Raw genomic sequence first — 126720 nt, forward strand, 5'->3', positions numbered from 1 at the left:
ATGTTTGTGTTATGAACATGGATGTTTTTCAGTGTCTGGGTGTTTATCTGTATATTATAAGTATTTATGTATATTATTCATTCTTATATTCATCTGTCAACATAGTACCCATAACACAAGCTACGCTTACTTTGGGGCTAGATGGCGATGTGTGTATTGTCGTACTATATTTATTTATATAAAAAAAAATATTTTTATTTGTTACACATTATGTAAAGTTATATTTATAAACACACAATCTTATTTAAAAGTACAACTAAGTAAGACTACTAGATTGTAATCTATCGGATGTGGGATTCATCTAAGCCAGTTGATATTTTGCTAAAGAAATAAGATATCATATTTAGAAAACAGGAATACGAAAAAAGAAAGATGGCACTACGAGTTTTTAACAATCAGAAGACGTCCGGAGTGCACCACGCTGGCCTAGTGCAGATTGGTCGACGCCACTGCGGATTGGTGGAGCCTAGTCCGGATTGGTGGACAACATGGCATAAATAACCGTCAATTAACTTTAATTTAACATAACAAGTTGTGGTCTCCCAAAGCTATTTTATTATTTTCTTTGTTCAGACATATCTAAACTTTTGTAATCTCTATCTTCCAGTTGGACCCTCTAGTTAACGAGTAACTTGGGACCGACGCATGCAGGTGTAAGGGTCTCGGATGTTTTCTGTGTTACTATACTTTAGAGAAAGTTTTTCATTCGTTCTTTATAAATGGTGAAACTATAGAATCTAACAAACATGGGTTTGTATAATCGATCGATGCTCATACAGTTACTAACTTGGGTCCATATTCTCTTGTAACATTTTATATTATACACCTATCGTACTGTTATACATTGTAAGTTGTTGAGACTTACAATGTTACCAGCCCACTCTAGGGCACGAGTCTCCACCCACAATGAGGAGGGGATAAGGCTGTAGTCCACCACGCTGTCCTAGTGCGGATTGTTGGACTCCACACACCTTTGAGAACATTATGGAGAACTCTCAGGCATGCAGGTTTCCTCACGATGTTTTCCTTTACCAATGAATCAAGTGATATTTGAATTTCTAAAAACGCACTCAACTAAGAAAAGTTGTTTGTGTTAAGGTGCATGCTGGGATTCGAATTCGTCCCCCGAAAGTGAAGTCGAAGTCCTACCCACTCGGCTATCATCGCTTCTAGTTGCAGATAATCTAATAAAAGTTTAAAACAACTTGCAATAACTTCTTTTATTTCCATCTAATTAGCTAGGTTTAACTTGTTCATCCTATGTAAATGGGCTCAGTTTGTTTCGCAGGCAATGAAGCCTTGCTAATGGAAATAAATAGTTGACACATTTAAGGGCCCTTCGAAAGTCCTGAGCACGGGACACTCACATCTCGTACATTTTGCGCGGCGCAAACGGCAGTGCGTCTAGTTTCAGAAACAAATGTATGAAGATGTACAAACAATGCCTTAGATGCCTCCGGCTGTGCTACCCATAAATTTATTGGCAACGCGCAAGAATTCCATTGGCAAGCACGTAAGCTTGTTTATAAGAATTTTAGTAACTTATAAATTGAAACTATCAAAAAACTATGGAGCTTAATATTACTTCTATTTATATTCTGATTCAGTTGAGCATAATCCCTTTAAGCATTAATTCATTGCGGTAGTGCACTCATCACTATCATAATTTTTGGCGTCTTTCTGTTAATATAAATAACGTGTGACAATAAACCTTCGTTGTAGTGGCGTGGAGTGTTTCAGCTTGAAATCCGTGCAATCTTACAGCATAGATCTTTTCTACAAGTGAAAAAGAATAGATCGACTTTAAGTCAATTGAATCAGCCCTTGCAACTTTTTTTAAATATCCGATCTGTAAACCTTTAAATTCTTAAATCATAATTCAATATGATCTTAAACAATCCATAATTATGACAAATTTTTCTAATTATTTTTAATTTTAAACTCAGTTAATGTTGTTGTTGTCACCGTGTATCTTTTTATAAAAGCTTAAAAAGTTTTAAATAAGTTAATTAAGTACTAAAATATAGTTTACCTTTCTTAACCCCCGATTCTCCTTAGCGTTATTACTGTATGTCTATACAAATTAAACTGAAAAAAACTGTCATCCATTTTAACTGCAAAGGTAGCCCCTTAATTAAAAGCTCTAAAGAACAGGGTATTATTGAGACCCCTATTTACATTAACTTATTGGGTAAAAGTAAAAAAATGCATCAACGAGTGAAATACAAATAAATTGCTTATTCTGTCGTACTCAATAATTACTATAGCCAACTAGCGATTCGCATTAGTGTCGTATTTTGTCCATAGATTTTTTTTTGTAAAGACTATGCAGCTGATTACTATTCTTTGTTAGTGATAAGACCTGAGACTGATGGTCACCAAATTATATAATCCATTTACTAACTTGGGTCAACGTTGCTTACCCAGCGCTATCGACTAATTTACAGTGCTGCTGTTAAGCTACACATTATGGATGCAGTCATTTGTTATAGCCAAGTCAAAGTATTTTAAATAAAGCAGAACAGGAATAGGTCCACGGGACGGGCATTTACGATTGGCAATGTTTTCGAAGGTTTCAAATAGTGATGAAAAGTCCAAGAGCGAATATATTACCTTTTTTTTATATATATATTTTATAATACTATCTGTAATTAATAGCATAGGTTTGCATATTTTAATAATCTCCACGTTTGGAATGTGATTTATCGAGGTAGTTGTAGCAGTACCCTGCGTACGGCAATTTACGCGGGCCAAGCCGCAGGGCACATTTAGTTGTAGATAAATTATGTAGTCAAAGACAGTAACTTCACTTTATGAAAATTAAGCTTAATTTGCTAAGCTCCGCGAAAAGCAGGAGAATCTCTATGGTGTAATTTATAATTTCTCCAATCCTTATACTCACACCAAACAGATCTTCGGCAATGTAGGCAATTATGTTACTTGACAATTATTAATAATTGTTAAGATACAATAAATATTATTGAATTGCTTTACAACTATTCATTTTATAGTCAACATATACTGAGGATGCTCCGGTTTCGGAGCGAAACGTCCTTAGCCCTACATTGCCGAAGATCAGTTTCGTGTGGAGTATAAGGATTGGAGAAAATATAAATTGCACTATACTGATTCTCCAGCTGTTCGCGGAGTATAGCAAATTAAGCTTAATTTTCATAATATATCATGGAATTCCGCAATGTTACGCCTGCTTCTGTGTAATAATAACTTGACTTTATTTTTACTAATTTATATACACTATAACTGCACTTACAAATTAGAAATACCTCATTCAACTATCTACGTACAGTTGATCTACTTATAAAACTATCAAAACGCCGATTAATTACAGCGTCTGAGCCGCAAAAAAGGAAAAAATAAACACAAAAGGGCACCGCTTTGGTTCCATTTCCCGTTTTTTCCGGTATTTGCATAAAGAATTGCCGCGGGCAAATGCGGGCAAATCTAAATAATAAATTGTCCATTGTTAGGTGGTCCGGGTTACCCGAATATATTTATGCTCACCTAATGAATTCCACCGGGATGAGCGATTATGTAGATTCCCCGCCATTATAAACGCATCTTGGGAGACAAGATTTTGATGTCTTTTGCGCCATTAGTGTAACATTTAATACTGGTTATGGATTAAATGTTATCTACTTAAAGTGGTATTAAAGCTTTTGAAAATAAAGTGATGATAACTTAGTGGGTAAAGTTTCAGCTTCCGTACCGTAATGGACCGAGAGGGAACCATGGTACGCATGCTTCCCTCTCGGTCCACTACTCTAACTTTTCAGAGTGACTTTTTTCATGTGAAACATCTATAGGCGGAATGTAAACCTGATTGTTGGCGTGGCGATACAGGCCGTGGCAACGCCTCGCCACGCTTTATAATGGAATATATGTACTAGACGTATCTATAGGTAATAGCGTGTTAGACATGGCGCCGCGATGCCATATTAAATAAACTGTCATAATTTTCTGGAGAAAATTCATCTAATTGTATTTTTTTATCATGTCATATATATTTTCTGTCTTAATCTGTACTTTTGTGCCTATTACTTGAACTAACCTGTTATCTATACCTATAAGTGATAACTGTACTCGGACTATAAACTATAATCTAAAATTATTAATGATAATACAGTGTATCTTTGGTATATGTAATGAAACAAATAAATACTAAATAATTTCGATGATTCACATCTGTCCTGTGACGGCTCACATCTTTTATTTTTAATTTAAACAATTAAATATGACATGCTTTAACAGTAAAGGAAAACATCGTGTGGAACCCTGCATTCTTGAGAGACGCCTCCAAGATGTTCTCAAGACCCTATTGGAGGCGTGGCCAGCGTGGTGTCATCATCATCAGCCATTGTGCGTCCACTGCTGAACATAGGCCTCTTTCAAGCAGCACCAACTTTTCTTATTTTCGGTTTTTCTCATCCAGTCGATGCCTGCTACTTTTCGGAGGTCGCTCCATCTAGTTGGGGGGGTGTCCGACACTCCGTTTACCGAGACGCGGTCTCCACTCGAGGACCTTTCGATTCCAACGTCCATCGGTCCTCCGACAAACGTGACCAGCCCACTGCCACTTTAGTATGCTAACACGAAAGGCTATGTCAGTTACTTTAGTTCTTTGGCGAATCACTTCGTTACGGATCTTATCCCTCAAAGAAATACCAAGCATAGCTCTTTCCATAGCACGCTGAGCGACTTGAAGTTGTACAGCGTGGTGTACTCCGGCTTAAACCCTTCTCATTTTGAGGGGAGACCTGTGCCCTGTAGGCTGTAGTGGGCTGTTGATGTATGATAATGAGAGCTTTATCTTTGAGAGCTCGTCCAGTACTGTCGCCATGCTTATTTCTGCTGTGTTCTAATCTTTAGGGCCGCTGTAATTACAGGCGCATGAGATTTAACTTAGGACGTGTTCATTGTATGTCTTTCAAAGTGCTCTGTTTATAGGGCAAGGTTTTTACTTATCCACAGGTGTATCAAATCGATACTAATCCCGTAGGAACTCTTTATTTTCCTCGGATAATGTATCCAATGTCCGTCCGAGCTGCAAGCTATCAATCTGCCAAATTTATTGGTGCAGCAGTTGAGCCGTACATAAGTAACAAACATACAAACAAAAAACAAACAGACAACCTTCTAATGCACTTGTTATATTTTTGTCAAACTTATTAACAAATAATTATACTAGAAGCAAGTAGGAGTAAAACTACAGAATATATTTACGAAATTTAAGAAACAGTTTCAATAATACCACTTCTTTATGTTTTTAATCTCTCATTAAGTAATGGTACATAAAGAAGTGGTATTACCGTTAAAAGTACTAAAGCGCCATCTAGTACAGCAACGTTGAATTAGTACTTGGCATTCACTGAAAAGACTGCGAAAACTTGAGTAGCTAAACATTATTGCTTGGCATTTAAATCTCATTCACGCCGCTAGGTGGGGCCAAATTCGTAATAAGGAAACAAATTTTAAAAGGAAGTGAGAACGCTCTTCGTAAAAAAAGCTTTTAGGCATTGTTTCTAAGATGTAGATTCCATAATATGCACGTTACTAAATTGCGACCTGCGTTTTTATCTGTATAGAATTTCTGATTACTCGTGAGATTTAGAATTTTTCCCGCAGTTGCCTATGCTCGTGTCCAGAAAGTCAGTTACAGAAAAGCTCAAAAATTTCCTAACATTATTTGTTTGTCTTATGTAGTATGGGTTAGGCCTTTTCACAGCAGTACGATTTTTAGCCTGATGATTTTATTTTACAAGATTTAATTTAGCTTTATTTGTCTACGTAATTCTTCAAGATAAATTTTACTTCTCACTTCCCAGTTCCCGGTTATTGATAGCCGGTTGGCGCAGTGGACGACCGGTTCGATGTCCAAGACACAGAAAGCAGGGTGGGTGCGATTCCCACAGCTGGAAAATCTATTGTGTTTAAATTTAATCTAATGTTTTTTAGTATCTGGGTGTTTATCTGTATATTATAAATATTTATTTGTAATATATTCATCAGCTAACTTAGTACCTACAACACAAGCTACGCTTATTTTGAGGGTTGATGGTGATGGTTGTTTTTTTCCGATTACTTAAAAACAAATTTACGTGCGGTTTTAAATAGGATTAAAATGTTCGGTGGCGTGCATAGAGGGTATGCACAGGGTATGCAGATGATATAAAATGAAGAGTTATAAAAAAATTAAGGGTAGGTACTGTAAGAGCTATAAACGCACGCTACTGAAAATGTTATATAATAAAATCTTATGTGCTAAAGAGCTGATTTGATTATGGAGCCAGAAGGTGATTATTTAATTACATGTCATTTGATTCCTCTTAACAAGGACTCAGCGAATGGTTGACTATTTAAAGTTTTCTTAAAATAAACTGGATAACATAACAATGTTTTAAGACTAAACAAGTATTTTTTTTGCACTATAAGTTAGCTCTGGACTGCAATCTCACCTGATGGTAAGTAATGATGCTGTCTAAGATGGTATCGGTTAGGATTCATCATCATCATATCAACCCATTATCGGGCCACTACAAGACACGGGTCTCCTCTCACAATGAGAACAGTTTAGGCCTTAGTCCACCACGATGACCCAGTGCGGATTGGTGGACTCACGCATTTGATAACATTATTGAGTACTAAATGTTTTCCTTTACCGTTGGAGAAAGTAATTTTTTAATTAATTATAACGCATATTATAATTTAGAAGAGTTAGAGGTGCGTGCTGGCTGCCCCCCTAAGAAGGCTGCCGAAGTCCTAACCTCTAGGCTATCGCCGCTTCACAGGGGTTATGTTAGGGTTATAGCAGTAATATAAAACGCATAATTCTAATCGGTTCCTACGAAACATCGTGCCGGAACGCTCAATCGCTTAGCAGCACGTCGTTGTCGGTATTGTGGTAACTAGCCCGCCGAATCCAGCCTGCAAACAAAATAATATGACGTAATCGGTAATCGTTCTTGAAGCAGAGTTCCTAAATAAAATTCCAAAAAAAACATCTGACCTAGATTATGTTATATTACAATCATTTATAACACAACAAATTATCACGACCTAGAAAAATATGTCCCGAAACATGTACCTCAGTCATAAGAAGAGAGATTTACATGTTTACGAGTGTAAAACAGGAAAACATCACTAGAGGCTGGCCTTAATAAATCACATGCAAGGCGCCGGTCAAAAGGGAATTTCTAAAGCAAAAATAGTAATTTTCATTCAACAATGATACTTGTCACGATAAATCTCTTCAAACAATCATATTCCACAGTATTAACTTCAGGCTCTATTTACGTTATTATAATATTTCATTATTCATATTCTATTTTATAGTGACCTGATAAAGAATTAATAAACATTGTGTTTATTAAAAAACATTAACCATTGTGAAAAAACTCATTTGGCAAACACCTTTTAGATAGTGGACATAACGTAGCATTAATACGAAACCACTTGCTACAAAGGGTTGAGACTTGATTACTAAACAATTCATTGTTAATCAACATCTCCTGAGGACCTAAGGTATCGGACCGAAACGTGAGTAGAGAAAACATTTCCCAAGACATGTTTGGTGTGAAGTATAGGTAGAACGAATTATAAATTACACCTTACAGATTCTTCTGCTTTTCACGGAGTTTAGAAAATTAAACTTAATGTTCACATTATATCATGGAGCTCCGCAAAGTAACGCCTGCTTCTATCGAAAAGTAGTCCAGTTAACCCCTTACAAATTTCAAAATGGTTTAAGCCAATCGCAACTTTTTACACAGACTGACTGAAAGCCACTTCGCACGCTTTTCTCTTCTCACTTTTCGTTAGTTAGGTCTCCATACAAAACGTGCAAAGTTTTATAACATGGATGTTGCAAAAAACGCGTAATCTTAGTCACCCATGATGTAAATTCCATTCATCTTAAACAGTTTATTGGCGTCTAAGCGTCGTATTTTCGCGAGCACTGAAATAATGCCCGCGTCACACATCAATGGGCGGAATGTGTAGTAAAACTCGGTTTCCATTGCTTTCCGACAAATATTCTAGTGAATTAAAGAATAATTTTAGATCATTAAAATACTGTTGGTAAAATAAAATTAAAAGACCAATTAATTTTTTTTTTGTTTATGCTCATTAATCAACCCTCACTCGTTTTTCTCGCAAGGCCAAGATCGAATGTAACCAGTGGAAACCGTAGCAGATTATTTTCTCGTTTAGCCCAGGTTTCAAGGATATGAACATTCCATGCAGGCCTTATTGCAGGCTGTTTCTTAAGAATTTTCACCATCAAATTCAGGCTCATTTTTTTCATTCACGTGTATAGATGACTCTAAATATAGCATGTAGTGTTCTAAAGCTAGCCTAAGCTGGTTAAGCAAACTAAGCTAAGCCCTATCTTCAATGAGTGAGGAGTCCAGTGTCCTTCATCATAATTACCTATTCAGCTAATCAGCTACATGCCTTCTCATAGAAAATAGGTGTTTTTTTTGTAAGCATAAACCATCTTGCTGCTACAAGGTGGGTTGGCGGGTCTTAACGAATTCCACATGTTAGTGACAATAGTTAGGACCCTCGGCTTAGCATGCTCTCCAAGATACCTACAATTCTTGGTCCGACCTTGAACCCCAGGGATTGTAGGTTCGGTTAAATATGCCAACCAAAACCACACCAAGAAAAGCACTATGCCCAGAATACGGTATTTTATCACTAATGATGATAATGATTATTTTACACGTGTATTAGAAATCGTATCCGACAAACAATGTAAACAAACCCACCGTAACTTTATGATAAACACGAAGCAAGCACCTGTTTTCGCAGTGGAGAGCGGCTATTTTCATTTTGTCGGATTTGTGTAGCTTTTGTGCGAACTTTCAGTCGCAGATTGTCGTAGGCGAGCCCCGCCGCACTACGCGTCATATAAGTGAGCCTACACACTGAATAGCGTATCGTAAAGTGGGAGTGTGCTTTTACTTATGAATGAATATTTTGTTTACGGAATACTAGTAGTAAATAGTAGTAGTAGTTTGTGTTTAGTTAGGGCAATACTTATACCTTTTTAGGATAAGTTGTTTACTCTGTTGAACTGGCATTGCTATTACCTTGCTTTAAAACTGACTGTAGTTGCGGAGTACTTAAATAACACTAAATTTGTTGTTGATATAATTGTAAGACAATATACAACATCGATTTTTTATTACATATTAAATAAATTTAAATGATTTAACTATATAACACAAGAAATAAAAACAATTTGGTATAGCGTAAGTAGTAGTTAGTTTTAAATCCAGGCGAACCAGTTTAACTAAATGTACCTTACCTTTTTTTTCTATTTTACTCGAGTAAACCCTCGACTTAAATCCTACCGGGTGTTAGTACGGACAATCGAAAGAAATCAGTTTCATGCAGTAAATTTCCAAATTATCCGGCTGGGCTTGAACCCGGGACCTACCAATGCTAAAACTGCAGCACTTACCACTGCGCCAGGAGGTCAACAGTACCCGTGCTTCGTAATACTGTACCTAACTTTTTAACGTAAAAAATGTAAGTGTACAGCCAACTTTACAGCATAATTTCAATCATGTGACGAAGGTGGGGGGAGGTCTATATGCGGATTTATGAGCATTACATGACGTAAACCAGTGTTTAACAATACCTAAACGTCTTGCTAATGATGAGCAAGATGATTGCGTATGTGATTTCGGTATTAAGCTTATAATTTAGGCCCTATTTCAATAAAACGACATCACGCGATGCGATATTGAGACCGATTGATGTATATACATATACATCACCAGAATCGCTCTCTAGCTTTAATTTTACAAAAGGGAACATTGCGTCGATTCTGTAGACTATGTAGTTTCGCCTGTGCTATCGATTTGTCACCTATAATTCTCCTGGCGCGATGATCCACCGATTTTAAAGCTTCAAGCTGGTACTTAGCAGAGCCATCCCACAGGTGACTACAGAACTTCATGTTTGTTCGGACTTGGGCGTGATACATTGCGAGGCGTTGTCCTGGCGTGAAGTATCGCCTAACCTTATTTTTTTATACTCTTTATTTGCCCACAAAGAATAATACAGAAGAAGAATAAAAAAAAACACAGACAGAAGAAGTATACAATAGGCGGCCTTATCGCTTCTCTTCCAGGCAACCTTAGGATAAGGAAAACAAAAGGACACCATACTGCAGGTTGTGCATATTAAAAAAAATACATACTAATAACTACATACTAATACTTGAACTAGATTACACAAATAAAATAATACATAATATAATAAATATTAAAAAAAAATAATAATAAACTAACATATGATAATTACATGAATAACAGTAAATACTCCTACAAGTCGTCTTCAATGTAAACTATAGTGGTTTTTGACAGCTTTCTTAAATATATAAAGTGACGTAGACTGCCTTATGTCGATTGGGAGCGCATTCCACAGCTCTATGGCTTGCACTGTAAACCTTATAAAGGATACCAAGTTATTTAGCAGCCACTTTGGCTTTCGACTCGACGCACTTGCCAAAATTGTTCTCTGAATTACACAATCTCCAAATAAAAATACAGCCTTTGAATAAAAATACAATCTTTGAATAAACAAAATAGATCTTCTATGTATATAATGATTATTACTTAACAATCTAGCTATCGCATCTTATCACACTTCCGCTCTGTACATTAGTTATCGCTTATTATTATTTAGGACTTTTTTCTGTTTACTGGGCCCATAAGGGTCGTTGCTTTATTTTTCCTTATCGTATAAAATTCCTTAAGAGTTGGACTATTAAATAAATAAATATACTAGGACAATACACACATCGCCATCTAGCCCCAAACTAAGCGTAGCTTGTGTTGTGGTTACTAAGATAGCTAATGAATATTTTTATGAATATAATACACTTAAATACTTATAATATACAGATAAACACCCAGACACTGAAAACATTTATGTTCATCGCACAAACACTTTTTTCCAGTTGTGGGAATCGAACCCACGGGCTTGGACGCAGAAAGCAGGGCCGCTGCCCAGTGCGCCAACCGGCTAGTCAAGTTTAGTAGTTTAGTATTTAGTTAGTATTAAATGAACAATGGTTTTTCAAAACCGACTAGTAGTTCCATAGCTAGCAGCAAACACTTCAGCTTTATTGTCAGTGCAAGTAATTCACACGTATTATCCGCCGAGCCTAACTCAGCTGAGTATAATGTCATATTTGAAACCTTTATCACAAATAGGTAGGTGCTATAGATATTTTTCCTGACAGGTAAGAGACCCTAAAATAGTTCACGCACTCAATTCTAATTCTAGATGCGCAAAGCTGCAATGTGAATCACATTGCGCGAATAGTCATCGACTGTTACCTGCTGAAAAGGAACCCGGGATTTTCAACAGTTCAGTTTTAACTGTTCAGTTCAAGTTATTTTATAAATGAACATGATCAAACATAATAAGGACATTATTTCGTATGTACTGCACGGCTACATCCCCCGATTATATTCCCTGTCAAATTTACGTGTCCACCTGCCAAGCTTACCCATGCCTCGTATAACTAGCATTTATTTATAAATATTTATTTTTTTATATTTTTTTAAATTTATAAAAAAATCAACTCTTCCGCTTGCGTGGCTTTTGAGTACCCTAGCAACCGGCGCGCAGGACTCCACAGTGAGGTAACTCCTCACAATACGCTCCGTTTCAACCCTTCCTTCAAACCACCTTCTGTACCTACATGACACTATGTATTTCATATAAATTGAGGATGTTATATGTTATCTATTTATATAGGTATTTATGTTAGATATTTTATTTTTATTTATATGTAATATATTATTATATATTTATATTATATATATATATATATTTTATTTATATATTTGTATAATTTAAATCTTATTTATTGCACCACCTACCTCTTTTCTATGTTTTTTCCTTTTACGCCATTGGTTGCCTGGAAGAAATCGCTATGTAGCGATAAGGCCACCTAATTGTACTCTCTTGATATGTATTTATATCTCTGTAACTACTTTTTTTCTTTGGTGTACAATAAAAGTGTATTCATTCATTGATTCAGTCATGACACTTAATCCTACAACCAAGTGAATGCTTCTTAAGATATTGCTCGAAACTTTTCACGAATAGACCATTGAATTAAACAACTATCGGGACAATAACTGTTGACTCAACACTCCACATGGCAGTGATCTAGTGAGCAAAGTCCAAGAATTTTGATACTTTTTCCTTTTCAGCTTTTACCAGATTATCGTCATCTGGAATAGTAATGTCAACAATGATTGCACGGCGTACTGATTATCCCTGGTTATTATTAGACATACGTTCGTCCAAAACAAAAGAGTGCAAACACACGAAGGAGGCTGTAACAGACATCAACCCACGATTAACAACAAAATTACTGCAACTAAATCGGTCTAAACTAAGGACAGTTGTAGGTATGATAACAGGCACTGCCCACTAAACAAACACCTCTCCATTTTAGGTATAACTGACAGCCCTCTCTGCAGAGCATGCATGGAGACGGAAGAAACACCGATACACGTAATGCTCCAATGCAATGGAGTAGCAGAACAACGCGCAGCACACCTTGGCTCCTCAGCAACACTCCATGAAGCACTCGGCGACCTGGGCGGCCTGCTAAGTTTCTGGAGCGAGCTCGGCTGGCTGGAGTGATCCAGCGGGGAGCCGCATCAGTGGCCATACGTACAACGGACGGTCCCAGACCAACCAAGTGCGGAAAAGGCCCAAGAACAGAAGAAGAAGAAGACGTATGTTTATCATCATCATATCGACCCATTACCGGCCCACTACAGGGCACGGGTCTCCTCCCACAATGACAAGGGGTTAAAGCTGTAGTCCACCACGCTGGCCCAGTGCGATTTTGTGGTCTCCACACACCTTTGAGAACATTATGTAGAACTCTGCGTCATGCAGGTTTAATCACGATATTTTCCTTCACCGTCGAAGCAAGTGATATATTTAATTACTTAAAACGCACATAACTTAGAAAAGTAAGAGGTGAAGTCAAGCCCCTACCGACTGTGCTATCACCGCTTTTAGACGCTATTATTATTTGGATATTATTTCCACTAGTGCACCAATGCACCATTAGTGAGTTGAATAAACTGAGGCAGGAGATAATTTTTTTTATTTTCTCTGGCGTGAAAAGAAAACATCTTATCTCCTTTCCTACCCAGCAAAGACCTATATATATATATTGCTAAAATTTTATGGTAAATCATTGACAAAGCACACTGGATCTTAGTTACTGTATCCATAAAATTTACCTATGTATACACATAGACATACATACATTATCCAGATATGTATCATTTGCCTGATGAACTTTTCCAATTCCACTTACCGTTTTTTATCACCGACGCGTATTATATCAAACGCATTTTCAAAACGCCACTCTGATTCGATACAAGATACGACGCGTCCCGTGAATAGTCAGTTTTTGTTCGATCTATGGAGGGTAGAGGTAAGGAGAGTCATCTTCTATGGGAGAAAAGTTGAAAAAGTGTCCAGTTGTTGCGCTAAATAACAGTTCAAAAATCCTCCACAATGGCGCTGGTGGATGCACAGAGTATGGTATGAATGTAGCAATCGTAGATGAATTGAAGTATGCCGAGTTAAAAAATTTAATGTCATTATCGACTAAAGTAGTTAATTATTGAGAATTTCAACAACTTACGTTGTACAAAATATTGTGGTAAATATAACCTTACAGATTTATTATAACCAAACGTGCGTTTAGAGTGATTTTATTTCGTAAACAGTAAATAGTACGGTATTTATATTTGGCGCTTCTTTTAAGAGTTACCCTGATGCAAATGTGGCGCCATCCTAATTTAACACATTTTGACGACACTTTTTCATATACACAGATGACTCTCCTTACCTCTACCCTCCATAGTCCGATCATTAAAGGAGAGCAAACACAGAACTGGTCAATTTCATATGACATGTTACTACATGTAAAAGAAAGACGTCCGTAATGTTATATGATTTTAATATGATGTTACAAGTACTGTCATACGGATACAGTGATCGGATAGGTCAAATTATACAGAATGTCTGCAAGTATGAATAGAGATGTAACATAGACTATGTCTCTTTTATTGATCCAACTGACACTCCATACTGATGTACACCTTCTCCAAAATATATAAATGAAAAAATTTAAAACCCCTGACTTTGAATATAGTATATATTATTCTACTAGTCAATACCCATGTTGTGGGAGTGCATAAATATGTAATTCACCATCTCGGAACGATTTTTTTTTTAAACAATAAAACGAATTGAAAATCGGCTCACCCGTTATTGTAATACAATGCCATAGACACACACACACAATTTTTTTTATTCTAATTAATAAAAAAAAAATTAAGACGTTAATTGGCAAAGTAATGCCAGGACAATAAAATGACGTGATGATTTCATATCCGAAACGATCCAGAGTGCGATGCGTGAACTTCAGATTGCCGTCTATTCCTGCCACGTGAATCACAGTGCAGCGATGCGCTCTTGATACTAACGGGAAAAAACGCATGATACATTCGGCAAAAACTTGCCTTACAAAAAAGTAAAAGTAAGGCAAGTATCTACTTCTCCGTTATCCCGCGTTATCTACTTCTCTCTTTTATTCCTCGCTTTTACGGTATTTATTTTTTTATTTTTTTATATTTTTTTTTATTTTTACTCCACGTCCACTATGGGGGACTCATAAGACGGCCAAGAGTAACTCAGCGAACAATGAAGAGAAATATGCTAGGAGTATCTCTACTTAGTCAAATAAGTCAACCATGTCGGATGACTGCAAAAAGTAGCGCTTTTTTGCTCAGTTTCAGATTAACTTTTTTGATATTTGTTTAAGTTAGATATAATTTTAGATTACGTCTTTGAATACCTAATTTTTTTTTCGCTATAAGCAATCTAGGTGACTGCGTTGCGGGTGGATCTTAAACTTGGAGTGTGCGAGGAGACTGAATGGGTGGTGAGTGCAAAACGTGTATAAATTCTTCACATTTACTTTACGGTGTATAAGCTCTCATAAAATCTTCAGAACACACAACACTAAAACAACACTAAAACTGTTGCAAAAAAATAAAAAATAGTGTAATCTAAAAACACGCAATACTTTAGTGAATTTTATTTCAATTATAAATAAATACTTATATTACATAAATCTCACTACCCTGGGGAGCTATCTCCGTTCCCTGTCTCCGTAAATCAAGGGAAATGATACACAGACAAGTGAGATTTTTGATGTCAAATCATGAAATGTATAAACTTCGAATAAAATTTTTAATCACCAGTTGCTGGACAACTGCAAGCAATGCGTTTGTTAATATTGGAACATAATTACCTTAGATAATAATAAATACTGTTTATACAGACATTCCAGATGAGTTAGAAGTTTTTATTTGGAGCTATTTTTGTCCAGGATTTTTTTTATTTTAGCGTGTTGTATTTCAGTGACCGAGTAAAATAAGAGTTGAACTTTATTAATACTCCAAACCGAAAACTATTCGTTGGTAAATAAAGGAGCTGTAAAGTGAGCCCCGTAAAGTTCCCCGATTTGTAGAACTACTCAACTATCATAGTTGAGTCGCAATAGCAACTTTTGTGTTCTAAAATTTTATTAGATCGCCAGTAGAAACGCAAGATGGTTACATTATTAGTATCGCACTATTAATTCTTATTCAAATAAATAGTTTTATCAGTAAGGCTAATTATGTAGCAGTAAAACACATCGATTTTTTTTTCAATCAGACATTTAATGTAGAAGTAATCGCGAGTTTAAAAAATGACTACACCTAAAAAATACATTTATTTTTAGTGATACACTTGATTGACAGTGTTCTTTTTAAAAACTACATACGATTAATTTTTTTTTAAGTACACAACTTGTAATACCTGTGCTTTAAAAACCAAAATCAAGCGCGCACGCCGTCGTTGACAACAGCTAGTCTGATTTAAATAAAAGAGACCAATTTTGTTCATTTGCATAAATTCCACGGTCAGGTGTTCCTTTCTCGACTATTTGGATAAGATTGTATATTTATGCTAAGAAAAGTAGTATTAACTAGTAGAGAGAGAAGACCTGTGCCCACTGAAGTGAGACGTTATTAGGCTAACAATGGCTGAAGTGCAAGTTGCATCTAGTACAGAGCATTTTATTTTAAGAAACAAACTTCGCGGTATTTATATTCACTGCTACTTCTTTGGACTCAGTAATTTATTTATCCAAATAAATATATACGATTAAATAATTCAGGATTACAAACCGAACATACTGAACGCTTTTATAAATCCATTTATTTTTATTTTATTATCAACAATTAAATCCCATCATGCGCTCATACTTCAAGCAACACGCCCAAGAGAGGACTTTCTAATGACAAGCTTTAATTACGGAGGCACAAGATGAAATTGCTAGTGCGATCGCGCCTACTGGACATTATTTTCGGCATTAATTGATGCTGGGACAAATATAATGAAACTATTTTAATCCTACACCATTAGTGTGATCGCCCGCTTATTACAGCAGTCAAACTTCTACTACAGTTAGTAACTAAGTGAATTAGTATTGTGTCACACTGGACAAGCCGCAGAATCATACAATTAAAAATTGGAGAGTTCATACAATTAAAAATTGGATATATGAAAGAAAAGCATTAGATCGATAAGACACGATAAGCAATGTTGGTTGAAAAAACGAGTACTATTACGTGTACCGTCATTGCAAATTTACACAATACGGTTCATAGTTACTAACCGCTGACTTGAACAGAGCAATACAACTTTTATGAAGAAATCGCCCTCACTGTCAGCGTTCAACCGCCCACTGATAAAGCGGCAAGTGATCCTATTCCGATAGAGCTCTATAAACTTATATTATGTTAATTTATATGTTTGTTTAAACAAAAGAAAAAAGTCCTTCTGTTAGGCGCAGCAGATATGTGAGATGATCATTCAACACCAAAACGACACGTTTCATAGAAGATTTGTAATATCAATAATTTTAGTTATTCAAGTACATTGTATGGACCCGTTGGTCCAGTACTTTGGAAGAGATACATGTTGTAATTACAACATCTCCTTTCTCGGAAGAGATGCGTTCCTTTTTGCGCTAAATGCTTTTGGAATTTATTTCTGTTTTGATGTTCGTCGGTCGAACCAAGGGTGTTCGGGGCATGCAACGGTCAGTAATATTCTGCTCTCAAGAAACAAAGTGAACATAATTTGCTCAGATTAATACTTGTTTACATTTTATTATACTCTTGTGAGTCGATGAGGTTGTATTAGTATTTATTTACGACGCACTTATACCTAAGATTTATGTTTGTTATAAGCGGATAAACCATAGCGGCGATAACCTTCGAAGACTTCGGCTTTATTTACCGACTATTAGTCCCAGAGATTCAACATTATTTTCAATTTAATCAGCCCACTAAAATAAACGGGTCTCCTCGGAAGAACGCGAAGGGTTTAAAGGACGACTTAGTCCACGACGTTGGCCAAGCGCGGATCTGTTGACTTCACATGCCTTTGAGAACGTTATGGAGAACTCTCAGTCATGCCGGTTTCTTCATGATGTTTTCCTTCACCGCTAAATGAAATGATATTTTATTTCTGTAAACACTATGTGCGTTTAAAGTTATTAAATATCATTAACTAATCTCGAAAAGTTACCTTGAGTGCCAGATCGACCTTGGCCCCGCCTTGATTCAGCTTTATTTTATCTAAACTTTGTAATAAATAAGGCTCAAAAGTGGAATACCTTCCGTATACCTACAGATAGATGTTCATGTAACTACCGACGTAATGTAAAACAGAGTAAAGAAGTATATAAATAAAAGAAAAAACCAGAACTGTACAAAATATATTCTGTATCTAGAGATACACTGTTTCGTTTCTAAAGATATTGCATTTTGTTTAATTTATATTTTAACCCTTTTTTCATCAATAAAGGAAATAAAAATATATATAAACTGGTAAAGAAGCAACCTCACAATCACAAACTAATAAAACCTGCGAACCAAAAGGAAATGTAAAGTGAGCCCCGTAAAATTCCCCGATTTGTAGAAAAAAAATTTATCGCTGAATAAAATTGATTTATTTTCATTCCACTAAAAGTTACCTGTTGGTTACCAGTCTAAGGCAAAGTCATACTGATGTTGATTTTAAAGTTTTAAGTATAAAAAAGTGCGGTATATTAAAAAGACTAACACAAATATTTTTATTTATTTCTCTCTTTATAAAACTCGCGGCCTTGAAATAAAAATAAATTTGGCTAACTTAGTACGAATTAGTATTTACGTCGCACTTTCAATAGAAAACAATATTTTTTTGTTCTATGAACGAGCGAACAGCTAAGACGGTCGGAATTTGGCATCGACGCAAGGACAAATTGGACATGGCCGACAATTGGTGTAATGGAATCATTTATTTCACGGACGGTTGATGTGACGAATTATGTCATTTTATGTTTGAAACTTCGTAGTCGGGCTATACATAATCCGAGAGAATGTACCAGGCAGAGGTAGTTTCGTCCGGGAGGTATACAACGGGTTCCCAGCACGTCAAAACGACAAGAGGGAAATTTCGTGGTGATTTTTAGTTTGGTTATACGCCCTTTGGAGGGGGGAGTCCCAAAAGTGGAAAAGTTTTATTGCTACCTCCGTCCTGCCCAAAGGTCGGAGGTAGCAATAAAGCTTTTCCACCACGCCGAAAAAAGAGGGAGTTTGTATTATGAAGATAAACATCATCATCAAATCATTGCCGGCTCACTACACCGTCAAGTGTGAGATTTGGTTAGTACTTAAATCGTGTCGTAATCCGTGGAAGTAGTTCCCTTCCGATATATTTTAAGAGTCGTCTGAAGGACTACTACCTCTCTTTGAGGGATGGAATTTGAAGTAGATTCTTTATATTCTTTCTTTTAAATTGTGTGTTAAAATTACTTATATATATTATGTTTGGTATATATTTATATATATTATGTATCAACACTCTTGGCACTATCCCGTTCTCTTGCTGTAAGTCCTATCTACAAAGGTTTCCTCTAAGAGATTGCTTGCAGCAATAACGCCGCCTTTGCATGTCTACATTGTGTACTGTATACTCCTTACTGTTTCTTTTCCTGTATGTAATACGTGCAATAAAGTGTTTCTTCTTCTTCTTCTTCATATTACTATAAAAAAAACGTGCTTGTACTTAATATGTACACGCGTTAGAAGTTATACTTCTTTGGCCTAACAAAATAATGATCTTTTCAAAAATTAAACTTTCGCCTTATTCTACGTCTGTAGAAAAAACGACACTAACAATAGAAAAAAGGTATTCGATACATTGAAAGTTTTATTACAACGCATTATCTAGTTATGTCATTATCGGACAACAATTATGATATAAACCAAGTTTCACTCAACATTAAAATTTGAGATTTGTGTACAATTGAATTGAAGAATTAAATCACCGGAATGAGCCCGCAGACTTTGACAATTGACATTGACAAAAATGTTGATTATATGTTGACTAACTTCAGTGTCGGTTTTTTGTGACGGTGTTCGCGCGCATCGAAATAATTTACTCTCATCATTTTTCCCTAACGCGCCAAAAGTTATAACTTTAAAAACATGGTCACAATGAGTTTGTGGAGAAAACCTGAGTTTTAGCACATCTCTAAATCAGCATAGGTATGTTAATTAGATTCGATTCTTCCTAAGATCAAACGCATTTGCGAACGCGGAAGGTAAGTGAAACTCACAAATACCTTCCAACGACCGAAGTCGGTCAACTGCATACCGCTTGTGTATGACTTAAGATCGCCATTAATTATCCTAAGTGGAGATATTCATCTGTCATTGTCTACCACGCCTCTATAATTTTAATGAATGGTCTTTGATGTCTAGCGCAGTCCACAGATAACTATCGTCAGTAACTGAAAATCACCTGAAAACGGATTTCTAAACTGGTATAGTTATATTTTGCGACCCACTTGACGCATGGGAAGGGATTTTAATAAATGGGAGGTCCCGGATTCGATTCCCGGCGAGAGTAATTTAGGAAATTATGATTTCAAATATTTTTTTTTGGTTTAGCCTAACGGGAGGCTTCGGTAATAGCTAATCAAGCAATTCACCGTTTCGGTATGACGCCGCGTAAAATAATCGGAATTTAAAATGTACCTTGAAAATTAGCAATCTTCTTTTATAAAGCGCTAACCAATATTTAATCGAATAATAAATAAAGAAGATCCATCCAAACTAATCCATACTAATATTATAAATGCGAAAGTTTGAGTATTTTTGTTTGTTACCTATGTTCGACTCACCAGCTGAACCGAGCTAAACGGAATTTGGCCACATGTAGCTTGCAGATAGAGATGGAGATAGTATAATATTAATCCAGAAAAAACTCGCTGTTAAATTAACCCGCGGAATCGAATAAAATAAAATTTGTTACCTTTGCATGGCTTGCCCTCTTAGCTTATTTTGGTGACATTTTGCAAAGATAAAGTTTGCATTTGAGTTTGCATAGAGACTAACATAGAATAAGAACGCCTTCGCCACCCGCGGGACTTATAAAAAACCCAAAATTAAAGCGGACGAAGCCAACAGTTTGTAATAAAAATGACGAGAGAGAAGAAGTTTCAATTCTACGGTATTTGAGAAACACAATATTAATAAAATATCGTCACATTCCCTACGTTACCTTCAAATAACATTTCCTTAGCTATTAATAGGAGTTCCAAGGTTTTGGTTCTGTCTTCCGTAATATATATATTTCATTTGAACGAAAGAAAGAACCTTGATTCTTTTTGGAACTGAAGTAGTGAAATGCTTGTATGATATTAATTCTGACAGCTTTTAATACATTTATCATCAGCCTAATAACTTGTGAGCAAAGCTGTCTCCTCTTATAATATGAGAGTTTTAGGACCAAGATCCACCACCGATTCCAATATGGGTGGGCGGGTATAATGCCGTTTTTAATCGTATATTAGTGAATATACCGGCTTAAGATTGCGGGATTTTTTTTTAATACTGGTTGATATTGAGAGTTTTATGTAGAGAATAAAAATAGAAAATGTAGGCAAGTTTAGAGCTAATACTTAACTAACGTTTTATTGAGATTATACGTAAAGGAAGGAATGCACCTACAACGACCAGCACGTAAAAATAGACTGACACAAACAAGCGAATAACAGTGATTAGTTTTTTTTCATTATTTATTTATAATAATGCCTATGTTAGTTTATTATTTACACTAAAAAAAAAAACATTATTTATTGTAATTGCCGCAATGGTAGACAATTTTAAAAACTCGCTGGTCGGTCGTTTCAGTGCTTACTATACTGGACATAGGAGATGCGATCTACATAATACCAAATGGGTATCACAAAAAAATGATAGGTTAGGTACCCACTCACAAATAAAGTTATACAGTAACATCAAAATATCATGTTCAGTTCCCGTTTTTTTTAATGCATACCGTGACCGAAAACCCTATGCACGCCACTGCCAACACCTAACAATTATTTTGGCCTGAACCGAGTACCTTGCGATCAGTGGCGTGCATAGGGTTTTCGGTCAGGGTATGCATAAAAAAAAATAGGTACTGAACATGCTATTTTGATGTTACTGTATAATTTTATTTGTGAGTAGGTACCTAACCTAACATTGTTTGTGATACCCATGTAGATCTTCTCATCATCTCATATTTCCAGTAGGTATAGTAAGCTCTGAGACGACCGACTAGCGAGTTTTTTAAATTGTCTGCCATTGCGGCAATTACATTAAATAATGTTTTTTAGTGTAAACAATAAACAAACATAGGTATTATTATAAATAAATAATGAAACAAAACATTGATCACTGCTATTCGCCTGTTTCTGTAAGTCAGTCAGAGCTCTTTTTACGTGCCGCTCCTTGTAGGTGCATTCCTTCCTTTACGAATAATCTCAATTAAACGTTAGTTAAGAATTAGCTCTAAACTTACCTACATTTTCCAAGCACACTGAACCATCAGATCACACGCCGAATATAAGAACTTTCTTACACTAAGAACACAGTACACTGTTACAAAGGTTAATGTTAACAATAATAATTGTAACTAGGTATTTACAAACAACCGTACAGCAAACGAAAAAAACCGTAATTAATTCTAATTCGGTGAATATAAGTTGTTATGACAGAAGGTAAAAGGTAAACAATAATGGCGCTGAGCGATCGCCAGCGATAATGAGAATATCATAGTCAAAATATGTCCGTAATATTTTCTTAGTACACAAATGCTATTAAAAGTTGTCATTTGAAGAATATTATTTCATCAGTTACCAATGGCACCTGGTATACGTTAATAATTTATTTAACATAATTCGGCAACTTTTAATTTGGTTATTTTAATATACTTTTTGAACAAATTAGGTACTTATAAATTTCTAAAGACCTTGAATGTAATAAAATTCATTGATAAATTTTTTAACTACAAAAAAGAATTATTGCCGTTTAAAACAATAACAAACAAAGCAAATTACTTGTGCTTATAAAAAAACAAAGTAAAATTTGGATTTCAAATTTCCGTAAGCAGTGCTTTTAAGATTTGCACACAAGCGAAACCCCTATACTGGAAACCTGGAAAACTCGCACACATAGAAAGAGCCAAATATTGTGTAAGTACGCACGCGATTATCAGAACGCAGAACTTCCTTGTGTGCTGGTGCACACAAGTAACGACAGATGCATTCAATCGCCGTGCTTCTATGGACACCGCGGCGGCGCGGCGCATTAATTCGAGCGACGAATAATCGTGAAAACCCCAGCTAATTTTATGAGATTTAAATTATATTTAACGCGTTACTTTTTATTTAGGGATACTGTTTACAACTCAAAATTAAAATATAGTCGAAATATTATGCAGTTTGTCTATTTTAGTTCTAAACCATGACACGGGACTTGTCCATTGAGTTACATAGAAGTGCGGCCGGTTTTAACTAGATGGCGCTTTTATAGTTTTCTATTAATTGTTTAATTTTTTTTCAATCTTTAAATTTTAAGTCGTCCTTATGGTCTGAGAGGCCCTGATCAGGCCCTGGCCTGAGGTCAGGGTATGCACTGCTTATTTGCATCTATGAGATGCACGCCACTGCTTGCGATCCATAGTCGATCATTTCAACCACTAGGCCAAACAAGCAGTTAATACATTAATGCCAGTATTCGCTTAACCTAGGAATCACCTAAATCGAATGCCTAATTTTTTAAATATTGGTAAATTTTTTATGTATCCCTAGGAATATTCTTAGATAAGGCATTACTTATTCAGGCATTGCCTTGTTGCCGTTAATGAAATCGGACATAAATATTGCTGTAAATATAAACCCACAGCTTACAGTTATAAGTGTTTTTTAACTTTGTAGAATAAATAGTTGGTTTTCCTAATAGCTGATAATTTCATCAAACTTCGCTCAACTGATTTTCAATCAACTTTTTTTCTAAGTACAAGTCCGTTTGATACCTGATTAATATGCGTCACATATCTCTTCAACAATCAAGATAGCTCAATCTGAACTTCAATATAATTATATATATGACTATATAATTTATCTTTCTCTTTTCTTAAGGACGTTTGTAAAATATTTATATTTAATAGCAATAATCGTCTGTAACAAGACAAGCTTTGTGAGAAAGCGAGTGCGGACATTTTACGACGTACAAAGTATTTACGTGGGCCTGAATTACCTATAAACACAGAGTAAACTATAAAAGTAGATAGGAAACTGATCATCGTAAGAAAAGACGTAACTTGAAAAACTATATGTATAAAAGTAGTTCAAAATATCGCTACGTTATTTTTTTTAAATAAAATGCTTTAAACGGTGAAGGAAAACATCGCTAGGAAACATGCATGCCTGAGAGTTCTCCGTAATGATCTCAACGGCGTGTTAAGTCTACCAATCCGCACTTGGCCATCGTGGTAGAATACAGCCTGAACCCTTCTTATTCTAATAGGAGACCCGTGCCATGGTTTGGGCTGCTAATGGGTCGACAATGATGATGATGATGATAATGATAATGATGAAAATGATGAAAAAATAACCAGATGCCTCGAGCTACTCTTAAGATTATTTGAAAATAACGAAACGTACGAAATAAAAAGCGATTAAAATAAAGTTTGCCAATGTCAATTATTTTTTTCCAACGGGTTACAGAACAAGTGATAGCCAATTATACATATATTTTGATGCCAAACATTCATTGCCAGTGAGATGCAGTCGCTGGCAATTGCGGCCGTAGAGAGGCAGATTCCGAAGTTTTCATATGAATATATTTGACATTCTCTAGAATTAAAAACACTTCAAAGAAGTTAAACATTAACACAGATACTTTAGGCAAAAGATAACTTATAAATATTTAATAGATTTGGGGTGGGGTGTAGCGATAAGGCCGTCAAATTTTATACGCTGTGTTTTTAATGTTATTTTTGTTCTCTGTAGTGCAGTGTACAATAGACATTAATTCATTATTAATATAAAAGAACGTTGTTTTTGGGTAAAGTTTATTTTTTAACAAAGATTTTGCTATTTTGTATACACCGGAAAAATAACCCTTTTTTAACGTTGGTTATGGCTTATGATTCAAGTCACTTGAGTTGAATGACCCATGATAGTCTAGAATACTTTATTATAGCCTGAAATCGAGACCTACGCTTTTGCGCACAACTGTGTGCTCCATCTATCTTTTTTTAAGACTGTTTCTATATATTGTTTCACTGGTTCACTCTTGTTTGTGGCGCATTTACTCTTAGTTTATTTTATTTATTACTGGTGAGTGTTTGAGTCGACTTCATTTTATAAATTCGTTTTGCTACATAGTACGAGTACACTATAGACGTTTAAACCTTACGAAAAGAAAGCATAGTTTTACTCAACAAATGAAAAAGACAACACTGTTCACACAGTCAAAAACAAGGAGATTAGGAAGTTAAACTCTAAGTAAAAAAAGGTCACATTGATAGACCAGTCCGGTGGCACTCCAATACAAAGTCAAAGTCAATGTCAAATATTTCTTTATTCAAACAGGCACAAAGATGGCATTTTTGATGCGTACATTACATGTTAAATACGACATAGAATTGAGTTGATGGTCATAACTAAATTCTTTAACTTCAAACTAAAGCGACACGGGTTGCAAGCGCGGTCTAAGAAGATCACAAAAAACTTAGCCAGTTGTTTTTTTTGTTATCACCATCTCATATTTTCATTTAAAACTATTTAAGAAACAACCTGATTAGAGCAATAATTTACAACCAAGCATTTTTTTCGTTGACGTCGTCCTTAATACTATAATAGGACTTTTCCATAAGCTTGCGTTTTATACAACTTTGAACTTTTTAAATCTCCCAGATAACAACTGGTAGTCTATTGTAAAATTGTATACAATTTCCTTTAAATGAATTACTTATTTTATCATATTTTCATAAGAATGACATATTTTCCCTTAAGACAACTGATATAAAGCGAGTCGCAGAGAGTAGCTGTACAATTTTTGTCAAAAGTACGCAAACGCACAGCACACTAATAACTAACTTCCTAACAAGTTAAGATTTGTAGTTTGTGAAAAAAATCACACCGATAAAAAGAATAACAGGTATTTAACAAACATACAAACTACCCAATAAATAACAAACAAACAATCATAAAAAACGGTCATAAAAAATATCATTTTGAAAATAGCCCAAGTTCTTGGCATACAGTTTACCGTTGTCCCCAAAATAAATTAACTACCTTTTTATGTCCAACCGCGGTCAAATGCCTGAGGTAATATCCGAAAATATTTTGGAGACAAAAAAATCATGCAATTTAAACGTGGTAAAACTTTGGTTGCGAATATACCACTTATATATATACTTCGGCCACCGTCGGGCAACCCGTAATCCGCACTGAGCGGAACCGGGGGCCCCGGGCACAAAGCGTGGGGCAGCGAGGAAGACGACCTCTATAAAAAAATAGCCCAATCCCAAGGTCTATCGCCTGACGATGGGATGAGTGGCTGGTGGGAAACCAGTGCCAAGGGCGTCAAAACGGAGGGATTTATGGGGAAAAAATAAAAATATGACAAGTACGCCGGCCAAATTATCTACCCGGAAGGGTCCCGCTTGCGAGGAATCCATTGGTGTGCTGGACATTGCATCGGCCCCGACGTATACGGGGGGGCCGAAAGCCCAGGCCAAACAAAAGGCGGAGGATGACCTCCTCAAGGAGGCCGCCGTCGTCCGTTTTCAGCGGAAGGCGCGCAAAGAAGTGACATCTTCATTCGGGCAACGTGTGGACGAAAAGACCGCAGACCGACTGCAGGACCAGGTCTGGGAAGACTTGGACCTTATTAGAAAGGTGGCCACTAATTCTGCCCACTTGAAGGGCACCTTCGTGCGTGACCTGAAAGACGCTGCGAAGGAGACAGTAGAAGTCCTCGGGTCGCGCACCGTTTCGGATGAGACGCGGCGACTGCAGGCGGACAACACACGCCTGCAAGCCGAGATGGCTAGCCTCCGCAGAGAGCTGGCCCAATTACGGAAAGACATGGAGGGTACGTGGAAGCAGGGTTCCGCTTATTTTTTTTTTTTAACGGAACTGAACCTAAGTCTGAGGAACCCTTCTTATTGATATACCTAACCTAAACTAACCTAACCTAAAACCTAAACTAAAACTAGTTTGGATTCCTTTAGAATTTAGATTCAAGATTTGATGTGAATATATGCATTAATAAAAAGAAATTATATGAAAACTCACATTTGATTGCCCCTCAATATTTAAAACTCGTTTTCAATTATATAACCATAATTTATGATGTTCAGAGGAAGTTTCATTATATTATATCATTATAATAAGATTTTTACTTAGTGTAGGTAGCTACCTAGCTGTATCGATAAATATTGAATATTTTTATTGTTCCTTGTTTGAAAATCAAGTATATATAGACGCCGCGCGTTTCGATCCACGAACTGCACAGGGCAATTCAGTCTCCCTAGTCTAAAGCGTAAATCGGGCGAACTGTTTAATACACGAACTGACTGACAATACACTGAAAAATATTTCGGTATATTCCTTTTTGTTAATTTGTTTTACGGTGAAGTTTTATAATATTGTCACAACAGAATTTAATGATTACTTTTAATTTGACTATTCGATACACGAACTGCAAGGCTCCCTTCGAAGATTATTTGGCTGGCGGCTATGTGTCAAAACACGAACAGAACGACACAGACGTTATTCCTTTTTATTATTTATTATCATTATTTTATTAATAATGGGAAATTTTATTATATCATCATTACAAAATTACTTACGTTTGTCACCGTCCGTATTGTATTCAATGCACGCACGCACGCACGCACGCACCTGTCGGCCTTAATAGTGGGCCCACGCCCACGTCCAATCTCGTGCAAAAGGTGTTCCTGATGGTCCCTTTAATTGGATATTTAAATGTGTTTATTTTTTTTGTTCACTCAAATTAATTTTTATTTTTTCAGGGTGGCGCGAGGCCAGGAAGCACACCCCGACAGCGGACTCGTAAAAAGTCTCGACCAGGTGCGGCGGTAAGTGTGTTTAGCTGTATATTATAAGTATTTATGTGTATTATATTCATAAAAATATTCATCAGCTATCTTAATACCCATAACACAAGCTACGCTTACTTTGGGGCTAGATGGCGGTGTCTGTATTGTAGTAGTATATTTACTTTAAAAAAAAACTACTCGTGCATTTAGCACTGCGCTCACCATTGCGCCAGGGGGGTCGTCAAACACGTCATTTTGATAAATAAATGACCAAAATTACAACTCTGTTACAAAAAGCTCTACGCTCTACTAGTAGAGCTAGTCCGGGGAAGTAATGCCGCCATGCTTATCTCGACTGCAAAGCAGTATTGCAATGCTTTGTTCGGTCCGAGCTTGGTTGCCGGTGTAATTGCCGGCACATTAGGCTTAATACGCCATAGGACGATGTACATGGGGGTGGTGTGATGCAGGACGTGTCGTTGGATGTCCTGCAAAGTTTTGCCCTGTTCATGGGTGATGGTTTTTCACTTACCATCAAAGTCAAAGTCAAAGTCAAAGTCAAAAATATCTTTATTCAAGTAGGCCCACAGGTGGCACTTTTGATGCGTACATAAGAATTACACGGTAGTGAGATGATGGCGATAACCACATTCGTAAACTTAAAACTAAAGCTACGAGAAGCATCAGGTAGGACCATCTAATTGGTCCATCAATTATGAATATTAAAAAAAATAAACGCCACTCTGAATACGGCATGATCACAAATAACATGTATTAATAAGTATACAGGAGCATCGCATAAAGTTGTTATAATTTTACATTTCAGTTATAAATCCATGTTTACTTTGCGACTGTAATGGCGCGAACGCGTGCTAATATAGCCTCGTGATAAATCGCACGCTATATTGGGATGGAATGCAAAGAAATCTGTTTTTTCGGATGCAGCAGGGACTTTAGCTGTTAATTATGGTCATTTGAACCTTTTTTTGCAACTGATCTTCAATTTACGGATATTGACAATACATAAATATGACTCATCTTTGTCATATTGTTTTTTAACAAAGATGAGGCATATTGTTATATAAGAATATAACAAAGTGAGGCATATAAAGTGAGTCGCAAAGCGTACCTGTACATTTTTTGACTGAAGTTCAAAAACTCACAGCACACTGATAAATGACTAACTAACAAGTAGATTTGTAGTTTGTGAAGAAATCACACCGGTAAAAATGGCTCAGGCATATTTATGACTTGTCTTGCGTATTTATGCTTATTAAGTTTCCAAAAAAAAATGTCTTTTGAAAATTATTAGGGAGGCATAAAAGCACTGTATTATTGAGTTTCCACATATAATAACTGTAACCTATGTTTAATATGGAGTACTTGTTTGGCATTAAATTCACCTTTGTGGATTTTTAATTATAATAACTAACTTACCAATAATCAGAAGATAAAGTGAAAACCAACGCTTAAGTATTAGTATTTAGTTATTCGTATGTATGTATTTTATATTATGTACCACCTGCGCCTGTTCATTCTCCCATTTTTTCTAATTCTAAGGTTGCCTTGCAGATATCGCTACTCAGTGATAAGGCCGCCTTATGAATTGTGCTTCTTTTTTAGTTTCTGTTTTCTTGTATAATTCTTTTACTTCATGTGGTGTACAAATAAAGAGTAAAAATTATAATAATAAAAAAAGTGTGTGTCAGCTCCGAAGCACGACTGGAGTTTACTCCTTAAGTAAGATTGTCGAAAGATACACAAAAAGAGTTTATTTAGCTGAATAAAGATTAATACTATATGAAAGGGTAAATTAAAAATCCTGTGCAATTTATTCACACACGGCGGAAGTGTAACTTCTTAAAAGTAGCCTACGGGAGTTTGAGGTGGATGTAGAGTATCAGAACAATTAGGATAAATGTAATGTTTATTATTTAGTTTCCATGGTTACTAGAATAGAAAAAAAATGTATAATGTTTTCTATCTCACTCTGTCCCATACATTTATGTGTTTGTTTCTTTACCTAGATAATATACGGTTTCCTTGGTTACCTTAATAGGAAAAATAAGTTAGTTAAACGCGACGACGATTCGATTAAGCGACGTTGCATGTTTGCGCATCACAGTTGTCGGGCATGCAACGTCGCAAAGCGAAAACGCATTGAGGTCATTCATCAGTAGATTTTACTCCTCACATTTTTCTCATTGAAAAATTTATATATGAAAATCGATTCTTAAGGAGTAAACTCCAATAACACTTTGTATTTCTGTACATCAACCTGAGACCTAAGTGTCAAGCCTCATGTGACTGTATTAACATCCCCTATCAAATCGTAACACAGCTTTTCTTTGCCCTAGTACTTCTCCTGACGTGCTCTCTCACAAAATCTACTATAAAATATTTTCTTTTTTTTTCAAATTCCGCTTAGGATTCAAAACAGCCGACATAGCTCAACATGTCACAAAGCTGAGGCATTAGGCGCAGTAGATAGCCCTCAGGACTGATGGACGTTGGGGTCCCAAGGTGTTAAAATGGCAACCCCGCACCTGTAAACACAGCGTTGGACGTCCCCCAAGCAGGTGAAGAGACGACATCAAACGAGTCGCGGGGAGCCGTTGGAAACAAGCGGCCCAGAATCGTGGAGTTTGGAATGCCCTTCAAAAGACCAGCACCGGTCGTCAATCGGTTGTAATGATGATGATGATTCAAAACAAACTAACAAAATATATTTATTTGCTTTCCAAGCTGATTCTTGAAGACTCAATAAAAAGCACCACATTAAAAACTGCACAAGCATAAATAATATGCATCATTAGTTTTCCACAACAGTGTCGCATAAAGTCGTTACAATTTTACATTTTATTAATAACTCTATTTTGTTTACTTGGTGACTGCTATGGCGCCAACGCGTGCTATTATAGCGGCGTGATACATCGCACGCTATATTGGGAAGGAATGCAAAGAAATCGGTTTGTTTTGGTGCTGCGGTAATTATAGACATTCGCTATTGAGTGCGAGGTGATTAGGAACTGGCTATTGCTAAATCGAGGAAAAAAATATTAAGTATATCACTTCCACCACACGATTGTGATTATCGCTATCACTTTCAGGGCTATTAAATAAATAAATAATAAATAAATATATAATAATGTTTATAATACTCCCTTCAATGGGTAGTTGAAATAAAGACGAAATTGCGTTTCTGTGAAAATACAAGAAACAACATTTAAAGCCCTTACTTCAGGTCTTTAAAATAAAAATAATTTCTTCTTAAAATAAACTCTTAAACATCCTTTTTAAATGTCACTTATCACTGTAGAAAAATTGGTGACTTTCAGAAAAGGTTCGATATATGATGTAATAATAAACGGGGTAAACCTCTAATATTCCATGTTACCGTGTTTTAGCAGGTGGACAAGTTAATTATATCGCTTGTCGTACGTAGTACGTAGGGCACCCAAGGAACGTGCCGTCAAGTTGCCGCTCTATCTAAATAATATATGTCTCGCTCTATCTAAGTAATATAACAGACGGGGGTATTATTATTATACATATATTATTTGGATATTTTTTCCACTTGAGAGCCAGTGCTCTGAGAGTTGACAAAGTGTGGGAGAAGTTAAATTTTTATCCTTTCACCGGGAAGATAATTGTCCCCTGCCTCCTCCTGCGGTACTTAATGTTTCCTATGCGACATCAATTGTGTTTATTTTTGAAAAGTCTACAATTCTACGCGTTATCTCTAAGTAATAGAGATAACTAATAACTAGTAGAATTTACAATTTAAAACTTCCAATTCGCCCTATTTTACTTCTGACCTACACCTACTTTTCAAAGTATTACACAAAAAGTTTAACAATACACGTTTAACTCTTATTTTCTTTAACCTAATTAAACACACTAATGTAATTTTACCCACGTTAGTTATGTGAAATTCCTGCACTACACATTTCATAAGACGCTTACATAACACTAAAAGACCCGAACATAAAAATGTTTATAGGCGGCGCATTCCAAGTTTTCACTCATCAACTAGCCAGCTTTTTTTTACTGGCAGACGGGTCATATATTTTTTATTATGTTATTGTAGACCTGCGCTCAACTACTTCAGGCAGGTTAAAAAGAGGCAGTATTCGTAAAGAGAGCTTTTATTAGTAAGTATTGTAACGAATCTACCCTTCTCGCTAATTAAACAACAATTTAGAACGTAATATCGAGAGAAAATCGGACCTCATAATTTTATTTCGTAACCAAATTCGATCAAACCTGGCTCAATAATCGACTTGTTTCTAGTCCTCGCTCGGGTAGGAGTCCTCCATTGCGATGCGTGAGTTGGGGCTCGCAACTACCATTATTTCAATAAGAGATAATAGTACCATAAAGACTTTTTCCTGTACTAAGAGGAAGGAGGACATATTGAATCCACGATGCTGTTGAACTTAATATGAATGCCTGGAGTAGGGAAATGAAGTTGAATATGCTATGATGTATCGAATGAATAGGTGAAGGAGACATTATGTTGATATTGGGATCTAGTGGTTATTTAGATCCTATTTTTATGCCATTTAAGGAAATATAATCTTGTGAAATGAGTCTTGAGTTATTATGGGTCTTGAGTTATTATGGGATAACAAGGTTATCCCATAATAACTCTGGTTGATCATTTGCCACTATTATTCAAGAAATTATGAAACGTTACAGTAAAGATACTTCTTATAAATAGTTTACAAAGTATCGCCATGCATTGCTGATTTCTGGTCTGAAAGATATGGTTGCCGAGGTATTTAAAGACACATTAGCCTTAATATCTATGCCCCAGGTCCTTGCATGTCCTGCGAAGTGTAGCTTAATTTATAGGCGTTAGTTTTCTACATAGGAAAACTTCCAGCCCGATAAAGCAATGACCACAAAGAGGTTGCAAAAAATGCCTGGATAAGGAAGTTAAAGGATCGTGTGCTTAAGCAGGCTCTTGAAAAGACCAATATGCAGCAGTGGACGCAGAAATATGGATTGATTGATTGAAATATGGCCTTAAACTATCAGCCTTAGCCAAAATTTTCAGTTGCGAGTTTATAGTTCCGTGAATCCAGAGAATTAGAAAATTCAGAATCCTTATTCAGCCATTATTGCAGTCAGTGGCCTGCACTCCATACATGCGTAAAAGCAATTCCTACCCAATATTTTCAAATATAACTCTCCTATAATAGGAAAAGGATTTTAACATTTGAAGCCGTCTTTCGTGCATACCCTGGTCACAAGCCTTGCGCACGCCACTGCATGCAGTGCATTGTTTTCAAAAATAGTAGAAACGTCCAGTGTGCGTCTCACTTCATACCTGCAGAATGAATGAATGTTCTCGATAACAAACGTTTCCCATTTTCCCCTACTGATAAACGTTAAGAACATTAGAGGTAAAATAATTACCGTCTACCGATAAATGGTATGAAGTGACCACCTGTTCGAAAAACACTACTAAAGTGGAGTGGTTTTTGGTATAATTCGTGTACACGGTTTCTGTATGTTCTTAATTCTGTGCGTTGAATCACTAATTTATATGTTTCATGATGTACCCTTGAAATATTTGTTTTGCGAATAAAATGTAGGTCGCCATGATGAGGACCAGTCTGCATCAAACTTATGACTGTCCGTCAAATTGGGTCACCGTTTCCACCAGTCTGGTATTTACCGCTTCGAACTATTTGTTATGTTTAGATATTTGTTACTCTTGCATGCAGTGGTTTCGGTATCAACATTTAACAAAAACTGTGACACAAATATCTGTGAACGTTGAAGTGAAGTTTCTAAGCTTAGCGCGTTCAACCAAACAAATTCTTCAGCTTTAAATTATTAGAATAGTTTTTATTGTATTGTTGTTTATTGTTTATTGTTATTAGGTAGGTACACAAAACAGGTAATCACAAATTTTGTTTTAAGGCATAACCCAAAGTATGTGTACACAACTTGGAATTAAATTAAACATAAAGAATAAATCAAATTAAAGTTGAAACAAAAAAGAAACACTTAAAAAATAATATATATATAATTTCCCTAAAGATTACGTGAAATACGTGCTTTATAATTAGATTTTTTAAAGTATTTATCCTTTTTTGACAATATTAAACGGGCATCTTTAAGAGAGATATGATATCAGTTATTTGCTGTGTGAGTAGTTTATATGGCTGATATTATGAATGCAAAAGTAAGTTAAAGTAAAAAATGTAGTCAGTTTAAGGACGCATTTCCAAACTGCCGTACTAATACTTATGTATGACCTTTTATATATCAGTCTACTTATCTGTTCATTAGATACTGATTTGTGAATATCATTAACAACCGAAATATATCTTGTGAAAGATGCAGGAACATTATTTTCATGTCACGCAATCAATATATTAAATGGTCACCTTCACACCCAATAAACATACGAGTATGACAGATTTCATATAACTAAACGTTGAACACGATGGATTTAAATAGTTCAAGGAATTCCAAATTCAAATCATAGGAACCATCGATCATCCTATAATCTCACTCCTTTGTCACACATTGTTTGTTGTTTTGGTCAATCTGTTCGTTTTTCCGCTTAGATCTGCAATTGCACAAGTGATGGAAGCCTCTTCTCATTATGTAAGATAACGGCATAATGATCTTATATTTGAACTGCCCCTTATAACTATTTTCTCCATTATATGTGTCACCATGAATTTATTAAGAGCACTAACAAGCGATAAGGCCGCTTTTGTGCATATGTTTTGCATTATCGTTTGTTTTTTGTTAACCTGATTTTCTATTTGTATGTGCAATAAAGTCTTCTTCTTCTTCTTAACAACGTAAATATCACACGATACGATAGCTTAATATTGACGTTTATAGTTTCTTCAGAAGCATGCTTATTTTACATATGAACTATTTGTCACAACAAGGGATCAGAAAAAAAGGCTTATATATTTTCGTGCGTTATTAATCCGGACTCATCAACAGCAAATCCCATTTTGACAGAACTACGACAGACAAGTTTGGAATAACTAGGACAAATTATTATGAGTGTGAGAGAAATTCTTGTCCCGGTAGAAGTTCTGAAAAGACAAAGCAGCAGGCAACTGCTAAAATAAATGGAGGTTAAATAGCGTAGGACGAAGTACGAATCAAATTAGTTGTCAAGTGCTACGCAGTTTCTATCCAATAAAAATAATCAAATGATGTGTCCAGTTATTACCTACTAATGTCGTCGCCAACGCTCCGGTCATTGACTCGGTTTAACGTACGTTTAACGAAAAAAATACATTTATGACTGTGTGAGAGCGAATGATTATGTTTGTTTTATCGAACAATATCTTAATTATGAATTATGTAAATATATCACAAGCACCGACAAGGACGAGTTTGGCAATGATCAGTGAATTGAATTTGCTATACTCCGCAAAAAACAGGCATCTGTGTAGTGTATACCATTTTTAATTACACTCAAAGATGGCCTTGACTGCAATCGCACTGCTGGTAACCGATTATGCAGTCTACGGTGATAACGGGCTAATCTGTTAGTGGTATGGAAGCTATATTAACCTATAATCGTTCCTACGCGACGTCGTACCGGGACGCTAAGTGGCTTAGTGGAAAGTAGCCATAGCTGAAGCCAGACCAGACAAAATTAAAAAAATTCAAATTTCCAACATGCCCCTGCAGCGATCGAGCCTACAAGGCGCCAAGGACGTCGTAAAAAATAAAATTTATATGCACTGTTGCCTTCCACACCCTCTTCTCACTTGCATGGACTTGTTGTAACAAGACAACACATATCTTCCAAAAGACACTTCTACACACGTCTCATTACCACCGGAATATCAGGTGTGAACTTCAAAAACACAACACATAATTGCACAACTGCACCCCATACGTAGTCTTTTTTCATCATTACATTCACAGTCATTTAACCAAGGCCAAAATGTTTATAAAATTATTTTCAGCTATTGGGCCCGCAACTTCGTCTGCGTTTATTTCGGATTTTAAATATACCAAAAGAGCCCTTCGATTTCCCCGGAGTAAAATGTATTCTATGACGATGCATATTCATTACCAGCAGCTTTTTTGAGCTAAATATTATCGTATCTCCATCCGCATATGCAATTATGTTGGTTTCAGCTACATGTGTGCCAAATATCGGTTATGATCGGTTCAAAGGTTGAGTCGAGCATAGGTCGCAAACAGACACACTTTCACAATCTTATTAGTATGGATTGAATAAAAATATCTAAATTTTAAACCAGGGCCAGCTTTATTCATTAGCATCTGCATTCCAATAGGGAGGTCTTCAAAAATGTTCCCATTTCAACGTTGTCATTAACATTTCAGTGTGATGTCGATATAACCCGTACATTCCTACGACTCGTGTCATTTTGGCAAACGGCCAACAAGGCAACTCTACAGGGCTGCTATAAAGTACCAGTATCTCCAACCAGGTAACCGACCATTACTCGTATTTAGTGAGTTCTCGATTATATTTACGAATTTAAAAAAAACTATGTAGATGATATGGCTCAACTTCGAAAACGTCGTTAAGAAAATGTCAAAACAAAATCGATGTACAAAATAATGTGCATTTCTGACAAAAAAAAACTACTTCTGTAATAAATTTAATTCTAACTAAAAAGTAAATAATTTTTTGTATTAAGCTAGCTTCTAGTCGCGAAAAATATGATAAAGATATATTAAGTAACGGGGATAGAAAATGTGGGTGTATACCGATATGCTAAATACATCTGCGTAACCCTTTCATTAATTGTTTACATTTGTTGATGAAATGTTGTGTGCTTCGTAAACAATGCATATTTATGTAATAGCAGCAATTACGGTTGATTTGTTGTAATTTTATGAAGAGTTTACCGAAACTCTTCATAAAATCTTCATGAGATCTATATGATATTTGAAAGTGACCATTTTGAAATAAAACCGTTTCGAACAGAAATACTTTTTGCAAATTTTTGAGGAGGCTGTTGTCTCTTATAAAATATCCTTTTAGGATATTTGATAAGAGACACAGGCTTATAAGTATCGCCAAAACTAACACTGAAAAGAAATTAGGAACACTCTTGTTGAAAAAAATACAGCGGAAATTGATACGAAACCTTTCTGGAGTAATAGCGAGCGGTGCGGCCTTATCAGTAGGTCTAGGGTAATTTGTAATTTCAAAATTTGCTCTTGTCTGTTTGAAGGCAAACAGACAAGAGCAAAGGTACTGCCAAGTGATTTAGGGTCCCTGAACATTTACAATGTAAATATGCAAAATACAAGAAGAAATTGGAGTACTGATAAGTTTGCTTCCATCGCAAGTCAGATCTCAATATTAATTTCTAATCTTAAATAAAAAATTATGCATCAATCAAAATTAATTAACTAGGGGATGTAACGGAAAATCCTCGGATGTAACGGAAAGTCCTCTATGCTATTACTACGATTTAATGCGACCCGTTTGCCCAGCGTGGTGATTATAGGCAAACCCTCTACTACTCTTATAGGCTATTGGTGTGAACTGACTTAGGTCTGTATAAATGTACATGTACTCGTAGCTACAATTGTTTGAAATATAGAATGTCCGTTAAATTCTTATCCAATATCCATAGATTTTCCTGGAATCTATTTGTCGTGGATTGCGAAACCAGGAGAAAAGCAGTTCGTAAGTGTCCGTGGAATCTTCTGATGACACTCGCACGGGGTGAATGCGTAGATATAATATTTTTAGAGCATCTGAATGGATCTGCAAGCTTATTGCTTTTTCTACGTGTGTAAAAATGAGAGGGCGTTTACGCTTGTAGTATACATAACATTATTCTCTCATCCTCCATTGAGACCACCTAAAAATTTCCATTGTTTTGATGTTTTTAGAGCCCAGCTACCGGCAGTTTTTAGTTTTAGTTATATTACTGGCATTTTCCATGCAAATGTTACGACGGGCCGGTACATACTTCGTCCCGTAAATAAAACACTCGCTTTGATCTTTAACCGTAGTTTAACTACCGCAAAGATAGCTCGCTTAGTTTTTATTACGGTCTCATGTCACAAATCCTAGCCTAGTCTAATAACTTCTTAACTTTACGTGAGTTTTAAATCCTTCGAAAAAGTAACCGATCCAAGACCAATGTCTTCGAATACTTTACTATCAGCAATTGTGGTACTGCGGAAAGGCGGTATTATGCCTATAAATTAGCAATAGAGCACCTAGAGCCACTATGATCTAAGACATACAGGTGATTCTAGGTGTTATTTTCCTACTATTCTACTACTGACATTGGAATACGTCAAATATAAAAAAAACTATTGTTTTGATATTTTTTTTGAGATCTACATTTTTAAAGGAGAGAATAGCTGTACTTGTGGTGGTTAAAATGTTTAGGAGCCGTGGCTGATAATCATTTACAATCAAAAACCTGATTAAGTTATGTATAAGTTAAATACTTCTGTGAAAAAGTCTTAAACCTACTACAAATTCTAGTTTACGAATATGTTAAGTTACAAACTTTATTAGGAAACAGAGTTATACTATCTGACTCATCTGCTTATAGTTTCACATGATGAATTTTTTTTAAATAACAGCTTGAAAGCTAACAAAATGTGAGCTTTCAATGAGGGAAAACTTTTGTTATTAGTTTTAACTATTTTATAAATTAACTTTAAATTGTTTTTCTAGCACAACCATGTCACATATAATAGTGTCTGTTATGAAAATATTCACTACGACAGCCGGAACGAGCCGACCTAAGTGCTTGATTATAAATAGCCTGGAATCCAGCGAGGTATGCCGGTCACTCGGTGGACAGTCAAATATCTATTATAAATGATCTTTGGAGGAATGCAGAAACGCTTCTAGCGCACGAGGTTTCTTAACGATCGCGTCTACTAACGCTTACGCACCTTTGGTATATATTCCTGAAGATACTTTTCACTAACATTATTATAGGTGGTAGAAAAAACCGAAACTGGAAGGGCATTCCATTAACGGAATGGTATCATCCATGTTAAACTTTTTTAGTTAGATCACAAAACAACGCAGCGGTTAGTGCAACTTATAACTTTCCAGTATTTATTGTAATTGTCTTTTGATATGTTTATTTTTTTTATTGTAATGTAAAATCTAAAATAAAATATGTCGGTAATTACCTAAGCACAATTATTCGGTAATAATATCAGTGAATTCTATGATAATGTATGGAACAATGGATTACATAAAGTTATCTCAACGATTAAAGAAATTCTAAAAAAAACTCAACCGCTTAGAAATGAAATCAAAATCAAATAGAATTTGTTTATTCCTAACTATATAATATATATCATAATATTTTTGAGATCTTGACTCTACGGATGCTAGATTCAGTTTGAGAGCTGGTATGGTCCGACGAAACCACGTTAACCATGTTAATCATATTGTAAAAGTGTGTACGCCAATTTTATGGCCTATTTTCAAAACATCGAAGAATGCTCGTGTTGAGTCTATAATACGTAGCAAAAAGAATAAACACGTAAAAAACAAGTAAGTGTACTTCTTAAACACACTTGACAATATAATCATTGTTAAATGATAACAATATTTTTTCTCTGTTTCTGGATCCTGAGCAGGGAACAGGGCATAATAATTAGTATATGTTTTCTTTCCCAGTTTTCCCAAAGTTGGCACAGTTGTGTTTTTCAAAATATTAATCATCTACAAAGTCACATGATGGTTGACTTGGCATGAAAATTGATAAACGTAATGCGCACTTCACTTCAAATTCCACGTGCTCAAAATCAAGAGCAAAAAGAAGCAAGTATATACAATACTCTAAAATTCGATCATTATAGACTTAGACAATTAGTGGCAAGTTACGGGATTTTAAAAATTACTAATGACCAAACCTAACCGCAAGGTAACTTTGTTAACATTCCTATTATGCCTGAAGATTACATTAATTGGTAAAACAAAGTTCTTGTTCTTAAAATGTGAAATACAAATAACATGGAATGTATGCGATATGGAGGTCACCAGAAAATTTTGCTTGACCGGGTTAATAAAGCGGTTGACTCACAAGGCCAAACTGAAATTGAGGGAATAAAGTATTGCAGACATTTATATTAGGCTACCAGTATATTTTTAGGTTTAATGTAGTGCTTTAACGAAGTGCTTGAATTTTTGTTTTAGACTATTTGACGTCAGTTTTAACCTTAATTGTTCAGCAATAAAAGGTTAAGTTAGGTACGTATACGCAAAATGTTTTCCTACTATTAGTCAATAATTCGACTATTAACTAACAGTAGGAAACCATTCAGCAAACTTACGGCATGAAAAAGTACATGTTTTTATTGCATTTTCGCTACTACCTTTTTTACGTCGTTGTCCATCATAACTTTAATGTCTTACCAATCAGGTGTAACGTTCCACTCGATTGGTAACTTGCTAAAAATGTAAAATTTATTGTGATCAATAATCCATAACAGTGGACTATTCAGAATAATCATAGTAAGTTAGTTACTAAATATAAAATACGTTTGCACTATATTCACATTCATAGCAAACATTAATTTTACGAAACGCCAAATATATATATTTTTTTAATTACGTCTTAGTGTTTTGATATCTTGACTTGACATTAAAGTTAAACAAATAATTAAAATAAAAGTTTCAAAATTCACTTTTCGTAAGTTAATCATATATTTTTAAGCGATGCTGTTATACGAAGGGTTATTTGCAGATACATGGCAAACAAAACTAAGTCATGAAATATTCAAACGGCTTAATTTAGAAATAAAATACAGTTTTAACCAGAAGACAGACAACGCTTACTCTCTAAAGACAGAAACCTTAAGTCAAGGCGACGTATTCCTTGAAAGTTACATGGGTGCACTAAGAAAGTATTTCACGGAATCTATTGCAAGTAAGAGATGGAATTCGTTATGGTGGCCCCGTTATTTATAACATAAAACGTTATATATAACGTAAAATTTCTTATTCGTGATTATTATACTTAATTCAAGGATCAGACCGGTCTAAATTTAACGTAAAAAATATGGTCTCCTGTATTAGAAAAAAAGATGCGAAATGAACAATGATTATAATCAACTAACCATCGGAATTTCTATTTGTCTTTGTGAAGGTATTTATTGCAATTGACAAGGTCGAAGGTTTGGGTCCAATCCAAATATAATTTAATTACCTTTGCCAAGGTGATAATTGTATTAGCCAAATTTTATTCCAGATTACGTACAGAAAATATCACCTATTTCAAGGGTTACAGTACAAAATATTTTAAGGGCAGCTCAATTTAGGAAATATATATGTAAAAATCCAATCCTCGAGTTTCTTCTCCAATCTAAATTCAATCAACCAAAAGTCAACTTCTAGCTTAACGATTGAGCTGAATTTAGTCTAAGAAGTACCTACGAATATTGATATTAAGCAGATCAAATTCAAATATAGCTTTACTATGGCATTCGTAATCTTAGCAGTATCAGTAAATTAAGGAGTGTTTCTGAAGCATTTACTCCTTGAACTTGTAGAGGATGCCAAATGTATTCACAACTGATTTTTTTCGAGTTATTTCTAAGGTCAATTTTGTTGCTAACTGAAACGGATTAATGAAAATTCTAAGCTAGTAAGCTTAACCTACGCATCGTTCATATCAATATCAAGAACAATTATTAAAACAAACATACTTACTAAGTTTGCTTTTTTTACATCAAGTTTCATATATTTTGATGTTTTGTCGTGGGTTATTTGGAAACTTAATTTTAGCATAAATCTCAATTATCAGCCAATAAAGAATATAACTGTATTTAAGGTCAAAAATAATTTATATTGCATTATCTTTTACGCAAATGTATATAGGCTATGCATTCGAATTGCTGACGTCTTAATTCACCTTAAACCTTCAGTTTCTGTGAGGCACTCCAAGCATCTTCTGTGTTCACCTTCAAAAATTCTTCCGCTCGCAGTTTGTTTAAATATTTGCAAAATTACCAAACAGTTGACAGAAAGTTCTAAAATTACTCAATCTAATTTCGCACTTACACACGTAGGAAGCAAAGCTAATTACCCAAAACATTGAACTTGAGTACACCTGCCAAATCTGGCCCCCTCCAATCACTAGGTATTTGACAAAGATACATTAGGTTTGCCAAAAATTGTCTCAGGGTATACAAGCCCTTGTGTTGTGAGTACTAAGAGAAGAAGTCGTGTCGATGACCTGTTTTCCTGAACAATATTTTGGCTCGGAACTCCTAAAAAATAATATTCAATACATCGCAATCAGTTTTGGCAAAATACCAACGTTAACATTGGTTCACGGTGAACTCGATTACCTGATTGAGTGAAATGTCTTAATCATAAGTCATTGTTACCACCTGGTATCAGTGACCTATGATTATAAAGATATTTTAAGTATAACTTTTAATCAACGATTTTTGTACAACATAAGGAAGAACTAGTTGTATTGTTGCTATTTACCTTATCATTATCAAACTCAATGAATAAAGTTATTAAGAAAACTATGTTCCTATTTATTCACAAGTTTTAACTAATTAATTTTTATTCATGATTGCCGACCTCAGTCTGAACTTCAAAAGTACGAAAAATCAAATTTCGGTGTTTTTTATACAATGTAAAGTTTCTCCTTAATACTCTTTCCTTGATAAACATTTTTCAAAAAAAACTATTTTTCCCTAACATTTAATTTCTAGTATCATCTGATTTATTACTTGGTAGGATACCAAAAATTTAAGCACCACATAATTCTTATAAGTGTAACACTACAGTTATTTTAAAAGCAATTAAATTAGTACCAGGAAGCGTCTCTTTCTTTTTAGACTTCATTCCTATTATCTAATGTCGATCAATGTTGTAGCCAACAATATTATTTTTGGATGTATTTCAGTCCGACTGCTCAATGCCATGAGGCCAACAGCATCTTCAATGAAAGAAAAAATTGATTACTCTAACCTCATACAATTGCTTCACATTACCATTTTTTCAGTAAATGGTAAGTAGCATGTCTTCGTTCATTAGTAAACACGAAATCGAGGTAACATGCACTTTTTCACTTACTGTTATTTATTTCGTGTAACATAAGTCATATCTTGTAACAAAAAATACGAATCAAGACCTTGACCTCGTTCCGCATTAAGAAGAGCTTGATGATTCAGTTAACTCCTTGACTTCATTTAGATAAGCGGCTATATTGTAAATTGATTTGCCTATAGATGATGAAACAATGTTGGCTTAAAATATAATACCTTGGAAGCACCCGTTCAGGGTTAGTAAAAGGTAACTTTTTTGGGAATATTGAAAAAGACACATAGTTTTGATAATGTAAAACTTATTTATTTTGGTCCCTTTAACATTATGCTAAAAGTAATATAACATTATAATATATTTATCACAATATAAAATATTAAAAATCAATATGTACCGACAGAAGTAATAATATAATATTCCATTTAAGATAATTCTCATAAAGATATACATAGATATAGCTCACTATAGTCTATAGAAAATTACTTTTCACAAGACTAATGCAACTTATAATAGGTAATATTTGAGTTTGTATTTAAAACGCTTCTAAAACAAAATAGAAGTGTTTTGAATAAATCTTAACGATATTTATCATAATTTTTCAAGGATCATTCATGAGGAGGTTATTTATGATGGTTTTTCTGGCGGAAGATATTTTCATTGCTAATATCCATTGTCACACTTTCATACATCAGTCTTGTTTAAAAAAAACATCGCTATCATACTCATTGTGTACATTATTATCATACTTTTTATGTTAAGTAATTCTAAACCGAACTTATTAAATCTATGTGAACCTAAAACTGAATATATTTGCTTTCTAACCTATTGAGAATAAAGTTGCGCTATCTATTGTGTTGATAAGTCTTGGGATACAAATTTTCAAATGATTAGCTAAAATTTTGCCGTAGTAAAATGATTTCTGAAAACTACTACGTTATTGTAACGAGCGCAATTATTGTTAACAGTGTTATAGTTACAAAGCTTTTTATTATTAGATAAAGTGGAATCTAATAATTAATTACTAGTTCACTAATTTTAAACTTGTAGCATAGCGAGTCAAAATCTATTTTTGACACCTAAAACCACTATCATATCATACTTTTCCGCATAACTTATAACTAATTATTATTTTTGGTATTTATGTACGAGTATATCTATCAACACTCTTGGCACCATCCCGTTCTCTTGCTGTAAGTCCTGTCTACAAAAGTTGCCTGTAAGAGATTGCTTGCAGCAATAAAGCCGCCTTTGCATGTCTACATTGTGTACTGTATACTCCTTACTGCTTCTTTTCCTGTATGTTATACGTTTAATAGTGTTTCTTCTTCTTTTTCTAATTATCTTAACCCCTAGTGTAAATTTATAACATATCAAACGTTTAAGATACAACAAGTTATTAAATCATCATGTTTGGTCATCAATATAAATGACAGATTAGAGCTAACGCAATACAACATATCATATTATCTATTGTCTATACTTTAACTGTTCTCGATGGGCCCGTAGCGCTGTCTAAACCACATCATTCCACTATAATCAGGTTCATAAACATCAGGAATTTCTTTATCAATGGCTTCACAGTAAACCATCTTGACGGACGCCTCACCAAATAGCCTCTCCTCAAATTTTATGAGCTGTTTGAAGAAGCCGGTATTTGGTCGGATTTGTGGCCTGAAATTGATTTACTTTTAGAAATAATTCAAATACGAGTACTAGAGTAAATAATTTTGCATCTATGACAACGATTATATAGATGTTAATGGATTTGTGTATTACTAGCTATTTGTCTTTGTAATTAACACGAATAGATAAATGACCACCGGATGGTAAGTAATAATTCAGTCTAAGATAGACGCATGCTAAATAAAGTATCTATGAGAGGTATTTTATATGTTATATATCTCATCGTTTTTATCTTTACTAGCTATAACTGGAGTTTCACGCTAGATCAAGCATTTATTATGGTCATCACCTTAACCAATTGACGTCCACTGCCGGACATATGATTTTTGTAGCGAGTTTTTCAGTTATCAAAGGTCCTAAGGTACTTGTTTACGACTTTCGTGTAAAATTTCCCAAAGTGGTTACAAGCCGGAAATCTATTTCAGGAACACTCTCTCTATCTTAAGCAAATTAAGCGCGTATTGTGCCGGGGAATAAATTAAAATGTTAAAATATTCTGTAATCGTACATAAATACTTTACCTTCTTTGTTTTAAGTGGTGATAGGCATCTCTGAGGGTCATCTTTCGCCATTTTACTAGATAGGCTAAGCAAAGTGTTACTGATCTTGAAACACCGGCAACACAATGTACAAGCACATCTTCATTCCTTGAAACGACCTATTAAAAAAGTGTAGTTATTAGATTTTTGACGCGCTCCAATAAAGTTTACAATAATAGTCAGTTTATAATAATTATGAATTAAAGATTGCATTCATTTTATTTTGTTTTAAATATTAAAACATCGGCACAGTATCTGATTTAAAAAAATCTCTTTACGCATACTGTAAAATCTATTTATCACACGAAAAGTCTCATCTCAGTTCGCTAACCACAAATAGTTATCATGGGCCGTCTGCATCATGTGCACTTTTCTACTTGTTTTGTGATTGCGAAATACTTTCTTACCTCATTTATAAGATCAGCGACCCGTTCCATATAGGGATGCATATCTGAGTTTGGTGTATCAAGCAGTGGTACGTAATGCCTTGGAACGTAGTCTTCAGGGGGTGGTGGAAGTTCTGGAGCTGCATTCACGACTAAACCAGGATGTAATGCCTTGACAGCACCCGGCAAAGCATGAGCACCGCAAATATACACTGAGTCGATAACCCGTGATACTCCGAGAGGACAGCCTCTAAAGGACAAATAAAAGTTAACATCAATAGTTTGTAAATCATGGCATAGTAAACACAGTTTTTATGATAGATTTCGGTCACGGTGGTCAATGATGATATTATAGTGATCAAGTATGTGAGCCAATATTCTCATTCTCATATGATGGGACAGCAGATCCGACAGGACCGGAAAGAAATCAGGCGCAGGAGCGACAGCTTAACGTGCTATCCATATATCGTGCATGGGGTTGAATCACCGCTTTTTTCAAAACTCCAGGCTAATAATAAGAATTTCTTGATAGAAATCTCCAATCCTATTCATTAATTGGCCCGTCCCCGTGATCGAACCGAGGACCTTGGGATTTGCAGTCGAACATGCTCATCACTAGACCAACGAGGAGTTACAACGGCATAGCATAGACTACGATAGCTCTAATCGTGCCATATTTTTTGATGCTATGATATACGTCTATCTGTTTGTTTTAGTTTGGGGAGGAATATCATTTCAAGTTATTTTAAACGGGACATTAAATATGTTCTTTTGTTTTTTTTTTAAACACGGTAAATATTCCCAAAAATGCCCGACTACAAAAAAGCTCCATAATGTCGTAATACCGTTTTGTTCAAAATCACGACTTTATACGACCCGTATAGACCAAACACTGATAGAGAAAAGCGAATTAAAGCAGAGATACTTTAATAGTTCGGTCAACTACAAAAGTAAAAATTGAAAAAAAAATCATGGAGAAATATAAAATCTAAACTCAAGGTAGTAAAAAATGGAATCAATAATTTAAAGTGGTAGAAGTTTAATAATAAATATCCGAATTAAAAGGTATAGTAACAGTGAAGATGAGTAACAGACGTTTTCTACGTAAGAACTTCGGTTTGTTTATAAACATGCCTCCATTGATAAGTCATAATTTTATACCGAGTTGTTGAACGTAAGCCGTGCAATTTATTGGACAGAGATTTTTCAACGAATCCATAAATAACACGACATTTTCACAAATGAAAACAAATTTATTAATTATAAACGCACACAGCTAAAGTTCAAATCAAACTTCACTTTTAGGTTCAAGAAATTTTAATAAGTAATTTCTACCAATTACGACAATTGTAATAAAATTAATAATATCCGGATCATACTAGTGGGATACAGGTGTATCTTAGATAGTTAAATGCACAGATTTGACGCTGATGACGTTTTAAATCTTTTATTTGATGCATTGTTGTATGACGTTAGAGGCTGTTACTTTTCTCTTAAATTCCAATAAGTATTGTTATATCTTATGCATAGTAATGTTATTCAGGGTAAGATGTGGTGCATGACAAATTGAAAAACTTCAAGCTATTTTTTGTTGCACCTATATATAAATGAGTAGTTCAGTTAAACTAAAACAATAAATGATTAACAAATTCCTTGAAGACTTTTAGTTTTATTTATTACAATATGGAAATATGATTCTGATTTGGTTGATATGGGACTGATTGCAGCCCGGATTGTCGAAAGTAATTATATTTGTTAGTTGTAATATTCAATTTGAAATTTTTAAATCGTCATTCAAGATAAAATCTGATTGCTACTATAGGTTAGTTAAAAGTAATCAATAAATAAATTCCTTTCCTTCCATATTGATTAGTTAGTTAAGAGATGGCAGAAATCTGGAATGCAAGACATATTTTACTCCGAAAAAACGTCAACAATCCGGCACGTAAACAGCATACCAGTCGGTTGTGTCATTTTGGCGGGCGGCCAACGCGTCTGACCTAGCGCGAACTTGCGTACTCATACCTTCGATTTTGGACGTGGAATTCTAACTTGCAAAAGTTTAATTCTACGATTTGGTAAATATTAAACTTACAAAAATGTTTTGAATTATATTTCTATAAAGGGAAAGAATATAATAAAAAGGTCAGTAGGTTGTACATTATGGAATAACATTATGAAGACAATTTCTACTAATGACTTCTATTTTAAGATGAAATACATTGCAACTTTGTATTTCTTTAGATCAAATTTACACAGTACTTTTTGTTATCAATAGAAGCGCACTATTAAGGAATTATTTATTTCCGTTTCGAAAAATTAACGAAATTCACTTTATCGCTACCATTTATTTCGTTGTCCTAATAACTTTGAATTCGCTGGATTATTTTTCCAAAATTATTACCCACCTGTTCAATTCCTCCTTTGTTATCTTCAATTCTGCAACATCAACTCTAGGTTCATTTTCATTCCCAACACTAGAAACTTTATCTTCGACCGTAAGGACCTTCATTTTCTTAGCAACAATATCAACTTATTCCACTTCACCTACTTCAACTTTAAAAATTCACTTAATCAGCAAAACTTTATTTTAACTCAACATTAATCAAAATAATATATTTTTTTTATGATTTTTGGAGTAGTTCTTGCATTTAAAAGTTTTATTGAATTCGTGCTTTTAATGTCTTTTTCGTTTCAGTTATGAAAAGTTCTCGTAACGTATTTTATATCGTGATTATTTTCGAGAACAGCAATGCGCGTCCACTTTCGTGCTTCTACACGCACTGAGCTGTGCCCACTGAATCTGAATCTCTGAAATTCTGGTCACCTGTGATTGCTACGCCGGCAGTATCCGGCATTCCGATAGCTATTCTCGTCCAACGGTGACTTATTTTGTTTACAATGCGAGAATCGCTGCTTTTGGTTTGCTTAACGAGGTTTATTTGTGGGTTTGAAGGGAATTTAAAGAAATATAGATATAAATGTTTAAATCATTCGCGTTGATTTCAATTAATATTATATATTGCATAGAAGCAGGCGTTACTTTGCGGAAATCCATGATATATTATCAAAATTAAGCTAAAATTTGCTATACTCCGCGAAAAGCAGGAGAATCTGTGTGGTGTAATTTATAATTTCTTCAATCCTTATACTCCACACCAAACAGATCTTCGGCAGATCTTAACAATTATTCATTGTAAAGTCAACATATCCTGAGGATGCTCCGGTTTCGGAGCGAAACGTGCGTAGAGGGTATATTGTCGAAGCTCTGTTTGGTGTGGAGTATAATGATTGAAGAAATTATAAATTACACCACACAGATTCTCCTGTTTTTCGCGGAGTATAGCAAATTAAGCTTAATTTTGATAATTAATATTATAGTTTAACACAAATAACCATTTGTTTCTCCGAGGCTATCTTCTAGAAGACTTTCTTTAACCACGAAGACTGACGAAGAAGAAGAAGATTGATGATTGACGAAGAACATTATTCCTATTACGTACTTGAAGTTTCTATTTTTTTTCTTAACTGGATGTGGAGCTCAAATAAAGAGTATAATTAAATAAATTACATAAAAAACTAACACACTTTCGAATTAATAATATTAGACAGGATTCAAATTAATTTCTTCTTCTTAGTCATACACTCTTTACAGAGTGGTCGTGGCTGCCGAGATGAATACATGGCGTTAAGCTTCATTTGATCGCACGTAACCCGCGTGAGTCTTTTGGCATTACGGAAACCACCACAGTGGTCTTGTTCAACAATTTCACCGTATCCGTCCATCAAGTAGGTAATCGCCCTCTGGTCCTTTTTCCTTAAACCTGTCCTTGCACCCATCGTTCAATCGACCCCTCATTCCATGAGATGTGACCAAAAATTTCAGTGTTTGTAACTGCACCGTCGACGAAAGTCGTTCCATAGCATTAAGCTCTATTAAAATGGAATTTGGTGTGGAATGTAGTCTAAAAGATCTTTAAAAGACGCCTCCAGCACCCCATCTCCAAAGCAGTATAAATAACGTGTTTTTATTACTTTAGTGGTTGAATATTTTTAACTGTCACTGCAAATAGAACATCTATGCTCACAGTCATAACTGCGAGTATAACAATTAGCACATAAAATCTCCAGTTTATAAAGAAAGCTCAACAACTACTTAACCAAACCTTACGGTAAAATCTTCAATTCACTTATTTTAAACTTGCCAGCACAAAGTCAGTTGCGCGGGCGTTGAACCTACTATTATATGTCTGTATAGTAGTTATTATTAGGAAGCGGTGGTAGCCCAGTGGATAAGACTTCGGCTTTCCATTCGTGGCGACCGAGTTCGAGCCCCGACACGCACCACTGACTTTTCGGAGTTGAGTGCGTTATTTAAGCAATTTAAATATCACTCGATTTAAACAGTGAAGAAAAACATCGTGAGGAAACCTGCAGACCTAAGAGTTGTCCATTATGTTCTCAACGGCATGTGAAGTCTACCGTTCGGCATTTGACAAGCGTAACAGACAACGGCCCAAACCCTTCATATTTGAGAGGAGACCCGTAAGTGGGCCGGTAACGGGTTGATCGTAACTATTAAAATTGGATGGTATTACATTTATGTACATAAGCCTAATGGAAATATTTTATTCATTTGCTCGTATTGGTTTTTATTTCTTCAACTTCAAAAAGGCTTAATTCTTTGACCTGTTACAGTTTTATTATACGAGCGTATACGTATAGACAATGGTTGTTGCACAACAAATACTTAATTATATGTTAGTAGAACGCATTATCTCTTTAGTAATAATTTGTATACTATTATGTGGGCAGTCGCATTCCTCATTCCAACGCGAGAAGATGATTTTACTTATCTTCATTCTGTTAATTGTCATATCATATTTTTATATTATTCGAACTCGGAATTATTGGGCTAAACAAAATGTGAAACACAGTGTACCGATACCTTTATTTGGAAACCACTTCCTAAACTTCTTTGGACTGAAAAGCATGGCTTGTATTTCTACCGACTTGTACAATAAGTATCCTAAAGAGAAAGTTGTGGGATACTTCCGCGGACCAACGCCCGAGTTGATTATAAGAGATCCAGAAATAGCAAAATACATATTAAACGTGGATTTTGCTCATTTTTACCCACGCGGCTTAGCAAGGAATGAAAAGAAAGAGCTACTATTAAAAAATATTTTTCATACCGACGGTGACTCCTGGAAACTTCTGCGTCAAAGAATAACTCCGGCATTTACTACAGCAAAACTGAAAGCTATGTTTCCCTTAGTCATTACATGTGCAGAAAAACTACAATGCTTAGGCGAAGTAATAGTGTCCAAAGGTGACTGTGATGTGCGTGAGCTGATGGCTCGATTTTCTACGGAATTTATTGGCGCCTGTGGTTTTGGTATAGAGATGGATACGATAAATAACGAAAATTCAATATTCAGAAAATTAGGTAAGAAAATGTTCGATCGTTCGTTTAAAGAAACGATTTTGACTGGCCTGTGGGATATATGCCCTGGGCTCAGAAAAATTATGCGTCTAATGAATAAGGATGTGGAAAAAACACTAGCTGACATAAGCATAAAAATATTTGAAAAACGAAACTATAAGCCTTCAGGGCGGAACGACTTCGTTGACTTACTTTTGGAACTGGCAGCGAACGGTAAAATAGTTGGTGATTCTATTGAGCATAGACATTTGGATGGAACACCCAAGAAAACTGAAATGGAGATGGACCTACAGTGTTTAGTTGCACAAGTTTTCGTGTTTTTCGCAGCTGGTTTTGAAACATCTTCATCAACTACTAGTTTTGCCTTACACCAGCTTGCTTTTAATCCTGAAGTCCAGATTAATGTTCAAAACGAAATCGATGAAGTTCTCTTAAAATATAACAATAAGTTGTGCTATGATGCCGTAGCAGAAATGAGTCTCTTAGATATGACACTCAAGGAGTCTTTAAGGATATTTCCTCCGTTGGGAAACTTGCAAAGAGTTTGCGCTAGCACATATACGATTCCCCAACTCGGCGTCACTCTTGATCCTGGAGTGAAAATCATTATTCCCATACAAGCGATGCAGATGGACGCACAGTACTTCCCAGATCCCAAAGAGTTCAAACCGGAAAGATTTACTACTGAAAACGTAAATAACCGACCAAAATATGTGTATTTGCCTTTCGGTGAGGGCCCTCGAGCATGTATCGGTGAGTGATACTTAGATTTTTCTTTCGTATTAAGCTGACGATTTCTTCCCGTAAATTACAAAAAGGTGAAGTTGCATTGTGAATAATCCTTACTTATCTAGTATTATACCTCCGAAAGTGTGTTTGCTTGTTTGTCCTTCTTTCGAGCCCTAATTACAGCAGCAAGAAGTTTCTTGCTTCTTGACGTGCCGAAACTACTGAACCGATTTTACTAAAATTGAGAAGAATTATACCAAGGATGTCAATTTTAACCCGGAAATATTAAAAGTATTAATAATACCAGCGCGATTTGTGAATTAAGCAGCTACTAAGGTTCGATTACCACAACTTTAAAATGTTTGTGTGATGAAAATTAATATTTTCGTTTTACAGTGTCTGGGTGTTTCAATGTATATTTTTCATAAAAATATTCATCAGTCATTTTAGTGGTATTACCCCATAACCAGTAGCGTGCACTTCATAAATGCACAAAAGCACTGCCTACCCTAAATTAATTGTATAGCTGCTATAGGAGTAGGATTTTTTAATTTTCTGCTTCCCTCCTGCTTTATGCCTACCAAATACCCTGTGCAAACCACTGCCCATAGAATGGCTAGATGGCGATGTGTGTAATGTCGTAGTATATAATAAATATACTATAAGTATATATATTTTAAGTATAGATTTTAAAAACTTACTTTATTGTTAGCTATTAATTATATATATAAATAATTAATTAGCTATATATTCCTCGAAATTATCTTATACTAGCTAAGCCCGCAGTGTAACCTGCGGTGAATAGTTTGTAGAAGTAATCGCAATAAAAAAACATGGACAAACTTACTCACCGAGGGTCATTAACACCGCGCGGCGCAGCTTGTAATCTTATAGGTACTAATAATTAATAGGTTTTTTACATGTCACGTAAGGGTTAAGGCGTGTTGGAATTTTAATAACTTTTGATATCTTAAAATCCTTTACTGATGCTTAATGCAGAGATCGCAAACCAATTTATTAACCATATAAGTATTTATTCTAAAGAAATAGCTGTCAAAATAAGCATTCATCCACATAATCGTAGGAAATAGAACCTAACATTGCAAAAGGTTCTGATGGCAATTACTGCTGCTATTAAGATAGTGATTCTACCGACGCGGTTATTAGTTCAAATTTAAATAGCGGGCAAGATCTCGTTGTAATATTTGCTTAGTATTTACCTTAACAACATTTAGAGCGGCTCATAAGCCATAACATTCTTATCTCGCGGAATTACGAATACACTGTTAGCACGTAATTGAAAGTTATGGCGAGGTGATAACCAGTGGCGTGCACTTCATATATGCACAAAGGCACTGCATACCCTAAAATTGAAATATAGCTCGTATAAAAGGAGGATTTTTCCATTCTGTGCAATTTTCCTACTGTATGCATACCCTGGTAAGAAACCCAGTACACGCCACTGGTGAAAACCCCCTGGGCTTTTTTTTTTTTTTTGTTTTTTTTTTTAGAGAAGTTCAAATACAAAATTTGTGGTTTCTCGGTCCAGCTTATTATAGAGATTCTATAATATAATTAGTAATCAATAATATTTGCTACTACCTGTTTTTTTTTTGCGCTTGGAAATGCATTGACGCATCCCTCCCGGAGACAGGTAATAAATAATCTAACCTGTTTCCGGAAGGGTATGTGGGACTCGCTGACACGAGATCACAATACCCACTAAAACCCAGCGGAACCGTCTACGCCATACCGAGACACCACAGGATCGCTTTCGCATGCTACTGTGGCAAATATTTGCTACTACCTATGGTAACTTCTACGAGCAGTGCGGTGAAGGCAGATTAGGATAAAGTTGCTGCCACGGGCCACCCTCCTTCCGCGGGTGTCGTACGAGGTCCTGAACTTGACTTAAATCCAACAATACCTTATTCAAAAACACCAAAATATAAAATAAATGATAATTATTCACTTATGTGACGATAAGTTACTAATTATTTTAAGTATTTTTATAAAAATGAAAAAAAAAACACAAAAACTGTATGTGGAATTTTATTTGCTTATGTACGAACTACGAAATTAGTTTTGATAGGTACTGTTTAAGTTGCATACCAAAAATACCCTACCAAAAAAATGCTTTCTAGCATACGTGCATTGCGAGCATGGTGACTGTTGTTTCGATTTATTTCAGTAGTTAAGTACCAAATCTATTATTTAAGAGGAATAAGTATGCAGTACCCTGACAAGAAAAATCGCATCCTTAAAAGGCCTTGGCCTTTGCGAATAACCTATAAAATATGTGTACGAGAGCTATTGTGATACGCTCGACCGGATCTTACGGATCTTTGGAAGTGGTATATATGGTAAATTTTTATGAACACTTTGTTAGCGCGATGCACGATCTTTGTGGCGCCATCTAGTTTTGATAATGAGGAGAGCGCCACATGTGTATCAATAATTAAATAATAATAATGGAATATAACGGAGAAGGGGCCTCTATGCTACTACTACCATCTACTACGTTGGGAGCCGTTTATTCCAGCAGTGGTCTGTTATAACCTATAACATTATAATAACTACGTAAACATAAAATTATCATGTATGGTCCATTATGTTTTATTTACGTAAATAACATTTTCATTACGTTTAAGTGCAAAGTACGTACGCAAAAGTATTAACAATTTTTTTAAGACAAGTAAGAAAAAATTCGTACCTATATACTGCAGTACGCGTGGAGAAAGATCTAGAACACCCTCATATTGTTTAAGATAAGATGTAATGTACGTAACATTACAAAGACTTACTGTTATCATCGCAATATGTGTTTAATATTATAATTTAGTGCATATTTTCCATTTGTTTAAAAATAGCACCGAAAATAATTATTGCAGTGTAGCACATACCATCAGTTAGCTAAGATGTTTTTAATTCTTGTGATTATTTTGCTCTTCTTGATTTATCTTTACGCTACCAGAAATCACGACTATTGGACACAAAGGAGTGTAAAACATGACACACCCTGGCCACTATTTGGAAATCATATAAGGAATGTGTTCGCCATCAAAAGTCTAACCGCAATTACTACTGAATTGTATAAAAAGTATCCTAACGAGAAAGTTGTGGGATACTTTACCGGAAATACACCACATCTGATAATCAGAGATCCGGATATAGTAAGAGATATTTTAAATGTGAAGTTTGATCATTTCCATCCTCGTGGTTTAGGTAGGGACACAAAAAAGGAACCTCTTATGGCCAACCTTTTCAGTGTTGATGGGGATGAATGGAAACTACTACGTAATAGGCTAACTCCAGCTTTCACGACCGCTAAATTGAAAGCCATGTTTCCGCTAATCATAAAGTGTGCAGAAAAACTTGATGGATTAGGTGAGGATATAGTAAACAAAGGCGGAGAGTTTGATGCTCGGGAATTGATGGCACGTTTTACTACGGATTTTATAGGTGCTTGTGGATTCGGAATCGAAATGGATACTCTTAACAATGAGAATTCTTTCTTCAGAAAAATCGGCAAGAAAGTTTTTTCACGTTCTCTAAAAGATGTAATGATGTTTGGAATGTGGGAAATATTCCCAGAAGTCAGAGGTATGCTGAACATGTTTGATAAAAATGTAGAAAAAGCGTTCATTGATATTATAACAAAAGTTTTCAAAGAACGCAACTTTAAGCCTTCGGGCAGAAATGACTTCGTGGACCTCCTTCTGGATTTAGCAGCGAAAGGCAAAATAACTGGCGATTCCATCGAACACAGAGAACCGGATGGTTCTCCAAAACAAACCGAAATGGATATGGATCTTAACTGTTTAATTGCCCAAGTGTTTGTATTTTTCGCTGCCGGTTTTGAAACGTCTTCCTCGGCTACGAGCTACACTTTACACGAGCTTGCTTTTCACCCGGAGATACAATGCAAAATACAGACTGAGATCGATCAAGTTCTATCGAAGTATGGCAATCAATTGTGCTTTGATGCCGTAGCAGAGATGACATTCTTAGAAATGGCTTTCAAGGAGTCCTTGCGATTGTTCCCGTCTGTGGCTACGTTGCATCGAGATTGCGCGAGGAGATACACAATCGAACAACTCGGGTTAACTTTAGAACCGGGCGTTAAAATTATTATTCCACTTCAAGCGATGCAAATTGATGGGAAATATTTTAACAATCCTGACGAATTCATACCAGAAAGGTTTACCAAGGAAGAAGATACCGCGAGACAAAAGTATATTTACATGCCTTTTGGTGCAGGGCCACGAAGCTGCATAGGTATGTAGGCTTTATAACATCACACAATTTTTTTATTTATTCCTTGTTCATGTTCGTCGTACTGCAGGGCCACTTACACTAACTAGATAGAACTATATTGGATAGAAGCAGGCTTTACTTTGCGGAAACCCATGATATATTATGAAAATTAAGCTTAATTTAATGAATAATTGTTAAATTAAAACTTTCATTGTAAAGTCAACATTTCCTGAAGATGACGTGCGTAGAGGGTACATTGCCGAAGATCTGTTTGGTGTAGAGTAAAAGGATTGAAGAAATTATAAATTACACCACACAGATTCTCCTTTTTTTCGCGGAGTATAGCAAATTAAGCTTAATTTTCATAATAGATAGAATTATATAATTTATGGATAACTATAAGACAAATGAATAAAAGATGACATTCAACATTATAAAAGGCATGATATTAAAATAGTGTAATATAGTGATACTCTGCGAATATTGAAGTAAAGGTCATTAAATATTCTCAGAGTATCTCAACAATTCACGGAACAATGCTGTCCACTCGTGATGGAATAGATCCCATTGAGCATTGCTGTCCAAGAGCGCATTGAATAACGAGATTGAACGCGGTATAGGTGCCATGCTACTTATAGCAACAGGGGCAGAGATTTTGCGACTGCGTCTTTTTGGAGATGTTTGCGTTAAATTGATCGACTTTTCGATTGCATTTTCGCGACTCGCGCTGACGATGGTGCTTTATATAGAAAAAAACGTCTAATCCGTCACTAGAAACCCTACCACTTGATTATTAGGTATTAACTAATATAAACAAAGTTAAAGCTGGTGCTTAACTACTTCCGATTTCCAAAATAACTTAGTTATGTTCGTTGTTCTAGGTGCTCGTTTGGGCCAGATGCAGTCGCTCGCAGGTCTCGCCGCCATCTTGCACAAATTCTCCGTGGAGCCGGGAGAGAAAACACAAAGGAAACTTAAAATAAATCATCGCCTCAACGTTGTACAAGGCGTCGTGGATGGCATACCTCTAAGATTGAAATTGAGAAACAAATAAATTAAAAAAAAAAATCTGTTCTGAAATGCTTACGCATTCATTATGCATAGGTACGTATACCTATACAATAACCTTTATTAATAATTGGTTAGACTCTAGAATGTACCATAATAAACAAACTATACTTACTCTTGATTACGGATGATTTTTTGTTCTCACTCTCATAAAGTACCTACCTACCCAAGCAGGTTCATAGTAATTATGAACTTGAACAAAGTTTCATGGTTAATTTAAGAAAAGACTCAAATCTTTTAAAGTTATTTTAGTAAAGTAAAGTTAGCTTACAGCGAACTTGTCGGACACCAGATAATTTCACGTCGTATCTCATACTTAGAAATAGGATGACAAAATGAATTGCAAATTACATAATTATTTATCTCTTGGCGTTTATGTTAGACCCAGCGGGCTAGTGTTTGAATCCTCATTGTCGGGGCCCTAATTTAACAGTAGGTAAAGAGATTCCAATACAATATTAAAGTTATATGATAAGTAGATATTATAGTATTCTGTATCTGATATTAGCAAGCTAATAAAAAACGTCAAAGTCAGCTTGTGCCAATCTAAACAATGAAATATTTTGACATATCTACTAGTGTTATATAATTTTCATATTGTTAGTATTAATTTATGAAATTTATGAAATTAACTTTTATAAAAATATTTGATTTGTAAAAAAAAAAAAGAAAATGTCAATACAATATGTAAGAATCTACTATGGTCCATGCGAATCGTTTTACACATTTTCCCACAAGCCTCAAAAACTACGTGGAATTCGAGGTAATTTGCACAAATTTTCTTTCACTGGCTCTAGTAGGTTCTCATGTTACAACTGCGGATCTCGAAGATACCTCATAGGTGAAAATAACGAATCAACACATCATTAAGAACGTATAAAAACCGTGTCATGTACACACACGGTTTTTGTCTATTGAACGTTTCCGCGAGTGTGAAGTGAGACGGGCTCGGGGCGCGTTTTGTCTGTTTTTGGATATATTGCATTGCATGCTACAATGGCTGAATCTGAATGTTTTTAATTCAGTGCTGTCAAAAAAAATAGGTTTAAAACCCGGATATTAACGGTGTTCATCTCCGTGCCTCGGAGAGAATTCTTAGCCGTCGTCGGTCCCGTTTCACTTTATTAACATGTGAATTTTAGTTATAATATTCATTAAAACCCGCTAACCCACAATGGAAGTATAAAAAGGACAGAGCGAGTCTGTGGCGCCAATTAATGAGTACCTAACCTACAATGTTATTGTGGGTACACGACAGAATCTATTATGATATTGTGACCTACATAAAATGTGGTGAACATAAAAATTAAATCTTGTTTTATTACAATTTTTTTTTTGTAATTTTTGAATTCCACTACAAATTAACCCTTGACTGCAATCTCACCTAGTAGTCAGTGATGATGCAGTTTAAGATGGTAGCGGGCGACACCGGAAGACTAAATCGCTCGCGGCACGTCTTTGGAATGAGTAGGATACGGCTATCAAAATTAGCACAGACAAATTTTTAGAGGTTAAATTTACAAATAAAATACTTTTACGATAAAATAATATAAGATTATATGGTTAATATTTAAGCATTTTATTGAAGTAAATTAAATGAATTTTAAATGGAGAAATAGTAGCATTTTGCTTTGGAATTTTTTTCTGTAAAACTAGAATAGGGAGATCAATCGCTGTAAAATAAATAGAGTTGAAAATGTAAAAAGTTGAAATTATTGTGAGAAACTGCTATATTTTTATGATTTATCCAAAAGCGTAATAACATATTTGGACGCTTTGTCAATGATATGTGCACTTGTAATTGACGTGCATATCAGTCCATATTTTTGTGTGTGTGCTATATAAAAAACGTGTAATATGCATGCTGTTGTTAGTGCTCTCATTTATTTATTATAAATATTTTTTTATATTGATTAGACAATTCCATAAATAAATCTTGATAATTCTCAGAGCACCTTCAAAAGCTGGGTTTCCGTGTAGACCTTGTTCCCGTGGATTTCGTAAACTTCTGCATGCTGGAGATGTGTGGACACGAGGTAATAGCTTTAGGTTTTGGACCTACGCAAGTTAGTTGTCTCGGCGTTGGTTAAACAATGTTTATCATAGTCGGTAACCGGATGGGTTTATGCCACTGCTTATTTTATTTCCTTCGTAGCCCACATGGCACGTTGAGTTATACTCCCCGGCAGTGACTGATTAAGCAAGCGCGGGGCCCGTAGCAAATTCTTTAAAAGAGCCTAAACGATTGGGGAACTCACAATAACCATCCATTTGTAATATTAAATAATAACTGTTTATTATGAATATGAAACTCATTTACGTTATAAGTTTTACATTTTCCGTTAGAAACTAAGATTTAGTGAGATTTAAGACTAAGTGAGTTCTAATCAACAGTCAACAGTTTTAACTTACATAAACATAGACAATAATGTTGCTAGTAACATAAAGTGCAAAGGCGAATCGCCACAAGCCCTTGATCTGTTATGGGTTCTTAAGTATAAAGTAGTAGAATACAATTCAATACTCAATACGTATCTTAAATACAATACGTATTTGCTATCTATAGGTTACAGTTTTGTGGGTAATTAATAGCGTAGTAAATAACTATAGGCGATGCTGTGGGCGTGTGCGTGTGCGTGTCTGTCAGTCAGTCAGTCAGAGATGAGTGGTATTAAATATGCGGAGCCCTCTTTCGCGCGGGACCCGAAGCAATTGCTACTCTAGCTACGTTGTTAATCCGGCACTGATCCCCGGTCTCTGAAGTTTGTAATCCTGTTGAGATCAATAATAATGAAAAAAAATTTTTTTTTGGCACTAGGTACAAGTTTTTTTAGTAATAATTGATTGACCAAGCAGAGCAAGGTGGTACCATTTGATGGTAATTAAATGGAAAACCATCGCCTATTAACGGAGCATCACTTTGCAGGGCATACAAGGAACACATCCTTAAAATTGTACAGCCTCATGTGCTTATTATTACACCGGCAATCTTCAGACCAGAAAACAGCAATACTTGGCAGCAGAAATAAACATGACGATAAGGCCTTCCCAAAAATCATGCGGTCGTCTGGATTCGATTGGTTTAGCAATAAGACCGCCTTTGTATACCGATGTTCGTGACAATTTTTTTTCGTTGTAGGTATTTTGTGTTTCACTTTAAATATATTTGTGTGGAATGAAGTGTAGAAACCTATCAAGTCTAAGTTAGCCATTTTAAATAACCGTTTCAGGTTTTTAGATGCAACATAAAGAATCTCTCCTTTAACACGGCATCTGAACGCGACGTGGTCTGCCGACGGGCCATCAATGCCGTCGTCGACTCCAGCGCCAAGTTCCTCAGAACCAGGAACTACTTGTGGTCGTGGGCGTTAATAGACGACCAGATATTCAGGAGCGAATATGCGCCAAAAGACTACTGGCCGTTTGATGTAGAGAAGAACTTCGACACGTCTCTAGAATGTACTGAGTGCTGCGGGATTATTAAGAAAAACACATAAGTGTGTGTATTTGAGTACCCAAATAAGTACTTACCAATATATCTCTATAGATACAGAGTTAATTAAACATACCAAAAAGCTCTGTCTGTAGTTATTTACATTAAAATTTTTTACTCGATAGTTTGGGAACTATTAATCATTCAATATTTTACATATATACCTACTCTGCTTGTTACTACTCTGTAATGTATGTAGCATCGGCAACAGCGCGCGAACCTCGGCTCTAGCGTGGTCATGACCTGGCATAAACGTAATGAACATATTTGTACGATATCTTGTGGTATATCTTTACATATCATTCATATGCCTCCTATTACTAGCTATGTATGTTTTTAAAAAAATATCAAAAAAAGGCCTGGTACTCTGGTAAGCTTCGTTCCGGTGTTAGTATATATATTGAGGGCTGCGCCATAGAGAGAGTCTGCAAAGCTCGAAATTTGGGATTGCTCTTGGATGCAGATTTGAGGTTCGAGGAACACTTAGCAGAAGTATTTCGCAATTGTTTCTACAGACTAAAGATACTCTACAAGGTCCGTCAGTATCTTTCAGTAGAAGTGCGCTTACAGCTAGTAGAGGCTTTGGTGCTGTCTAAACTAAACTACGCGGATGTTGTGTTCGGTCCTCGATTGCTGTGCCGTACGAAGCGTCTCATCCAGAGAGTGCAGAATGCATGTGCGAGGTTTTGTTTCGACATACCTCCTAGAACCCATGTAACTCCTTTCTTAAACAATCATCACTTGTTAAAAATGGGTTCTAGAAGGAAGTTGCATCTTGCAGGTCTTCTCTATGGCGTAATAAAGCAAGGTAAGCCTTTGTATTTAATAAATAAACTGAATTGGGTTAGTGACGATGAAAGGAAGCTTCGAAGCAGTCGAAACCAGCTTCGCATCCCACTTCATCGTACTGCTGCGTTTAGGGGCTCGTTCACGTACTCCGCCACGAAGTGTTGGAATAATATTCCTCCGCCAATCAAGAACTTTAAAAGTAAGTTTGGATTTAAGAACCAAATTAAACAATATTTATTGGCCAAACAGGTGGAATTCCAAGAACATGTGGCGGAGTCATCTTTTCTCTAGAGACAGTCTGTATACTTTACTATACTTTACTTTACCACTTAATAATTTTATCACTATTATATTACACTGTGTATCTTAATAAGTTTATGATATATGTACGTTTTTATTTTCAAGTTTATATAAATATATGTTACTTTAGTTTATTATTATTATTGTTGTGGATTTATTTAGTTAGTATTTTTTTTTTAAAACTAAGCTTAAAATGTGGTCAGTAGATGGCTACGTATTTCCGTGGTGTTACCTGGTACAAGGTGCCAACTGAAAATCAGCGCTGTATGCTCCCACTGGCGCATGCAGCACAATGCTGAGCTGGCACCTTTTTTCTAGGTTGTGCCACACATAACATATGTGGTGTTGTGAATATTGTAATGTGTGGCGCAATGTAAAAAATAAATGTTTCTTTCTTTCTTTCTTTCTTTACTCTTTTCAAATTACTAAACTGATTCTGATAAAACTTTAGAATTAATAATTAAATAAAGAGGAAATCAAAATAAAAACAACGCTGGATTTTGTATTTGTTATATTGAAACAATTTACAAGACTCCCGAATCCAATCCGCTAATAACAAATTTAATACATATATAATATTTTAGACTCAGTCAATAATCCCAGCAGCATAATCTAGTGAAGATACAATAGCATTAATTCTTAGCCTGCGAAATCTTTTTTTAGCATTTACAAATTAAATGTGAATGTGCTAATGCATCGCACCTTATGTAGTTAGCGTCACATCGAAGCTAGAGCTCCCTTTCACAGCCGTGAGTATACTTAATTAAATTGCTAAATTTAGTATATAGTAATAATATGATTTATTGTGTTTAATAACTACCATTTAGCAATAACGATTAACAAGCTAAAACGCTAATTCACAGGCTAATAAAATAAACGAAAAATAGCGTCAATTTAAGTATAACCAAATTGCTTTGTAATGGAAATAGTAATTATGTATCAGCGTTACTATCGTAGCGTGAGTGTTTGCGGTGAATTACTAAAGAAAAAGGTATCCCATTGCTGTAAATTTCTAGCCAAACGCAATATAAAAATACGGCTTTACAAGCGTGTTTTGTTAATAAAATTCCCAAAGTATTTCCCGGATACAATCCTCAGTATCGAGCCATAACGCATACTTAGCGTAACCCGCAAAACTTGTTTTACCGGAGGTTTATTTAGATAATATTTTGTAAGTACTGATAAATATGCAGTTAAATTGAAATTTAACATATTTTTTACAGGTATTTGAAAATTTAGCCTCCTTTTTTTCCCAGCAAGTGTGACTAAAAACGTCGTATAAATCGCGTATGCATTGATCTGTATACTTAGCAAACTGGTATCATAAACTACTGATGTAAAATTTATGCTTAGTAATTAAAACACAATATCATAAACTTCACAACACATTTATATGCACAAAAATATTTTAAAAAAAACTTTAAAACGAAGAATTTTTCGTCGGTTACGCTGCGGTAATGGGTCGATATAAATTTAGAAATTCTCCGAATAACATAGAACTAGATAAACAAAGTTAATGTAAGTCCCATACAAAATCTGACGGGGAAAGTGTGGCGTTGTTGTTTATTGTGTCGAGTGCTCAATTTTTTTTATTAAAACTTGTAATATGCATGTCCTTAAACGTGTAACACGTTATTTTCGGGTGTTGAGCACTAACTGACTCTATTTTATTACCACTAACTGTTTTTATACAAATGACAGCTGAAATCTTGTCCCCATATGAAGCACCAAATTTGACTTACGATTATCTGTGGAACTAATGATACAGTGTTTTAATTCTTTGGGCACTCGTATTAAAGCTTCACTAGCTCCAAAATGGCGTCAACCAATTGGAGTCAAAAATAAAGTGACAGCAGACAGCCCAGTGATAATATTAGAAGTTAGTGGCCCAACACCCTTTTCACTAGCAGACTGTCGGAAAAAAGCTAACGATTCGTTAGCGGAAATTTATTTTTCACTTACATTTTTATACGCTTAACAGTACTTCTATTAGGTATATAGATTGAAGGTAAGTTATTTAAATCCCTGTTAAGATTTTTGCCAGAAATAGGGCGTAGAAAATTTAAAGTAACATTGCTAGGCCAATTTCAGCATTATAGACATTTATTATAAGCATACGTTTAAAATAACATTAAATTTTTGAAAAAAACATTCCACACATTTCGAATTAAGCAAAAAAACTCTCTGAAAAAACTAAATAAAACTGCCAAGGTAATAACAATGGTTTTATATTTCATCTCTCTCTTATATTGACTCTTTCCAATAGAAAAGAGATACCACATCTCTTTTCTATTAGAAAGAGTCAACTAAATTTACAGTATTACATTTTATAATGTTTCCGGTATAAATAAGGAGCCTTTTCTGATAAAACCATCCAACTATTTATTTATAGTTTATTCCAAATCCATTTGTATGAAAAGGAAAGAAGTTTGACTCAAAAACTTAACTAAATACTCATATTTTTTGGACGCGTTCTCACGGGTTTTGTAATAGTTTAGCTATTCACAAAAGAAATCTCGCAAAACATCATAATTACATTAAATTGATTTTATTCAACCGTTCTAACAAATTGATTTGGAATTATAATTTAAAATATTCAATTTACAATCGAATTTCGATAGGCATAAATAAGATTAAAATTAACAGTAATGTATTTAACACCTTATACCGAAATACAATAAAAAAAATCATCTTATTGCAGCAATTGTTTATAATATTTTTAGTAGAACTATTCGCGATACTTGCGTTTACAGACACGCCCTAATAATTGTAACTTAAAAAAAATAAAAGATTCTATACAAAAATACTATAAAGTAGGAATATAATTTAGAGTAAAAAAATGTTATAAGTAATATTAAATAAAGGTATAACGGCAACTGATCGCAGATACCTTCAGTACCTTGTTAATGGAAAGTTATATTACTTAACTCCACTCATTAACTGATTATTAAAACCTATGTGGTACTTTTCGATGAATTATAATCTCGAAAAGCACGACCCACAAAGTCTTGTGGCTCAGAAGGAAAAATATAAGAAAGTTATATTTACTGTTAATTTAATGCACTGTGTAAAATAACAGCGCAATTATTTACATAAATATGTAACCTTAATAGGGATTACGAAATTCCGCAAAAAATAACAAAATGTGGCTCTTTCAAGAAGGAAGATGGCGAGACAACAATTCGATAAATCCAAGGTCACTGTCGTTAACATAACACTCGCTGTGACCTGAACTTGACCCGCCGTTCTTTCGTTTTTTTTTTTAAACCTCCGAGGAATCCGTTTGTGCCTGCAAGTTACTGAGCCAAGGTAATTCTTTTTTTAAATAATGGGATAAAATGTCCATGTCCATTTTGTGAATGCAAGCTTTAGGTAAGTGTGCCAAATGTTTTAAAATCAGTGCAGTGGTTGAGTCGAATGTAGGTGTATACAAACAAACAGACGAACCCACTTTCGTATTTATAACTTTCGTCTAGATTTATAGAGACAATAGTGCTTCGCTACCGGTAAATGGCACATCTAACTTCAGAACTGCAATATTCATTCTATTCAAATAATTATGCCTTTAAAAGAACTTAATAAAAGACAACTTTTGCCAGATTGAAAAGCGCACGAATTGAATTGAAATGAATTCAAATTTCGAAAACAAAATTCAGAACCATCACACTATAGAATTAGATAGGCCTTAAAGGACTTATTAAATAGGATTAGATCGCACACGCACAATCCCAACACACACAAGAAACACTAAAACGCCAGAGAAAAAAAGACCAAATTACTTGTTTTAAAGTTCAAATTCTCAGATCGCCCTTATCGAAACGTTAGTAATAATAATATCAGTTCTCAGTTTACAACTTCAAAAGAGCCATTATATCCGATCCATTTTAGTTAGAAATTAGTGAGTTTGAACTCGAAAATGAGCAGCGTGCAAATCTTATACTAAACTTTGTATGAAATAAATAAATAAATATACTACGACAATACACACACCGCCATCTTGCCCCAAAGTAAGCGTAGCTTGTGTTATGGGTACTAAGACGACTGATGAAAATTTTTATGAATAATATACATAAATACTTAGAATATACATATAAACACCCAGACACTGACAAACATTCATGCTCATCACACAAACATTTTCCAGTTGTGGGAATCGAACCCACGGCCCTGGGCTCAGTAAGCAGAGTAGGTGCAAACTGCGCCAATCGGCCGTCTGAGATCACATTTCACATTATGTAGCGTGCTAAAAACATAATAGCACTTTTTTTTTGTTTAATAATATTTAAATAGCGTCTGTAGATAATTTTCATCTAGCTTAATCTACTAACGTCACTACCTACATAACAAGTATTGCTCATGAAACAAACCCGTAGAATTACTATGCTGTGTTCAACTAACTGCCCCACGAATACAATAAATAACCACAGTCTAGTAATAATACAGTTAGATTCGTTGGTACCTTTGATCACCGCTATTTTGGGATTCAAACATTGTTAAAACACCCCAGAGCCCCTAGGGGTACCTTAATACCAGTATTAAATTAATATTATATAAAGTTTGAACAATTTCCATTTTCGAGTACCTAAAAGCTGTACAGATTTTTAGTCCAATTTTGACGTTTCAATGGATGGATTGAGATGATTTGAGATAGATCTCAAATGACCATCAACGTTAGCGTTATCTTTTATTTTAAATAAGGGATAAAACGTAAATATTTGTTCCTCCATTTTGAGTATCATATTACTATTACTCCAAAGTTAATTTTGTTCACTTAAAAAGTTACATTACGAGATCAGTCGCATGAGTGGTCGCGATGTGCATACATGTTCTGGGAATCGTATATTACCACAGTGCAAAGTAAAGATACAGCAGTTCGACGCCTTTGATCTCGCGGTAAGTTGAATTATCTAAAGAGTCGCAACAGTGTATAGGACCCTTACTAGTGATGCCAGTAACGGTCCTCCACCTCGACCCGCACTTACAACCTGATTGCTCTAAAAGCGTCGATTGACCTCTGTATACTACGCAATCGGTGGTATTACCAACGAAACGATTAAGGGTGGATTGCACCAAAATTCTAGTTAAAGTTACTGTTAGGGTTAACTATAACGAGAATCTTAACGAGCGTTAGTTCACATCGTCGAATTGTGTTGCACCATCATAAAATTCGCTAACGTTAAAGTTATACGGGTTACTAGTGAAATGAGGCATTTATGTCCCTAAAGATGCGTGGGCAGTATTTTTTCATATGACAATACTTTATGAAAATGACAAGTTGACAATTGACAACTGTGATTGACATTGACGACATGACAGATGAATACACATTTAGCGCGATTTATTGGCGCAATTTGTAAATTTTGTGCTAAAGGTTCTTTAATTTATTGAAAAAGTGCAATTTTCAGTTATGGAAGAACAAAAATCAGCACATAATAATGAATTTCAACAATTCCTGGCCAAGTAAGTATTTATTCAGTTTCAGATGTATTTTTAACTTAACACGATTGCAGTAATTTGTATTCAAAGCTTTATGATCCCCACATAAATATGACTGATAATTTTTTTTCCGCTTATCTAGAGGTCCCCGATAGAAGGAATGATCATGACCGAAGCTGTGGACCGAAGTATTTATTCCGTGCTTGGTTCTGTGATTTATTCAAAATTTTGTTTATTTTATTTGCAGAGAGAGAAGTTCTAATTTTACACAAAAGGAAGTAGACAGACTCTCAGATTTAGTTCATAAATACAAACAAATATTAATGTGCAAGAAAACGGACGGAGTCAGCTCCAGACAAAAAGAAAAAGTATGGAAATAGATCTTTCCAAGAAAGTATTTTCATCCCATTTCCTTAGCCTATCAATTCTAGGTAGATAAACTTTGTTTCGTCTCCGCAAATGCACATACTCTTCGTCTTCCGTATCGGAATCTGATGAACTACTTTCCCACAAGACTTGTTGGAGCAATGACATTAAAGATCTCTAAAATCCACACAAATTCGAAAATAACTTTATCAGGCAAAAAAATATGAAAAACTAAAACCCAACAACAAAACATTCAATTCAACTGAGAAGTGACAGATCACAGACATAAAAACCTAAATATTTGACAATAACTTTAACGTTTCACCACCCATTTGGCGGTGGTTATTGTTAATGTCAAAAATGACGTCATTTTAACCATAGTCAGATGGTGCAACTCATTTTAAGCTAAATCGTTAATTTGACGAACGATTTGACGTTAACGTTTCATATTTAACGATAACGTGGGATGGTGCAATCCACCCTTAGTATACTACGATATGCTTACACGAGCGTTACTTAGTGTCATAACCGGGCTATTTTTTTATGACAATTTTTTGACGCATTATTGCCGAGAATAGTGCCGAGCCGATAAAACGAGTTAGGTTTTAAGACTTAATTTTGTCATTTGTTTCTTTTCTCTGCCATAACTTCTAAATGAATAGATTCGGTCGTTAGAATCCTTAACTCATCACGATTGACACACGCTATATTGTTTTTATATGCAGCGGTAAATACCCTGGAACCCTAAACAATGAAAGACCATGTCTTGAGGAGTGTTATCACAATGCTATGCAATGAGTGTTATCACTACTATTCCTAAGTAGGAAACCCTGTTAGATGCGGCTTCCGACTCGCGCTTAACTAATTATTGCTGGGATATAGTTGTCGGCAAGATGTTCAGCAAGACGCAATTTTCGTAGCCCGTTTACAAACACCAAATGTTACAAATAAGTATTGATATAAAAAATCAAAGCATCAGATCTACCGACTATAAGTATATAATTTGCATATCACTTTACACCTTCCACAGGCCTAGCTGAGAACGGGAAGCTCATAGAAAACTACACTTTATGTATTCGCTTCTGAGCCGATTATCGTTTGGCATCTCGGATAGTCAGGTTCTCCTGACATGAATATATATTCTCATAAATTCTTCTAGTTTAAAAAAATATTCAAACTGCATTTAAGGATTCTAGAAAAAAAATCCCATGGAAGGCGTAGCGAGGATGTTCTTTTATAATATATCACAGAAGTTCTTATTAAGGCATATAAAGTACTATAAGTACCATATCTTGTCGTATAAGGTTTGCACGATAAAATAAAAATGTAATAAAAAAGAATCCGAACTTTTAAAAATAACAAGTAGCGATTATTTGACCTTAAACCTACATATATTAGGTCCTTTTTACTCTGTAGCTTTAACGTTGCGATATTCGAAAAAGACGAACCTATTATACCATTCGAGCGTCCAAAGCTTACACTAAAGGTATTTTAAAATAAAGCTTGGTATTTTCGATGTACGAGATAATGAAATTGTTTCCAAAGACACATTGTCATATTGAGTGCAGAACACGCGAACGTTTCTACTTCGCTCAAGAAAAGGAAAGTATTGCATTCAGTACGCATTTTTATTGGTGGATCACTGTGTTAAGACACCCCAGGGGAATCCCCTGTATAATGGTGAGTATTTTTTAGAATTATCTTTTTTGGATGACCACCAGTCGTGGCAGAAACCCGAAAAAAAATCTCCAATTGTTTTAGCCCGGGTTAAATTAGCCAGTAATCAAAACCGGGACTTGGAGACCATAAACGCTAACAGCTGAGCCACACAGTACGTCAAAAATGTAAAGTTCTAAAACACTTTTTATTATTCAGGGTACTTTGATTTTTTATATCAATGAATAAATACAAGGCATTTTTATCTGTACAATTTAATTCTGAAACTAATATCCTAATCCTAAGTGACATTATTTTCATTCGAGTCTTGCTATCTACATACGTGTATATATATTCCAACTCCGTACTTCACACATATTTGTTCAACAAAAGTAAATTCGTTTGGAAACATATCAAGTTTTTAGTTTCTCATATTAAACTGTCAAGATTAATGGTAATTTTTACTACAATAAAATTTACAGTTATGTAACAACTTAATATATTGATATACGATAAATAAATTCTATGCTAAGGTTTTTTAATCCCAGATAATAATTTGAATTGTCAAATGCTGCATGTTTTTTATTTATTTATCAAATAAAACAATCACATCAAAAAGGTTAGTATAAAAGCACGGAAAAAACCGCAGAGGTTTGTCCTCGGTGTTTATCTGCAATGATTACCTTAGTTGTTTGATTAGAAGAATGAAAAACCAGCCGTCGGAATAACATACTGGCTACATTGTCATAAATATTGATGTGCCGAAACCTATATATTGACCAGAGGATCGAAATATGTATATACAAATAAATAAATATACTTTAACAAATAATAATTAGAATTAGCTTTTTATGCAAAACAAAATAAAAGTCAGATAAATAATCTGACTGATAATGTATTTTTCTATTATTGCAATAGATTGTAATATTTAATTAGTATGCACTTGTTTCTTTGTTTTGGAGGTTAAATTATAAGTATTCAAATGTAAATTTTAAAAAAAACCAACATCATATTTTTGTAGTGTGACATTTCAACTTTTAATTAACTCTGGAATTAAAAACTAACTTTAGTCACTACCAGAGCGCACTTCACAGAATCACCTATTTTATCTTTACTATAAGACTTGCACACAGAGCAGGTTCTCTTAATCAGGTTTCTTTCATCATCATCGTCCGCTTCCCATTACCGTCCTCCTCGCCCAAAGGAGACCCGGTTTTTAGAGCAGTGACCCATCACGCTGCCAAGTGCTGAGCATCGTTTATGTATTGAAACATTATAAATTACACAGTAAAATAGACCTTGTTGTACTTGTTTTAAAACTCGATTTCGTTTGCATTCACTACATCTTTGTGATGTAATCTGTATACTATAAGTATTGTTATTCATAAATTACTCATCAGTTATCTTAGTACCCACAAAACAAACTACGCTTACTTTGGGGCTAGACGGCCATGTTTGTATTGTCGTTTTATTTTTTTATATATATGGATAGTGCAGGTCGATTAACTGTACACCTCGGTGAAATGATTTCCCCGCTCACCTCCCCAGGTTCACCAACTCGTAAGGGATAAGTTCGTAAATCTAAGATATTAAGGCACTTTTAGGATGCTCTCAAGAACAGTTAATAAACCCCCAAATGAAAACAATAATACCATCGACCTTCGGTGTTCGGACGTATTAAACTTAAAAGCAAGACACATTGAGTCCATTTTACTATGATAATAAAAGCTCTCAAAGTATTCGTATAAATAATCAACATCCCAACGACGTAGCCATCAGTCTGAATATTTATTTGGAAATTTATTAAGAACGTGCTCACGTTACAATTTGATAATTCTACACAGTTTCACAATTCTACAGGCAGGTATACCAATGGCATCTGTGGCATGTACTTTGCATACAATATCGACTCAACACAGACTCGACTCAAAGCATTGAAATGTGAGCTTTGTATCACGTGACATTCGAGAGCTTGAAGTGTAGGTGACACTGGCAGGTACACCCTTGAATATGTGACATTATGTCCTTCGCATACCATATCGTCTCAACACCGACTCGACTCGAATTAAAACATTGAAATATACGCTTTATGGCATGTGGCTTAAAGTGGGAACGCACGCACGCACGTGTGTGACGCGTGGGCAGATCTTACACTACTGGCACAACGATAGCAAACATTTTGAAAGTTTACTTAATATCTTGTTGGCTATATAAGGGTCAAATTTCAAAGCTATAATTAAAGTCGAATCGGTGTTGAGTAGATATGGTGTGCGAAGGACGTGTAAAAGTATAACGTAGGGAGTATAGCCGAAAATTAAAGACAAATAACCTTATCAAGTTAGGGCAGTGTCATAGTATCGTACGCCACATCTGGTATCGCACACAGTCCTCGACCAGCCGTGTCACTGGCGACCCAATCCGCTCTCATTTCACTTGCGTCTTCACGTGCTGTAAGAACTCGTAATACGAGAGGGCGGATTCCACTCTGTCCTCGATAAGTCGCTCGGTGAACAGTTGGCGTGATGCTGAGTTGTCTCTGTTGAGAACAAAAATAATAATAAAGAAAATGGAAAGCGTACATTAGAAACACGTACAATAACATAAAACCACTTTTAGTTGTATGATAATCGCAATTTCCTTATCGAATCTTAATTGAAATTCTAATGCATTCGACATAAGATAATTCTGAGCGAAATGTCAAGCACGTCCCGTTTAGGCACATAACGTTAAATGAGTGAAAAGCATGATATACTATAGAGAAAAGGAGATTGTTAGCGACATGTTTATACGCGCAACTCCTAAAGCTACGGGCATGTGTCATAAGTATAAAATGAATTCTCAACTTTACGGAAGTTTATGCGTTTTTAATTTAAGCAATTAAATAAACCCTTGCTTTAACGGTAATGGCAGACATCTTGAGGAGCCCGAGAGCCTCTCCGCAACGTTCTCAAAAGGCGTATGACGTCTACCAATCAGCAATTGGCCAGCGTGGTTCACTATAGCCAAAATCCTAGTGTGGGGATAAGTTGATAATGGTGATGATGAGTCAACATCTTTGTATACTCATTGAGAATAGCGGCACGCAAGCAAAGCCTACGGCACGCATTTATTCGTTACCCTGACGGGTGGATCAGACTATGTTTGCTTACACATAGGTCACTGGAGTGGAGCAAGAGAGAGCGTCGTGCATGCGCGTATTATCTGCATTATTTTCATTAAAATTAAAAATAATTTAACTAGAGTTTATTCAAGAAGTTTAACTTCAAATCTTTACTTAAATCATAAGAAGAAAGTTTTTGAAAACTCACCTAAGTATTAACAAGCTAGATGGATAGGGCCGGTCGTCGTTCAGCTTGTCGACGAATGCATGTAAGAGTTCGCTGCCCTCATTTTCGAGCATGGGCAAACTCCTAGCTTCATCCGGCAACTGGTTGAAGGATGCCACGCCGAAAGTCTCCGACAAGAATGCTGGACTGACTCCATGGCTCACGTAGATTATCATACTGTCCCCGTCGTCTAATAGATACGCTCCGGTTATATTGATCCTGGAAAAGTTTTTATTTATTGAAGTGAAACTTCTTTATCGACGTATGGGAGAAATTTTATAGCAATGTAAAAAAAATGTTTTTTTCAGTTACGCGCCATCTTGTAACGTTTTTCTGATACGCGCTTAGTGGAACACACCTTAAAAACATTTAGTAAGTTATTTCAGCTTTGCCTCAGTTTTTAATTGCAAATATTAGTAAATGTAAATAATTTTATTAAAACTAGCAATAACTAATTTATATGACTGTTAATCTAGTAAACATCAATTAATTGTAATAATAAAATTTAAAAAAATTATGTCATGAAGAAGTTCCACATATTACATAAAGCTTGATCCACCGATCCCAATTCCGATCCGCTGGGTGTTAACCAGCTACGGCCGAAGCCTCCGACCAGACAAGACAGATAATGAGAGATTTCCCACCTTCGATCGCGTAAAAGTTACTAAATACTGTTTTGCTTTCTGAGTCCAAGTCCGTGGGTTCGATTACTACTACTGGAAAATGTTTGTGTGATGAGCATGAATGTTATTCAGTGTCTGGATGTTTATATGTATATTCTAAGTATTCATTAACTTTAATCCAATGAATGAATGAATACACTTTTAATGTACACCAAAGTAGTTACAGAGATATACACATAGAGCAAGAGTAAAATTTGGTGGCCCGTAGCGATACTACATAGCGATTTCTTCCAGGCAACCAAAGACGCAAAAGGAAAAACGTAGAAAAGAGGTAGGTGGTGCAATAAATGAGAAATGAACATTACACAAATATATAAATATAATATATATAATATATTCGTCATCTTAGTACCCATAACACAAGCTTCGCTTACTTTGGGGCTAGATGGCGATGTGTGTATTGTCGTAGTATATTTATTTATTTATTTATTTACTATAATTAAGACTCATCTATTCTAGTCTATTAAGGTCTACTAGAAACCCAAAGTATCCTTACTTACTACGATCAACTAGAAAAGTGCTGATGATCTTCAACCGACTGAACCGATTTTCATGAAACATGGCTAAAGATCACTCGGGATATATGTATCTATGACACATAATAAGCTGCGATACCACAGACAGATACAAAATAAATTTTCCTTTTTTTTAAACTTATAACAAGCCTCGCGTTGCGCGTCGGGGGTTGATTTTTGAGTCGGGAGGTTAAAAATATAGAAAAATAAACTGCACTCACCTCTCGGCAGTGAGCTGAAGGCGCGGCGGATTTGGTAATACCAAGTTGTCCTTATCGCGGCGCACGTGTTCGTGTAGGTCGTGCAACGCGTACAGGTCGGGGTACACGCCGCGCATCACCGCACACAGCGGCGCGCTCTTTATAAAGCACATGTCCGCCACGCGCTCGTCCAGCCGCGTCGACGTGCCCGTACGCAACGCTTTCTGTGGGGGAGAGGTGGCTTCAGTGGCGCTCATTCCCAGTCTGTCCCCATGGCACTGTTCCCATTGCGCTGCCCCAATGGCACAGTAACCATGGCACTGTCCCCATGGCACTGTCCCCATTTCGCTGCCCAATGGCACAGTAACCATGGCACTGTCCCCATGGCACTGTCCCCATTGCGCTGCCCCAATGGCACAGTTACCATGGCACAGTAACCTTGGCACTGTCCCCATGGCACTGTAACCATGGCACTGTCCCCATTGCACTGTCCCCATGGCACAGTAACCATGGCACTGTCCCCAAGGCACTGTCCCCATGGCACTGTCCTCATGGCACTGTACCCATGGCACTGTCCCCATGGCACTATCCCCATGGCACTGTCCCCATGGCGCTGTCCGCATGGCACTGTCCCCATTGCGTTGTCCCCATGGCACTGTCCCCATGGCACTGTCCCCATGGCACTGTCCCCATGACACTGTCCCCATGGACAGGAGACAATTTTCTCCCCGGAAAGGGGACTAAGTTATAAGTGGGTGGTCCCGAGTTCAATCGGCGAGGGAGATTTGGATATTTATAGTTTCTGGATGTCTCTGGCTAGTTACCACTATAACGACATCCGTCAGTCGAACCGCTAATTTATTTATCGCGTAGAAACCGATGCGTTGTATAGGTAACCCGCTACCACCTTGTACTGCATCATCACTTATCACCAGGTGAAATTGCAATCAAGTCAAGTAAATGTTAACTCAATGTTAAAAAAATATTCACTGTAAAGTCAACATCTCCTGAGGATGTCCCGGTGTCGGAGCGAATCGTGCGTACATTGCGTACATAGTCGTGAGGGTACATTGCCGAAGATCAGTTAGTTGCTGAGCATAATTGAAGAAATTATAAATCACACTATACCGGCTCTCCTGCTTCTCACGGAGTATAGCAAATTAAGCTTACAACAATAATACAACTTACTAGGTCCTCCTGCTTCTCGCGGAGTATAGCAAATTATACTTAATTTTCATAGCATATTTGAATAAACAAACGTTTGATTCGAGCTCACTTGGAAAACAATAAAACACTCACCCGTTTCAGAAGACCCAGTATATAAAGCGGTAATAACTTCAAGGATACAGGCGCGTGGAGTGACGAGCTGGCTGATCCCACTGGTAAGTTCTGGGCTAGTCTATGCGCTGATAATACATCTACTGCTGCGTTGATGAGGGCCTCTTTAGCTTCCGACATCGAAGCTGACGAACAACGATCGACGGCTGGAAATAAATCATTATTATTGTATTGTTTGTTTGAAAATTCTTTACAGTAATACCCCGCTTTACGCGACCCCGTTATGCGCGGTTTCACTATAAGGCGAATTTCAAATTTCGCTTTAAAATGCCTCGCGTTACGCGAAAGAGTATGCATAAACATAATGTTGTGATCAACTTCTCTATGGTTTCTTGAACGTGTGTCAAACAATTAAAAACAGTGTTGGGTGGTTTGAACGTATTTTACAAGAACGTAAAAAAGATGTTGTTATGATGTATCAAAATAATAGAAGTATTTCTATTAAGCAACTAGGAACGCTATATATTGTTTAATGTAAAAAATATACTATTCTACTTATCTATTGTATTGTGTATTATCTGTGGTATAATGACTTGTCATATGCTTTATTCTAAAATAAATTGAGTCTGTTAGCGACGTTTACTTGTTTCATTATAAAAACGCTACCCCACAGACAATAGATGTATATTTCTGTAAAAAATAATTACTAGTATGTATTGCATAAAGTGTTCTTAGAATTAAAGTGATTGATTAAAATCATTCGTATTTTTTGTATTAATTTTTGACTATGTTTAATAAACATCGATATACGCGAATTTCAGTTAGCGCGATTATTTCCGGAACGTATCCCTCGCGTATTACTGTATTTTGTCACTAAAATGTAACAAAAGTTAAACAATAGATATAATAACTTCGTATTGCTAACGTAAACTAGCAACTTTTTGTTCTTCAGGCTAACACGCCTTTGTAAACATATACAATTAGTAAATAAAAATAAAATAACTAAAACTTAATCTTAGCACGTACGCAAAAATAAACGTAACACTTTTTTTTTACCATATATAAACGTGCTGTTTCCGAAGGCAAGCACATTATTCACACTTGTTCAAATAAATTATACTTTACTTATAACTTGTACTATAGATGATCGCACATAATACTTATGCGTATAGTTTTTAAGTAAAAACCAATGTACGTATCGTATTGCATTGCATTTATTTCAGGCAACAAAAGTCCATGTGTTAGCAATTCACCATATATACTATGCTTTTTATAATTTAGGATGACAATTTTGACAGCTCACAGGAGGGAATTCCCATTTCGGTATAAACCTCTTTAGGAAAAGGAAATAATTTACAAATCCATCCATCATTACAAATGACTGATTTATGCCCGAACATGCGGTTAGAAAAAAACAAATCGATAACCTTTTCCTTCGTAAAGGAAATCGGTTTAAAAAGGCTCAGTAGCCCCTTAGGGCGTACACTAAAACTTATGCAAACATGTTTCGTCTGTATTTAAAAAAAAACATGAAGGCCACACCACACGATATGACAAGATACGGAGCCGGGGTTAATATCTATTCCCCGAGAATCCTTCCAAAAATGACATACCCATTTTACTAAGCAGTCCAATAATACACTCCTGATCGGCCGAATGTAAAACGTCGGGTAAAGTATTCGTTGTTGGCAGCGCTAATGTGTGAACTCGTATCCTTCTTTCACCTGAAAACAAGATGAGATATTTATAAAAAGTGTACTGTAGATTTAATTTCTTCAACGAAAACCGACTTATCTGTGAAACCGAAAACCTAATAGTTTTTAAGTTAACCACTGCCATAATTTTTACTGAAAGAGATCAGATACAGACCTTACATCACATGCAAAATTAAAATCATGTGACCCCTGCCACTGTATTAGGTACGCGTTGCGTAGCGCAGGTACTATGCGTGTGTCGGTCTTGTCTCTCAACAGGGTTGTCATAAGTAAACACTTAGAATATTTTGAATTCGTTTGTATGGAAAAATAAGTAGAATAGAAAAGAAAAACTTTATTGCAACACAACACAATAGGAAAAATACAAGGAAACCTGTAATAGTACTTAGTGCTAGGGTGCAAATATATAGTAGTATTTAGTAGTAATGCTAGTGTAGGGTATAAATATGGTTCTTTTTATTTAATATTTGTACAGGGTGATTCCTAATGAAATATACGTATGCATCCTTTAACATTATTTCGTAATTCGGTTACAGTATAGTAGTATTTTGTATACACTTATGTTCCGTATAGGCTCCGAAACGGCTGGACCGATTTCAATGAAACTTTCCGGGAATCTCCGGATTGACCTGGCGAGTAATCCTGTAAAGTTTGGTGACGATCGGAGCAATCCTATTTTTGAACTGTAAAACTGTCAAATACAGCTTTTTTACTATGATGATATTCTATTGTTGGGTGTACATGGGTGTAGATAATGATCTTCACCCGCTCGAGAAGAGAATAGAAGAGAATGAATACGGAGAGAAATAAATGATTTAATATATTATGAGACTTTAATTAAAAATTTAATGATGTAAGTTTATTGTTTAAATAAAATAAAGCAAAATCTAGCCCGGCGAATCAGGCTGGGTACGCTAGTATATAATGAAAATTAAGCTTATTTTTGCTTTTGTTTAATAATTTCTAATTGTTCTCTCAAATCAAGTCTTGATTTGAAACTATTAAACTTAGAAATTATTAAACATAAGAATGGGAGGTTCGAATTGCTAAACGAACAAATAAATTTATCAACTTCACCTCTATTGGATATATTCAGAGGCACTAATGAGGTGCGGGGCTTAGATAGATAAGGAAGGGTAGGGGGGGGGGGGGGGGGTTAGGGGTACGAAAGACACATTTGGCTAATTTTTCACAAACATCGCAGGCTTGATCGCGCTGCCGCGACTCTACCCGGCCATGACACCACGGACCCAGCGGTCCCACCTAGTGACCCGTCTGTAGTTGCAGACGGCGTTGCCACCACCGAAAAGGGCCATCGCCCTGAGCGGTTACCCCGAGCCCCATTTAGAGACTCCGAGGAAGACTCTAGAGTCAATTTTTCACGTAACAATTATTCATTGTAAAGTCAACATCTCCTGAGGATGCTCCGGTTTCGGAGCGAAACGTGCGTAGAGGTTACCGTTGCCGAGGATCTGTTTGGTGTGGAGTATACGGATTGAAGAAATTATACATTACACCTACAGATTCCCCTGCTGGTCGCGGAGTATAGCAAATTAAGCTTAATTTTCATAATGTTGCCTTGGCGATGGTTTTCCCCTTACCATCAGGTGGGGTATCATATTACAAAAAAAAAGTTTCAATCTTACCTTTACTACTCGTATAGAGTAATGCCGCCTGGAAGCAAACTTGCTGTAAGTCCGCCAGGGACTCCTCTATAATGAGTTGCATGCCGAAACCAGCGTCCGGGGAAACGTTGGGCAGAGACAGCAGATCTGTGGATCGCACGAAGAAGTTTCCGTGGAACGTGTGGACTGATACACCCCTGCAAATAAAACAACTTGGAGTGAATTGTGGTGTTTTGGACTGAACACTTCTTTACATTTGTAAGATAGGTAAAAAAATCATGGAACCCGCCAACGAACCCTAAGACAACCTCGAAGCAAACCTTATGCGTCAGATATCTCGTGAGTTACGCCGCTTGCCACGCACGCTTCGCTCGGAATAAGATAATGCGATGAGCATTTGTCTAGTAATATTACAACCGCTTCGAAGCCAATCTTGTACGTCTGATATCTCGTGAGTTGTTCCGCTTGCCACGCACGCTTCGCTCGGAATAAGATAGTGCGATGAGCATTTGTCTAGTAATATTACAACCGCTTCGAAGCCAATCTTGTACGTCAGATATCGCGTGAGTTACTCCGCATGCCAAGCACGCTTCGCTCGGAATAAGATAATGCGATGAGCATTTGTCTAGTAATATTACAACCGCTTCGAAGCCAATCTTGTACGTCAGATATCTCGTGAGTTACTCCGCATGCCAAGCACGCTTCGCTCGGAATAAGGGCGATGAACATTTGTATTGTAATTTTACATAACTTTGTACATATTGCTTGCCAAGCACGCTTCGCTCGGAATAAGATAACGCGATGACAGTGGCGTGCACAGGGTTTTCGACTAGGGTAGGCATAAAGCGTGAGTTGAGATTGCAGACGAGTTATAGAAGCATTTTAGGGTATGCATAGCTTTTGTGCATATATAAAGTGCACGCCACTGCGCGATGAGCATTCGTATAGTAATGTTACATTACCTTGTACATCTAACTCTCAAGACCGCCTCGAAGCCAATCTTGCGCGTCAGATATCTCGTGAACATATGCCTGAGTTGATCCGCTTGCCACGAACGCTGCGCTCGGAATAGGGGTATGTGGTACAGGCTGCCTGCGCTGAACTTACTCATGCCACCTGTAATTAAAATAAAGGTTCAATCCTCAAAACAACCCTATTCTCTTATTAAATAAACGTGGCTTATAATATCAATAATAATTTTTATTTAAGGCATCAAGGCTCTTTTTTTTTTGCTCCGCTTGCAGGCTTAGCATGTTTTTGTTAGCATGTGCAGGTTTTTTAAATAAATATTTATACTACTATGCGATACTACGACAATACACACATCGCCATCTAGCCCCAAAGTAAGCGTAGCTTGTGTTATGGGTACTAAGATAACTGATGAATATATATATATATTTTTTTTTATGAAGATAATACACATAAATTAAAACATTTATTTTCATCACACAAACATTTTCCAGGTGTGGGAATCGAACCCACTTCCTTGGACTCAGAAAGCAGGGTAGCTGCCCACTACGCCACTCGGCCGTCATCTGGCAGAGATCGCTGCTAAGCGATAAGGCTGCCTGCTGTATTTTGCTTCTGTCTTTGTTTTCTACTTTTCTTTAGTTTCTTCAACTTGTAGTGTGCAAATAAAGAGTATAAATAAAATTTGCATTCTTTTTTCACGCTCGGAACTGTAGAAGGTTCTGTAAGTTGACAACGGGGAACTGTTTTGAGACGTGTTTGAGTCAAAGTGGATTTCAAATTACAGTGCAACGTCGATATCACAAATCGGAAGGGAACAAGTAAGTATTCCTTATATCTAGTTTTGTTTACATCAAGGTTTGTTAGGTTGATTTGAAAATTTGTTATTTTGACATTAGAAATATAGTTTCATTCACCTAAACATTGTTTATGATAGTTGAGTTTTTACACTCCTGGTCATCCCATCCCATAAGGCAGGTTCGATATAAACAGGTTGTTGAAAAAAAATTCAATGTAAAGGTACATTTTATGGACAATTCAAGTTGATTACGAAGAAATTGTTAATCGAGTAAGTGGTAATATTGTAGTTCGTAACGTACTAAGGTTGCACTGTACTACAAACACAAATAAGATGACGCCGATTCCGTAAGCACGCTCGTTTCTCTTTCTACAAACGTACGTATAAGAAAAAACTTGCATATTGGATAGAAGCATGCGTTACTTTGCGGAATTCCATGATATATTATGACAATTAAGCTTTATATGCTATACTCCGCGAAAGGCAGGAGAATCTGTATGGTGTGATTTTTAATTTCTTCAATCTTCTACTCTACACCGAACAAATCGTTGGCAATTTTTTTACTATGAACGTTTCGCTCTTTTTCGAGGATGCACCGAAGCGAAAATTGCGTAAAGAGTATATTGCCACAGATCTCTAAAGGTGTGGAATAACGATTGAAGAAATAAAAAATTACACCATACAATTCTCCTGCCTTTCGCGGAGTGAGATGGTGATAGCAAAAATAAAACGATTAAGTTTGTTGTGGGCTTCTTTGACCAGGGCTCGTTAGGCACCCACATAGCTTTAGTTTTATTGACTTTCATCTCACTCATATGTACACATTTTTCTTTCATGTAATGTAAGCATCATAAGTGCCATCTATGGGCCTATTTGAATAAAGATATTTTTGACTCTTGTCCTTTGATCACACCATACAGATTCTCCTGCTTTTCGCGGTGTTAAGCAAATTAAGCGAAATTCCCATAAGAAACTTGCAACAAAATGATTCCATCTAGAACTTACTGAGCGTTGCGAGGTCGCAGTACTGTGAACTCAGGAGGAACAAATCAACAGCTACTTGGGCCCCGCTGCAGTCTAGCGCTAGTCGTTTGTAGAAGTCTGTCGCTGGGTTCAAGTGAGCCACATCTTTCGATGACCGGGCGTTGGGGTCCTCTCTGTAAATAAAGAAAACATTAGGATTGGAATAATTTAACCTAGTTTCCTCAAAATGCCATTTACTTTTTAAGAAATCAAGTATTTTAAATCTATAGTTTACATTAAAGACGACTTGTAACAGCTTTTACTGTTATATATGAATTTATTTATTTTTTCATAAGACAGCAATTAATAGTAACTACATTAAAAAAAATATTAAATCACGTGAGAATTACAAATTGTGTCTAGTGTCATTGCAATAATCAATTAAAGGTGTATACAGCATTATCGTTGTTATCTCCGGTCACATTCCAAAAAATAAAAACTAAAAATAAGTATTTAACAAAAAACTATTAAAAATAATAATGTAAATATGAATTAAGCTATTATAACAGATTGATAAGTAATATTAAATAAAACATAAAATTTATAACTAAGATTATTTATATTTAATTCACATACAATTTGCTTCCTAAAACTTTCTAGGGTATCGTGAAAGATATCAATGTAAGGGTGGGTCAGGTTGTTGTAACTTTTTACTAGACGATTAATAGGAGCGAATCTGCCTAGATTACTTTTTGAAAAAATATTTTGCAAGTAGTGAGAAAATATTTTGCAAGTGGTGTCTGGGAATACGGTTATGAATGATATGTTTTTGTATTTATTATATATTCGTTTATTATTATTTATTGCAATATGTATTATTGTATGTGTGTAATCTAGTTCAAGTATTAGTATGTAGTTTATCCTTTTTTTTTTATTGTGCACAACCTGCAATCTGTTATCCTCATGTTTTCCTTATTCTAAAGTTGACTGGCAGAGATCGCTACGAAACGATAAGGCCGCCTTTTGTTTTCTGCTTCTGTCAGTGTTTTTTTATTCTTCTTCTGTTTTTTTTTACTTGTAGTTTTCACTGCTTTGGACACAATGAGCTGCATTCAATAATGACTGAATGAGGGTTCTGTATGTTTTTAATTCTGTGGTTTTGTTGCTTTCAAATGATATAAAAAAAAACTTGTTATTCCTGAAAAAAAATTTAGTACAGAGGCGTTAGGGAAACCAGTAAATTCAATATAATACCTTGACTGCAACGCTCCGGGCCCGACGTTTGGTAAACACGTTTGGAAGACAGTGATACGACCACCCGTCGGTGCCTGAAACAAAAAGTAAGTATCAAAAGCTTTCTAACTTTCATAACATCACGTTATGGCGGTCACAAACACACTCACACGCATGCACACTCTCTCACACACCAAAACCAGCACACGCACGCACACACGAAATACGCACACAGGAACGTACGGACACACACACAACAACAATTAGAACAATTAGAAGTTAGAATTTAGAATATAGATGTTTTTTTAACTGAGCAAGAGTAAGATTAAATAAATCTAAATCCGAGAAATTATTATTATAGCTTTGAGTAGCTCTATAAATATAACTATTAAGAGCGTATTTTGATCTGACTTTTATCTTCCAATTCCTCACCATAAGCTTGTAAGCGGCTTGCAGCGCGGCTCCTAAAGCGGAGGCTGGGACACCGGGCGCTGAGTACCGTTGCGGTAGAATAGTTAGGAGCTCCTTGATCAAGTCGTCGTGTTCACCCAGGTTCACTAACAAAGACTCGGGTGACGGCAGGAATATATCTGGAAACATGCATAGTTTTCAAAAGCCAACATAAAGTCAAATTTTATCTTCATCATCATCATATACTATGTCATGACATCATATACTGCTTAGTTAACTTTTATAACTGTATAACAACATTTGTAATTGTATTATTTGCCTAATTAATTTAAAATGACATTATTACTTATTTCTGATTATTGTATTTTTATTCTTTATATTGTAATTTATATTTTATTTTTTTTATTTTTATAAACATTTGCAAACTGTCTGTGACAGTTGATTGTGAAGGGTCTGTTTAATGAAATGTGTTCTTGTTATGTACCCACAATTTGGCAAATAAATAAATATTATTATTATTATTATATCAACCCATTACAAGTCATATTGCATTGCAAGTCATATTCAACTGGATAAAACGCACAAAACCTACAAAGTTAGAGGTGCGTGCTGGAATTCGAACTCTGCCACCCGAAAGTGAACTCGAAGTCTTACCCACTGAGCTATCACTATTTTATTTCTCTGAACTAAATTAACACACGCGCCAATAAAATAACAAATAAAAAGATTAATATCAACAAAAATTGCTATTCAATACTGATATTCAAGATGGCGGCTTCACTGCAATATAAATTTAGCTAAACAACATAACGGGTTCACTGCAATATAAATTTAGCTAAACAACGTACCTTCAATGTCTAAAACAGTCATCTCTTTGGGCCTGGTAAGACCATCGCTCATCAGGTAATAGTGAATATGCGCGTCATAGCATATAAAGCCGATCTGCGTGCGCGCATCGCCTGGTAGCTTATTCAAGTTGCTCTTCAATGTGTCGCAGACCACCTAAAACGTACAGCACGTTAAGCCATCGGAAATATTCTAAATCGTACTGCATGAAACGTACGTAATTATTTGTATTAATACCGACGTCACACAGCACCGCCGGCATTCGTTATAGGAAGCTTCTTATACACCAAATCGTTTATATATATATATATATATTTATTTTTTTTACGAAAGAATAGGTGGCATTGGGCAGATTATCTGGGTCTCTGTTGTATGACGACAAAAAACCTTAGTTTTCTTATTATACCTTGACTGCAATCTCACGCGTGGTTCTAAGATGATAACTGAGTAACCCGTTAGGGGGTATGGCAGTTATATTAAACCCATATCCCAAATCGGTACCGGAACGCTTAATCACTTAGCGACACGTCTTTGCCAGTACGGTGGTAACCAGCCACGACCAAAGCCTTTCACCAGACCAGGCCAGAGAAAATTCATACATTATAAATTCCCAAATTGACACAAAAAAAATTGGTTATTACTAAAAGGGATCACTATTGAAGCAAACAATATTGATCCTCAGAAGAAAAAACATAGAAAACAAAAAACATAGACATTCATAACAAAACAAAGCTGACATATGCTATTCAATATGGCTTGAGACAAAAATGGAAATGGGCAGGTCATATAGCAAGATACAGATACTAAAGCTGGACTTATCAAATCACAGAACCGGGACCAAAAGGCAAAATAAGTGTGGGAAGACAAAGAAAATTTGTTGATGACATCAAAGATATAACAGGAAAAGATTGGCTGAGCGTGGCCACTGATAGGAAAAATGGGAAAAGTTGCAGGGATTTTATCCGCAGGAGACCATACACAAATATCAAATAAGTGATATTTGATTAGTTCATAATAAAATAAAATGATTGAAATTTAAAAACAATCAATTCTAAATGTGTGGGAAATAAAGCTATAATATATTTTTATTTTTTTTATAAATTTAAAATGCATATAATAAATTTCGGAACCGACAGTATTTGAACCTGCGACTCTCTGGCAATCGCGGCCTGAGCGCTTTTTCCAAGTAAGCTACGGCTCTCCTACCATAACATCGACACCGAAATTATTGTAGGTAAACACACTAATAAAAATTATAAAAATATAATAATAATAATTTCCTTTTAAAATTAAAAGTTTTTCTTTAAAATTTACACTGTTGAAAAATTTAAAAAAAGTGGTATTTCTTACCTGCAAATAACCAGACTCCCTCGCAATCTGAGAAACGTCTAGAAGGAATAAATATACAGCGGGTTGCGGCGGCCGCAGCATGTATTCACTTGGCGCGATAAACTCAATCGTTGCCGATTTGATCTCCGGCCGCCTGGAAGGGTCACCATACGACTTGCTCACTGGGTCGTATTGGAATTCTTCTGGTACTAGAACAAATATATATTTATCATAAACACGATCAACCCACTACATAAGAATAAGAAGGGTTTAGGCCAAAGTCTACCACGCTGGCCAAGTGTGAATTGGTAGACTTTACACACCAAATTCAAAATTCAAAATTCATTTATTTCAAGTAGGCCTTATATAAGAACTTTTGAAACGTCAAGTACGTCTGTTTGTAGTGACTCTACCACCGGTTCGGAAGGCAGATTCTACCGATAAGAAGCCGGCAAGAAACTCAGCAGTTGCTCTTTTCCATCTTTGTTTAACAATCTTTGTTCTATCTTGTGTGAGATGAAAGCGGAGCGGCTTGCTTCCAGACAACCTTGTCATTGAATTTCTTCATCAATAGTATAGTAACCTCGATGTATTAAATGTGTTTTTATACGTTCTTTAAACTTATGTAATGAAATAAATCTTAAGTAATAAGTTAAATCTAATATTACTTTCGGTAGCATGTTATAAAAGCATTACACCTTTGAGAACGTTATAGATTACTCTCAGGCGTGCAAGTTTTCTAACGATGATTTCCTTCACCATGGAAATGGTTACCCAAAGTATCAATTATAGGTATATCAAATTTCGTGAAGCGCGAACAGACAAGCAGACAAAAATTGGGTAAAATTATTGTAGGTGTTTCAAAGCTAAGCAATTTTTATTTTTGAACGGGCTACACTCAAGAACAAATATATAATATATAATCTGAAATGACAATTTTGCTATTGTTTTAGATAGCCTGCAGGATTATGGGCTATAGCTAGTAGTAAAAAATCATACTCACAATCGTTGACTCTGTAACAAAGGTTGCATTTCCACCGCTTCGCATCTACGAAGTACACGAACGGATTGATGTAAGTGCGACATGCACGACAACGCACTATCGACGTGCACTGTATGACTGGTAGATGCTGCAACAAGATATACCAATTCTTATCATATCTAAGGAATACGAGAGCTTTTTGTGAGTCAACTCTATTGAAGTTGTTATTACATTGTAGGCAGGTAAATCAAAATAGTATATTATCAAGTGAGTACAGGTACCAACTGGGCCTTAAGTTAAATAAACCAAATAATTATTAAAGAACTCTCTCATGTGTTGTGTAAAACTTGATACATTTTCATTTACTAAACAAAAGAAACACATTAACCAAGATTAAAGTCACTGTAGTAATTTTTATAATCAATAAATCAAAACTAAGTGATTAGATTAACAAGTCAATTACCCTATTAACTTTAATAAGACAGACTTAAGTATTTTAAATATAACTCATACTGTTAAATTGTTATTGGCAGCTATTATTATTATAATAAATTAATTGGCTAATAATATTTTATGTAAGGATACCCTTAGACTAGCCTTTGAACAAATGAAAAGAATGTATCATATCAATCCACCAGCAACTACATCCTTGCTTTACTTGAGGCTTAACACCTACGCATCATATTGATGGACGCAGTGCCGCAAGTTACAGGATGTGTTCTGGCATGCCCTGCCAAGTGTTCCTCTGTTTATAGGCGATATTAATTGGAAATCCCGGAGATATTGCCAAGAAAATGCGCAGTATTTTTATTGTTAGATTGTTGGAGACGCTGCTGGCACAATTTAACGAAACAGGCTGGTAGTTGATATTGTGGGATGAAACCATAAACAAAAAGCCTGGGAATAATGACCAATACAAATAGTAATGTAATTTTTCCTAGCACCATAGTTAAAAGTATAAGGCATGTATTGATATACTCACATTTAGATCTTTAAATGGGTGTATCAGAATACCTAAAGGTAATCTAGACTTCTGCAACAAGGAGTTGGTTTCGGGAATCTTGTTGACTGTACATCTGAAAACTCTGCAGAAAAAAAATTATTAATACAAAATGCCTTACTTTAGAAAACAATTTATATATTAATAAATTTGAACAAAAACAGTTTCCTGTAAATAGGTCTCCAGATCTCCAGTAAATAGGTTAAATAAAAAAAAAATGGTACTTATTTTAATACAGAAATGACAAAGGAAACTATAGTAAATTTGTAACCAATTAAATAAAAAATTTACCCAATAACATCAAAACTAATACATCACTTATACATATGTATTACTATTGTTTTTTAACTTTATTGAAAATGAAGATTCCTTACTAAAGAAATACATTTCAAGTATTTCCTACCCATGCACTTATGTGGACATAGCTGATTAGGTTATAATTAGTAGACTTTTCATGGTGGTCATTCTACACTATAATTATTTTTATGTGAGTTCAACTCGTAACTGTAAAATTTAAACTCATGCAAACCTATAACATATGACCTCTAATTCATTTCAGACAAATTCAGAGTAATTAAATTATACTTCTTAGTCAACTCTATTGAAATTGTTATTACATTGTAGGCAGGTAAATCAAAAAAGTATATTATCAAGTGAGTACAGGTACCAACTGGGCCTTAAGTTAAATAAACCAAATAATTATTAAAGAACTCTCTCATGTGTTGTGTAAAACTTGATACATTTTCATTTAATAAACAAAAGAAACACATTAACAAAGATTAAAGTCACTGTAGTAATTTTTATAATCAATAAATCAAATCTAAGTGATTAGATTAACAAGTCAATTACCCTATTAACTTTAATAAGACAGACTTAAGTATTTTAAATATAACTCATACTGTTAAATTGTTATTGGCAGCTATTATTATTATAATAAATTAATTGCCTAATAATATTTTATGTAAGGATACCCTTAGCCTAGCCTTTGAACAAATGAAAATAATGTATCATATCAATTTACACGTTTACATATCTGAACTTTGTGCCAATCAAAATACATGATTCAACTACAATCACACATGTAACTTCTATAATTAGAGATTATTAAACAAATTAAAGTTTGTGTTAATTTAATAGATTTGATTCTTTTATATTTAAATAAGTATCTATTAGCTGCGCCCATGATCATGCTTTGCTATTGTCCGCCTGCTTTTGCCATTTCCATGGGATAAAAAGTATATTTCTATCTACAAATACATAAAATTGTGTAATTTACAGGATTAAATTACAGAATTGTATGTAAAATTTTCCAGTCAATCTCTATAATACTTTTAAGTTTTGTGGACAATAATAATTTTTTAAAACTGAATTTCTAAAAATATAAATAGGCAAAGATTTATAGACGATACGATATTGTTAAACTTTGGGGCATATGTAGGCAGGATTGACAACAGATAAAGAGAACTAATATGGCATTAGATGGGAGAGCCCTATGCCAAAAAACATTTTACAATTTTTTATCTTTTGTTAACAGTTTGGAAACAGTTTTGGAAACAGTTTTGTAAACAGACAGAGTATACTGTGAAAACTTTATTTTGTATGAATATAATCAACATATTTTGAACAGAAACTATGGTAGATACTATCAATTTCAAACAGACTTTCATCAGTATAGAACATAGATAATTATAGAAAATATTAACTTACTCTGGACTGCAATTTGGCGACTCTGCGAACTGGTGACCAAGCCTTATTTCTGGAGGATCCTCAGGATAACCAGGCAGAATTTGCTTACATTGCAAAAGGTCAACCATCTGATGTCCCCATAACTGATCAAAGCCTTGCTTGGTCACACTAAGCTGCCCCATTTGTTGAGTTGCGCCATATAGATTATGTGTCGGAAACTGCTTTGCAATATTTTGCTGAATTTGGTTTTGTTGCTGAGTTGAGTACTGCATCTGTGGGTATCTGTTCTGTAAATTTGTTGAAGGGCCACTAGCTGGGCCTGGCATTGGTTGATTCATTTGTGGTAAAGTAGATCCACTTTGTAATCCTGGTTGGCCCATTGGTGGCATTGGTGGACGTCCACTTTGCAATCCTGGTTGGTTTATTGGTGGCATTGGTGGTAGTCCAGGTTGTAACACTGGTTGACTAACTGGTGGCATTGGTGGTAGTCCACTTTTTAAACCTGGTTGGCTCATTAGGGGAAGTGGTGTAAGTCCACTTTGTAATCCTTGCATCGGTGGCATATTTGGTAAATGTTGACTCATTGGTGCAGTTGGGCCATTGTTATATTGGGATTTTGATTGTTGTTGGCTAGTCTGTGGTCCAAGGTTTGGACCAGGTTGACCAAACAGCATAGGCCCCGATGGTAGACCTTTAGGTGGCATTGGACCAGTTATTGGTGCCGACATAGGTGGTGGTCCGCTTGGGCCATTCATAATGTTACTTCTTAGAGGCCCCACAGGTGGTGCAAAGTTGGGCATGCTTGAAGGTGGAGGCATATTAACTTGTGGCCCAGTTGTTTGTGGACTGTTTCTAGGTCCAGTCAATGGCGCACTATGTGAATTCGCCGGCAGACCAGGTGGCATAGAAGTAGGAGGCCTTTGAATACCAAAGGAAGGATTAACTGGTGAATAACTACTATTTATTGGAGGCTGGTTTACTGATGGTGAACTAAAGGAACTTGAAGGTGGAGGATATTGGTTAATTGGTCTTTGATTGGGGGCAGGCATTGGACCATTCATAACAGGTTGACTATATTGACTAGAGGGAACTAAAGGTGGAGCATTGTTGTTTATCTGATTCTGAGCATTAGGGGGATAGGGTGATGATGAAGAGATAGTGTTAGGGTTAGAATGCACACTGGGAGAACTCATTGGAATGTTCTGGATGTTTTGCATAGGAGGTTGATTACTAATAGGTTTAAGTGGTCTTATAGGTGATGACTGGGAACTTGTATGTTGAGGCATCAATCCCGGTTGGTTGAAGGCAGGGGAACTGTTTCCACTCTGATTAAAATGATTCTGGCTGTTGAATCCCATAACTGGGGCCTGTTTGTCCAAATTTCCATCCTGTTTCAAGGGCCCGGGTAACTGGCTCTGTGGAATTTGGCTGTACTGTTGGAAAGGTCCAGGGCTCGAGTTTTGTTGGCCAGGAACATTGTTGTATGCGTTCGGAACGTGAGCCATGTCTTGTCAATCTGGAAAGATGTTTATAGCTTAGTTTACACAATTCCATGCGCACCCTGACCTCAGACAGACGAATACAAAGTCAGTTAATGTTTGTATTGTGATAATAAACTTGATATCGAAAAGGATGTTTAATTAATGCTAATTCACTGAGAATGACGGAAGGACAAACGCACTTCTCTACTTACCGCTTTAATTGCGATTTCTGAACTTGAAAAACTTTACACACGAGTTTATGTTGTTAAACCATTCTCACAAATTATCACAGAAGCTAAAATTAACGTGATAAAATAAATCTGTGAAGGAAAACCGACCCTGACTTACGTGGCCGAGCGATTAAAAGCGCCCTCTACTGGCACAAAAGATCGATTTTTTTGACAATTGATTTTGACGTCATTTGCGTTTTGTTAACTTTAACCACATCTAAAATAATTTAAGTGATCTACGTACATAAAATAATATATAGGTACTACAACCAATTAGGCTAATTTATTTTAAAGAAAATTGATGGACCTTTCATCATAGAAATATTTATACACTTAGAAAACCTACCAATGAGAATATAAACACTACAGTGTACTATACACTACACTCTCTGATTAAAATAATAATTCTAAATAGGTTCTAAAGGCACAGTTACACTACAACTGTATGCATTATAAATAATAAATAAATATAATTCAAAATTCAAAATTCAAAATTCATTTATTTCAAGTAGGCCTAATATAAGCACTTTTGAAACGTCAAGTCTGTCTGTTTGTAGTGATTCTACCACCGGTTCGGAAGGCAGATTCTACCGAGAAGAAGCCGGCAAGAAACTCAGCAGTTGCTCTTTTCCAACATCAACAATTTACATTTTGCATTTTAACATTCATTTTTATATCTTGTGAGAGCTGAAAGCGGAGCCGGATGCCGGATTCCAAGCAACCTTGTCATTAAAAAATTCATCAATTGTATAGTAACCTCGCTCTAATAAATGTGTTTTAACAAATTCTTTAAACTTGTGCATTGGCAGGTCCAAAATCACCTTAGGAATCATATTATAAAAGCGTATACTCAATCCCACAAATGATCCCTGTACCTTACGCAGACGTTATGCAGATGACAATAATTTATGACCATTTCTTGTAAGTCGGCTGTTTATGTCCACTTTTTGTTTATAAAGACTAATATGTTGTCTTACAAATACTATATTGTTATATTGTTATAAATATATTGTGAAGCTACAGTAAGTATGCCTATTTCTTTAAACTTCTCACGGAGGGATTCGCGTGATTTAAGTTTATATATTGACCGTACAGCTCTTTTCTGCAATATAAATATAGTTTCGATATCAGCTGCTTTACCCCATAACAAGATTCCATAGGACATAACACTATGAAAGTGCGCAAAATAAACTAGCCTAGCTATTTCAACGTCAGTAATCTGTCTAATTTTTCTGACTGCGTAGGCAGCCGAGCTTAGTTTACCCGCTAGTGAATCTATATGGGCACCCCACTGTAGCTTATTATCGAAGGTCACGCCCAGAAAAACTGTGGAAGTCTCTATATTTAGTGATTCACCATTTATCATTATATTTTTTTCAATTTTCTTTACATTTGGTAAGATAAATTCGACACACTTTGTTTTTTTGCATTTAAAAGTAAGTTGTTAACTGTAAACCAGTGCGACACATGCGACATAACACGGTTTACTTCGTCAGAGTTATCTTTACTCCTATCAGTCTTAAAAATTAGAGATGTATCATCTGCAAACAATACAGTCGCATGTTCCACTGACATGGTACGGTAGGTCATTTATATACACTAAAAATAGAAAAGGACCCAAAATCGAGCCTTGTGGGACACCCATTGAGGTATTTGAACCCTGAGACTTTGCATCAGTTATGCAAACTCTTTGGGTTCTATTGCTGAGATAAGAGGCAACCAAATTTAGTGCAACGTTTTGGATACCATAGTGGCTTAGCTTAAGAAGCGAGGTTTTATGATCAACACAATCGAAAGCTTTAGATAGATCACAAAAAACACCCATGGCGTTCTGTGAACATTCCCAGGCATCATAAACATGTTTTATAAGTTTAGCGCCTGCGTCCGTTGTGCTACGACCTTTAGTAAAGCCATACTGCTCAGGGTGTAGTAAGTTATTTACATTAAAATGATATAAAAGTTGATTTAATATAATTTTTTCGAATATCTTACTAAGAGCTGGTAAGATTGAGATAGGTCTGTAATTGTTTATATCATTTTTATTACAAGATTTAAATAGAGGAATGAGTTTACTATGTTTCATTAGGTTCGGGAAAGTACCTAAATCAACACATTCATTGAAAATTATGGCTAAAAGAGGAGCAATGACGTCAATAATTTGAGATATTACCTTTACCGACATTCCCCACATATCACCTGTTTTCTTTAATTTTAACAACTTGAAGTTTTTACTGATATCCGATGCATCTATATGTTTGAAATGAAATAAAACTTTGCACTCATTAATGTTGCCTCTTAATAAATTCTGAGCTGCAGTAGGTGAGGAATTTAGTGAATCTGTTAACAAAATAGGAACATTCTGAAAAAAGTTTTCAAAAGTACTAGCAACTTCTGTATCAGTAGTTACCATATTATTATTAATAATTAATTCAAAATTTCCGTCTCGAGGTTTAGTTTTCCCAGATTCATTATTAACAATTTTCCAGGTTGTTTGTATTTTGTTTTCAGATTTTACTATCCGATCTTTAATGTATAGCGACTTAGCTTGTCTACAAACATTTTTAAATGTTTTGGAGTAACTTTTTACATATTCAAGGAAAGTTGGAGTCTGATTGTATTGTTTTTCATCATATAGCTCATACAACTTATCCCTGCTTTTGCAAATGCCTATAGTCGCCCAATCACTAAACCTCATTTTTTTATTAGAATCTATGTATTTAATATTAAATACTTTATTAAATGCACTTTCTATTTCATTGAAAAGCGTACGATAAAGATTGTCGGGATGACAGTTTTCAAAAAAAAATTATATGTGTGTATTATCGTAGTGTATTTATTATATATACTACGATAATAGCCCCAAAGTAAGCGTAGCTTGTGTTGTGAGTGCTAAGATGACTGATGAATATTATTTTTATGAATAATATTCATAAATACTTATAAGATACATATAAACACCCAGACACTGAAAAGCAACCCTGTTCATCACACAAACATATTCCAGTTGTGGGAATCGAACCCACGGCCTTGGACTCAAAAACCGAGGTCGCTGCCCACTGCGCCAATCAGCCGTCAAATGCGAAAGCGTCCATAGTTTTTTGAAGTGAAAACTTCTTTAGCGGCGTTGAGCACTTTTTCTGTAATGGGTATAAAATCTTAAACTCGCGTCAGGACACGTGACCTGATCGAAAAAACGTAAGACGGATGGAGAGTAGACAGCTATCCCCTCTCTACGGCGCGGCGAAAATGGCGAAAAGATAAACTTTTTAATGTAAAATAATTGTAATAGTTTTAAAGTGTTAAATTTTTAATGTAATATAAATTGTCATGTTTGTGTACGATAGCGCAATAAATGAATATTGTATTCTACCACATAAATGATAGTACTTTTATACTGATAAAGCAATTGGTGCAAAATTATTCCCTAACCATTCCAAAATATCAAACATGCTCAACGTTAATTAATAATCAAGTTTTCACTTCTGCCGGCACTCCCGGAGTGCAACCCGTCTTTTTTTTTATGCACGGTCCGAGAATCACCGCACTATTATTGTGTGGTACTTACTACAAAAGATTTTGACGTTAGCCAGATAGTTTGCTTTGTGAAGACTCGACATAGACTAATTTATCAAAGAGGCTTAGTTCTGCTGCCTATGCAGCATAAAGAAGATAGCAATTTATATGTCTGTCATATGGCATATATGACAGACATATAAATTGCTAGACTAGTCTATTTTAATTACTTTCACAGCATTATGGTGCTGCTGAGTGCATCGATCTGTGGAATCAGGAGGCTATATGTGGGGCTTATGTGGGAATATCTCGTATCTTAGGCAAGATCATGTCGGTCTTACCTATAATACGAGAAAGAGTGGTGAGTCTTTTAAGTCGATGGTAAAACTCGAAATAAAGTACAAACTATCTGGCTTAGTAGGATAACATTAGAAAGAGTAGGTAGAAAAATTCAAATATCTAGGGCATATATTGACACCACAAAGACGACACCGACATGGAGAGAGAACGAAGAGCGTTGTCAGTGAGAGCAAATATGCTGGCACGCAGGTTTGCTCTCACGGGTTCTAAAACCGTTAAAAACACATTGTTTAGAGCCAATTTTTTACATGTACAGCCTGTGTGCCAATGCCTTTTGAAATCGAAATGTGTGTGTGAAAAAAGTGAAGTCGAAAACCGAGTCGAAACACTGGGCTATGTCGAAATACTGCTTCCAAATATTATGCATTATTTTTTTTTTATGTATGTTCATAAAAATATATCTAAATTTAAGAGACAATGTGACTGTGATAATTTGAACGTTAGAAGCAAAAAAAAACTAGCAGTGCAGTATATAAAATAAGTTATTTATTCAAAGGAAATTGTATACAATTTTACAACTAATTACCGGTTGATATCTTGGAGATGTCTCTTAAAAAGTTTAAAGTTTGTATAAGCAAATGCTTAAAGAAATGTCCTATTACATTTCCTATTATATTATATTAAAGCTAGGGTGCGAATTTTTGCCCCAACCAAGTTTCTTCTTAAATATTCTCAAATGAAAATGTGAGATGGTGTTAAAAAAAGAACCCGGCTAAGTTTGTTGTGCGCTTGTTGTTTGGAACCTTCGTAGCTTTAGTTTATGTAATTGTAATGTAAATACTATTTACTATGCACATATTGTATACGTAAAAAACGCATCAAAAGTGCCATCTATGTGCCTACTTGAATAAAGAAATATTTGACATTGACAATGACTTTGAATAGTTTTTAGCCCGGTTCAAATGGTTCGCACGGTACTGTAAAAATTCATGCAGTTCCTCTGGCGTAAACCATTATACCATTGTAGTCTGTGGTAACCTACGGGGCGCATACTGCTTCATAGTCTAAAATCTTCCTCAGTAAAAGGTACGTACTGGCAGTTATACATTTCAAACACACAAAATGTTCAATTTTATGATATGAAGTATCATAAAGATAGCGATGCAACTTCTTTGAAATAAAAGAGAGAGGTGTGCGCTTATATTATCTATCCTTTTCCTTGAAGCTTCCACCGCCTATTATCTATCTATCTAGTATTTGATACCTTCAATCTCTTGTCTATCGCAAATGACCGTCCCTGGCCCGGGACGGTCATTTGCCATTTATTTATTATATTATTTGTCATTAGACAAGCGATTTCCGCTGTACTTTTGGGAGGGGCCGAACCTCGGCACGCACCTCTAACTTTCATAAATATCACTAGCTTTAACGGCGAAGGAAAACATCGTGAGGAAACCTGCATGCCCAAGAGTTCCCCCTAATGTACTAAAATGCGTGTGAAGTCCACCAAAACGCACTACGGCCTAAACCCTTCTAATTGTAGAATACCCCTTTAGTTGGCCGGTAATGGGTTGATATAATAATGAAACTGTTTCTACGACACATCTTACCGTAATGCTATATCACTTGAAGGCACGTCTTTGTCCTCTACGTGTTACGCGTTGTTGCCACCAACCACGGCTGAAACCTCTCACGGACTCCCACCAGACAGATCTTTTATGGTGGTGACAAATTTTTATGTACGACCAACTGCCTATTTGAGAAATATTATAAAGTCATTAAAAATATTATAAATTTATATACATAATATTTCCGGGGTTTTAAAAAAAAATAAAACATCACATTTATAAATTCAAACATCTGTATTTCAAATTGAAAATCAATGATTAAGTCGAAAACAAGATTTTAACAAATTACTGCGATAAGTTTAGGTATTGATTGGATAACGCCACCAGAACTAAATAAAATAAATTAGTATGATATTTTGTAATTAATATGAATATGAAAGTAAAATATAAAATTTGTGAGAAAATTAAACATAACGTCCAATACTAGGTGGCGAAGGGTGTTTTTTTCTCCAATCAATGTGATCGCAGGGTTAGGTACAGTCTAGCAAATCTACACTTAACATTATTATAACATTTCATTCTTCGGCAATATAAAAGTATTCAAACTGATCACAATTTTATGGCAGCTCCATGGAACCCCATGCAACACTAAATCAACACAGTTCAGGTCAAAAATATATGACATTTCATACAATCGGTTCGCGAGTGCCCTTTCCACACTAGACGATACAAAGCGAATTTTATTCCTAGTTTGTAATTATGCGCATGTACCTACATACATAAACACTTGAACTCACAGCGAAAATGTCACATACTGGTACACATTCTATTGTGCACAAGTCTCTGAACCTAACTAAATTGACAAGTTCAAAAGTAGTTCTGTTGATATCCTTTTGCTACATAGAACACAATGAGAGGGATAGCATTACTTTTAGAGATGTCAATTTAGTTCAGAGATTTCCGCGCAACAGAATTGGCACCACTATCCCTAACTCTCTTACAATCTTAGTTCGATTCATTCTTATTTATATAAATGAGATGTGTTTTGCCATAATTGCAAAAAAAAATGCAAAAAAAAATCATACGATCACAAACAGACTAGGTGTTAGGTAGGTATCCGAAAACTATAGAAAGTAAAAAAAAAAAATTGAATTGAGGACAGGCCACAAACATTACACAAAAAATAGCTCAATTTCAAATAACGGATTTCATAAATCCAAAAATATATATATCTGTAATCGTTATAAAGTTTGTAGATCAGCACAACTATCTCAATATAATACGATTTTATCGACCGGCATCGGTCTCGGCGGCGCACCGCCTGAACATAAACTCACAATTAACATTCTACATATCGATAAAAACTATTCAGTCGTTTTTATTTATCCATAAATATATATCTTTAAAAGGCTCAAATAAAACTGTTACAGCTCTTAGTACCGTTCACAGTAAAATTGCGATCGGATCTATCACTGGAGGAATTATTATCCATTGGCACAGTCTCTCGCCGATGTTTAACCATTTCGCTGCAACTGTAAACAGGGGCGTTTGTCGCTTGCGACGCGACGGTCGCGCGACCGTAACCAACATATGACGAACGCTTTACTTCACAAACACATCAGTCGCGCGACCCTCGCCACAAACGACACTACAGCATATGTGTCATGAGTGTATAGTGGGTCAACTCCGCCGCAAACAGGGTGAGGAATGGGTTCAGTAGGATGCGTACGGGGTTTGGTCTAAGGCCAATTTGGCTTTGCTGGCGCGCCGCTACTACCAATGAGTATACAAAGAAGTTGGCTCACTATACAGTCATTACTCATATGACTACAGCCTCGCAAGGCTATCTCGGGAGGTAGATCCATTGTCCTTGTACTGTGGCGCTCGGTGGAATGTGACGGGGCCAGCTGCATCCCCAGCCCTTATCACTAACTATACACAACTGGATACGCGTAGGAGTTCTGCACCTCGCATACCTACTAGTTCACTATCACAAGTTAGAAAAAAAATTATCACCAGATCGACAGATAATGCGGCACACAGCTAGAGGCCGAGGGAAGCACTGCCGCAAGGGATCGGCTCTCGAATCGGAGGGTGTCTAGGGCACCGGTATCATACTATCACGTTGCGTCCAAACTCTCCTCGGAATTGTGATCACTAGCGCGAAAAACGGAGTACTGGTCTGGGTAGAAATGAGGGTTCAGGTCGATGTGGCGCCAATCAATGAGATCACCAAGAAGGTCCAAATAGATGAGGCGATAACCGACCGGTCGGGAACGGCTGCTAATGTACGGGGAGGGGCTTGTCGGCGAGCTGGTGGCGACGACGGAGCAGCTCGGACTCGATTGGCGGCGAGAGGCCGAAAGGCACACAGTACTCGTCGCCGCAGCGACGCTCGCACACAGCCATGCCCTGGAGGGCGAGCCCGGTGCGTTCCAGCTCGTCCTCCAGAATGCTCTCCCTAGCGACCGTGTCTGGGCTGGGGTGGCACGACTTGGAGCTCCGCAGCGCGGCCGGCGGGCGCTCCATGTACGAGTAGTTCATGGAGAAGTGCTGCTGGATCACCCGGTTCACCGCCATTGCAGACTCCGCGAAATTGGACAGGTTTCGAGCCGACATATTACTGTGGAAGAAACAGTTACTAAAGAAAAGTTTTTATATTATAAAATAATGGTTCTTAACATTACATTATTATTCATAGGTTAGGAATAGCGTTTTGATTCTAGTGAATTGGGCAATGGGCATTAGTGGAACGATGGAATCTTACCTACTCTTACTACAATTTCATCGTGGACAAGGTCCCACATAAAAGCTGATAGGGATTTCATTGTTATTCTATTGCATGTGACTAGTTACACTGCAGTTCTTCTAATATAGGCTTCCAAGTTCTAGCTTTTATCTTTATCGTGAAGGTAGTAATCATAAACCTCATGGTATGACCTAATATTTACATGGCAACAATGCCAAAATTTGCCTCTATAAGTATGCGTATTTTTCTAGAATTTTCTCTTATCTTATCATATTATCTTATCAACCTAACCTAGAATTGTCAGGTTATCAGTATCTACGAAGTGTTTTTAGCCTGACCTCTGCAGCTGACAGCAACGTTCGTATGCAATTATAGGTTAGATTGATTATAAGTATAAAGATAGCAGATCTCGTGATGTTCATGTGTTCATACAAGATCAACTATAAAAATGTCATAATAAAGTAGGTAGGTAATTAGTTTATCGGTATTCTGAAATTGACTGATGACCTGATTTTTCGAAAAGATTCACTAGCCTAATAGTCAGTACGGTGGTCGATCGGTCGCTTTACTTAACCATAGTTCTATTCTGTACTGAGTTACGAACCGAGTAAGATAGTAAGACAGATATGGTATAAAATATTGGTCTGGCATCTACCTACTGCTTAGAACTAATGTTAATTTTTAGTAGCTAGGTATGCATTCCGCACTTAATATATACGAATGTTTACGAATGTAGTTATCGCTTACATCTCACTACTATGTACAGTCTACATACTTTGTATGTAATGAACGCACCAAAAGTGCCATCTATGTGCCTATTTGAATAAAGGAATATTTGACTTTGACTGGCTTTACATAGGTACGCATACAAAAAATACGTATATACTCGTATGTTTGTCTATTTATTTGTTACCTAAGTTAATCTCAGTGGCTGACGTGACCTTGAAATAGATTGCTTCTTGAAAACGGACAAAGTCCTGGGAATGAAACTGTTTGTGGGGTATGGCAGTGATAGTAGAATCATAACCCTAATCAGTTACTAGGCGGAATTGTACCGATACCGGAACGCTAAATCGCTTTATACATACTGTAAATTAAAGAACTTGCAGCATAGTTTATAGGAAGCGAGTATTGAATGTTAGATGAAAGAGTAATGAAGTTTTATTTGTATTTTTGTTTATTTAATGTACACATTGCCAATCGCTATCTAGCACGAAAGTAAGCGTTTTATTGATTCTAAGATATGAGTGATGAATGTTTTTATGATGTGTATACATAAATACTTAAAATATACATATAACCACCCAGACAATGAAAAATATGCATGTTCACCGCACAGACATTTTCCAATTGAGGGAATCGAACCCACGGCCTTGGACGCAGAAAGCTGTGTCGCTGCCCACTGGGCCAATCTGACGTCACAGTGAATGAATACACTTTCATTGCACACCGCAGAAATAAGAAGAGAGGTAGATAGAGGTAACAATTCGGCGGCGTTATCGCTTCATAGCAGTATCTTCCAGGCAACCAAAGGCGTAAAAGAGCATAATACTTGCCTATTTGAATAAAGAAATATTTGAATTTGACTTTGACTTTGACTTATGAATAACATACCGTTTGATGTTAAGTGGGGTACGCAGCGGCGGGTAGTGGGCGGAGGCATCGGCGCGGCGCAGCCACGGGTGCTGTAGGACCCGCTCGGCACTGATGCGGTGCGACGCTTCCCGCACAAGCAGCTGCGCGATGAGATCCTTCGCCTCAGACGATATATGTGACCACTCCTCCTCAGGGAATGAATAATGCCCTTCCTGTAGACAATGCGACAGTCTCTGTTACCGATTCAGTTCATAAAATAAAGATTTTTCTGCACAATATTGATGGGTGTGATGCGGTGCGGGTATTTGCACAAACGGTAGTAGTTGTGCATTGTATCTATCTCGCACACAGGTTGTTGTGCTCGCTCGCACCTATAGAGCTGTCTACGCACGACACTTATGCCCGTTTTCACTAACGACGAACAAGGCAATGCCTAAGTAATTAACGCGTAATCTAAGAACATTCCTAAGTATACATTTGCCTTTCAACAAGCGATTTTTACAATGCATCTCATATGATAACCTAACTTGACTATGATTCTTGCCACTAGGTGCGGTATTTTGTGTTTGTAAAATCATATTTTTAATTTTGTCAGATTTAAGGCTATTAGAAATTATATTTTAAAGAATTTATATTTTTATACCAACTAACCAGTGTCAGTTTATGAGTTCCCTAAACTTTATGCACCGCCGAATCGGTGTAGTAACTTTAGATGGCACCTAACTTCGTTAGTCATCATCTTAAGAGTTGGTGAAACGTTTTTTTCTCTACGCATTACCCAAATCATCTCAAACGTTAAAAATCCAATAGCAACAACGAAAATTATACACAAATGAACTGTCATTTACTGAATGTTCAATAAAGAAGAAAAAACATGGAATTGCAACGCGTTGAAATAACGGGAAGTAAATAAAACTATATTTATAATGTATGACCTTCTGCAATTAATCATTCAGAGCAAGATACAGGAAACAAGGAAAAAGGATACACGCCGACTGAAAGAAGCCAGTTTTTTAATAAATGCACTTCAGAATCTCTGAAGGGTGACTTATTATCACCTGGATTACCCTTGAATGTGGCGTTTATTCCACCAACAAGAGCATTCCCAATATTATTTGACGTAACCAGTTGGTAGGTTTTCCAAATACGCCGCGACCAAAACAGCAAGTCGTTTTCCTCGATTTTTAAGAGGATACGTTGTGCTGATGCAACATAACGTGGGATAAGGGCAAGAAGAAGAGGAATCTTACCTGGATGGAAGTGAAGAGCAGGTCCTGGCAAGCGCGGCAGTTGTCACCACGCTCCCAGCCGCAGTCGGCACCGCAATCGGCACGGAATGGCGGATAGCCGCACAGCAGGATGTAGGCGATGACGCCCAACGACCACAGGTCGCAGCGCTTGTCGTAGTGCGTCGCCGCCGAACCCGCGAACAGCGACACCACCTCGGGCGCCATAAACTCTGCACTGCCCACCTGCACAACAAATCAAAATTAAAAGGAAATCATGCAAAGAGAATATCAGTTAACAGGGCTGTAATGAAATAATGCAACGGAGAAAAGGAAAACCTGGATTGAACCTTAGAAGGGCCTAGGCCGTAGTCCACCACGCTGGCCATGTGCGAAATCGTAGATTTTTACGCCTTTGAGATTATTATGCAGAACTCTCGGGCATGCCGGTTTCCTCAAATATTTTCCTTCACTTTTATAGCAAGTGAAATTTAATTGCTTAAACTCATGCACGAAACTCCGAAAAGTAAGAGGAGCGTTCCTCGTACCTAAGGAGGCCAAAGCCCTACACACTGAACTTTCACCGCTTCACACCCGAGTTTAGCAAGGAAGAATTGAAGCAATAATAGATGGGACTGACGACTCGACGACAAGATTGTGAAGATGCACCAAAAAATTTATTATTTTAAAACTGATTCGTATTGGGCACTTTTTAAAGATATACTGATTTAGGATAGACTGAAAAAGGTATTTTGATATTGTTATTGGTGACTTACCGGCGTCATTAGTTGCGGGGTCGCCAGTGGGCTTGCAAGGCTCGAAGTGAAACTGATCCCACTTCCAAGATCGAAGTCACAAATCTTGACTGGGCAGAGACTGTCGCGGTTCACACATAAGATGTTCTCCGGCTTCAGGTCGCGGTGGGCGACGCCTTTGCCGTGCAGGAAGTGTAGTGCGTTAGCTATTTCGCGAACTATCTCTGCCGCTTGCGGCTCTGAGAAGTAATGATGCTCCTGTATTCGCGACAGGAGTTGACCGCCGTTGATCTAGAACAAATGAAAACAGCTGTTAGTATTAACGTTATAAGGCATGAACGCATCAAAAGTGTTTTAAACACGCGACAATTTTTCCCGTGTAATGCCCGAAGTTAATAATCAATTTCTAAACCTTCAGCATGGATAGGAGACATTTACCCCAGGGGAAAGGATTAGAACAAATTTTATGTTTTCTCACAGCTTAATCCACTCTCCGAGCATGTACGCACAAACTTCTCCAATTCCCTGTTTCTGTCTTCTGCCTATATTAGATCAAAGAAGCGGTTCAACCTTATCGACATCGAAGAGTATAAAATTGAAAGCACTAGAAAATTTACTCTTCGATCTGAAGATTTTGATATTTTGTACGAAATCAAAGCTTACGGACATGCAACGGGTAAAACAGAAGGAATCACTTTAAAATTAAATGCTCCAGGAGAAAAAATAATGTCCTGATTAGAATTAATGAAGAACTACGGTTACGTAATTCATGTATAGTATACAGTATACACACATCGGTAGATACAATCTGTCAGCGTAGTCCGGACTTAAGCTAGGCTGACAGAATCTAAAAAAGCGATTTGCTTTAATTAAGTGACCCGCCCATCCCATTATTTAACGACCCTTCTTAGAATATAATCGAGGAGGATTGCTAACTTAGATAGAGATAAAAATTCTATAAAGGATCCCCGGAATTTTCCTTTTTCAAATACACACAATCATTTTAGACCTAGCTATAATATCTTACGTTAGCATTTGTAGCAACTAACTTCGACCTTGCGCAAGGCTTAACTGACTGCTGCGCGTGCCAGTATAAACCGGCTTCCCTCGCCTGCCTTAACCTGATTGAATTGCTTTATTAGTTTATACAAGACCATTGTTGGTAGCTGTCTGCCATATTGGGTTTGCTTTAAAAGTTTTATGGATTATTTTTCAGGCATATAATAAGTTCTTGAACAAAATACGAAAAATAATCTGAAACCATTGCACTGGGAAAGATACTATCTCAGAACCTATTATCAGCTAACTTGCTTTTTTGTTAAATGTTTTTCGTACGAAAATCCGAATCTAAAAGATAAAGTTATCTAAACGATAAAAAATGTTTTGTTTGAAACTATTTAGAAAGAAAAATCGCCAAGAAATAATTATTAAGTACCGAATCCGATTGTGTTATCTGCAAAGGAATTGCTGTAAATATACCTATATGCTCTTCCTTAAAAACATTTGATTAAACAATATACCTAACCTTTGTGACGTAACATGTATCTAAAGCCCCTAAAACCAAACAAGCGTCGATAAACCGATTCAATTTGTGTAACAACTCACGTTTTTGTGAATGTGCAGACGTGGGATGATCAATCGTTTTGTTTGCTTACTTTGTTTGTTAATTAGAATCGTTAAATCAACAAAAAACAAGCTGTTTCAAAATGAAACTAAACAAACACCTATTTCCTTTCTTTCGTAGGTTTTATGATTTAAATATCAAAGAAGACTTTATTATGGATTATTTCCTAAACTTAAGCGAAGCTAGCTATCTAGGCGATCCATTTTTGCAGTAACATTTTTTTAAAGCCGAAAAAAATTGATTAGTAAACCTGTTGCTATTCAGTGCATTCTGTTATTTTCTTGCTTAGTCAGCAGGACTAATGTCTTATTTTTGTAAAATATCAAAATATAATTACATTGTAACGTTAGCATTAGAACTTATATCATATCTGCACACAATTATGTCACCATGCTAAAAGTGATTGTTAAATTACTGGAGGAATGTTAATCTAACCGTTGGTAGCTACTCCGTAAAATTCTGTACTTCAGTAAAATTGGAAATTAGTTACACTGATAATGGAAGGTATTTCATTTTAATGACTCCATTCTCTTTGAAAATGGATTTACCAAACATGGAAACTTACATAATTAATGTGGAAACGTGTGATAGTTTGTTTTTAAAAAATAGCCTGGTTTTCGTCTCCAGGTTTCACCTGGAGATACCAATATTGCCCACGATAAGAAACCAATATTGCCCACGATAAGAAACCAATATTGCCCACGATAAGACAAGGTCAAAAGAAAGAAAATTTAATTAATTAGAATTGTCGTCTGACGAGGCTAGATGACAAGGATAACATTCTACAACAATGGCTAGCTTATCATAACAATTATTGTGATGGTTGCCCAAAACCTTCTCGTTAGGCTTGCTGACTTTTGAGGAATAGATTGACAAACAAGCATTTCTTACGAAGCTAGTTTTATAGTTTTCGTCCAAAAATATACTAGTTACTACAACTACTCAGTAAGTAAGTAAATTTCTGGACTCACCTTCTCGAAGACAAGGTAAAACTTGTCGGTGTCCTCAAAAAATTCAATGAGCTGGATTATGTTCGGGTGATCCTGGCAATAGTGGAAGGTCTCCACCTCGCGGAACACCCGGGCGCGGGCGTGCCCCGGCACCTTGTCGATGATCTTCACTGCAAACTCTTGCCCGGTGTAGATGTTGACGCATGTCTGCACCGAGGCATACGCACCCTCGCCTAGTACTTCACCCGTCAGCTTGTATAGGTCTGCAAAGAAAAAAATTCATTAACATTACTTTCTATTTGATGTCTCTCTATCTCTTTTTCTCTTGCATTTAATGTAATGTTACCTAATAATAATGGTTAAGAAACGATTAATCAATCTACAAAGATTCAGAGAGAGAACAGAAAAAAACGTTATCATAAGGTTTCATCTTAGTGTTGTAAGATTAACATCAGTGCGAAGCGATAATTTGGCGTTGGTTGCAACGTTGCGTCTATCGCCATTCCTTAATTTAAATGGTTATCTCACAATGTTAGTGCGTAAGAGGTTTCTATTTATAGGTACTTAAGTACTTAATTCTACCAAGCCACCGAAGTCAACTAAGTGCGGGTAACATTGTGGTTAATGATACAATTATTGTATTACACATATTTTTCATTTTATCCTAAGCTCGAATGTGTTGAATATAGGTAATCTTTTGGATATTTTCAGCTCAACTACTATAGCATCACCCAACCTCAACTACTCGCTCTACTAGCTATCGGCTATAGGTTCTGATAGTTCTATCGACTGTAATATGACCTTGAAAAAAAATAAGTGGACGTCGAGCTGAGGGCGTACTTCATCTTTGGATTGACCTCTTTTACCGCTGCAGGTACGTGCAGAAGCAGAGTCCTTCAACCTACTATATTATATCATTTGTCATCAAAAGCCGTTCACTGCTGGACTAAAGGACTCTCCCGACGGGAGAGTTTATCCATAATCACCACGTTGGTTTATCCATAATAATCACGGGTTGTATTCGCAGTAGATAGTGATACTAGGCCAGAGGACGCTGTTGTCCGTTCTCCGTTATATTCCCTTAGCCGTCTCGCACAACAGCCGCGGAAGTAAAACAAAAGACAAGTCTATTCGAATCTGTTGTCACCACAGGGTGTATATAATAACTAGAAGTTTATCGTTTAATAATCGGTCGTTATTTTGGAAATTTTACATGAAGCAATTTTAAGTGGAGCTAACCGCTTTTCTCTGCAGACAGTTTCCTTGCCTCGTTGCTAGTCGTACCTGTAGTGGAGAGTTCCCCCAACCAGCTATAAAAAGGTTTTTTTATCACGGTTGTTACCTTGGAAACATGACGTGACCACCGAGCTGCCAGAGCGCTTCTTCCTGCGACGCTTCCTGCGCGCCTCTTCCTTGCGCCTCTGGAGCTCCTCGCTGTCGGGGATGGGCACCGGTGCGGACGACTCGGGCCCACGTGGTATCTCTTCTGTTTCACGCTCGCTCCCCGATTGACTACTGCCACGGCCGACGCCTGGAGACAAGAGATTTAAATTGATTAATCTGTATATAACATAAAACAACGCTTCCACTGTTTGTACGCTTAGGTCTTTCTAACGACGCAACGGATTATAATTCAGTTTCCAGCAATAGACAGAATGGTTCAAGAGAAAGATTTGTAATGTGATGCGGTAAAATTTTTTCGGTACTTTACGTGCAAATTAAAATTAAGGTATTTGTATTATTATTAACTTAACACTGCCTCACAATAGTCTACATGGGACGCGTCGCGTCGGGTCGCTAGTTAGGATTTTAAATTAACAAACCAAGAAGAACGCAAATATCTACTCGTGTTAATTAATAGACTTGCGTTTGACCGTAATCAGGAATGGTGGAAAAGTTTTCTTAGCGTTGTTTTCCAAGAGTAAGTAGGTAATCTTGCTTCTAACGTTTTCTTTTCGTGCAATCGGTAATGGGTTAGGACAGCCAAAATACATAATTTACCCAGGTTTTACAGTGCTCTTAAAGCAAATCTATAATTAGGTACGTATGATAGGAACTTCTAAAACGTAAACTAAATTATTTTGCAATGTAATATTCCCCATTTATCTAGATCTATTTAGGCACATTGTCCTTCATAAACACCAGTTGATATTGACAAATAGGTTACAGGGGGAGGGGGACATAATTTTTTTTTTAAAAGCTATCGAAACTTATTTGACAATGAACTGTCGTAATATAATCACAGATACAATATCTTCGCCTCTTGACGTTAATCCCTGATTTGAGGTCGAAACAATAAAGTCGAAATGTTACGAGGTCACATTAAACTGAGGATAAGAACAGAGAAAATAATCTTACTGAATTTACTTGAGAATGATTTAATATGCTTCCGAGATGCTTAAATCTAATTCTTAATCCCATTTATATTACATGGGCCCTACATACAATAACACTTTTAAAACGTTAAGTTTTTAAAAATGAAAATAAAAATAAAAAGGTCAAACAGTCTACAAGGACAGCTTATTTCTATAGGATTTCTTCATCACATAGTCACCAAATTTAAACAGAACCAACTAGAGAGTCGTTATCCGATAATTCCGATTGTCTAGTTGTCGCATCGTCCCGCTGAACATACGCTGTAACACATGGCAAGAAGACTGCCATTGCAACACCAAATATAATATAATACCAATCTAGTCGAAGCAATCAATCTACAGACGTGCGAACAAATTGTTATAAGTTGGCATGTTTGTAGATGCTAAAAGATTAACTTTCTTAATCACTGCTTCGTGAGAGGTTATCAAATTAAATTATCTATGCGGTGCGTGACCCGGTCTTATCTTATCTGTAGCCAGTAAGCAGCTCCTTCGTCAGTCAAACAACTCATAGCGAAGCTAATACCGCTTTCTCTTCCTTACACAAGATACTGCCAGTGCTTATACCTACTTATTTACAGTACGTATTCACGACTTTTACAACACATGAGTATTTACACGACTGCCCGAAAAGGAGTTTGAAGAACCCTGAAAAGGGGGTTCTTTTTTATAAGTATGTGGGTTTCTATATTCCACTACAACTTTTGAAGATATACTTCTTTTGGCGCGTTAGGGAAAAATGGTAAGAGTAAATTTTTACGATGAGCGCGCACACCGTCACAAACAACCGACGCCATTAAGTTAGCTATAGTCAAAATTTTAGTTTTTCTAAAAAAGGTTTGTCAGTTGACTTTCAATAATTCAAACAATACTATTGTTAGTGTCGTTTTTTGTACAAACGTATAATAAGGCGAAAATTTAAAAAAAATTAAAAGATTTTCATCTTGTTACGCAAAATATTATAACTTAATACTTCTAACGCGTGTACAATAAGTACACATACGTTTTTTTTTAAATAGAACGCATTCGAATTTAAGAATTCTTACAAAATTTAATTTTAGTATGGTGGCTCCATTTTGCGATTTCATGTTGTGTTTGACATTAATATATTTTGATTTATTTAATTACGTAGGTAGTTACTTGTTTACTTTTTACATGCAACGGTGTCGGTGTATTTTTAGAAAAATAGGCTTTACTAACTTCTATTGAAGTTACACGCCACCTTAACGCCTCAGAGCCCTTAAATTTGAATAAAAAAATTGTATATTATGTTATTGTCCTGTCTTGCGCATACGTATGATAGTCCCTTAAAAACAAGAGGTTCAAAGAATGGCGTGCAAAGAAAAAGATCGGTATAGTGAAAAACTATTTGTCAGCGATCAACGAACTGGCATTGTTTTGCTCGCAGATACGAGTATTTTAATGTAATTAAAATGTCATTGGTTACTGGTAAGGAACTTTCTGGACAATTAATTTTTAGCGATCAACAATTAACAATTGTTTTGCTTGCAGACAATTTAATGTTATTTTTCATGGATAATAAGCAACCTATTGAACGCAGATTCTTTAGATGTTATAATTCAAATATTAAAGACAATAAAAGTTACTTGTTATTATAGTACTGCGTACGTACAGGGTCATTGAACGCAAAATATGGCACCAACTTTTTTATGCTAAAATGTAGAAAGAGCACCAGGCAGGTGCCCGAGATAAACTTGTATTTCCGACTTCGCAGTATGATTAAACTGAATACAAAAAACGATCCATGATCTGTAAGTAGGTAGATCAATATAACTCGCCAAACAATTATAAGCCGTATTTTAAAACAAACAATGATAAGCCGCAGTTTTTTCGTCGTCCATAGTAGTTCATGAGTATTCTCAGAGATGGGGCTCGTTTATTTGTGGGTCGAATCATTGCAAAATATTTGTTTGCAGGACCACATTTATTAATTTATATCGATAATAGAAACACTCTTAATAAGCGGTACCTGAACATGGTTTAGATATACAACTATAAAAGTTGTCGTTGGTTTATTTGTGGATCGAATAAGCGTAAAATATTTGTTTGAAGGACCACATATTTTAATATATATAGTTAGTAGAAACACATAATAAGCGGTAGCTAAACATGGTTTTGATAGTTTCTCTTTTCGAAATACAACGATACTACACATCGAAAACAACAATTGACCCGCACGGATAGCTCTCACTAGTCACTACGCTTTCTGCGGACGCCATTGTTACGTTTTCACTGCGTTCATAATTTGAATTTGAATACGGACAAAATAAATGTCCGTTGACAAACCAAGCTAATAAATGAATGACATAAAATGTATGCGCCCATTTTATCTCATTTATTTTAATAGTTTCACTGTTACATTGCTAAAATACAGATCGGTACTACTACTACTACATTCAATCTGCAAATTAATAATTCAGTGCGTAAGTCGTGGGCAATACTCACTGCTTTATTTTATATTTGAAGGAAAACGTTCAAGAAAAAAAAAACTTTATTTTAAATCGATTACCCTACCCTAAGTTACCCTACTAAACTTTGCTTAAATCGGCCCTTTGGAAAAACAAACAGCTTCGTAACCGACGACGAATAAATTTGACTTACAATTTATTCGTAGTTTGTATCTATTGGGAACGCTCTGTCATCGACAATGTTATTCTGTGCTCAGCTGGGAGACGTGACTCGCGAGTGCAGCTGAGTTGGCAAACAAAGCCGGTTCAACGACCCGGGACCGCACCCAGAACTGCGTGCGCGCAGTACTCAGGCGGCGCTGCCCTCGCCACCCACTGCTATGTTACGCGACCGTTTCAACTCGACTCGAGGTCTATTAAACTACGATATTGTATCGTACGTTGAACGATACACACAGTAAACATAGTAGTGTTCTTATTTATATATACCATGTTATCTTTTTGGTTTGGTATAATATTTTCATACGTAACTACCTTATTGCTTGGCAAATACTTATTTAAATAAACACTCGAAACAATATATGGCGTTATATATCACCTTCCTTAGTCTATCAGTGTCCCCGAGGTGGTAGTCCAGCAATAATACCTCATCGTTTCAACTCTTCTCGATGTCTATGGTACAATACTACATTTTTATCATATTCTTAGTCATACGAAGTCTACCAATTGGCCAGAGTGGTTGACTACGATCTAAACCATTCCAATTCTGAGAGGAGACCCGTTCACTATAGTGGGCAGGTAATAATCATGACGAAGAAGAAATTAAAAAAAAATTCTAACCTGTCCAACAATAATTTCAGTACTTGTTAGTGTAAAGTTGGTATGTATTGAAATTGAGTGTAAACATTTTCACTATCGATCTACATATATCGGTATGCCTTGGCAATAATTGGCCTTATGCCGTCACAGCAAACGACTTGACGCTCTCTTATGCCGTCATGCAACATCTAAGTTACTGCGTATTTATTCTTGGTGGACGCTGTGGCCCGTGGAACTTCGATCGGCAGGAGCATTTTGGTAATTTTTAATTTCAACTCTTTCTCTAGTCTAAACTGGTTGAAGGCTTCGACTGACAAAGACGTGAAGCAAACCTTAAATACAACTTATCCCTAACAGGTTAGCCCGGACTACATCACAAATGGTAACTTATAGTGGATTAAAAAAATGCCAAAACCTCGTACTCCATAGTTGAGTCTATTAGAACAACAAAACACAATATGCACACTGTACAGTAAACCTTGTGTCGCACCTAACATTATTTATTCGGTGCTCAAGGTAACAAAATGTAAGGAAAATCGATTGTCGAGTTATAAATCCTTGCATATTAATCAACATCATACAATAACCGTAAACCTCTTAAATTAAAACAACTTCATGATCATCATTGTAAGCCAGTTAATGTTCCACAGGTCTCCCCTAGTGGGTTAAGAACATTGGATCCACCTAGTAGACCCCTAATGCTGGTGGGCGAGCTTATATCATATGTTAGTTATGATAATATGGAGAACAGCTTAACTTGCTCTCCAAAGCTAGGGGGTAGACACCATTTATTTCATAAATCCGGGCTGGTAGTTGGTTCATTCAGCTTTAAAAAAAAATATTTGTGCCAGACCCGTGGACCTGGGAATCGAGAATTGTGATCCTTAGTTAAAAATGCTAATCCCTAGACCAACGAGGCAGTTATACCATCTATAGTTATGGGTCTGTGGTTAAAACTTTGATAGATGAATGCAAATGCTCAAACGCAAAGCTGGCAATGCAAAAGCGAACGCGACAGTCTAATTTGTGATCGTTTCAAAGACGACAAACCTATAATAGTATTTATAGTACGTATAAACGTGCACATTCCGTAGAAGGTGCCGTGATTGTGAAGTGTGAGCTCGAACGTGTTCCGTGAAACAGTTTATTCCGATCTGCTTCCGTGTCACATTCAATACAAATCACTATAGATATGTAATAAGACAAATATATACATGATAACTGCTTTTGTTTACTTACTGAGTTTCTTGCTGGCTTCTTCTAAGTACAACCTGCATTTAGAACTGGAGGTAGAGTCACAACAAACAGGCTGGACTTTTCGAAAGAACCAGTAAGGTAGGCCTACTTGAAATAATTAACGGAGAAAAATGAAAACTGAAATATACCTTATTTGAAATAATAATAATTTATCTAGATCTTATTTTTAGTGATACATTTCACGGATGGCCATGAATATAGCTTCCTTTGTAGCGTTCTAGAGAAGTAACACGCGGCAAAAGGTCAATTGTAATCAAAGACTCACCATTATGTTTCCAAATAATATCAAAAGTCAACATGGCGGCCACTAGCGTCCACATTGTTGTCAGTTTAAGTGTTACCACTAACTCTGACTTTGAACATTTATATTGAACCGTTAAAACTTTTGAATTCGATAGTCAATGAACTATGTCAGGTTGTTGTCATTCGCTAGGTCTTACGTATTTAGGTTGCATAAACCATTTTTTACTCAGTTAATTTACTACAAACACTGATGACATAATTTTGAGAATAGTAAAAATATTTCTACTGTTTATTTGTTCGCTCGAAATCTAGCTAGCTACCTTCAGATTTCGGTTGTAAAAACAAAGTTTCACCATTGGGTTTTATACATTTTAAAAGAATTCACCTTTTAATTTTAGAACTACTCTCTTGCATATATAATTATACATGCTAACCTCGGAACACGCAGTTGCAAATGCCAATCGGAAATCAGTTGACTTTTATAAATCTACAGGCAATGAGGCTCACTGTCTAGTGACCAATAAAGCAATATGGAACATAAACACAGGATATTTAACCAAATGCGCAATAAAATGGTGCCTATCAGGAGGCACTCCCACTTGTAAAATCGCCTGCTACACAGTTGCAACCACAGTTTCCTGTTTACATAATTATCTCTAACAAGTTAGAGTCAGTTAAGAACAGAGATGTTTGTTAGTTTTGTTATCACCAGAAAAAAACAATAGTATTCATTCAGTTCAAATTACAATTCTACAACCGTGGGTGACTGAATTGTATTTATACTCTCTCTTAGTAAATTAACGGAGTAAAAACCTATTATTTATGGGTTTCTCCTTTAACCATAATGTATTTGGATCCCTAATAGCTTTAGTTTTAATTTATAAGGATTCGTAGAATTGAATTTTCATTATTAGATATAAAGATTTTAAGAGATTATTAGTTAGAAATTAATCATGGTCTAAAAAAAATATCACTGCTGCATTTCAGCGATGTAATCTTTTTGCTATCACCAGTTAATGAAGTCCAGAGTCATCGAACGTGTTATCACACGTAGAAACCTAAATACGTAAAAAGAACCGCCTACGCGTTGCCCTGGTCAAACAGAGCGAACTAATTCTAAAACCGTGTTTTACGAGGAAACCCAATAACGTGAGGAAACGCAGTGAATTGAATGTCCGTTCGGGTTGCCTTTGTGGACCGAATTTTTATGGGAAGATCTGTCATATTAACTAGTCAAATTTTTAACTTTATGAAAAAGTTTTACGTAGTATCAATTCAATTCAACTCTTTCATTTTCATAAAACATGAAAACATGACATGCAAATTTGAATCTATACATATCGAAGTAATAAGCGTTAAAAAGTAAATGTTCCTGTTGTTATTTTTATTATCCGATGACATTGAAATCATCTTAGGTACCTAACTTAAACAATTCTATGAAGCATAATTTTATTGTTTTAAAGGGCACTAATCCAGTTGATCATTTCAGAAATTATAATGCTTTGCTCGGAAATTAACATCTCACTAAGGTTGAAATCTATAGAGTGCATCAACAGTTTCTCATACAGACTAGTAAAAACGACTCAAAGTTAATGTGTCTAAAAAATATATCTCTTTACTATTTCTTGGGTCTCAGCAGGGACAAAGTAAGCTTTAATGATCTCGGTCTAAGAATCGGTTTATTATCTATGACATAAATATTAAGGTTCAATGAATGTCTAAATCAGACAAACCGGGTACTATTAACGAGGGTTTCGGTTGCATAGATAGCGACCATTTTGAGCGTCCAGTGAAATTTCTAATCGCTATAAAGGTAGATCGACCATAAAACCACCTAAGATAATATCGTTCTAAAATAACAGGTTTCGATAGGCGGAGCAAGCGTATTATTAATACAATTCAACACATTACTTTGAAAGCTCAGTAGAATATGAAATCGCTGTAGTTTAGATTGTTAAGAAATAAACAGTGTAACAAAATCACCTACCTACTTATTTAGTTTCATGAACAACGGCAGTATCTGAACAGCTATTTCGTCTACACATTGGTAATTGGTTACATGACGACTGACGACTGAGACTCAGAAGTGGAATCACGTGTTTTAGTTTAGAACGAGAGTGATAATTACGTAAAACACTTATATAAAGGTTTTACGTGTTTCATTTTAATTGATTTAACATTTAAATCAGACAATATTTATATAAATATATTAATGGCCCAGGATGATCTTACGCTACGTCGCGGTGCACGGAACACGGTAAAAAATCTAAAAATAGTAGCTTTAGAACTAATTTACGTTACACCGGGCCCAAACAGTGATAGCGATTTATAGTGAGTATACATTTACTGTCAAACTTTGGTTCTTTAACATCTATCCATATATCTGGAGTTTATTAAATCAAATTATAGGAGAGGAAAGAAATATGGGATAGGAGACTCGAAACAGACAGACTAACATTTATCAACTACTTTCAACGTTATACACTATTTTACTTGAAGTAAAATATAATGGTTATTTAAGCAATAAATAAATGGGTAATCGAAACAAAAAATATGTGAAGAATCAATTTACGTACACAAGAATAATTATGGTTTCATTGAATTTATGAATTGGATTTTTAATGTTAAACCTTCGTTATTTTCGATATTGACATTGTGCCCTACTCGGTTCTCTACTTTCTAATTTGTTGGTTTAAACGTTGGGCCACAATCAATCGACTGCATAAAGAGCTGAATACTTTTATATCCCCTCGAGCCGTTAACAAACAAGCAACTTTCTAATTGCATACTTCCCTTAAGGAACATTTAAACTATTGAGAAAGATCGTAACGTATAAAACCTAGACATGACTGCTACAGAATTATCATTTATCGTAGCTACTAAATGAAATCCAACAACCCATAATAACTATTCTATAAGATCAAAGTCTAATAGTAACACCTAAATGCAGAGCAATGTTAAACAAATTGCCAACTCGGCCTGGCACTGTCACTAAAGTAAACCAGATGGTTATCTCAGTGAAATCACTATGAGGGAGAACTATTTTTGCTGTTTATAAACAGCTTTCACTGGTAACTAATTTAGACCATGGCTCATTTGTTATTTTACATAATTGATTTCTCTTATAAAATTAAAGATAACCTTTAATATACAAACAAACAAAAAAGTTTGACTAAAAAATGAAAACGTTAGAATATAAGACAACTTTTCTTAAAAGCTTATCTTAAATACTTTTAAGTTGAAGCTCTTACAGTTATCAGCATATAATATTAGGTTTGAACGAAAGCATGTAAATAATAGTGTACCACCATACACACATACTCAAAATTCATTGTTTACTCTAGGTACATACTTATGTATTGTAATGATGTTGAATGCATTTCTTATGAATAAATAGTGAATGGCTGCCGGTGGGGAATGGGTACCCTATGCAACCATATATGAGAGAAATCGATTCGGAAATTGCCGGCGTAGAGGTGAGAGGGGCGAGGAATCTGATATTAAGCTGAAATTGCCGTGAAGTCCGTCACGGTCAAGGTTACGCAGATTTACTTTGATAGACACGAATGGCCGATTTCAATCAACGATGATTGTAAAACCCTACACTTATATTGGAGAAACATTAATTGAAAATGCAAAAAAAAAAATCAAGATATAACATCTTGATGTGCCAATGCACGAATTGAACTCGCGATTACCTGATCATTATATTATCATCAATGGATATATCAAACAACTATTTTAATTTGCCCTTCAAGTGAATGTGTGGATAAATGAATTTATAAAATATGTTTCCTGCAGATGACATAGAGATATGAACAGGACGGATAAATATCAACGTTAACTAACTTTATTTCTTTTACCACCACAACAAGATGCATATCTTTCTAGAAACACGGTGTTCTAAATTTATCGATGACGAGTATTCTCCTTGCTTTGTCCATAAAGCTAAACCTAGATACTATAGCTTTATATTGTCTGTTCATACAGTATACTGTATATGTACATAGTTACTGTATAACCAAGCTACGCAGTTTGATGTTAGGTGACCTTGGCAGTGAACGCTGCGGGGCGTCGCGCTCCAGCGGCCATGTTGAAATCCAAGCGTGTATAATAATGAAAATGCATCAAATTATCAAAGCATTCTTAAAAAACAAACTTTACATGCTAATGAAGAAGCTTCATGGGAACTTTAACTACACCGAGAAATAAACAGAATCAAATTGCTTTATTGTTTTTAATTATTGTTATCCAATATTTGCGTACGAAAACAAAAGCATAGAATAAATTCAAGTTGTTTAGTACTTTAATACGAAAAATCACTTTTATTTATAATAATAGAATATCTATTTGTCGTTAATAGTCTTTAAGCAAGCAAGCTTTAATAGTTGCCTCAATGCATACTATGTCAATTTGAGTTCCTACTTCATTGAATATTGGTAGACATGGATATATAAAAAGAAAACTAATAATTTATAACATCATTGATTGCATATTTAACAGCAAAAATGATTTTCAAACTTCTTAAAAGCTGGCTAATCTCTTTTAGTCATAGTAAAGAGATTGTTAAGGCAGGTGTTGATAAGACATAACCTTGGTATTTTTTTCTGTTAAACATTTACAAGAGTTTCTTATTTGTATTCATGCAAGCTATTTCATTAATATAGAGATATTGGAAACAAAATACAATTTACAGTGTTTGACCTACATAATATATTTGGCACAAACATAAAAGATCATAAGCATTATATTGAAAACATGAACTATGTGACGGAAATGATAAAAGCAAACAGCCTGTTTGTTTTAAAACTGATTATTATGTACAGTTAGAATATAAAAACTGTATCATACTGCTACAAAATATAATTCCCTACCTACCTAGTTGTTTTTCACACCTTATCTCTTATGCTCGAGCAATAGTCTCTTTTATTATTTCTTTATCATCTAAAGCGCAACATTGGCTCGATTAGCAAGGGACAAAATGAATAATATATCTACTAAAGATTTATAGCATTATCTGTTTCAATTTCGGATTATAGAAAGGTAATATTGAAGTTAGATACTCATTATTGTCAGGTGTTAAGCGTTTAGTCTCATCAACCAACCACGCTACTAACTCGTCAGGGCTGTTGCTATCATTCTTATTACTGACAGTTAGTTAGACTACCGAATTTAGTCATTTACAAAATTTAATCTGTCCAATTGTGATGGTGGTGGGGCCACCTTTCAAATTAGAATACCCAGTTATTTCTAAGTCTAAAATGAAATGAAATTAACTAAATACTTATTTACATCGTAAGAGTCGAAATCTAAACATTGACATTGAATAACCGATTTTCAGTTGTAAATCGAAGAAAACGGTCAACAATAAGTGCAATAAACGTCACGTCACTGATCAGCCATAAAATTCCAAGAATAACTCTTTGTTTGGATTGGTCAGTTATGATGCAAAAATATGCAATGTGCAACTCCTAACACGCAGAAGTAGTTTTTATAAAATGTTAACAGTTCCCATACTCACATATATGTTCTCCTTGACAACCTCAAGCTGTCTTTAATCAGATAAAATTTTCAGTAAAACCGATATCCCTAATGTTGGGTTTAAATCGCTAGGTTTAAATCTTTGCAGAAGGGTTAGTAGTAACAACGAACGTGACCACCTACTAGAGCCAAATTAAAAATTACAAATTCCCTGCCAGCTACCTGGACTTCCAACATAATTAGACCGACAGAGGCACAAGTCACCCAAAAGGATAGAAATATATTTATAAAATAGAAATTGTAATAAATGAAATTTCGACCAGCCTAGTTATTGCACTTACTAACAATCATAGAAAAAAGTTACAAAAAGTAATAGCAAATCTAAAAAAGACTCTGGTGTTTAATTCACTGGCTTATTCAAAGAAAGTTACACAATAATACTGAACTTTAAAAATTTTATACATAACCGTTAAGTTCAGTTGCTTTGTTTTTCAGTTAAACTCTCGTCACTCAACTGGAAATGGCAGTTTATTTGTTTCCTGTATAAGTTAAATATGTGTACAGATGTTCCAGATGATTTTAGCGTAATAGGTATAACAGAGCCTTTTAGTATAAACTCATTTAGTATACATTGCTGAATAGCAGAGATTACATTTTAATTAAAACAAATGATAACGGTTAACGGTTATAGATAACTTTTATCGATTGAATTAATTTCGCCAATTATGTGTATAAATATTAGCAGATAAACATAACATTATTGTATACCTACGTTATTAAGTAACAACAAAAGTCGGTATTACTCATACTTAAATGATGCAATACCATCGTCCGATCTGGGTAAACAAAAAAAACTTGAGGTCTTAAAACAGATGATTCTTGCTGTACAATTTTATTCTTGAGTTAATCTTGTACAAAGAACTGAAAACTCGATAGATTTTTACCTATTTATCTAATGAAATGTATAAGCAATTTTGAAAAAGCTGTTACGATTGACAATCTACATTTTTAAACTACCCTTCAAATCTAATTACAAGCAAAAAGTATTTTTTTTTAATTACAATTTTACGTTACAATTTATATTTTATACTTTGTATGTCTGATATCATTATCTTAAGATGATCTTAATAGGTAGAAACAATTACAAACTGCTTAACGACATAATCTTTGAAGCCAGTTACAGAACTAAGATTTCCTAACGGTATTTGAAAAGCATATCAAAATAAAATTTTAAAAATTTTTACTCACCGCTATCTACACTCTCTTCGCTATCAATCTTCTTCACCATTTTGATTTTGCCCGATGCGTTGTTATAAGCGATAACAAAATTATGAGTAGGTGGTACTCTCAAAAAGCCGCTTTCAAACTTGTACGGCTGCCTTCTCGACGTGAAATCGGAACGCGACGCTTTAAGACAAGATTAAAAGAATAAAAATGCTGAACTTATAAAATAAAAAGCACCGCCGTCGAGAAGGATTTACGGAAAGTATGCCTGACGGTAATAAACAAACACTGCTAGAAGGCGGAATGAAAAAAAACTACTGGTGTCTTAGCGATCCATCCTACACGCCCGCCCATTCGATGTTCTGAAATCCAACTGAGGAGTTGCCGGCTCGACTCAACGCGGCGCACATCGCACCTCGCCCCGCAACCCTCTCACCGCCCCTTAACCCCCCTGCCCGAGTGCGTCGTAGTTGAAGTTGTGGCCTCTCGCCAACGCATGCGGACTCGCTCGCACCACTGACGTGTTTACATTTTTTTCGGTTTTTATATTTCAAATCCCATCGATGTTATAGTATTCATAGCTCTTTAGTGCGCATATGAAACCAGATGTTTTTGCTTAACCTCACAAAGATATAAAATAATACCTTACTTTTAAATATTAAATCGTGTTATTTACGACCACGTGATCATGATATTCATCTTTGTTTATCTAAATGCGAGCCATTGCATCATCTTAGTAGGTATTACGTTTTATGATATGTTTGGTGGGCTACCTCTGTATAGCTAGCTACGTACTCATGCAAATATTATGTGAAACCCATGCTTTCTCTGTTACTGCGTTGGTTAAAAGAAAACCCACAAACAGAGACGTAAATAAAAAAATAATTTTATATAAGATAGGTATCTACCATATAACGTATGAAATAAAATATTTACTAGATCATATGACTTGGATACAAAGACGAAGTCACTGATTTCTTCACACATACCTACTCGTACGTATATTTATCTATAATCTTGGGGGATAGGATAAAATTTCTCAAAACATCTAGCTGATCAGATCGCACCTCCCCCCGGTAAAACTGCTTCAACCATTGTTCGTGGATGCTTAACATTATTCAGGTACCTACATCCATTAGTAATTAATGGAAAACTGTCCATACAATGACTAAAATGGGTCTGATGATATACTAAACCCCCTTAAGCTTCCTATAAATCCCAAATCATTAAGACAAAATAAACCGTAGGTGTTAAAGGCGTCTAATGGTGCTACGACTTCTTTACGCAATTATACCTTTAGTTAGCAGTACCTTTACGGACTTGATAAATTAAAAAAGAGACTTACAGTACCTACGGCGTAAGTACGGCGCAGTTGTGCAAAATTGAAAACACTGCGGAGCTTTAAGACAACATTTTACTTAAGAGCACCTCGTAATAAATTAGAATGACCAAGAGCTTATTAAAAATAAACATAAATAACACTACTTTAATAAGTAAGTATTGAATCGGTTAAACTTTAACAGAAAAGAATGGCTTTGAAATGAAATACGAGTAGGTAGTTTAAACTAATCATAAGTGGTAAAAAAACACTATCAAAATCCACAAAAACACAATCACCAAAATCTATTTACTACGACGCAGCTACCGTTTTTCAATGCAGTTGTTATACAATACAGAGTCCTTTGTCTTCCCAACCCTTCGCAACTGACCTTCATAGTTCATAGGGCGTTTGTTGACAAACATTGTACGCGGCGATTCTACGCCGCAGAGCACGTGGTCCGCGTCGACCGGTTCGGCCGGCAGTCACCCGGCGTCGCCATCTTTGTTGTCACGCCACTCTTCTGTCCCGCTCCCACTTATGTCTCTACTCTTCTGCCCATCTCTTTACCCAAACATCGGATCTCTCGCTCTCGGGCCTACGTGACCGACAATAACATAGCCCTGAACCTACCTAGCATTGATACAAAACCAAAATATTATAGCTATATTGACTCGCTTGGTAGCTTGGTGTTATTAGAACGACATTCCGTAATTCGACATACAGTTAAAGTTAAGAACTTGTCTAAATATACTTAAAAAATGTTTACTTTATAGGTTAGCTTTGGTACCTACGCTTAGATCATCTGTGTGTAGTAAATAAACATCAGGTGATGTTGTGCTATCTCCAAAACATCTGATAAGAAAATCAATGTGTAGAATCGCTTCTACGTAGTAGGAATGTCAGTGGGCAGATGATTGCTAGGTACCTAAATACTGCAATACCAAAACATTGCATTAATCATTCTAACAAAGCTCATAATCAAGTGTTAAGGCCATAAAATTTAATTTATCAGCTTAATGTTAATTAATAATCAAAGCTAGGTAAACAAGCCTTGTTGATAAAGCGATAGTTACTTAATGAAAAAATTTACCAATATAATTATTGCGATAGTCCTCAATAATAAAATATGTATATATGAAAGTAGTATTCAGCTGATAATCCATACGTTAAAACGTTTTCTGCGTTCCTTGATCTTTTAAAAAGTTACAATAGGCGAATTAAATATAATTCTATGACTTATAAATGATAAGTATATGACAGGCGTCCAAGGTATATAAGTAAAACCTCTCTAAAGTTTTTGCTTCTAGGGTGCACAAAAACCAGATGGCGTCATGCCGGAATAAGTCGAGGGCCTAGATAATTTAAGCGAATTATGAATTTGAGGGTTCAAAACTTTTTATACAAGCATTTTTGTCGTTGGAGAAATTTATGGATAAGAATGTAAATTGAGGGCCATTTTATCAAAATGATTGCATTATCAAAATAAAGCTTAATTAGCTATACTCCGCGAAAAGTAGGAGAATCTGTGTGGTGTAGGTAATTTATAATTTCTTCAATCCTTATTATACTCCACACCAAACAGATCTTCGGCAATATACCCTCTACGCACGTTTCGCTCCGAAACCGGGCATCCTCAGGAGATGTTGACTTTACAATGAATAATTGTTAACAATTATTCATGTTTAACAATTACAATGAATAATGTTTAACAAATGATTTCGTTACGAATAACAAAACAAAGCGTATGCATTTATGGAATATCATATTCGCGATAAGTATCCTCACGTCTTCTCGAATTTCGATGGAAGAATGAGGATGAGAGCTTGCCGAACTTGCTTGTTGAACCGAGATGCCTATTGAGGATTTGTCCAAAGATCCTAGAGCAAAATTAACCCGCACTAGGTATAATACCGAAGATGGCTCTAAAAACAAATTTAGAATGGCAAGGCGCCAGGTGATTCCGGAACTACAGCAAAATTCCTGAAAACGGACAACCAAATCCTGGGCACATTCCTCGAATAATATTAATATATAACTTGCAGAATACTGAAAGACAGGCAACGTTGCAGCGGTATTCCAAAGTTTTGAGTCTACTGACTATCCCTCGGGTTCTGGTTTTAAAGCTGCTCGTAATGCCGATTTTTAATTTTAAGGCTAGTTGTAATAAACAGGTTAACTTCGAGTACCTACTTAAAATTTATTGATAAAATATTCATAGGTGATTATGAAACATGTAGGTGCTAAACTAAAAGTACTTTTAAGTAGGTTTATGCAGTTTGACAAAACGAATCTAATTCGCCTACGGATCAGTATCAATTAAGAAGCCAAATTACTGACAGCTTACTGGCAAATTCTACAAAATACACGTGTAATAATATCGAGTTACTTTCAGTTCGTAGAAACAAAAAAAAACATTGGACACTTCCATGGCAAAAAAAAAGCGGGAATTGTTCCAAGAAATGTACGCAATACAAGAGTATTTTAGGGTTCTCCCGATTAAAGAAACCTTATGATTTGGTACGAGTTTTTGAATTTTGCATAATTCCAATTATACCAATATGGCTAAACCAGACATTTATTGCGTGCCAAAAAGCTTTTAGAATAAACACAAAAACAGTTCGATACGATGCAAATGGCCCATAATGATAATCTTTTTTTTCTCAACATATAAGGAGTTTAAGGTAAGGTAAGGCTTGACTCTGGTTTGTTACACATGGTTTGTTTATGGTCTGGTTTGTTTATGGTTAGTAAATGCTACTTCCACGACCGCAAATGCTATAGAATCATATCGTGGCTAAAATAAACCTATTTTGTCAGTAACATCTCATTACATGCAATTTTTACCCGTTCGTAAAAACTTTAAGAGCAAATATTTTTGGTAAAATGTTTTAGGTGAATTGGTTACAGTTTTTCATTAGAATAGTTAACTTTTCTTGTTTATTATCAGTCTGTTAAAAAGGCAACGAAAAATTCAAACTATTAACTGAACAACATTTTTAAAATACTACTGAAGTTTCCTGTTGTACTACAAATTTTTTGATGTTATACTTCTTTTGGTGCGTTAGGGAAAAATTAGTAGTGTAAAATTTTACGGGGCAACACCGTCACAAAAAATAGACACCCTGAAATTTGCTATAAGGTTTGTAAGAGAACACATTCAATTGTCAAAGTGTGCGGACTCATTCGGGTGATTTAGTTGATTCAATTGTACAAAAATCTCAAATTTTAATGTTGAGTGAAGCTTGGTTGTCCGATAATGACATAACTAGATAATTTGTTATAATAAAACTTTCAATGTATTAAATACCATTTTTCTATTGTTAGTATCGTTTTTTCTACAAACGTAGAATACGCCGAAAATTATTTTTTGAAAAGATTTTAATCTTGTTACGGCGAAGAAGTATAACTTCTAATGTACAAGTTTTTTCTTTCTTTTTTTGTGATGTACAAATAAAGTGTAAAAATAACATTTATTTAACATGCAACTCAGGCATAGTTACATACTACTTACCAACTTAATGTAGATACCCATATCCATAAACACTCTTATGAGACAAGTTAAATGTGATTCTAGTTTGACCGGTGTTTTTCTATGCATATCCGTCCATTAAAAATTCCGGTTTCGAATGCTCAGTCGAGAATGCTTGAAACTTTGAAGCAGCATATTTTGTATAAGTACAATCCATAATTACTCAAATATTTCAAGTCAACTTCATTTAAGTGATGCATGGCCATTTAAAAAAAAAACTGTTCAGTATTGATGTAGTCACGAGTGAACTACAGGTAAAATGTACAATTCCTGTTCACTCTTCTTTTGACGTTACGCAACGAAGTGGGGGAAGATCTTCACTTAACTGTTCGTACATCAATAAATGAAGGGTAAAATAAGCCATAGAGACCGCTTCTCATGAAAATAAACTACCTACCTACTCATTCTACTCACATAAATTTGAATAGATGAAGAGTTTTTTTTTTTAATGTTATCATTAATCTTAGAAACATGGCCTTAACTATCCATATTGTATGAGTTTAACTGTACTGATAATCAAAGAAATATCAGTACAGTTTTACTCATGCCGACGAAAGCGTTGGACCACCACTTGGACGCCTATTAGCCTTTAATTCTTCGATATAAAAATCAATCCATGATAACGAGTAGACCTGAAAAGTTTCCCTTAAAATTAACTCCATCTAGTAGACTCCAACCCAAAAAGACGGTATTGACCTCTTATCTCCTTACAATATTTGTGCCAAGTTTAAAAATGTACCTGTCAAGTTGTGCTGAGATGTAAACAAGAAGTTTGAATTGCAACAAACCACAAATCGGTACGGCTATAAAGAATAGGCTTTGTGCCCCGTTCCGTGCATAAGGTACCTACATGCTGGTACACAAAGGGTACAGATATACACAAAGGGCTTTTAACTCCAACACTGGTCCCTTATTACGCCTTTGTGGGAACAGTTAGAGACAAAAGTGTTATATTTATCGAAAAGGACACATTGTTCTGGAAAATCAATGACGCGGACGCCCGCGCCACTATCGTTCTTATTGTTTGATATTAAAAGAAACTTGAAATATGTATTATAAGTTTTGAATTTATTTGCACACTCACATGCTCAATTTCTGTATTCATTACTTTTGAAATGTAACTAGAGTAGCTTTTGTAACATTGTTTGGTTTCTATGCAAATCATAGAACGCGAGTGTTTGTATAATCGAGCTAGCAAGTGGAAAAAAATATACTGATTGCAACAATATTGCTTAAAATATGCTCCCGTAACTTTTTATTAGGTTGGTTGGTAGATAAAAAAATCATTTGATAACCCAATCATTGAGGAGACAGGCGAGTCTACGCTTTAGCCGTTTGTCTGGAAAACATTATCAGAAGGTTTACACGAACGAAGTTGACGGGAATCGCTAGTGATCTATAAAGGAGCTATAATGTATAGAAGGAGAGAAAAAGGTTTATACCAAAAATTATCCCAAAGGAAGAACGAAGAAATAACTGTTTAAACGTTTACCTAATAACCTATGCGTTGTTTTGAAAATAATAATTATATGTCTTAACGATTGTTCTGACCAATCAGGTTTGTGGTTCTCAAAATAAAATTGCGATTGACTGTACTTAAGGTGAAGTGTACAAATTTACGAGCGGCCGTAAAAATTTACACGGCGAAGATAAACATCGCAGATTTCTGGTTTTTTGTGCAAATGTGGCAAACACACAAATTACCATAATTTGCGTTGTATTCATTGAGATTTCTTATGTGCTTACTGGATTGGGAGTTATACTCAGTGTACTACTGTATATACTCAGTGACCGCACACCTAGCTACTTTGCCCTGAAGTAAACAAATATTGTACAGCATAGTGCGCAAGATAATATCGATTGGATTGGGCTCTGCTCGAACAGCATTGCCAGGAGACAAAACAGTATTGATAACACTGTCAAAAAAATTTACTTGTCCACCTTCCAAAGCACGGCAACAGGGAAAAGAAGGAATTTGCCCCTTTCGTATATCACAATTATATTATTCTACCAATCTGCACTTGCCTCTGGCCAGCGTGGAAGACTAAGGCCTCAACACTTCTCATTCCGGCCCGATACTGGGTTGATGATGAAACTGGGAAAAGGAAGTTGTCATTAACTAAATTTGATTAACCAGCAACTGAATTACAAAAACACACTACTTAATTAGATATCCCTACTTCCCTACTAGGTAAAGTTTATGAATGCGAAACTGTTTGTTGGTTTGTTCTTAGGCAACAAAGCAAAGGTTTGGCGTGAGTAGGTGTAGGTGAAGGCCGAAGTGTGACATAGAATATTTTATATCCCGAAAGCATGTATGTTTTTATACAACTTATAAGATATAGATAAGGCAATCTTAGATAATTCATAAATGCACAGAACATGGCCTATCCTGCAGGGTAATTGAAGGCGTAAATGTTGCAATATTTTTCTTCATTGTAGGTATATAATGGAACTTCAATACCTACTTAGTTGCATTAAGCACGAAACTTTTTTAAAAATAGGTATAAAAAAAGTCCACAATTTTATTTCCACTAGTATGAACAATATTAGTGCAAATAATATTAATAATATTAGTGCAAATAATATTGTGGACTTTTTTTTATTAGTCCAAGAATTGCGAAACGCTTGCATTCCGCGTGTAGGTTACCCGCGGAGTACCTATGCACTGGGTCAGTTGATTTGAAGACTCAGCGCGGTGCAAGACATTTTGTTTGAAATAGCGCTTCTATAGATATAAATCAATGACATGGACACGGACGAATCCGCGTGCAATGCTATGTACTAAAACACACTTACCGTTACCTATATGGTCTTATTAGTTATAACATTCCTACCTACCAATTGATTGCGATACGCATAATTATTGCTTCACTGCACAGTTACGCAATCATATAACCGATTCACTCTCTCTCCCTACCGATTACAATACACCCAGCCAACTATACTTACTAACATATTCATCGGGAATTATTTAGGCGCTGCAGGGTTGCCACCATGTTAACAAGCTTATATTTTACACTAGCGGTTGCCTGCGACTTGTGTACATTTTTTTTTTTTATTTATATACAAGTGCTTGACTGAAATCACACCTTAGTGCATCAATACTGTGCGGCAGCCTAGAAGATGCCTATTCACTCTTGATTTTAAGGTACCCAGATTACAGGTATCGAGCAAGATGGGAGGGCATTCCAGGCCTTTGCGGTGGGATCAGAAAGTAAGAAGCAAACCGCTTCGTACGTGTTGATGGTATTTCAACATCAATTAAGATAAGTTGGCACACCGCATTTGCTATTATGGTCAATACAAATATTGACAAATTTTGACACAACCCAGGCAATATAGATTATTTTTTTAGCTGTTGCCCACTTCGTCCGCGTTTATTCCGGGTGTTCCCGTGGGAAGGGGACGTGACAAAGTCTTATAATTCGATGGAGCCGGCTGCACCCACGAAAAAACATGACGTATGCGGCGTTACCTCGCTCTGAGGCGTTCCATTCAAGGCTTGAAGTGCAAGCGAGAGCGCGGAACGAGCGACAAAGAGGCACAGTCGGCCTCCGCGTTCGATATCTGTCTCTCCCCTACTTGAGTGAGCGATGCGTCCGCGTGGACAGCTTCTATACAATAATACATTTACATGTTTTCGGCAAGGATGAAGTGCAGTGAAAAGTGAATGTGGTGTCAATTGTTTATAGCAACGATAATATCTATCAA

At 35.8% G+C, this 126720-nt stretch overlaps 5 protein-coding genes across 6 annotated transcripts; 2 read left to right on the top strand and 3 right to left on the bottom strand.

Annotated features, from left to right (window-relative positions):
• Positions 1-43879: 43879 nt before the first annotated feature.
• On the bottom strand, positions 43880-48025 carry LOC120625741 (dual specificity protein phosphatase 14). Its single transcript, XM_039892914.1, has 4 exons — positions 47645-48025; positions 45258-45486; positions 44833-44969; positions 43880-44299 (listed from the first exon to the last, which is right to left on the bottom strand). The coding sequence occupies exons 1-4, from the start codon at positions 47746-47748 to the stop codon at positions 44110-44112; spliced, it is 660 nt and encodes a 219-aa protein (XP_039748848.1). The 5' UTR covers positions 47749-48025; the 3' UTR covers positions 43880-44109.
• A 2040-nt stretch (positions 48026-50065) lies between these two features.
• Positions 50066-51443, top strand: LOC120625901 (cytochrome P450 6a2-like). Its single transcript, XM_039893167.1, has one exon. The coding sequence runs from the start codon at positions 50079-50081 to the stop codon at positions 51441-51443; it is 1365 nt and encodes a 454-aa protein (XP_039749101.1). The 5' UTR covers positions 50066-50078.
• A 2886-nt stretch (positions 51444-54329) lies between these two features.
• LOC120625899 (cytochrome P450 6B2-like) lies at positions 54330-60247 on the top strand. Its single transcript, XM_039893166.1, has 4 exons — positions 54330-55689; positions 56550-56687; positions 58687-58772; positions 59967-60247. Exons 1-4 carry the CDS (start codon positions 54330-54332, stop codon positions 60231-60233), a joined length of 1851 nt encoding a protein of 616 aa, XP_039749100.1. The 3' UTR covers positions 60234-60247.
• Positions 60248-69036: 8789 nt separating this feature from the next.
• Positions 69037-90181, bottom strand: LOC120626103 (protein transport protein Sec24A). The gene is made up of 16 exons (XM_039893396.1): positions 90030-90181; positions 88358-89852; positions 86633-86735; positions 85672-85798; positions 84690-84877; positions 83342-83495; positions 82515-82672; positions 82104-82177; positions 80892-81043; positions 79081-79234; positions 78140-78315; positions 76392-76502; positions 74800-74984; positions 73522-73724; positions 72085-72321; positions 69037-71312 (listed from the first exon to the last, which is right to left on the bottom strand). The coding sequence occupies exons 2-16, from the start codon at positions 89839-89841 to the stop codon at positions 71201-71203; spliced, it is 3618 nt and encodes a 1205-aa protein (XP_039749330.1). The 5' UTR covers positions 89842-89852; positions 90030-90181; the 3' UTR covers positions 69037-71200.
• A 5522-nt stretch (positions 90182-95703) lies between these two features.
• LOC120625577 (MAP kinase-interacting serine/threonine-protein kinase 1-like) lies at positions 95704-119948 on the bottom strand. 2 transcript variants are annotated; one of them, XM_039892635.1, is made up of 7 exons: positions 119866-119948; positions 105671-105859; positions 104350-104591; positions 101776-102045; positions 101024-101245; positions 99792-99985; positions 95704-98051 (listed from the first exon to the last, which is right to left on the bottom strand). In XM_039892635.1, exons 1-7 carry the CDS (start codon positions 119897-119899, stop codon positions 97712-97714), a joined length of 1491 nt encoding a protein of 496 aa, XP_039748569.1. In that variant the 5' UTR covers positions 119900-119948; the 3' UTR covers positions 95704-97711. The 2 variants fall into 2 exon arrangements, with proteins under 2 accessions (XP_039748569.1, XP_039748568.1); XM_039892634.1 differs by lacking the exon at positions 119866-119948 and adding an exon at positions 118181-118543.
• Positions 119949-126720: the final 6772 nt, after the last annotated feature.

The sequence above is a fragment of the Pararge aegeria genome, chromosome 8 (genome assembly GCF_905163445.1).
Source record: "Pararge aegeria chromosome 8, ilParAegt1.1, whole genome shotgun sequence".
Lineage (NCBI taxonomy): Eukaryota > Metazoa > Arthropoda > Insecta > Lepidoptera > Nymphalidae > Pararge > Pararge aegeria.

What these genes read in the sequence shown, in the direction of transcription:
- LOC120625741 (XM_039892914.1), bottom strand. Translation starts at nt 47,748, where the DNA reads ATGAAGGTCCTTACGGTCGAAGATAAAGTTTCTAGTGTTGGGAATGAA. An exon ending in ACAAAGGAGGAATTGAACAG is followed by an intron (nt 45,487 to 47,644) that starts GTGGGTAATAAT and finishes TTTGTCCTTTAG; the next exon opens with AGGCTGTCCTCTCGGAGTAT. An exon ending in TCGCTGATCTTATAAATGAG is followed by an intron (nt 44,970 to 45,257) that starts GTAAGAAAGTAT and finishes CTTTTTTAATAG; the next exon opens with GTCGTTTCAAGGAATGAAGA.
- LOC120625901 (XM_039893167.1), top strand. Translation starts at nt 50,079, where the DNA reads ATGATTTTACTTATCTTCATTCTGTTAATTGTCATATCATATTTTTAT.
- LOC120625899 (XM_039893166.1), top strand. Translation starts at nt 54,330, where the DNA reads ATGTTTTTAATTCTTGTGATTATTTTGCTCTTCTTGATTTATCTTTAC. An exon ending in TGTACAAGGCGTCGTGGATG is followed by an intron (nt 56,688 to 58,686) that starts GCATACCTCTAA and finishes GATAATTCTCAG; the next exon opens with AGCACCTTCAAAAGCTGGGT. An exon ending in TGGAGATGTGTGGACACGAG is followed by an intron (nt 58,773 to 59,966) that starts GTAATAGCTTTA and finishes TAACCGTTTCAG; the next exon opens with GTTTTTAGATGCAACATAAA.
- LOC120626103 (XM_039893396.1), bottom strand. Translation starts at nt 89,841, where the DNA reads ATGGCTCACGTTCCGAACGCATACAACAATGTTCCTGGCCAACAAAAC. An exon ending in GACTGTTTTAGACATTGAAG is followed by an intron (nt 82,673 to 83,341) that starts GTACGTTGTTTA and finishes GCATGTTTCCAG; the next exon opens with ATATATTCCTGCCGTCACCC. An exon ending in ACTCTATACGAGTAGTAAAG is followed by an intron (nt 76,503 to 78,139) that starts GTAAGATTGAAA and finishes TCTTGTTTTCAG; the next exon opens with GTGAAAGAAGGATACGAGTT.
- LOC120625577 (XM_039892634.1), bottom strand. Translation starts at nt 118,220, where the DNA reads ATGGTGAAGAAGATTGATAGCGAAGAGAGTGTAGATAGCG. An exon ending in CGAAGAGAGTGTAGATAGCG is followed by an intron (nt 105,860 to 118,180) that starts GTGAGTAAAAAT and finishes TCTTGTCTCCAG; the next exon opens with GCGTCGGCCGTGGCAGTAGT. An exon ending in TTTACCTTGTCTTCGAGAAG is followed by an intron (nt 102,046 to 104,349) that starts GTGAGTCCAGAA and finishes CATTTGTTCTAG; the next exon opens with ATCAACGGCGGTCAACTCCT.